Source organism: Nerophis lumbriciformis, linkage group LG20 (assembly GCF_033978685.3).
Source record: "Nerophis lumbriciformis linkage group LG20, RoL_Nlum_v2.1, whole genome shotgun sequence".
NCBI lineage: Eukaryota > Metazoa > Chordata > Actinopteri > Syngnathiformes > Syngnathidae > Nerophis > Nerophis lumbriciformis.
Window position 1 is genome coordinate 1,066,567 of NC_084567.2, and position 144,179 is coordinate 1,210,745.

The 144,179-nt window shown below is 40.6% G+C and overlaps 4 protein-coding genes and 1 long non-coding RNA gene across 13 annotated transcripts; 3 read left to right on the plus strand and 2 right to left on the minus strand.

Moving 5' to 3' along the window:
* Positions 1-30,117: 30,117 nt before the first annotated feature.
* On the minus strand, positions 30,118-39,486 carry ciz1b (cdkn1a interacting zinc finger protein 1b). 2 transcript variants are annotated; one of them, XM_061980027.2, is made up of 7 exons: positions 39,087-39,486; positions 38,901-38,965; positions 32,638-32,702; positions 31,094-31,222; positions 30,941-31,020; positions 30,795-30,873; positions 30,118-30,694 (listed from the first exon to the last, which is right to left on the minus strand). In XM_061980027.2, exons 1-7 carry the CDS (start codon positions 39,113-39,115, stop codon positions 30,383-30,385), a joined length of 759 nt encoding a protein of 252 aa, XP_061836011.2. In that variant the 5' UTR covers positions 39,116-39,486; the 3' UTR covers positions 30,118-30,382. The 2 variants fall into 2 exon arrangements, with proteins under 2 accessions (XP_061836011.2, XP_061836010.2); XM_061980026.2 differs by having other exon boundaries at positions 38,883-38,965.
* Positions 39,487-47,907: 8,421 nt separating this feature from the next.
* grin1b (glutamate receptor, ionotropic, N-methyl D-aspartate 1b) lies at positions 47,908-101,113 on the plus strand. Of its 2 annotated transcripts, XM_061979997.2 has the most exons (22): positions 47,908-48,078; positions 48,176-48,321; positions 48,380-48,636; positions 48,747-48,881; positions 48,937-49,113; positions 60,946-61,008; positions 61,481-61,578; positions 63,662-63,783; positions 74,013-74,187; positions 74,251-74,401; positions 78,700-78,786; positions 81,408-81,543; positions 82,130-82,257; positions 82,531-82,695; positions 82,815-82,933; positions 88,460-88,572; positions 88,645-88,793; positions 92,121-92,278; positions 92,351-92,512; positions 92,580-92,689; positions 99,448-99,593; positions 99,912-101,113. In XM_061979997.2, coding segments are annotated over exons 2-22 (2,718 nt in total). In that variant the 5' UTR covers positions 47,908-48,078; positions 48,176-48,320; the 3' UTR covers positions 99,978-101,113. The 2 variants fall into 2 exon arrangements, with proteins under 2 accessions (XP_061835981.2, XP_061835983.2); XM_061979999.2 differs by lacking the exon at positions 60,946-61,008 and having other exon boundaries at positions 47,913-48,078.
* Positions 65,107-69,122, plus strand: LOC140679609 (uncharacterized). The gene is made up of 3 exons (XR_012051012.1): positions 65,107-67,978; positions 68,158-68,276; positions 68,460-69,122. It is a non-coding gene; the product is annotated as an uncharacterized lncRNA (long non-coding RNA).
* A 3,922-nt stretch (positions 101,114-105,035) lies between the features above and the next one.
* On the plus strand, positions 105,036-134,010 carry ccdc180 (coiled-coil domain containing 180). Of its 7 annotated transcripts, XM_072915305.1 has the most exons (37): positions 105,041-105,327; positions 110,894-111,168; positions 111,229-111,311; positions 111,371-111,441; positions 111,509-111,618; positions 114,872-114,991; positions 115,060-115,170; positions 115,232-115,327; positions 115,398-115,561; positions 115,627-115,746; positions 115,799-115,878; positions 115,963-116,051; positions 116,110-116,229; positions 119,034-119,207; positions 119,269-119,384; positions 119,445-119,571; positions 119,636-119,702; positions 119,765-119,841; positions 119,895-120,082; positions 122,248-122,417; positions 122,539-122,719; positions 122,848-122,994; positions 124,666-124,810; positions 124,863-124,979; positions 125,041-125,118; positions 125,187-125,404; positions 125,504-125,553; positions 125,612-125,672; positions 129,337-129,402; positions 129,478-129,544; positions 129,610-129,745; positions 129,817-129,977; positions 130,046-130,171; positions 130,241-130,334; positions 130,395-130,449; positions 133,421-133,556; positions 133,637-134,010. In XM_072915305.1, exons 2-37 carry the CDS (start codon positions 111,112-111,114, stop codon positions 133,757-133,759), a joined length of 4,101 nt encoding a protein of 1,366 aa, XP_072771406.1. In that variant the 5' UTR covers positions 105,041-105,327; positions 110,894-111,111; the 3' UTR covers positions 133,760-134,010. The 7 variants fall into 7 exon arrangements, with proteins under 7 accessions (XP_072771402.1, XP_072771401.1, XP_072771400.1 ...); XM_072915304.1 differs by having other exon boundaries at positions 105,039-105,327; positions 111,509-111,630; positions 119,269-119,571; XM_072915300.1 differs by having other exon boundaries at positions 105,037-105,327; positions 110,894-111,001; positions 111,100-111,168; ... (1 more) ...; positions 115,398-115,878; positions 119,269-119,571.
* entr1 (endosome associated trafficking regulator 1) lies at positions 133,814-142,286 on the minus strand. The gene is made up of 9 exons (XM_061980025.2): positions 141,870-142,286; positions 141,655-141,800; positions 141,484-141,581; positions 134,727-134,811; positions 134,594-134,667; positions 134,423-134,534; positions 134,243-134,305; positions 134,007-134,146; positions 133,814-133,932 (listed from the first exon to the last, which is right to left on the minus strand). The coding sequence occupies exons 1-9, from the start codon at positions 141,913-141,915 to the stop codon at positions 133,842-133,844; spliced, it is 855 nt and encodes a 284-aa protein (XP_061836009.2). The 5' UTR covers positions 141,916-142,286; the 3' UTR covers positions 133,814-133,841.
* Between the last annotated feature and the right edge of the window lie 1,893 nt (positions 142,287-144,179).

Consider the following 144,179-nt stretch of genomic DNA (forward strand, 5'->3'; position numbering starts at 1 on the left):
ACACACACACACACACACACACACACACACCTTGTTTTTAACTATGTTGAACCTCACTTAGAACCATGTTGTGTCAGTGTGTGTGTGTGTGTGTGTGTGTGTGTGTGTGTGTGTGTGTGTGTGTGTGTGTGTGTTCTTGTATTTCTAGCCTTCTTGAAACATGAAGAAGGAAAAGTATTTTCCATATGAGGAGGTGTGACCAAGTGATGACATAAATCAATAACATTGCATCTAATAGAGAGCCACATACTAGAGTCCGTGAACATTGCTCCAAAGTCAGGATGATTGTTGATTTAATGTGCATACAAAAGTAAACATTGACAGGTTAAAGGCAGCAAGATATGATAAAAACAAGATGGCAGCTAGAGAAGGACTTCCCTATGTAAAAAATGTGAAGTGCTCCCCCTCTGGTCAACATATGAAATAACAAGTGTGTGTAAAAATGTGAAGTGCTCCCCCTCTGGTCAACATATGAAATAACAAGTGTGTGTAAACATTAGAAGTGGTCCCCCTCTGGTCAACATATGAAATAACAAGTGTGTGTAAAAATGTGAAGTGCTCCCCCTCTGGTCAACATATGAAATAACAAGTGTGTGTAAACATTAGAAGTGGTCCCCCTCTGGTCAACATATGAAATAACAAGTGTGTGTAAAAATGTGAAGTGCTCCCCCTCTGGTCAACATATGAAATAACAAGTGTGTGTAAACATTAGAAGTGGTCCCCCTCTGGTCAACATATGAAATAACAAGTGTGTGTAAAAATGTGAAGTGCTCCCCCTCTGGTCAACATATGAAATAACAAGTGTGTGTAAACATTAGAAGTGGTCCCCCTCTGGTCAACATATGAAATAACAAGTGTGTGTAAAAATTTGAAGTGCTCCCCCTCTGGTCAACATATGAAATAACAAGTGTGTGTAAACATTAGAAGTGGTCCCCCTCTGGTCAACATATGAAATAACAAGTGTGTGTAAAAATTTGAAGTGCTCCCCCTCTGGTCAACATATGAAATAACAAGTGTGTGTAAGAAATTGAAATGCACCCCCTTTCTTTGGCCAACATATTAAATAACAAGTGTGTGTAAAAATGTGAAGTGCTCCCCCTCTGGTCAACATATGAAATAACAAGTGTGTGTAAAAATGTGAAGTGCTCCCCCCTCTGGTCAACATATGAAATAACAAGTGTGTGTAAGAAATTGAAATGCACCCCCTTTCTTTGGCCAACATGCATAGTATATATATATATATATATATATATATATATATATATATATATATATATATATATATATATATATATATATATATATATATATATATATATAATTAATGTTGTAAATACACTTCTTTATATATCTAGAAAAGCTGGTCCTGTGTGTGTAAGAAATTGAAATGCACCCCCTTTCTTTGGCCAACATATGAAATAAAAAGTGTGTGTAAAAATGTGAAGTGCTCCCCCTCTGGCCAACATATGAAATAACAAGTGTGTGTAAAAATGTGAAGTGCTCCCCCTCTGGTCAACATATGAAATAACAAGTGTGTGTAAAAATGTGAAGTGCTCCCCCTCTGGTCAACATATGAAATAACAAGTGTGTGTAAAAATGTGAAGTGCTCCCCCTCTGGTCAACATATGAAATAACAAGTGTGTGTAAACATTAGAAGTGCTCCCCCACTGGTCAACATATGAAATAACAAGTGTGTGTAAACATTAGAAGTGCTCCCCCTCTGGCCAACATATGAAATAACAAGTGTGTGTAAAAATGTGAAGTGCTCCCCCTCTGGTCAACATATGAAATAACAAGTGTGTGTAAAAATGTGAAGTGCTCCCCCTCTGGTCAACATATGAAATAACAAGTGTGTGTAAACATTAGAAGTGGTCCCCCTCTGGTCAACATATGAAATAACAAGTGTGTGTAAAAATGTGAAGTGCTCCCCCTCTGGTCAACATATGAAATAACAAGTGTGTGTAAACATTAGAAGTGGTCCCCCTCTGGTCAATATATGAAATAACAAGTGTGTGTAAAAATGTGAAGTGCTCCCCCTCTGGTCAACATATGAAATAACAAGTGTGTGTAAACATTAGAAGTGGTCCCCCTCTGGTCAACATATGAAATAACAAGTGTGTGTAAAAATGTGAAGTGCTCCCCCTCTGGTCAACATATGAAATAACAAGTGTGTGTAAGAAATGTGAAGTGCTCCCCCTCTGGCCAACATATGAAATAATAAGTGTGTGTAAACATTAGAAGTGCTCCCCCCCTGGTCAACATATGAAATAACAAGTGTGTGTAAAACATGTGAAGTGCTCCCCCTCTGGTCAACATATGAAATAACAAGTGTGTGTAAACATTAGAAGTGCTCCCCCTCTGGTCAACATATGAAATAACAAGTGTGTGTAAGAAATTGAAATGCACCCCCTTTCTTTGGCCAACATATGAAATAACAAGTGTGTGTAAAAATGTGAATTGCACCCCCTCTGGCCAACATATGAAATAACAAGTGTGTGTTCAAATGTGAAGTGCTCCCCCTCTGGTCAACATATGAAATAACAAGTGTGTGTAAAAATGTGAAGTGCTCCCCCTCTGGTCAACATATGAAATAACAAGTGTGTGTAAAAATGTGAAGTGCTCCCCCTCTGGTCAACATATGAAATAACAAGTGTGTGTAGAAATTTGAAGTGCTCCCCCTCTGGTCAACATATGAAATAACAAGTGTGTGTAAAAATGTGAAGTGCTCCCCCTCTGGTCAACATATGAAATAACAAGTGTGTGTAAGAAATTGAAATGCACCCCCTTTCTTTGGCCAACATGCATAGTATATATATATATATATATATATATATATATATATATATATATATATATATATATATATATATATATATATATATATATATATATATATATATAATTAATGTTGTAAATACACTTCTTTATATATCTAGAAAAGCTGGTCCTGTGTGTGTAAGAAATTGAAATGCACCCCCTTTCTTTGGCCAACATATGAAATAAAAAGTGTGTGTAAAAATGTGAAGTGCTCCCCCTCTGGTCAACATATGAAATAACAAGTGTGTGTAAAAATGTGAAGTGCTCCCCCTCTGGTCAACATATGAAATAATAAGTGTGTGTAAACATTAGAAGTGCTCCCCCACTGGTCAACATATGAAATAACAAGTGTGTGTAAAAAATGTGAAGTGCTCCCCCTCTGGTCAACATATAACATAACAAGTGTGTGTAAGAAATTGAAATGCACCCCCTTTCTTTGGCCAACATGCATAGTATATATATATATATATATATTATTAATGTTGTAAATACACTTCTTTATATATCTAGAAAGGCTGGTCCTAAAGAGGTAGGCATTTATCTCAAGAAGGGAACAAATACACAAATCTGTGTGTGTGTGTGTGTGTGTGTGTGTGTGTGTGTGTGTGTGTGTGTGTGTGTGTGTGTGTGTGTGTGTGTGTAAGAAAGCAACTTAGCAAACTTTCTCTGTGTGTGTGTGTGACCCATCATCCTCCATTACTGCTCATTTGAGGTCAAAACGTAATGCCATCAATTCATACCTTTCTCTTCTTTGTGTGTGTGTGTGTGTGTGTGTGTGTGTGTGTGTGTGTGTGTGTGTGTGTGTGTGTGTGTGTGTGTGTGTGTGTGTGTTCTTGTATTTCTAGCCTTCTTGAGACATGAAGAAGGAAAAGTATCTTCCATATGAGGAGGTGTGAACAAGGTCAGCACACACACACACACACACACACACACACACACACACACACACACACACACACACACACACACACACACACACACACACACACACACACACCTATAGTGGTAGGCTAGCAGAGCAAATGTCCCTAACGCGGCCAACATGTAAAAAAAAACCCAGGTTTGAGTACCACAAGTCCCGCAGCCGGCCACGCGAGTCCTGGGGTGCCCAACATGTCCAAAACGCACCCAGCGACGTCACACTGTGAGTGGGGGAGAAAGACATTTTGGAAAAGTTTGCAAAAGTCCCCAAAATAAATCCTCTACAGTCATTTTGTAAACTGGTTTTACCTTTATTTTGCTCCCCATAACGTCAAACGTCCCCTCAAGTGACTTTGTAAACAGAAAGACGTCCCCAATAAGTACACATTGCCAGAACACACACACACACACACACACACACACACACACACACACACACACACACACACACACACACACACACAATAAAGGAGGCGACAAAGACACGGAATTGAATTCTATTCAAAGACAAGCGTGTGTGTGTGTGTGTGTGTGTGTGTGTGTGTGTGTGTGTGTGTGTGTGTGTGTGTGTGTGTGTGTGTGCTGACCTTGTGCTGAGATGAAAAGGTGCCTCCTGAATAGACATTCAGCGAGCACGTTGCTAATAGCATGTCATTGTGTATTTGACCTTTTCATCATCTCATGGACTTCAAATGCTTCACCTTTGACCTTTTAGCACTGTGACAACACACACACACACACACGCACACACACACACACATGCACACACACACACACAGTAACACAATGTAATACAATTCAACATAATTACACTGGCAGACACACAACAAAACAGCCAACATGTGTACATAACAACTTAGTAGTAGTCATAATTAATATACATTATGTTAAATATATATGAATAATACACATACTGTATGTATCTTATTAATTAATATACAGGATGTTAAATATATATTAATAATACACATACTGTATGCATTTTATTAATTAATATACAGGATGTTAAATATCTATTAATAATACACATACTGTATGTATTTTATTAATTAATATACAGGATGTTAAATATCTATTAATAATAAACATACTGTATGTATCTTATTAATTAATATACAGGATGTTAAATATATATTAATAATACACATACTGTATGTATCTTATTAATTAATATACAGGATGTTAAATATATATGAATAATACACATACTGTATGCATTTTATTAATTAATATACAGTATGTTAAATATCTATTAACAATAAACATACTGTTTGTATCTTATTAATTAATATACAGGATGTTAAATATATATTAATAATAAAAATACTGTATTAATTGTATTAATTAATATTCATGATGTTAAATATATATTAATAATAAACATACTGTTTGTATCTTATTAATTAATATACAGGATGTTAAATATATATTAATAATAAAAATACTGTATTAATTGTATTAATTAATATTCATGATGTTAAATATATATTAATAATAAACATACAGTATATATCTTATTAATTAATATACAGGATGTTAAATATATATGAATAATACACATACTGTATGCATTTTATTAATTAATATACAGGATGTTAAATATCTATTAACAATAAACATACTGTTTGTATCTTATTAATTAATATACAGGATGTTAAATATATATTAATAATAAAAATACTGTATTAATTGTATTAATTAATATTCATGATGTTAAATATATATTAATAATAAACATACTGTTTGTATCTTATTAATTAATATACAGGATGTTAAATATATATTAATAATAAAAATACTGTATTAATTGTATTAATTAATATTCATGATGTTAAATATATATTAATAATAAACATACAGTATATATCTTATTAATTAATATACAGGATGTTAAATATATATGAATAATACACATACTGTATGCATTTTATTAATTAATATACAGGATGTTAAATATCTATTAACAATAAACATACTGTTTGTATCTTATTAATTAATATACAGGATGTTAAATATATATTAATAATAAAAATACTGTATTAATTGTATTAATTAATATTCATGATGTTAAATATATATTAATAATAAACATGCCGTATATATCTTATTAATGAATATACAGGATGACACTATCTAATGAAATAAGTAATACAGTCATATAACAGAATGCTAATAGTTTCCATGCTGCTGTTGCCTTGAAAATGTTTTTTTATATGAAATACTGTCTGTTCTTTTCATTTTTTTTTTTTTTTGTTTGTTTGATATTCATTGTAAAGTTCAGCTGTTTTTCCACTGCAAGCATGAATTAATAAAATCATGTTAAATATATATTAATAATAAACATAACTGTATTAATGTTATTAATTAATATACAGGATATTAAATATCTATTAATGATGCACATACTGTATGTATCTTATTAATTAATATACGGGATGTTAAATATATATTAATAATAAACATACTTTATTAATTGTACTCATTAATATTCAGGATGTTAAATATATATTAAAAATAAACATACTGTATGTATCTTATTAATTAATATACAGGATGTTGAACATAAATATCCATGTTACTACACACAATGTATAATAATATACATGTTGATAAACATACTGTATGTCAAATATATATGATTTTATTAATAAACATACTATATGTCAAATATATATGATTTTATTAATAAACATACTATATGTCAAATATATATGATTTTATTGATAAACATACTGTATGTCAAATATACGGCATATATATGATCATGTAAATAAACATATTTTATTTTGAATAATAATATTCATGTTAAACATGTTAAATAAACATGATTGTATTATTCAACATCCAGTATAAAAAATATATATAATCATTTTAATAAACAATGTATATCAAATTTTAAATTCATGTTGATAAATATATATATATACATATATATATATATATATATATATATATATATATATATATATATATATATATATATATATATATATATATATATAATTTAATTATTAAATACATATATATGATCATGTTAGAAAACATACTGTATTTTAAATGTATGATAACTTTATTGAATAAAATTAATAAACATATGTTATGCTATTTGATGTTATTAATAAACATGCTGTATGTTAAATATATATCATCATGTTGATAAACATATTTTATGTTATATGATGTTATTAATAAACCTACTGTATATTAAATATATATCATCATGTTTGTTAACCTGCTGTATGTTAAATATAGATAATACTGTTATTGAAATAGTGTATGTTAAATATATTTTGTCATGTTAATAAACATATTTTGTTATATGATGTTATTAATAAACATACTGTATGTTAAATATATATCATCATGTTGATAAACATGTTTTATGTTATATGATGTTATTAATAAACATACTGTATGTTAAATATATATCATCATGTTAATAAAAACGTTTTATGTTATATGATGTTATTAATAAACATACTGTATGTTAAATATACATCATTGTGTTAATAAACATATTTTATGTTATATAATGTTATTAATAAACCTACTGTATGTTAAATATATATCATCATGTTTGTTAACCTGCTGTATGTTAAATATTGATAATGCTGTTATTGAAATATTGTATGTTAAATATATGTTGTCATGTTAATAAACATAATATATGTTTATATATATATTTATATAACATGTTAACAAACATACTGTAAGGTAAATATATATATAGTCACGCTATTAAACATATTGTTAGTTAAGTGTATATAAGCATGTTAATTAAATTACAGTGTTAGATATATATTATCATGTTAATAAACATATTGTATGTTAAATGTATATAAGCATGTATGTACTGTATATATGTATAATCATGATAATAAAAATACACTATGTTAAATATAGTAAAAGTGGTTACAGTAATACAATACAGTAAACATTGAAATGTGATTAATTATCGATTATCAACCAATTATCAACCTGTGAAAGTAAATGGAGTGTGTGTGTGTGTGTGTGTGTGTGTGAGTGTGTGTGTGTGTGTGTGTGTGTGTGTGTGTGTGTGTGTGTGTGTGTGTGTGTGTGTGTGTGTGTGTGTGTGTGTGTGTGTGTGTAACATGATGAGAGCAGCAGGTAGCAAGAAACCACCAGCAGCTGCTCTTCGTGTGTGTGTGTGTGTGTGTGGGAGTGTGTGTGTGTGTGTGTGTGTGTGTGTGTGTGTGTGTGTGTGTGTGTGTGTGTGTGTGTGTGTGTGTGTGTGTGTGTGTGTGTGTGTGTTGAGGGTCACACATTGAAAGTGTCCATCTGTTTGTAAGAAGTCTACATGTGTCCTTGTGTGCGCCACTAATGAGTGTGTATTGTGTTCTTTATGACCCAGTGTGTGTGTGTATTAATTATGGAGTAACATGTGTGTGTGTGTGTGTGTGTGTATGTTTGTTTGTGTGTGTGTGTGTGTGTGTGTGTGTGCGTGTGTGTGTGTGTGTGTGTGTGTGTGTGTGTGTGTGTGTGTGTGTGTGTGTGTGTGTGTATGCGTGTGCGTGTGTGTGTGTGTGTGTGTGTGTGTGTGTGTGTGTGTGTGTGTGTGTGTGTGTGTTTTTGTGTGTGTGTGTGTGTGTGTGTGTGTGTGTGTGTGTGTGTGTGTGTGTGTGTGTGTGTGTGTGTGTGAGTGTGTGTGTGTTAATGAAGTCAATTTGCTAACTGATTGAAAAGTGCTTCATGGCTAAAAAGGAAGACAAACATGCAAGAAGGTATAAAAATAGAATATGTTATTATTATTGATTATCTTATTGAATTATCACTTTATAATTACAGTCCTTCAATAAAATATATCATCGTCAATATATTTGTAAAGTCACATTAAAAACACACTTGATCTATATCTTTGTGTATTATTTATATAAACTTCATTTATTACATATCTTTATATGTATTATTTATATAAACTGTATTTATTACATACCTTTATATGATTTATTTATATAAACTTCATATATTGCATATATGTATTATTTATATAAACTTCATATATTGCATATCTTTATATGTATTATTTATATAAACTTCATTTATTAACATCGCTTTATTATATGTATTATTTACATAAACTAATTCATTACATATGTATTATTTATACCCACTTCATTTATTAAATATCTTCATAAATATTGTTTGTATAAACCTAATCTATTACATATCTTTATATGTACTCTTTCCATTACATCTCCATATATGTATTTTTGATATTGAAATAATACTTTACAAATGTGTCTATTATAATAGATAGATAGATATATTTTTATTTCAAATATGCAAACAGACATTATAACAAAATGAAAACAATGGAGAATAAAAAACGAAAACAAATAAGCATTGGACTTTCTTTTTCTTTTTCTTTTTTTTACATATTTGAAAAGGAGTGAGAAGAATTTTACACTTATTTAATCCTACCCCTTTTCTTTCAATCATAAATTACTCTGAGCTAGAACGACCTGTTCACTCAATGTACAAACTTAATGAACTTGTATATACATCAATGATATATATATACATACATATGCACACTACACACATACATAGCCACACCATTACCACCAGTGATGATGGAAATGGTATCATGCCACACCATTACCACTAGTGACAGGGCCGGCCCGTGGCATAGGCCGTATAGGCAAATGCTAAGGGCGCCGTCCATCAGGGGGCGCCACGCCAGTGCCACAAATGTTGGAGAAAAAAACGAAAAAGTTGGTACTATTATTTCTAAATACAAAAAATAATCCCACGTTAATTAAAATGCAAAGTAAAGCCTATATAATAGAAATATTATTTGTTACAATATTACACCCCCCCCCCCCCCCTCCCTTCCCGTATCATGACTCTTTTTGGACGTCACCACATCAAAAAATCAACACAAGATGTCAAAACGGCCAAAACTGTCAGGTGCCCAGTGAAGAAAAAAGAGAAAAGAAGAGGAGGAGAAACGAGAAAAAGACAGAGGTAGCAGGTAGGTAACGTTAGCCTACATGAAATTATTTGTCTGTTACAGAATGTGATAGTAACCTGGCTTTTTAGCATTAAGCTAATGTTACATGATTCGGCAATTGCTAATCAATAAATAGCTAGTTCTGTTTTAACGTCGGGTTAATATTGTGGAGGGGGCTAAATTGTTATGGAAAATAATAATGTAACGTTAGGTAATTACAGTACTCCCACCTTACATTCCTCAGGGACATTTGTATTAGATCTTTTAAGCAGGTGTTTTTTGTTTACATTGTTATTGCCTTCTGGTTAGCTAATGTTTGCCCTGCAGGTAATAGTCACTTTTCCACCCCTTTATATATTAGGTATAGTTGTAAGCCTGGTTGTTAAAGTGCACATCATTAATGTAAATTAAGCAATATGTATGTAAAAAATATTGTATTTCATATATTCATTTTTTATTTTTTGCATTCATTTATTTATTCATATTTTTTTTATCTTGTTAACTATTCTGATTGTTAATTTGCTTTCTTTAAGTAAAAAAAAGGTCAAAGACAAAGCTATTCGGTTTCTTGTGAGTATATACACTTCACTGCCGATGTGAGGGGGCGCCACCTAAAATCTTGCCTCGGGCGCCAGATTGACTGACTAGTGATGATGGAAATGGTATCATGCGTCAATGGGCAGCCCCACACTCTTCTGTAACACAAACAAGCCAATATCAAAGCCCTTCTTCATCTCTCTACCTGTGGAATAGCATGTACCTATACTTCTTTTTAAACTGCTTTATGTTTGGACATTGCTTTAACTCCACATTCAAACATTCCATACTTTCACTCCACAAATTGAAATACAAAAACTTCTAATGGTCGTTCTATAACTAAGCATTTTGAAATTTAAATTCCCCCTTCAATTATAACCCCCCCTCTCGTGAGCTGAACAATGTTTGAATGCTTCCCGGGAGTTTATTTATTTTGGCTTTATACATTATTTGTGCAGTTTGATACCAAATGATATCATTCAATGTGAATATTTGTGAGTGTAAGAATAGTGAGTGAGTATGGTAAGACTAATGAACAGTAAAGAATGGGGAGTGATTTGTGATCCAGAATCTGCTTTGCTTGATTTATTACTGAGATGCTTCTTGGCAGATTAGATTATACATGTTTTATATGCCATTTCCACTTCATTTCATCGTCAATTGGAACTCCAAGGAATTTTATTTCAAAAACCCTTTCAATATGCACCCTTGTTCCACGTGTCAGCATGAACTTAGTCTTAGTCAGCTTTAATGACAATTCATTGTAGTCAAACCAAGTTTTTAGTTGAATCATTTCTTCCATAATGACTTCCTGCAATTGATTGAAGTCATCCCCTGAATAAAAAGTATCAGTCCATCCATCCATCCATCGAGGTCTGGTCGCGGGGGCAGCAGCCTAAGCAGGGAAGCCCAGACTTCCCTCTCCCCAGCCACTTGGTCCAGCTCTTCCTGTGGGACCCCGAGGCGTTCCCAGGCCAGCCGGGAGACATAGTCTTCCCAACGTGTCCTGGGTCTTCCCCGTGGCCTCCTACCGGTCGGACGTGCCCTAAACACCTCCCTAGGGAGGCGTTCGGGTGGCATCCTGACCAGATGCCCGAACCACCTCATCTGGCTCCTCTCCATGTGGAGGAGCAGCGGCTTTACTTTGAGCTCCCCCCAGATGACAGAGCTTCTCACCCTATCTCTAAGGGAGAGACCCACCACCCGGCGGGGGAAACTCATTTGGGCCGCTTGTACCCGTGATCTTGTCCTTTCGGTCATAACCCAAAGCTCATGACCATAGGTGAGGATGGGAACGTAGATCGACCGGTAAATTGAGAGCTTTGCCTTCCGGCTCAGCTCCTTCTTCACCACAACGGATCGATACAGCGTCCGCATTACTGAAGACGCCGCACCGATCCGCCTGTCGATCTCACGATCCACTCTTCCCTCACTCGTGAACAAGACTCCGAGGTACTTGAACTCCTCCACTTGGGGCAGGGTCTCCTCCCCAACCCGGAGATGGCACTCCACCCTTTTCCGGGTGAGAACCATGGACTCGGACTTGGAGGTGCTGAGTCCCATCCCAGTCGCTTCACACTCTGCTGCGAACCGATCCAGTGAGAGCTGAAGATCCTGGCCAGATGAAGCCATCAGGACCACATCATCTGCAAATAGCAGAGACCTAATCCTGCAGCCACCAAACCAGATCCCCTCAACGCCTTGACTGCGCCTAGAAATTCTGTCCATAAAAGTTCAGAACAGAATGTGTGACAAAGGGCAGCCTTGGCGGAGTCCAACCCTCATTGGAAACGTGTCCGACTTACTGCCGGCAAGGCGGACCAAGCTCTGACACTGATCATACAGGGAGCGAACCGCCACAATCAGACAATCCTGAACAAAAAGTATCAGTGTCATCAGCAAATAAGACTAATTTCAATAATGTAAACACTTGACATATATCATTGATATACAGGATGAACAGTTTTGGCCCCAACACTGACCCCTGGGGGACACCACAAGCAATGTCCAAACACAATCCCCCAACTTCACAAACTGTTGTCCATCCATCCATCCATTTTCTACCGCTTATTCCCTTCAGGGTCGCAGGGGGTGCTGGAGCCTATCTCAGCTGCATTCGGGCAGAAGGCGGGGTACACCCTGGACAAGTCGCCATCTCATCACAGGGCCAACACAGATAGACAGACAACATTCACACACTAGGGACCATTTAGTGTTGCCAATCAACCTATCCCCAGGTGCATGTCTTTGGAGGTGGGAGGAAGCCGGAGTAGAACCCACGCAGTCACGGGGAGAACATGCAAACTCCACACAGAAAGATCCCGAGCCCGGAATTGAACTCAGGACTACTCAGGACCTTCGTATTGTGAGGCAGACAACCGTGCTGCCTCACAAACTGTTGTCTCTTATTTAAGTAACTTTTAAGCCAGTCTAGTACAACTCCCCTGATTCCATACTTTTCCATTTTATTGATGAACATATCATGGTTCATTGTGTCAAATGCTTTTTTTAGATCAATAAATATTCCATACGTTGCATATTGTTTCTTGTCTATGGCATTTGTGATTTCAACTATTGCCATTGATGTAGATCTGTTTGATCTAAACCCATATTGACATTTGATGCTTTTCTAGAAATGCATCTAACCTGTTATTGAATAGTTTTTCTAGTATTTTAGAGAATTGTGGAAGTAGATAGTTTGTGAAGTGGTGCTTGCTCCCAGTTTTAAACAGATTGAGCTATTTCCATTTCATTTGGAAATGCGCTGGTTTGAAATGACAAATTCCAGATGTATGTTCATGGGTTTGATATCCCTGTCATGACCTTTTTCACCAATGTCATTGCAGTCAGTGGACATTTTCTTCTTACATTTCTTTACAATATCCATCACTTCTTCTTCACCCACTGCAGTTAAAAACATAGAATTGGGATTTCTCTCCAACAATCCCTCCATATTTTTACCAGTTGTCCGTGGATCTGGGATTTTTCCTGCAAGTTGGGGTCCAATACATACAAAGAATTTCATTACTTCCACACCATTTTATTTGTCTCATATAAATATTTGTCTTGCAGCAGGGGGAAACATGTAAAAATGCTAATTATAGTGTTGTACATATTTTAAGCCAATGGCCTTGGCGTTGTTGCTGTGACTCTAGGATGCAGAGACAGATAGGCAATGTGCTAGTAAAAAAGCCATTTTATTAGGGGGAAAAAAGAAGGAAATGCAAGACAATCCATGAGTAGGACCGTGGGAGAGTCCACCCACATCCTTTTGCTAAAATCAAAGTTGAACAATTTATTCTACAAAACAAATATAAATAAATATTATGTATAATTAATAAATATCAATAATTGTAGTAAAGGTGCTGGAGAGAGAGAGAACTGAGCGAGCTTATGGTTCTCATTCTTTTGTCCACCTCGGTTGCCCACCTTAGAGAAGGAACCAAAACTGAAAGTTAACTTCTTCTTCACTTTCTCTCCAGGCTGGCACTTTGTGACAGCATGAAGGTTTCCCACGACGGGGAAAGTATTCCTCTCGCAACCCAAAATACTCATCACCAAAATAAGAGCGCTGGGTGGGAAATAGTGCAGAAAGTAAGGAAAGAATAAAGAAGAAAGTAAGGGAAGGATATAGAAGAAAGTAAGGGAAGGATAAAGAAGAAAGTAAGGGAAGAATCAAGAAGAAAGTGAGGGAAGGATAAAGAAGAAAGTGAGGGAAGGATAAAGAAGAAAGTAAGGGAAGGATCAAGAAAAAAGTAAGGGAAAAAGAAAGAAGAAAGTAAGGGAAGGATAAAGGAGAAAGTAAGGGAAGAATAAAGGAGAAAGTAAGGGAAGAATAAAGAAGAAAGTAAGGGAAGGATAAAGAAGAAAGTAAGGGAAGGATAAAGAAGAAAGTAAGGGAAGAATAAAGAAGAAAGTAAGGGAAGGATAAAGAAAAAAGTAAGGGAAGAATAAAGAAGAAAGTAAGGTAAGGATAAAGGAGAAAGTAAGGGAAGAATAAAGAAGAAAGTAAGGGAAGGATAAAGAAGAAAGTAAGGGAAGGATAAAGAAGAAAGTGAGGGAAGGATAAAGAAAAAAGTAAGGGAAGAATAAAGAAGAAAGTAAGGTAAGGATAAAGGAGAAAGTAAGGAAAGAATAAAGAAGAAAGTAAGGGAAGGATATAGAAGAAAGTAAGGGAAGGATAAAGAAGAAAGTAAGGGAAGAATCAAGAAGAAAGTGAGGGAAGGATAAAGAAGAAAGTGAGGGAAGGATAAAGAAGAAAGTAAGGGAAGGATAAAGAAAAAAGTAAGGGAAAAAGAAAGAAGAAAGTAAGGGAAGGATAAAGGAGAAAGTAAGGGAAGAATAAAGGAGAAAGTAAGGGAAGAATAAAGAAGAAAGTAAGGGAAGATAAAGAAGAAAGTAAGGGAAGGATAAAGAAGAAAGTAAGGGAAGAATAAAGAAGAAAGTAAGGGAAGGATAAAGAAAAAAGTAAGGGAAGAATAAAGAAGAAAGTAAGGTAAGGATAAAGGAGAAAGTAAGGGAAGAATAAAGAAGAAAGTAAGGGAAGGATAAAGAAGAAAGTAAGGGAAGGATAAAGAAGAAAGTGAGGGAAGGATAAAGAAGAAAGTGAGGGAAGGATAAAGAAGAAAGTGAGGGAAGGATAAAGAAGAAAGTAAGGGAAGGATAAAGAAAAAAGTAAGGGAAGAAGAAAGAAGAAAGTAAGGGAAGGATAAAGGAGAAAGTAAGGGAAGAATAAAGGAGAAAGTAAGGGAAGGATAAAGAAGAAAGTAAGGGAAGGATAAAGAAGAAAGTAAGGGAAGAATAAAGGAGAAAGTAAGGGAAGGATAAAGAAGAAAGTAAGGGAAGAATAAAGAAGAAAGTAAGGGAAGGATAAAGAAAAAAGTAAGGGAAGAATAAAGAAGAAAGTAAGGTAAGGATAAAGGAGAAAGTAAGGGAAGAATAAAGAAGAAAGTAAGGGAAGGATAAAGAAGAAAGTAAGGGAAGGATAAAGAAGAAAGTGAGGGAAGGATAAAGAAGAAAGTGAGGGAAGGATAAAGAAGAAAGTAAGGGAAGGATAAAGAAAAAAGTGAGGGAAGAATAAAGAAGAAAGTAAGGGAAGGATAAAGAAGAAAGTAAGGGAAGAATAAAGAAGAAAGTAAGGGAAGGATAAAGAAGAAAGTAAGGGAAGAATAAAGAAGAAAGTAAGGGAAAAAGAAAGAAGAAAGTAAGGGAAGGATAAAGAAGAAAGTAAGGGAAGAATAAAGAAGAAAGTAAGGGAAAAAGAAAGAAGAAAGTAAGGGAAGGATAAAGGAGAAAGTAAGGGAAGAATAAAGGAGAAAGTAAGGGAAGGATAAAGAAGAAAGTGAGGGAAGGATAAAGAAGAAAGTGAGGGAAGAATAAAGAAGAAAGTAAGGGAAGGATAAAGAAGAAAGTGAGGGAAGGATAAAGAAGAAAGTGAGGGAAGAATAAAGAAGAAAGTAAGGGAAGAATAAAGAAGAAAGTAAGGGAAGAATAAAGAAGAAAGTGAGGGAAGAATAAAGAAGAAAGTAAGGGAAGAATAAAGAAGAAAGTAAGGGAAGAATAAAGGAGAAAGTAAGGGAAGAATAAAGAAGAAAGTAAGGGAAGAATAAAGAAGAAAATAAGGTGAGATGAGATTAGTCATGAACGTAGAGAGAATGTGGATGTTTCCAGAAAGAAAGCTTGTCTCACTTAGCAACATGCTAACGGTGTGATTGACAGGCGGTGAGCAGTAATGGTTATCTCAGCGGGGGGCGGGGTCAGAAAATGACACGCTAATGAACTCGCTGCCTACCTTCACCATTAGCCCCCCCCCCCTCACTGACACACACACACACACACACACACCGGGGTCAATTAGCGACTGATCGCTTGTTTACAAGCTCGTTAGCTAATTGGACGCACGTGTCTCACGTGGCGAGCCGGACAGGCCGCTGTGTTGTCGACAAGTCGGCCCGCAGGAAGTGGCGAAAGCCAGACAGGAAGTGTCGCCGTCACTCACGGCTGTCGAGGCTAATTGTGGGTTCTCTGCGAGGGAGCGCTTGATTGTCCACGCGGGGCGTCCGGGAGGTGTGCACCTGTCAATCACACGCTAACCTGCGGCCCACCTCAACATTTTCCCAGCATGCCTGACAACACCCACCCTCCCCCGCACGCACACACACACACACACACACACACACACACACACACACACACACACACACACACACACACACACACGTGTTGACCTTCTGTCCAAAAAAAGAACATTTTAGTCAACTTTGAATGTGACAGCTGATCATGTGACCCATTAGCCAGCACGCGCACATGCACACACACACACACACACACACACACACGCACACACACACACACGCACACACACACACACACACACACACACACACACACACACACACACACACGCACACACACACACACACGCAGGTTTAATTGTGTGCAGCAGTGAAGCGACACAAGGACCACCATGCTGGCGTCCTTGGACATAATGGACTTAATTGACGCGCTTCACAAAGAACATTCAAATAAAGAGAATTAAAAGGTTCGTTAAAAGCTCGTTTTGAGGCAGCTGAGCTTTTCTTCCCCGCAACATCTCCACGCAAGTATCTTTCACTTAATAGAGGCAATTGCAAGCAATCGCAATCAAATGAAACCAATCAGCGTTCATGACAACTGCGACAGTCTGAAGCCATCTTACATGAAAACTTTTATTTTGAAAGGAAAGGTCGACCGCATTGATGATTTCATACGTCTGCCAGTTCTTCTGTGACTTGTGACCCTGTGTTTAGTGGGGCTCAATGTGTGTGTGTGTGTGTGTGTGTGTGTGTGTGTGTGTGTGTGTGTGTGTGTGTGTGTGTGTGTGTGTGTGTTGTTGCGCCATGCTCGGTCACGTTTGGACTTTTTGTACAACTTGTCCAAAAGTGTGCCTTCAAATTCGGAGGTCACACACAAAAAAAAAAGACATCTGGTTTTTGGACCAATCAATAAGTCATCATCCCGCACGTGTGTGTGTGTGTGTGTGTGTGTGTGTGTGTGTGTGTGTGTGTGTGTGTGTGTGTGTGTGTGTGTGTGTGTGTGTGTGTGTGTGTGTGTTTGAGGTAATGCCCTTGGCATGTGCACGTGTTCAAAGTCACACAAAACACACACGTGTGTGTGTGTGTGTGTGTGTGTGTGTGTGTGTGTGTGTGTGTGTGTGTGTGTGTGTGTGTGTGTGTGTGTGCACTGCAAAAAGTCAGTGTTCAAAAACAAGAAAAAAAAAAGTACAAAAATGAGGGGTATTTTATTTGAACTAAGCAAAATGATCTGCCAATAGAACAAGAAAATTTGTCTTGTCAAGACTTTCCAAAACAAGTCAAATTAACTAACCTCAATGAAGCCAAAAATAGCTTAAAAATAAGTATATTCTCACTAATAACAAGTGCACTTTTCTTGGTAGAAAAAAAAAAAAGAGACCTTTTTGCTCAATATGCTGAAAAATGTTCTTAAAGTAAATAAATGCTAGTGCCATTATCTTGACATAATGACATACTTGCCAACCATGAGACCTCCGATTTCGGGAGGTGGGGGGCGTGGTCGGGGGCGTGGTTGGGGGTGGGGCTAAGAGGGGAGGAGTATATTTACAGCTAGAATTCACCAAGTCAAGTATTTCTTATATATATATATATATAAGAAATACTTGACTTTCAGTGAATTCTAGCTATATATATATTTATTTTATTATATATATATATATATATATGGGTTAGGGTTGGTGTATGTGTGGGAAAAATCACAAGACTACTTCATCTCGAGAACGGCCTACGGATCACGATTGAAGCCAACAAGCAAACCGTCAACTTCCTCGACGTCACTTTCAACCTGAGAAATAACAGCTACCAACCATTCACGAAACCCAACACAACACTCCAATACGTGCACCATGACAGCAACCACCCACCCACCATCACGAAAAGAATACCTACCGGAATTAATAAAAGGCTATCGATGCTGTCATCTAGCAAAGCTGAATTTGACCAAGCAACCCCCCCCCGTACCAAAAAGCCCTTGATGAAAGCGGATACAATTTCACCCTCACCTATGAACCCACGCCAGGAAACCAACCGAAAAAGAACAGAAAACGAAACAACATCATCTGGTACAACCCCCCATACAGCAAAAACGTCTCAACTAACATTGGCCACAAATTCCTCAGTCTGATTGACAAACACTTCCCCAAAGGCAACACCCTAAGAAAAGTATTCAACAAGAACAACATTAAATTGAGCTACAGCTGCATGAACAATATACGACAAATTATCTCAAACCACAACAAAACAATTGCAAATGAGCCGTCGGCCCCCGGACAGAGCGACCCCAAAACCAACAAAGGCTGCAACTGCCGCAAGAAACCTGATTGCCCTCTCAACGGGGGGTGCTTACAAACATCAGTTGTTTACCAATCTAAGGTAACACGCAAGGACATTAACACATCCGACACATATGTAGGATTAACCGAGGGAGAGTTTAAAACCAGATGGAACAATCACAAGGCTTCTTTCAGGAACCAAAACCTACGGAATACCACAGAACTCAGCAAACACATTTGGGACCTCAAAGACAATAATGTTGAATATTCAATAACATGGCAAATTCTTGCATCCAGCACACCTTACAATAGTGGTAATAAAAGATGCAACCTATGCTTGAAAGAGAAACTGTTTATTATTTACCGTCCAGACCTGTCATCCCTCAACAAGCGCAGCGAAATTGTAACAACATGCCGCCATAGACGGAAACACCTCCTAGGTAACACATGAGCCAATCACCACGCCCCTAGGCCAGCCTGTACCCACCCACTCTGTGCCCTATATAAACCATAGTATGCGAATGCTCCCATTAAAACCTCCTGATGATTGAGGGTACCCCCCCTCATGAAACAGGCCTGTAGAGATGAAATAGTCTTGTGATTTTTTTCCCCACACATACATATATTGCGCTCTACTACGGTATCGAGCACTATTTTTTGGATAACCTTATTAAGACATATATATATATATATATATATATATATATATATATATATATATATATATATATATATATATATATATAAGAAATACTTGACTTTCAGTGAATTCTAGCTATATATATATATTTATTTTATTTTATGTATATATACATATATATATATATATATATATATATATATATATATATATATATATATATATATATATATATATATATAAAATAAATACTTGAATTTCAGTGTTCATTTATTTCCACATATACACACACAACACTCATCTACTCATTGTTGAGTTAAGGGTTGAATTGTCCATCCTTGTTCTAATCTCTGTCACTATTTTTCCAACCATGCTGAACACCCTTTCGCAGGCACCCAGAAAGGTTTCGAGTACCACCAAAAAAAACTGAATCTCTGAAGACAGTATAAAAATCTGTGTTAAAGGTGTACAAATACTGTTTGTATAATAAGCATGTTATTTTTTACAAATGGGGGTTAAGAGTTCAGTACTAAAAAAAAAAGAAAAGAATGTGGCTTAAGTACAGTTTTTTAATTGAGCTGCTGCATTTTTTGGTTGGGTTGTTTATTTATTTTGAGTAACTTCTATACATTTCTAAAAGGGGAGGAATGTAATAGAGTGATCTATGTTTGTCTGTTGCCATCTCCTGGTGAATGTTGGCTATAGCGTACTGGGGTCACTTTTTGGTTGGCCAACGATTACGCACCTGACGTCACTCAGGTCCGCATGGAGCTGGAGGGGGCGTGGCTTCCAGCTCCGCCTGAATTTCGGGAGATTTTCGGGAGAAAATTTGTCCCGGGAGGTTTTCGGGAGAGGCGCTGAATTTCGGGAGTCTCCCGGAAAATCCGTGAGGGTTGGCAAGTATGTCATAATGATATGCGCTCGCCATCAGGATTTTTCTTCTTCATGCTTGAAATAAGAAATGACTACTTTAAAAAAGTAGTTTTATACTTGTGAGTGTTGATGACAGCATCGCGTGGACATCGGGGGCGGTACCTCTGGATTGGCAGACCGGGGTGGTGGTTCCTCTCTTTAAGAAGGGGAACCGGAGGGTGTGTTCTAACTATCGTGGGATCACACTCCTCAGCCTTCCCGGTAAGGTCTATTCAGGTGTACTGGAGAGGAGGCTACGCCGGATAGTCCAACCTCGGATTCAGGAGGAACAGTGTGGTTTTCGTCCTGGTCGTGGAACTGTGGACCAGCTCTATACTCTGGGCAGGGTCCTTGAGGGTGCATGGGAGTTTGCCCAACCAGTCTACATGTGTTTTGTGGACTTGGAGAAGGCATTCGACCGTGTCCCTCGGGAAGTCCTGTGGGGAGTGCTCAGAGAGTATGGGGTATCGGACTGTCTGATTGTGGCAGTCCGCTCCCTGTATGATCAGTGCCAGAGCTTGGTCCGCATTGCCGGTAGTAAGTCGGACACGTTTCCAGTGAGGGTTGGACTCCGCCAAGGCTGCCCTTTGTCACCCATTCTGTTCATAACTTTTATGGACAGAATTTCTAGGTGCAGTCAAGGCGTTGAGGGGATCTGGTTTGGTGACTGCAGGATTAGGTCTCTGCTTTTTGCAGATGATGTGGTCCTGATGGCTTCATCTGGCCAGGATCTTCAGCTCTCACTGGATCGGTTTGCAGCTGAGTGTGAAGCGACTGGGATGAGAATCAGCACCTCCAAGTCCGAGTCCATGGTTCTCGCCCGGAAAAGGGTGGAGTGCCATCTCCGGGTTGGGGAGGAGATCTTGCCCCAAGTGGAGGAGTTCAAGTACCTCGGAGTCTTGTTCACGAGTGGGGGAAGAGTGGATCGTGAGATCGACAGGCAGATCGGTGCGGCGTCTTCAGTAATGCGGACGCTGTATCGATCCGTTGTGGTGAAGAAGGAGCTGAGCCGGAAGGCAAAGCTCTCAATTTACCGGTCGATCTACGTTCCCATCCTCACCTATGGTCATGAGCTTTGGGTTATGACCGAAAGGACAAGATCACGGGTACAAGCGGCTGAAATGAGTTTCCTCCGCCGGGTGGCGGGGCTCTCCCTTAGAGATAGGGTGAGAAGCTCTGCCATCCGGGAGGAGCTCAAAGTAAAGCCGCTGCTCCTCCACATGGAGAGGAGCCAGATGAGGTGGTTCGGGCATCTGGTCAGGATGCCACCCGAACGCCTCCCTAGGGAGGTGTTTAGGGCACGTCCCACTGGTAGGAGGCCGCGGGGAAGACCCAGGACACGTTGGGAAGACTATGTCTCCCGGCGGGCCTGGGAACGCCTCGGGGTCCCACAGGAAGAGCTGGACGAAGTGGCTGGGGAGAGGGAAGTCTGGGCTTCTGCTTAGGCTGCTGCCCCCGCGACCCGACCTCGGATAAGTGGAAGAAGATGGATGGATGGATGGATGGTGTTGATGACACAACACTTGATATTCTAGTTTCAAGCATGTTTTACTCAATATAGGTCATCACATCTCAGCAACAAGCTGTAATATCTTACTGAGATCATTTAGGACTTAAAACAAGTAAAACACTCTAACATGAAATCTGCTTAGTGAGAAGAATGATCTTATCAGACAGAAAATAAGCAAATATCAGCCTTATTTGACATATTTCATCTTACTTAGATGTCACTTTGTGCAGTGTGTGTGTCATGTTGTGGTGAAAAAGTCAAATGAAAGATCAAATGTTTCTAATCGGACGCACAAAGAGACTTTTCTGTATTTCTTTCTCAGTTTGGAGGTGTTGCGAAGAGGACTAGAGAGGAGTGAAGGAGAGACAGCGCCCCCCGCTGGACGCCAGCACAAACTACTAGAGAGGAGTGAAGGAGAGACAGCGCCCCCCGCTGGACGCCAGTACAAACTACTAGAGAGGAGTGAAGGAGAGACAGCGCCCCCCGCTGGACGCCAGCACAAACTACTAGAGAGGAGTGAAGGAGAGACAGCGCCCCCCGCTGGATGCCAGCACAAACTACTAGAGAGGAGTGAAGGAGAGACAGCGCCCCCCGCTGGATGCCAGCACAAACTACTAGAGAGGAGTGAAGGAGAGACAGCGCCCCCCGCTGGATGCCAGCACAAACTACTAGAGAGGAGTGAAGGAGAGACAGCGCCCCCCGCTGGATGCCAGCACAAACTACTAGAGAGGAGTGAAGGAGAGACAGCGCCCCCCGCTGGATGCCAGCACAAACTACTAGAGAGGAGTGAAGGAGAGACAGCGCCCCCCGCTGGATGCCAGCACAAACTACTAGAGAGGAGTGAAGGAGAGACAGCGCCCCCCGCTGGATGCCAGCACAAACTACTAGAGAGGAGTGAAGGAGAGACAGCGCCCCCCGCTGGATGCCAGCACAAACTACTAGAGAGGAGTGAAGGAGAGACAGCGCCCCCCGCTGGATGCCAGCACAAACTACTAGAGAGGAGTGAAGGAGAGACAGCGCCCCCCGCTGGATGCCAGCACAAACTACTAGAGAGGAGTGAAGGAGAGACAGCGCCCCCCGCTGGATGCCAGCACAAACTACTAGAGAGGAGTGAAGGAGAGACAGCGCCCCCCGCTGGATGCCAGCACAAACTACTAGAGAGGAGTGAAGGAGAGACAGCGCCCCCCGCTGGATGCCAGCACAAACTACTAGAGAGGAGTGAAGGAGAGACAGCGCCCCCCGCTGGATGCCAGCACAAACTACTAGAGAGGAGTGAAGGAGAGACAGCGCCCCCCGCTGGATGCCAGCACAAACTACTAGAGAGGAGTGAAGGAGAGACAGCGCCCCCCGCTGGATGCCAGCACAAACTACTAGAGAGGAGTGAAGGAGAGACAGCGCCCCCCGCTGGATGCCAGCACAAACTACTAGAGAGGAGTGAAGGAGAGACAGCGCCCTCCGCTGGTCGCCAGCACAAACTACTCCAAAAGACAAACAAAAAGGAGAAGTCAAGACGGAAGTCATCATGAAAGTGACGTCATTGTTCTTACTTTTTTTGGGACAAAATGAAAAAAAAAAAAGTGTAGTTTGTTCCAGCGTGTAAACATCATGTTGTTGTTGTTGAGGTACACATACTCAGTCATGTTTACAGTAGTGATACTTCACTATACTTTAACTTTAGTCATGTTTACAGTAGTGATACTTCACTATACTTTAACTTTAGTCATGTTTACAGTAGTCATACTTCACTATACTTTAACTTTAGTCATGTTTACAGTCGTCATACTTCACTATACTTTAACTTTAGTCATGTTTACAGTAGTGATACTTCACTACACTTTAACTTTAGTCATGTTTACAGTAGTCATATTCCCCTATACTTTAACTTTAGTCATGTTTACAGTCATCATACTTCACTATATTTTAACTTTAGTCATGTTTACAGTCGTGATACTTCACTATACTTTAACTTTAGTCATGTTTACAGTAGTCATACTTCACTATACTTTAACTTTAGTCATGTTTACAGTAGTCATACTTCACTATACTTTAACTTTAGTCATGTTTACAGTCATCATACTTCACTATACTTTAACTTTAGTCATGTTTATAGTAGTGATACTTCCCTATACAAAGGTTACTTCCACCCAAGGCCTGAAAATACACCAAGGCAAGAAAGGGTGCCTAAAGAAGGGTCAACAGGGACCTCGCATCGGCAGCTACTTTCTGAGAAGCAGGTCGAGTCAGTCGACTGAAGTTCAGCAGCAGGACAAAACCCACAGTCTGCAGGACATCAACACCCCTGTCCCTGAGGAGGAAGAACTAGGCACGGGAGAACAACCTGAACCCAACCCACTACGACCTGCAACGGAAAAGAAGATCCAGGGGCGAAGACCATTTGTCAAGTGGCCAAAATCCTGCGACAGGACATTGTGGAGGGAGGTCAACACTGATCTCTGCAACATCATAGAAGGGACCAGAGGCACCGCCATGAAGAAGTTGGAGAGAATGGGGGATCTAATCTATGCCTATGGAGTGGAACGGTTTGGAGTGGTCAAAGGAAAACGATCTGCTCCATCAATCCCCACTAAGTCCAGAAGACAGACAGAAATAGACCGCCTAGTCAAGGAGAGGAGACAGCTGAAGAAGCAATGGAGGAAGGCCACAGAGGAGGAGAAGGAGGGCATAAACCTGCTGCAGGAAGAGATCCAGAGTAGGCTTGCAACACTGAGGAGAGCGGAAAACCTTCTGAGGAAGCGCAAAAGGAAGGAGCAAACAAGAACACGCTTCTACAAAGACCCCTTCAAATTTGTGAAGAGTCTGTCCACAAAGGAGAAGTCTGGAAGTCTCTCAGTGTCAAAGGCCAACCTGGAAGAACATCTGCCAAAATCCAGCACAGACGACCGACACCATGAAGAGGTTACACTCCCACCTGACATGCCACCAGTCAATCCACCAGAGCACGATCTAGACATCAGCCTACCCAGATGGAGTGAAGTAGACAAAACCGTGCGTAGAGCAAGGGCCGCATCAGCTCCAGGTCCCAACGGAGTTCCATACAGGCTGTACAAAAACGCACCAGATGTCCTGCGCTTCCTCTGGAAGATGATGAGAGTCGTGTGGCAAAAGAAGGAGATACCAACTTCCTGGCGAAGAGCCGGTGGAATCCTTATCCCCAAGGAAAAGGACTCATCAGAAATCGGCCAATTCCGCCAGATCAGCCTTCTAAATGTCGAGGGAAAAATATTCTTCAGCGTGGTTGCTCATAGGCTGGCAGGATACCTGCAAAGAAACAACCTGACTGACACATCAATCCAGAAAGCAGGCATCTCAGGCTTCCCCGGTTGCATGGAACATGCTAGTGTCATCTGGCATCAGATCCAGGTCGCCAAGAAGGAGAGAACAGACCTTTATGTGGTTTTCCTGGATCTCGCCAATGCTTTTGGCTCAGTCCCTCACAACCTCCTGTGGACAGCCTTCGACTACTTCAGGGTCCCAGTAGCTCTCACAACCCTTGTCAAGGCCTACTTCCGGGACGTCCAGCTCTGCGTGACAACTGCCGAGTACACCACAGCATGGCAACACCTGGAGGTGGGAATCATGGCGGGCTGCACCATCTCCCCGCTGGCCTTCACCATGGCCATGGAGGTGTTCATCCGGGCATCGCGATGGATGGTTGGAGGACAGCTACCGTATTTTCCGCACCATAAGCCGCCCTGGGTTATAAGCCGCGCCTTCAATGAACGGCATATTTCAAAACTTTGTCCACCTATAAGCCGCCCCGTGTTATAAGCCGCATCTAACTGCGCTAAAGGAATGTCAAAAAAACAGTCAGATAGGTCAGTCAAACTTTAATAATATATTAAAAACCAGCGTGATGTGGGCGCGCATGGAGTCGTATATCAACATGGACGGAGCTGCGTGAAAAAAGCCACCCGGCCTCTTCGCGTAAACTTCCCTTAACCACTCGCTCATCTTTTCTTCATCCATCCATCCCTTCGAGTTAGCTTTTATGATGACGCCGGCTGGAAAGGTCTCTTTTGGCAAGGTCTTCCTTTTGAATATCACCATGGGTGGAAGTTTCTGGCCATTAGCATGGCAAGCTAGAACCACAGTGAAGGATGACTTCTCATTCCCTGTGGTGCGAATATTCACCGTACGTGCTCCCGTTGTATCCACAGTGCGGTTCACAGGAATATCAAAAGTCAGTGGAACCTCGTCCATGTTGATAATGTTCTCTGGCCGGATCTTTTTTTCAGCTATCTTGTTTTTACAATATGCACGGAAAGTAGCCAGCTTTTTTTGAAAGTCTTTAGGCAGTTGCTGTGAAATAGTAGTCCGTGTGCGGATGGAGAGATTGCGTCTTTTCATGAACCGGATCCCTGTCGCTTAGTAGGAGCCATTTTGTGGTCTTTACAGATGTAAACACACAAAGGAAATGAAACGTAATATCCGCGCGCTTCTTCTTCTTCTACGGGGGCGGGTGGTTGCTTACAGTAGAAGAAGAAGCGCTTCCTGTTCTATGGGGGCGGGTGCTTACCTTGGCGGTTGCTTGCCGTAGAAGAAGAAGCGCTTCCGTTTCTACGGGGAAAAAAGATGGCGGCTGTTTACCGTAGTTGCGAGACCGAAACTTTATGAAAATGAATCTTAATATTAATCCATATATAAAGCGCACCGGGTTATAAGCCGCACTGTCAGCTTTTGAGTAAATTTGTGGTTTTTAGGTGCGGCTAATAGTGCGGAAAATACGGTAATAAGACCTGGCCTGAGGCTGCCGCCTGTCAGAGCCTACATGGATGACCTCACAACACTCACCACAACCAAGGCTTGCACTGTACGGCTTCTAAGAAAGCTCCAAGAAAACATCGAGCTGGCTCGCATGAAGATCAAGCGACGACAGGTTGTAGAGGACGCTAATAAAGGCAGTGCCTTCACGACGCACCCTCAATACGACATCATATGTATTAGCTTTCATTGCTATGCTGATGACAGCCAACTCTACATGCCCCTAAAGCTGACCAACACGCCGGATTGTAGTCAGCTGGAGGCGTGTCTTAATGAAATTAAACAATGGATGTCCGCTAACTTCTTGCAACTCAACGCCAAGAAAACGGAAATGCTGATTATCGGTCCTGCTAAACACCGACATTTATTTAATAATACCACCTTAACATTTGACAACCAAACAATTACACAAGGCGACTCAGTAAAGAATCTGGGTATTATCTTCCACCCAACTCTCTCCTTTGAGTCACACATTAAGAGTGTTACTAAAACGGCCTTCTTTCATCTCCGTAATATCGCTAAAATTCGCTCTATTTTATCCACTAGCGACGCTGAGATCATTATTCATGCGTTCGTTACGTCTCGTCTCGACTACTGTAACATATTATTTTGGGGTCTCCCTATGTCTAGCATTAAAAGATTACAGTTGGTACAAAATGCGGCTGCTAGACTTTTGACAAGAACAAGAAAGTTTGATCATATTACGCCTATACTGTATATACCTTTATATACATATATACATATATATATACCTATACTGGCTCACCTGCACTGGCTTCCTGTGCACTTAAGATGTGACTTTAAGGTTTTACTACTTACGTATAAAATACTACACGGTCTAGCTCCGTCCTATCTTGTCGATTGCATTGTACCATATGTCCCGGCAAGAAATTTGCGTTCAAAGAACTCCGGCTTATTAGTGATTCCCAGAGCCCAAAAAAAGTCTGCGGGCAATAGAGCGTTTTCTATTGGGGCTCCAGTACTATGGAATGTTCTAGCAGTAACAATTAGAGATGCTACCTCAGTAGAAGCATTTAAGTCCCATCTTAAAACTCATTTGTATACACTAGCCTTTAAATAGACCCCCTTTTAGACCAGTTGATCTGCCGTTTATTTTCCTTTCTCCTCTGCTCCCCTTTTCCTTGTGGAGGGGGGGGGGGGGGGGGGGGGGCACAGGTCCGGTGGCCATGGATGAAGTGCTGGCTGTCCAGAGTCGGGACCCGGGGTGGACCACTTGCCTGTGCATCGGCTGGGAACATCTCTGCGCTGCTGACCCGTCTCCGCTCGGGATGGTGTCCTGCTGGCCCCACTATGGACTGGACTCTTACTATTATGTTAGATCCACTATGGACTGAACTCTTACTATTATGTTGGATCCACTATGGACTGGACTCTTACTATTATGTTGGATCCACTATGGACTGGACTCTTACTATTATGTTAGATCCACTATGGACTGGACTCTTACTATTATGTTGGATCCACTATGGACTGGACTCACACAATATTATGTTAGATCCACTATGGACTGGACTCTTACTATTATGTTGGATCCACTATGGACTGGACTCACACAATATTATGTTAGATCCACTATGGACTGGACTCTTACTATTATGTTGGATCCACTATGGACTGGACTCTCACAATATTATGTCAGATCCACTATGGACTGGACTCTTACTATTATGTTGGATCCACTATGGACTGGACTCTCACAATATTATGTCAGACCCACTATGGACTGGACTCTTACTATTATGTTGGATCCACTATGGACTGGACTCTCACAATATTATGTCAGATCCACTATGGACTGGACTCTTACTATTATGTTGGATCCACTATGGACTGGACTCTCACAATATTATGTCAGACCCACTATGGACTGGACTCTCACAATATTATGTCAGACCCACTATGGACTGGACTCTTACTATTATGTTGGATCCACTATGGACTGGACTCTTACTATTATGTTGGATCCACTATGGACTGGACTCTCACAATATTATGTCAGACCCACTATGGACTGGACTCTTACTATTATGTTGGATCCACTATGGACTGGACTCTCACAATATTATGTTAGATCCACTATGGACTGGACTCTTACTATTATGTTGGATCCACTATGGACTGGACTCTCACAATATTATGTCAGACCCACTATGGACTGGACTCTTACTATTATGTTGGATCCACTATGGACTGGACTCTTACTATTATGTTGGATCCACTATGGACTGGACTCTTACTATTATGTTGGATCCACTATGGACTGGACTCTTACTATTATGTTGGATCCACTATGGACTGGACTCTCACAATATTATGTCAGATCCACTATGGACTGGACTCTTACTATTATGTTGGATCCACTATGGACTGGACTCTCACAATATTATGTCAGACCCACTATGGACTGGACTCTCACAATATTATGTCAGACCCACTATGGACTGGACTCTTACTATTATGTTGGATCCACTATGGACTGGACTCTTACTATTATGTTGGATCCACTATGGACTGGACTCTCACAATATTATGTCAGACCCACTATGGACTGGACTCTTACTATTATGTTGGATCCACTATGGACTGGACTCTCACAATATTATGTTAGATCCACTATGGACTGGACTCTTACTATTATGTTGGATCCACTATGGACTGGACTCTCACAATATTATGTCAGACCCACTATGGACTGGACTCTTACTATTATGTTGGATCCACTATGGACTGGACTCTTACTATTATGTTGGATCCACTATGGACTGGACTCTTACTATTATGTTGGATCCACTATGGACTGGACTCTTACTATTATGTTGGATCCACTATGGACTGGACTCTCACAATATTATGTCAGACCCACTATGGACTGGACTCTTACTATTATGTTGGATCCACTATGGACTGGACTCTCACAATATTATGTCAGACCCACTATGGACTGGACTCTTACTATTATGTTGGATCCACTATGGACTGGACTCTCACAATATTATGTCAGACCCACTCGACATCCATTGCTTTCGGTCTCCCCTAGAGGGGGGGGGGGGGGTTACCCACATATGTGGTCCTCTCCAAGGTTTCTCATAGTCATTCACATCGACGTCCCACTGGGGTGAGTTTTTCCTTGCCCTTATGTGGGCTTTGTACCGAGGATGTCGTTGTGGCTTGTGCAGCCCTTTGAGACACTTGTGATTTAGGGCTATGTAAATAAACATTGATTGATTGATTGATTGATTGACAAGTTTGCAAATACTTGTTTTTGATTGACATCTAGAGGTGGCATTTTGATGCTACTGTGGTGTGATCTATTGTGCGGTAAGACAAGATCTTGGAGGCGATCTACATACCGTGGAGAATTGTTAGCTGTAAGATATCACCACATTTGAGTTTTCAGTGTCCTGTTAAACCTCTCAACAACACAAGCTTGATTCTCACTCTCTGCTGAAGAAGGTATAATAACCCCATGCTGTTTCATTCAGGCTTGGAATCGCTTGTTATAGAATTCCGTCAGAAAGGTCCTTGAGTTTGATTCCTGTGTGTGCTGAGCATGAATCCACACATGTGGTGTGTCAGTGAAACTCATGATTCTATTGGATGACGACTCCCTTCAGAGAGGATTCAAAGTCATCTTGCAATAATTCTTCACATCTGATGTTTGAGGTGGCCTCAAAGCTGTTTGAAAATACATTTCTTGACATTCTGAGTCAATTCAGCGTTAAAATGAATACAAAGTTTTTACCACTCGCCTGCAAGCCCCGCCCACAGACATGGCCCCGCGTCTGTGCCTACATGACTCCAGACCACGTAGCTGTAAACCCTGCTTTCGGTTCTCTGACTAGTCTCTAGTGCTCTAGTCCGGACGCCAGGTGGTACCTGGTAGGCCCTTGTCGGCAGACCTGGGACATGCGGAGGGACCAGGTCTCACAGCTGGACCGGGTCCGCCTCAGCCTCAGCAGGAAGTCTGGGCTTCTCCACCAAACCCGCGACCCGGATCAGCGGGAAAAAATGGGCGGATTGAAGTGACTTCCTGTCCGGGCGGGCTACTTCCTGCTTCACTTCCTCCTCGAAGCAGCCAATGGCGTCCACGGTGATAAGCTCCTCCTCCTCCTCCTCCTGGGTCTCCTGCACCTGTCGCTTGTGCTCCGCACATTTCATGTGCTCCACCAACTTCCTGGGAGACTTGAAGTGACGCCTGCACGCCGCACAGAAGGGCCGCGACTCCCGCTTACACACCTGCACGCGCACACACACACACACACACACACACACACACACACACACGCACACCGTTTTTCATCTGTCCCACACACCTGCAGGTGATGTCATCACTCACTTTGTGCTGCTTGGAGCGGCGGTGGAGGATGATGTCACCGCTGTAGTGCGTCTGACACGTGTCACACCAGCGACCCCTCCTGCATGGTGGCAGTGGGCGTGGCCTAAGAAATGACATCACCTTTGGGCATGTGTGTGCGTTCCTACCTGCTCATGAGCGTGATGGAGCGCGTGATCTCCTTCACTTTGGTCATGTGATCTGATCCGGCCATGTGCTCCTCAAACACCTTCAACACACACACACACACACACACGTTGGCTCGTGACGTCATGTTTTGGCGGCAGGAGGCGTGCCCTCACCTGCCAGGAGGGACAGGTGACGCCGCACACGTGACAGTGAAGTCTGTCGTCCGTCTCGCCCTTTTGTGGGAACTCGCGACTGTCGCTGCTCCGCTGGATGGTGACCTTGAGTGAGCCCGCACTGTGGAGCTAAACAAATAATCAACAATCAACATACTTGCCAACCTTGAGACCTCCGATATCGGGAGGTGGGGGGTGGGGGGCGGGGTCGGGGGTCGGGGTAGGGGGCGTGGTTAAGATATATATATATATATAAGAAATACTTGACTTTCAATGAATTCTAGCTATATATATATATATATATATATATATATATATATATGTATATATATATATAGCTAGAATTCATAAATGAACACTGAAATTCAAGTATTTATTTTTATTTATTATATATATATATATATATATATATATATATATATATATATATATATATATATATATATAAATAAATAAAAATAAATACTTGAATTTCAGTGTTCATTTATTTACACATATACACACACATAACACTCATCTACTCATTGTTGAGTTAAGGGTTGAATTGTCCATCCTTGTTCTATTCTCTGTCACTATTTCAGAACACACACATTATACAAATATACATTATAAAATCAATAAGAAAACGTTAGCTCTAATTTGGGAGTCTGAATTAGGATCAGAAGTTCCTATATAAACATTGCGCAATCACGTCGCCTTTTTGTATTGATTACTGCAGCTGTGCACCGGATTCATTCACAAATACAAACTACAACCCACAAACACTTTAGAGTTAGGCTCCACCATCAGAATGTGTACTTAAACTTATAAAGATCACATGGATATTATTCAGTGAGTTGATTCACCAAAACTAACCTGTTATGCAGGAGGAAAAAGCACACAGGACGTTTCAATTGTTCACAGACTGGTCGCGCTCATCAGAATGACAAGACACTTCCGGTCTGCAGGTGATAGCATTCAATTGGGAAGAAACGCCCTACTGCCCCCTACTGACCAATGTGAATACTGATAAATGTGTAATGACAGCTCCAAAAACGAATTCAAACCACAAAATAAACTAAATAAATCAACACAAAAATGTGACACATTATGGGTGGGTCACATATGCATGTACAGTAGATGGCAGTATTGTCCTGTTTAAAAGTGTCACAACATTGCTGTTTACGGCAGACCAACTGCTTTACGGTAGACGAATACTTGACTGCTGTTGTTGTGTGTTGTTACCGCGCTGGGAGGACGTTAATGAAACTGCCTAACAATAAACACACATAAGAAACCAAGAACTCGCTAGCTGTTTTATGTTGTGGGAAAGCGGACGTGTGAACAGGCTGTCAACACGTCACTCAGGTCCGCATGGAGCTGGAGGGGGCGTGGCCTCCAGCTCCGCCTGAATTTCGGGAGATTTTTGGGAGAAAATTTGTCCCGGGAGGTTTTCGGGAGAGGCGCTGAATTTCGGGAGTCTCCCGGAAAATCCGGGAGGGTTGGCAAGTATGACAATCAATCAACACAACATCAAATAAACACAACAAAATACTATACTTCACCTCAGCAGTCCTGTTGGCGTCACCGAGCTCTGCTGCCCTCTGCTGGTCAAAGGGAGGAACTCCATCTGACAAGGTGAATTGAAAACATGTAGAAAATAAAAACATACCTTTTTTTTTGTTTTTTTTTTGTTTTACAACATCGGAACAATTGAACACACAAGCAGTAAATATATCGGTCCGTGTACCTTCCGTTCCAATTCTGAAACGCAAATCAAAAAATACAATTAGGGCCGTTTTTCCATTTTTAATACATATGTCAGATTTTAAAACACACAAAAAAGGGGTTGATTTTCATTCAAATATTGTCATAAAATTGGATTTTCTGCTGTTTTCCTTTTATAGATTTTAATCTTCCAGATAAACACAAACATCGAATCCAAAATGCAAAAATGCGTGTTTATCTGTGTGATGAATGAATCAATTTAAGTGGACCTCGACTTAAAGAAGTGTAAAAACTTATTGGGGTGTTACCATTTAGTGGTCAATTGTAGGGAATATGTACTGTACTGTGCAATCTACTCATAAAAGTCTCAATCAATCAATCAAATGACAAATTGAACCGGAAGCAGTATTTTAGCTTTTCCTTCGCGTTTAGCATGTTTTTACCATTTGTCCTTTTAAAAATGTGTCGTTAAATAGTTGTTCAACTTTTGTTTCACAAATGAAAATAGAAAAAAAATGGCCCGAAATTTGTTTTTTGATTTGCATTTAAGAATTTGAAAAAAAATGAAGGGCACGGATGATTTTTATGAAAATATTGCCATAAAATTTGATTTTGTGCTGTTTTCCTTTTATGGAATTTTTTCCCCAGATAAACACAAAAATCCAATTCATGTTCATCCAAAATGCGTGTTTATCTGTGTGATGACTAATTGAACCGGAAGCAGTATTTGAGCTTTTCCTTAACGTTTAGCATGTTTTTACCATAACGCTAACATCTTTGTCCTTCTGAAAAAGTCTCATTATATAGTTGTTCAACTTTTGTTTCACAAATGAAAATAGAAAAAATGGCCCAAAATGTGTTTTTTGATTGGTATTTAAGAATTCAAAATAAAACGAACGGAACGGATGATTTTTATTAAAATATTGCCATAAAATTTGATTTTGTGCTGTTTTCCTTTTATGGAATTTTCCCCGCAGATAAACACAAAAATCCAATTCATGTTCATCCAAAATGCGTGTTTATCTGTGTGTTGACTAATTGAACCGGAAGCAGTATTTTAGCTTTTCCTTCACGTTTAGCATGTTTTTACCATAACAGTAACATTGTTGTCCTTTTAAAAAAGTCTCATTATATAGTTGTTCAACTTTTGTTTCACAAATGAAAATAGAAAAAATGGCCCAAAATGTGTTTTTTGATTGGCATTTAAGAATTCAAAATAAAACGAACGGCACGGTTGATTTTTATTAAAATATTGCCATAAAATTAGATTTTGTGCTGTTTTCCTTTTGTGGATTTTTCCCCCCAGATAAACACAAAAATCCAATTCATGTTCATCCAAAAATGTTAAAATGCGTGTTCATCTGTGTGATGACTAATTGAACCGGAAGCAGTGTTTTAGCTTTTCCTTCGCGTTTAGCATGTTTTTTTGACCATAACGCTAACATCTTTGTTCTTTGTTTATGTCCTTTTAAAAAAGTGTCATTAAATAGTTGTTCAACTTTTGTTTCACAAATGAAAATAGAAAAAAACGGCCCGAAATTTGTTTTTTGATTTGCATTTAAGAATTTGAAATAAAATGAACGGCACGGACGATTTTCATGAAAATATTGCCATAAAATTTGATTTTGTGCTGTTTTCCTTTTATGGAATTTTTTCCCCAGATAAACACAAAAATCCAATTCATGTTCATCCAAAATGCGTGTTTATCTGTGTGATGACAAATTGAACGGGAAGCAGTATTTTAGCTTTTCCTTCACGTTTAGCATGTTTTTACCATAACAGTAACATTGTTGTCCTTTTAAAAAAGTCTCATTATATAGTTGTTCAACTTTTGTTTCACAAATGAAAATAGAAAAAATGGCCCAAAATGTGTTTTTTGATTGGCATTTAAGAATTTGAAATAAAATGAACGGCACGGATGATTTTTATTAAAATATTGACATAAAATTAGATTTTGTGCTGTTTTCCTTTTGTGGATTTTTTCCCCCAGATAAACACAAAAATCCAATTCATGTTCATCCAAAAATGTTAAAATGCGTGTTTATCTGTGTGATGACAAATTGAACCAGAAGCAGTGTTTTAGCTTTTCCTTCGCGTTTAGCATGTTTTTTTTTTACCATTACGCTAACATCTTTGTTCTTTGTTTTTGTCCTTTTAAAAAAGTGTCATTAAATAGTTCTTCAACTTTTGTTTCACAAATGAAAATAGAAAAAAATGGCCCGAATTTTGTTTTTTGATTTGCATTTAAGAATTTGAAATAAAATGAACGGCACGGATGATTTTTATTAAAATATTGACATAAAATTAGATTTTGTGCTGTTTTCTTTTTGTGGATTTTTCCCCCCCAGATAAACATGTTCATCCAAAAATGTTAAAATGCGTGTTTATCTGTGTGATGACAAATTGAACCAGAAGCAGTGTTTTAGCTTTTCCTTCGCGTTTAGCATGTTTTTTTTTTTACCATTACGCTAACATCTTTGTTCTTTGTTTTTGTCCTTTTAAAAAAGTGTCATTAAATAGTTGTTCAACTTTTGTTTCACAAATGAAAATAGAAAAAAATGGCCCGAAATTTGTTTTTTGATTTGCATTTAAGAATTTGAAATAAAATGAACGGCACTGACGATTTTTATGAAAATATTGCCATAAAATTTGATTTTGTGCTGTTTTCCTTTTATGGAATTTTTTCCCCAGATAAACACAAAAATCCAATTCATGTTCATCCAAAATGCGTGTTCATCTGTGTGATGACTAATTGAACCGGAAGCAGTATTTTAGCTTTTCCTTCACGTTTAGCATGTTTTTACCATAACAGTAACATTGTTGTCCTTTTAAAAAAGTCTCATTATATAGTTGTTCAACTTTTGTTTCACAAATGAAAATAGAAAAAATGGCCCAAAATGAGTTTTTTGATTGGCATTTAAGAATTTGAAATAAAATGAACGGCACGGATGATTTTTATTAAAATATTGACATAAAATTAGATTTTGTGCTGTTTTCCTTTTGTGGATTTTCCCCCCCAGATAAACACAAAAATCCAATTCATGTTCATCCAAAAATGTTAAAATGCGTGTTTATCTGTGTGATGACAAATTGAACCAGAAGCAGTGTTTTAGCTTTTCCTTCGCGTTTAGCATGTTTTTTTTTACCATTACGCTAACATCTTTGTTCTTTTTTTTTGTCCTTTTAAAAAAGTGTCATTAAATAGTTCTTCAACTTTTGTTTCACAAATGAAAATAGAAAAAAATGGCCCGAATTTTGTTTTTTGATTTGCATTTAAGAATTTGAAATAAAATGAACGGCACGGGCGATTTTCATGAAAATATTGACATAAAATTTGATTTTGTGCTGTTTTCCTTTTATGGAGTTTTTCCCCCAGATAAACACAAAAATCCAATTCATGTTCATCCAAAATGCGTGTTTATCTGTGTGATGACTAATTGAACGGGAAGCAGTATTTGAGCTTTTCCTTCACGTTTAGCATGTTTTTACCATAACAGTAACATTGTTGTCCTTTTAAAAAAGTCTCATTATATAGTTGTTCAACTTTTGTTTCACAAATGAAAATAGAAAAAATGGCCCAAAATGAGTTTTTTGATTGGCATTTAAGAATTTGAAATAAAATGAACGGCACGGATGATTTTTATTAAAATATTGACATAAAATTAGATTTTGTGCTGTTTTCCTTTTGTGGATTTTCCCCCCCAGATAAACACAAAAATCCAATTCATGTTCATCCAAAAATGTTAAAATGCGTGTTTATCTGTGTGATGACAAATTGAACCAGAAGCAGTGTTTTAGCTTTTCCTTCGCGTTTAGCATGTTTTTTTTTACCATTACGCTAACATCTTTGTTCTTTTTTTTTGTCCTTTTAAAAAAGTGTCATTAAATAGTTCTTCAACTTTTGTTTCACAAATGAAAATAGAAAAAAATGGCCCGAATTTTGTTTTTTGATTTGCATTTAAGAATTTGAAATAAAATGAACGGCACGGACGATTTTCATGAAAATATTGCCATAAAATTTGATTTTGTGCTGTTTTCCTTTTATGGAATTTTTCCCCCAGATAAACACAAAAATCCAATTCATGTTCATCCAAAATGCGTGTTTATCTGTGTGATGACTAATTGAACCGGAAGCAGTATTTGAGCTTTTCCTTCACGTTTAGCATGTTTTTACCATAACAGTAACATTGTTGTCCTTTTAAAAAAGTCTCATTATATAGTTGTTCAACTTTTGTTTCACAAATGAAAATAGAAAAAATGGCCCAAAATGTGTTTTTTGATTGGCATTTAAGAATTCAAAATAAAACGAACGGCACGGTTGATTTTTATTAAAATATTGCCATAAAATTTGATTTTGTGCTGTTTTCCTTTTGTGGATTTCCCCCCCCAGAAAAACACAAAAATCCAATTCATGTTCATCCAAAAATGTTAAAATGCGTGTTTATCTGTGTGATGACAAATTGAACCGGAAGTAGTGTTTTAGCTTTTCCTTCGCGTTTAGCATGTTTTTTTTTACCATAACACTAACATCTTTGTTCTTTGTTTTTGTCCTTTTAAAAAAGTGTCATTAAATAGTTCTTCAACTTTTGTTTCACAAATGAAAATAGAAAAAAATGGCCCGAATTTTGTTTTTTGATTTGCATTTAAGAATTTGAAATAAAATGAACGGCACGGACGATTTTCATGAAAATATTGCCATAAAATTTGATTTTGTGCTGTTTTCCTTTTATGGAATTTTTTCCCCAGATAAACACAAAAATCCAATTCATGTTCATCCAAAATGCGTGTTTATCTGTGTGATGACTAATTGAACCGGAAGCAGTATTTGAGCTTTTCCTTCACGTTTAGCATGTTTTTACCATAACAGTAACATTGTTGTCCTTTTAAAAAAGTCTCATTATATAGTTGTTCAACTTTTGTTTCACAAATGAAAATAGAAAAAATGGCCCAAAATGTGTTTTTTGATTGGCATTTAAGAATTCAAAATAAAACGAACGGCACGGTTGATTTTTATTAAAATATTGCCATAAAATTTGATTTTGTGCTGTTTTCCTTTTGTGGATTTCCCCCCCCAGAAAAACACAAAAATCCAATTCATGTTCATCCAAAAATGTTAAAATGCGTGTTTATCTGTGTGATGACAAATTGAACCGGAAGTAGTGTTTTAGCTTTTCCTTCGCGTTTAGCATGTTTTTTTTTACCATAACACTAACATCTTTGTTCTTTGTTTTTGTCCTTTTAAAAAAGTGTCATTAAATAGTTCTTCAACTTTTGTTTCACAAATGAAAATAGAAAAAAATGGCCCGAATTTTGTTTTTTGATTTGCATTTAAGAATTTGAAATAAAATGAACGGCACGGACGATTTTCATGAAAATATTGCCATAAAATTTGATTTTGTGCTGTTTTCCTTTTATGGAATTTTTTCCCCAGATAAACACAAAAATCCAATTCATGTTCATCCAAAATGCGTGTTCATCTGTGTGATGACTAATTGAACCGGAAGCAGTATTTGAGCTTTTCCTTCACGTTTAGCATGTTTTTACCATAACAGTAACATTGTTGTCCTTTAAAAAAAGTCTCATTATATAGTTGTTCAACTTTTGTTTCACAAATGAAAATAGAAAAAATGGCCCAAAATGTGTTTTTTGATTGGCATTTAAGAATTTGAAATAAAATGAACGGCACGGATGATTTTTATTAAAATATTGACATAAAATTAGATTTTGTGCTGTTTTCCTTTTGTGGATTTTTCCCCCCAGATAAACACAAAAATCCAATTCATGTTCATCCAAAAATGTTAAAATGCGTGTTTATCTGTGTGATGACTAATTGAACCAGAAGCAGTGTTTTAGCTTTTCCTTCGCGTTTAGCATGTTTTTTTTTGACCATAACGCTAACATCTTTGTTCTTTGTTTTTGTCCTTTTAAAAAAGTGTCATTAAATAGTTGTTCAACTTTTGTTTCACAAATGAAAATAGAAAAAAATGGCCCGAAATTTGTTTTTTTGATTTGCATTTAAGAATTGGAAATAAAATGAACGGCACGGACGATTTTTATTTAAAAATTTAAATTTAAAAAACACCTGCGGCATTAATCTCACTTCCTGGTTGGTCATGTGACCCGGAGGGCTGGCTCCTATTGGCCGGACCTGCAACCCCCTCTGCTCTGTCGGACAAGAACAAAATAAACACTTTTTTTTATTTTTAACGCTCGATACGATCACGTCTTTCCTTCCTTGCTCTTAAGGACATATTACATTTATGAAAGAACCATTTCTATTTCTTACCTGTTAGTTTTCTTGTGTGATTTCCTCATAGTCTTTGACGTTTACAGCACATTAGTGCTGCTATCTTCTGTACCATCAAATGTACTCATTTTAGACGCCGACTTGTCACAAAACACATCTTTTGTTTTGTCATCGCAACCTTAATTCACTTACAACGTGTTCTGTCAGCTAAAACGTGCGTTTGACACAATAGTAGGCCAACAGCGAGGACTAACTTTGTTTAACCTCCCTTAATATTCAATAAGTGCCAATGAAGTCACAATAATTGTGCTTAAACATTAGCTAATAACAGGATGAATATAATAAATACGGTCACAATTATAGCGAAGTTAGCGCACCTTTTCGCCCGGCAGAAGCTAATGCTAACAAGGCTACATGTAAACAAACATACGCTCTTGGTCGCCCCCTGCTGGCCAAGATGTCAAGGCGCTTGCTTATTACGTCATCACCAAGCGCCAAGCTTTATTCAAAAGGAATACATCTGAACATAAAAATAAACACCAATAAAAACAAAAACAACTTTGCACTTAGTTTGTTATATATATATATATATATATATATATATATATATATATATATATATATATATATATATATATATATATATATATATATATATATATATATTATATATATATATATATATATATATATATATATATATATATATATATATATATATATATATATATATTTTTTATATATATATATATATATATATATATATATATATATATATATATATATATATATATATATATATATATAGTTAGTTTTGTTTCAATATCCTAATTACTTGTTTGAAAATTTTACAGAATTGTATTTTTTTTTTTTTTTTTTTACATATTTTGAAAACATTTCCAGAAGATGTGTTTATTTTTTTTAATTTTTAATTTTATTTTATAAACCTTTATTTATAAATTGCAACATTTACAAACAGTTGAGAAATAATAATCAAAATAAGTACAAAAACAGTAAAAACAGTACAAAAGAGCGCCAGGGGGTTGTAAACTCAAAGTAACTAAAATATAATGCAAAACATATACATATGTTTTGCATTATATATATATATATATATATATATATATATATATATATATATATATATATATATATATATATATATATATATGTTTTGCATTATATATATATATATATATATATATATATATATATATATATATATATATATATATATATATATATATATATGTTTTGCATTCTATTTTAGTTATTTTTAGTTTACAAACCCTGGCGCTGTTTTGTAATGTTTTTACTGTTTTTGTACTTATTTTGATTATTATTTCTCAACTGTTTGTAAATGTTGCAATTTATAAAAAAAAAAAGGTTTATAAAATAAAATTAAAAATTAAAAAAATAAACACGTCTTCTAGAAATGTTTTCAAAATATGTAAAAAAAAAAAAAAAAAAAAAAAATACAATTCTGTAAAATTTTCAAACAAGTAATTAGGATATTGAAACAAAACTTCCATGAATGAATAATTTTCTTTTTTAAAAAGACAATTGTAATGTTTTTACTGTTTTTGTACTTATTTTGATTATTATTTCTCAACTGTTTGTAAATGTTGCAATTTATAAATAAAGGTTTATAAAATAAAATAAAAAATTTAAAAAATAAACACGTCTTCTAGAAATGTTTTCAACATATGTAAAAAAAAAAAAAAAAAAAAAAAAAATACAATTCTGTAAAATTTTCAAACAAATAATTAGGATATTGAAACAAAACTTCCATGAATGAATAATTTAAAAAATAAAGAAACAATAAAAATAAAAATAAATTACCATCATGAAAGAAAAAAACAAAAGAAACAAAAATATGTGCACACTTACATTACTTTTTAAATTTGTAATTCATGATGATTTCAGTTAAGTCATTTAGAATAGAATAGAATAGAATATATCTTTACTGTCATTGTACATTGTACAACGAAATTGCAAGCAATCTAATTTAGTGCAAATTCATAATAACACATAACAACATGGTACTCAGATAAAAAGATAAAAATACATAAAAATAGCAAGCACACAGCGCACATGCACAGTCATTCTTTTTTATGCCTTAATTGTGTTCAGCGACACTATTGCTCTCGGGTAAAAAGTGTTCTTAAATCTGTTTGTTCGGCATTTTATTGTCCTGTATCTCCAGTTCAAAAAGTTGATGTCCGGGGTGAGATGTTATGTGCCTTATGATGTTTTGGGCTCAATTTGATCTAAAATAAAGGGACAAGCAGTTGAAAATGGATGAATGGAGGGACGGCACATATTAATACAACTATAAATAATATGTAAATATGTCAGGTTTTACTCATTTGTGCCCAGACAGGTTGGTGTATACATGCATTCAAATAACAATAACATTACCAACAAAACATAGAGACTCATTAACATTCAGATCATTAAACAAGGCTTCAAAAACCAGATAATTCAATTAAAAATAATATTGAAATGACATACAAATAAAAAAGGGGAATGCCCTGACTTTCAGGTGTTGATAAGCCCAACACAAATGCTAATGTTAGCATGCTAACAGTTAGAATGCGTCAGCAACCAAGTTATTTGATTCTGAGGCATACAGATAAAAAGAGTTAGCATATTAACAGTTAGCATGTGTCAAGTACCATGTTTGATTGATTGATTGAAACTTGTATTAGTAGATTGCACAGTACAGTGCATGTTCCGTTAAACCCAGATTCCCATCTAACAAAGGTCTAAACTCATTCTCCTTCTATTCCACATCAATGTGGAATGCACTCCCAGCAGGTGTAAAAGAAAGTGCATCTCTACCCTCCTTCAAAACCGTACTAAAAGAACACCTCCAGGCAACTACAACCCTATATTCAATTGAATAGACTGCAAAGACAAGATATTTCATGTTCACACTGACAAACTTTGGTATTTGTTTCAAATATTAGCTCATTTGGAATTTGATGCCTGCAACATGTTTCAAAAAGGCTGGCACAAGTGGCAAAAAAGAGTGAGAAAGTTGAGGAATGCTCATTAAAGACTTATTTGGAACATCCCACAGGTGAACAGGCTAATTGGGAACAGGTGGGTGCCATGATTGGGTATAAAAGCAGCTTCCATGAAATGCTCAGTCATTCACAAACAAGGACGGGGCGAGGGTCACCGCTTTGTCAACAAATGTCTCGGCAAATTGTTTAAGAACAACATTTCTCAACAAGGAATTTAGGGATTTCACCATTTACACTCCGTAATATCATCAAAAGGTTCAGAGAATGTGGAGAAATCACTGCAGGTAAGCCATGATATTACACACCTTGGATCCCTCAGGCGGTACTGCATCAAAAAGCCACATCAGTGTGTAAAGGATATCACCACATGGGCTCAGGAACACTTCAGAAACCCACTGTCAGTAACTACAGTTGGTCGCTCCATCTGTAAATGCAAGTTAAAACTCTACTAGGCAAAGTGAAGGCCATTTATCAACAACACCCAGAAACGCTTCGTTGGGCCCGTGCTCATCTAAAATGGACTGATGCAAAGTGGAAAAGTGTTCTGAGGTCTGATGAGTCCACATTTCAAATTGTTTTTGGAAACTGTGGACGTCGTGTCCTCCGGACCAAAGAGGAAAAGAACCATCCGGATTGTTCTAGGCGCAAAGTGTAAAAGGCAGCATGTGTGATGGTATGGGGGTGTATTAGTGGCCAAGACATGGGTAACTTACACATCTGTGAAGGCACCATTAATGCTGAAAGGTACATTGTTAGAATAATTGTTTGTAAGTTATCACAAAAGAAACGTTGTATTATGAATGCTGTCTTTCGAGGCCTAACAAGAGGAAGAAGGCTCGTGAAACGCCACTGTGATTTCAACACGGACAGATGGCAGGATCTGCTCAACTCCCAGAGGAACTCTCTTTGAAGTGTTAAATGAACTCTCTTTGAAGTATTTCACAAACTCTCTTCCAACTATTTGGTAACTGAAGTCAATGCTATTTACGACCCGCTGCCCTCTTGAAGTCCCTGTGGTCAGGAGACGGGAGGGGTTATCCATTGTCCTCCAACACCTGCCTCAGCTGGATCCAGGAAGAGCCCAAGCCCGAGAAATCCTCTTCTTGGACTTCAAAGCGACCGAAAACAATGACTCTTTTACACACTTACCATTCCTGCTGTGACATATGTTGGTGCGTGAACATGGAACATCTGAATTAAAAGAGGAGACGAAAACCTTCTTCGTCAGAGCGTGGTGCAGGACTGTACAGAGAGTGCAGTGGCCATGTCTCTCCTCAATATTGAGTCCAAATTGAATTCTGTCTCTGTTTGATTCCTTGCCTTTTGTCTTGTTTAATAGATGTCCTGTGTTTGAACGTGACATACATACAGATTTTGGAGCAACATATGTTGTTATCATGGACGCCCCTGCTTATTTCAGCAAGACAATGCAGCGTGGCTTCATAGTAAAAGAGTGCTGGTACTAGACTGGCCTGCCTGTCGTCCAGATATTAAAAATGTGTGAAGGCTAAAATATGAGAAGGGAGACTGTTGAACAACTTAAGCTGTACATCAAGCAAGAATGGGAAAGAATTCCACTTCAAAAATGTGTCTCCTCAGTTCCCAAACGTTTACTGAGTGTTGTTAAAAGGAAAGGCCATGTAACACACTGGTAAAAATGCCCCTCTGACTACTTTTTTGCAATGTGTTGCTGCCATTAAAGTCTAAGTTCAAGTTTGTCAGTGTGAACATGAAATATCTTGTCTTTGCAGTCTATTCAATTGAATATAAGTTGAAAAGGATTTGTTATATTCTCTTTTTATTGACCATTTACACAACTTCACTGCTTTTGGGGTTTGTACTTCCATTTGGAGCCTTCTGTTCTATCCTGAGGGACAGACAGCGAGAAACGTTTGCACAGTGCCTGTGATTTTAAAAGGTGTAAATCTTTATTGTTTTAAGTTCTCTTTTATGCATTTTTAAATGTATGTTTTAACATATTACTTCTCTGAAAGTGCTCTGTGACTTGTGCTGTTGACCTCTAGCCCAGGTCACCTTGTGAAAGAGATCTTCATCTCAATGGGGTTCTTATCTGGTTAAATAAAGGTTGTAAACATGAATTAAATAATATTAAAATAACTGAATTAAATGTCTAAGACAGAATTAGACGGTGACTATTAATTAAATAATATTAAAAATAACTTCAATAAATCTTTATTTAAGACTAAAAAGACCGTGAATAATAGTTAAATGATATTAAGACAACTTTATCTAAGACAAAATGAGACAGCGAATATCATTATAATTTTAAATTATATTAAAATTATAATTACAATTTAAATTATAATTTTAATAATTATAATTAAAATCATTTTGAATTACATTTCTATGACAGATGGAAAACATTTGAATATTATTCAAATATTATAAAAATTACTCTGGATTAAATCTCTATTTTAGGCAGACACGGTGAATAATAATAATTAAATAATATTAAAATAAATGTCTGAGACAGAAAGAAACAGTGAATATTGAATAAATTATATTAAAAATAGCTTGAATAAATGTGTGAATATTAGGTTTAAAAACTCTGAGTTAAATATTTATTCAAGACACAAAAAACTGTGAATATTAATTGAATAATAGCAAATTAAACATGAAAGAGACAGCAAATATCATGAAATAATATGTTGTTTATTTCATGCAGAGACACTGAATATTAATACTTAATAGTCAAATATATTTAATGTTTATTTCATGCAGACACTGAATATTAATACTTAATAGTCAAATATATTTGAATTATTGCTATTTAAGACATATATGTTGTGAACATGAATTAAATATACCTCTAATTGTCATCACGTGGACTTTGGGGCGTGTTTTCCCGAGATGCAATAAAAGTTGGAGCGGACATGGCGTGAAGGTAAGGACATATTTATTCTAACAAAGTACAAACAAAAGGGTACAAACAAAAGGCGCGCACAGGGCGGAGATAAAACTTGACTATGAAACAAAAACTAGCACTTGGGCAAAAACTATGGACATGAGAACGAAAACACTTACTGTGACAAGAATAAACCAAACTTACTTGGAACAAGCATGGAACAATGGCATGGACACGTGATCATTGGAATAACAAGGGTAGCATGAGTCTAGTAACAGAAGCAACAGAGGTAATGTCGCCAGGACGACCAACAGAAAGTGACAGGCTTAAATAGTAGTGATCATGATTAACACAGGTGTGTGAGTCCAAACGTGACACTAGTGGGTTGCTACGGTGACCAAACAAGAGAGCGTAAACAGGAACTAAAAAGAGTCCAAAAACCAAACAGAACAAAGCCAAACAAAAACATGAACAGACATGACACTAATGAGGATATGTGCTATATATAAATGGATGGATGGATGGATGATGGATGGATAATGGATGGATGATGGATGAATATATGGATGGAGGGATGATGGATGAATGGATAGATGATGGACGGATGGATGATGAATAGATGATGAATGGATGATGGATAAATATATGGATGGATGGATGGATGGATGGATGGATGGACGATGGATGGATGGATGATGGATGGATACATGGATGGATATATGGATGATGGATGGATATATGGATGATGGATGGATGGATGATGGATGGATATATGGATGGATGGATGGATGGATGGATGATGGATGGGTGATGGATGATGGATGATGGATGATGGATGATGGATGTATGGATATATGGATGATGGATGGATATATGGATGGATGATGGATGGATGTATGGATAAATGATAGATGGATGGATATATGGCTGGATGATGGATGGATATATGGATATATGGATGGATGGATGATGGATGGATGATGGCTGGATATATGGATGGATATATGATGGATAGATGATGAATGGATCGATGGATGATGGATAAATATATGGATGGATGGATGATGTATGGATGAATGGATGATGGATGCATGATGGATGGATGGGTGATGGATGGATATATGGATGATGGGTGGATGGATGATGGATGATGGATGTATGGATATATGGATGATGGATGGATATATGGCTGGATGATGGATGGATGTATGGATGTACGGATAAATGATGGATGGATGGATATATGGCTGGATGATGGATGGATGTATGGATGTACGGATAAATGATGGATGGATGGATATATGGCTGGATGATGGATGGATATATGGATATATGGATGGATGGATGATGGCTGGATATATGGATGGATATATGATGGATAGATGATGAATGGATTGATGGATGATGGATAAATATATGGATGGATGGATGATGTATGGATGGATGGATGATGGATGCATGATGGATGGATGGGTGATGGATGGATATATGGATGATGAGTGGATGGATGATGGATGATGGATGTATGGATATATGGGTGATGGATGGATATATGGCTGGATGATGGATGGATGTATGGATGTATGGATAAATGATGGATGGATGGATATATGGCTGGATGATGGATGGATATATGGATATATGGATGGATGGATGATGGATGGATGGATGATGGCTGGATATATGGATGGATATATGATGGATAGATGATGAATGGATCGATGGATGATGGATAAATATATGGATGGATGGATGATGGATGGATGGATGGATGGATGGATGATGGATGCATGATGGATGGATGGGTGATGGATGGATATATGGATGATGGGTGGATGGATGATGGATGATGGATGTATGGATATATGGGTGATGGATGGATATATGGCTGGATGATGGATGGATGTATGGATGTATGGATAAATGATAGATGGATGGATATATGGCTGGATGATGGATGGATATATGGATATATGGATGGATGGATGATGGATGGATGGATGATGGCTGGATATATGGATGGATATATGATGGATAGATGATGAATGGATTGATGGATGATGGATAAATATATGGATGGATGGATGATGTATGGATATATGGATGATGGATGGATGGATCGATGGATAAATGATGGATGGATGGATATATGGCTGGATGATGGATGGATATATGGATGATGGGTGGATGGATGATGGATGATGGAGGATGTATGATGGATGTATGGATATATGGATGATGGATGGATGGATGGATGGATAAATGATGGATGGATGGATATATGGCTGAATGCTGGACGGATGATGGATGGATGTATGATGGCTGGATGATGGATGGATGTATGATGGCTGGATGATGGATGGATGTATGATGGCTGGATGATGGATGGATGTATGATGGCTGGATGATGGATGGATGATGGATGGATGATAGCTGGATGATGTATGGATATATGGATGATAGCTGGATGATGGATGGATGATGGATGGATGATGGATGGATGATAGATGGGTGGATGGGTGGATGGATGATGGATGGACTGATCCATCACTTGTTAGTAGTGGTGGCCTGCCCCTCCCCCACCCGACACTCACGTGCACGGGTGGCCGACATTGAGGTCATGTGTCTGCTGGTGTGATGACGTCACACAGCAGGACACACCTATTGTCAGAAGTCATGTCAATCAGGTCACATGATCTTTGACTGACACGTACGAGCAATTACAGGCTATATGAGGCGACCATCACCATGGTAACAGAGCCAGGGTGTTTGTTTCCGCTTGTAAACACGGACGTGAACATGTCAACATTCGTGTCACGTGTCACGTCTCTACCGGACACAAACACACATTATTAGAAACAGCTGTTGAATGTGCGCGCGCGCGCGCCCGTGCCTAATGAAGTGGCCAGCGAGTGTGTGCGCATGTGCGTGACCGCGTGTGCGCGTCTTCGCTTCATTAACTCACAACAAGCAGAGCGGGATCGGCTCGTGCTCGCGGTCGCCGCGCCCGCGCGCCTCCTGTCCTCCGCCTCGGGAGCGCGCGTGAGTATCAAGGACAGGCGCGAGCTCGCCAGCATCATCAGGTCATTTGGCGCGGACGCGCACACGCAGACCGGAGGAGAGGTAAACAAAGGTGAGTGCGTGTGCGTGTGTGCGTGTGTGTGTGTGTGTGTGTGTGTGTGTGCGTGCGTGTCGGACGCGACTGACGTCCGTGTGGTTGTCGCGTGCAGCCAACAGCGCGGGAGTCAACAGGACGCGGACGCGCGGCAGGAAGAGAAAAAGAAGCTTCTCCAAGTGGATGACGACAGGGCGCCCATCTCAGCCTGTGACGTCACGCCCAACGACGACTCTTATTTTGGAAGCAGCGTCCGAAAGAGTAAGTCCCAGCTTTTATTGTTGCGTGAGCGATGACGTCACGTGGTGTCGCCCCCCAGTGGAGGTGCGCTGCACGCTGCTGCTGGCGGTGCTGCACTGCAGCTCGGTGGCGCTGTGTGGCTGCGAGCCGCGGCAGGTCAACGTGGGCGCCGTGCTGAGCCAGAAGCGCTACGAGCAGGTGTTCAAGGACGCCGTCAGCCACGCCAACGCCGTCTACGGCCGCGACAAGTTCAAGATGAACGCCATCTCCGTCACGCACAAGCCCAACGCCATCCAGATGGCGCTGTCTGTCTGCGAGGACCTCATCTACAACCAGGTGACCAAAAGGGGCCAACATGGCGCCCGTTAGATTAGCACGCCGTTAATCCGCCCGTGCGGGATTAAACCCGCGCGCGCGTCAACGATGGCGCTCTTCCCGTGCTGCAGGTGTACGCCATCTTGGTGAGCCACCCGCCGCAGTCCAACGACCACCTGACGCCCACGCCCGTCTCCTACACGGCGGGCTTCTACCGCATCCCCGTGGTGGGCCTGACCACGCGCATGTCCATCTACTCCGACAAGGTGAGTGTCGGCCATCTTGCGGCGGCGTGCTCACGTGACGCCTGCCGTCCCTCAGAGCATCCACCTGTCCTTCCTGCGCACCGTGCCGCCGTACTCGCACCAGGCCAACGTCTGGTTCGACCTGATGAGGGAGTTCCGCTGGAACCACATCATCCTCATCGTCAGCGACGACCACGAAGGACGCGCCGCGCAGAAGAAGCTGGAGACGCTGCTGGAGGAGAAGGAGAGCAAAGTGAGCGCGCACACACACACACACACGCACACACACACACACACGCACGCACACACACACACTTCTCTTTGTGAGGACGTCCATTCCAAGAGAGGAGACGAGTGCGTTGCCGTGGCGACAGTTGTCCTCACAAAGACAGTGGTCCAGTTCATCCTCATCATCCTCGTCTTCACCGCTTGGTCTTTTCTTTGTTTGTCAACATCATGTGACTCCGTCGCCATCGCCAACCACTTCCTGCTCCCCGCCAACAAAGACTTTCGCCGCGCTCCAGTCGGACGCTGTGGCGAGCAGGAACGTCCCTGCGGCGCTTTCGGCCTGTTGCGTCACACGCCAATTCTTATTCATCCCGATTCTAAATCGATTCATCATTTTCAAAAATCGATGAAAAAAATACAAATAATAATCTTTTATTTTATTTTATTTTTTTTATATTATCACTATTACTATAATTATCCATACTACTAATTAGAGGTGCACAAAAAAAAATATCACAATTCTTATTCATCCCGATTCTAAATTCGATTCATCATTTTCAAAAATCAATAAAAATAAATAAATCATAATTTTGTTATTTTTAACACAATTATCTACTACTATAACTATTCATACTACTAACTAGGGGTGCACAAAAAAATCGATTAATGTCCAAATCACAATTCTTATTTATCCTGATTCTAAATAAATTCATAATTTTTTTAAATCAATCAATAAATAAAAATCATAAATTTTTTTAAATTATTACTATTGTCACTATTACTGTAATTATGTATACTACTAGTTAGGGATGCACAAAAAAAATGTGATTAACAACCAAATCGCGATTCTTATTCATCTCGATTCTACATCTATTAATAATTTTCAAAAATCCATAAAAGAAAAAGCATAATAATCTTTTTTTTTTTTTTTTTTAATATTCATTTACAACTATTACCATTATTACTATAATTATTCATACTACTAATTAGGGGTGCACAAAAAAATCGATTAATGTCCGAATCACGATTCTTATTTATCCCAATTCTATATTCGATTAATCATTTTCTAAAATCGATTAAAAAAAAAAAAAAATCATATATTTAAAATTTAAGAATTTTTTTTAGCACAATTATCACTATTACTATGAATATTTATACTACTAGTTAGGGATACGCAAAAAACATAAATTAACGTCGGAATTCTTCTTCTTCGTGATTCTAAATCAATTCATCATTTTCAAAGATCTATTTAAAAAATATGATAATATTTTTATTTGTATTTATTTAAATGGTTCTACTACTGGTATCACTACTACTATAATTATTCATACTACTAATTAGGGGTGCACCAAAAAAAATTGATTAACGTCCGAATCACAATTCTTATTCATCCCAATTCTAAATCGATTCATCATTTTCAAAAATCGATGAAAAAATACAAATAATAATCTTTTATTTTATTTTATTTTTTTATATTATCACTATTACTATAATTATCCATACTACTAATTAGAGGTGCACAAAAAAATATCACAATTCTTATTCATCCCGATTCTAAATTCGATTCATCATTTTCAAAAATCAATTAAAAAAAAAAAAAATCATAATTTTGTTATTTTTAACACAATTATCACTACTACTATAATTATTCATACTACTAACTAGGGGTGCACAAAAAAATCGATTAATGTCCAAATCACAATTCTTATTTATCCTGATTCTAAATCAATTCATAATTTTTTTTAAATCAATCAATAAATAAAAATCATATATATTGTTTTAATTATTACTATTGTCACTATTACTGTAATTATTTATACTACTAGTTAGGGATGCACGGAATTTTTTTTTATTAACAACCAAATCGCGATTCTTATTCATCTCGATTCTAAATCTATTAATAATTTTCAAAAATCGATTAAAAAAAAAGAATAATAATCTTTTTTTAATTTTTTTTTAATATTCATTTACAACTGTTACCATTATTACTATAATTATTCATACTACTAATTAGGGGTGCACAAAAAAATCGATTAATGTCCGAATCACGATTCTTATTTATCCCAATTCTATATTCGATTAATCATTTTCTAAAATCGATTTAAAAAAAAAAAATCATATATTTAAAATTTAAGAAATTTTTTTAACACAATTATCACTATTACTATGAATATTTATACTACTAGTTAGGGATACGCAAAAAACATTAATTAACGTCGGAATTCTTCTTCTTCGTGATTCTAAATCAATTCATCATTTTCAAAGATCTATTTAAAAAATATGATAGTATTTTTAATTGTATTTAAATGGTTCTACTACTGTTATCACTACTACTATAATTATTCATACTACTAATTAGAGGTGCACAAAAAAAATATCACAATTCTTATTCATCCCGATTCTAAATTCAATTCATCATTTTCAAAAATCAATAAAAAAAAAAAAAATCATAATTTTGTTATTTTTAACACAATTATCACTACTACTATAATTATTCATACTACTAACTAGGGGTGCACAAAAAAATCGATTAATGTCCAAATCACAATTCTTATTTATCCTATTTTTAGAAATCAATCAATAAATAAAAATCATAATTTTTAAAAAATTATTACTATTGTCACTATTACTGTAATTATTTATACTACTAGTTAGGGATGCACGGAAAAAAATTTGATTAACAACCAAATCGCGGTTCTTCTTCATCTCGATTCTAAATCTATTAATAATTTTCAAAAATAGATTAAAAAAAAAGAATAATAATCTTTTTTTTATTTTATTTTTAATATTCATTTACAACTGTTACCATTATTACTATAATTATTCATACTACTAATTAGGGGTGCACAAAAAAATCGATTAATGTCCGAATCACGATTCTTATTTATCCCAATTCTATATTCGATTAATCATTTTCTAAAATCGATTTAAAAAAAAAAAATCATATATTTAAAATTTAAGAATTTTTTTTAACACAATTATCACTATTACTATGAATATTTATACTACTAGTTAGGGATACGCAAAAAACATCAATTAACGTCAGAATTCTTCTTCTTCATGATTCTAAATCAATTCATCATTTTCAAAGATCTATTTAAAAAATATGATAGTATTTTTAATTGTATTTAAATGGTTCTACTACTGTTATCACTACTACTATAATTATTCATACTACTAATTAGAGGTGCACAAAAAAAATATCACAATTCTTATTCATCCCGATTCTAAATTCGATTAATCATTTTCAAAAATCAATTAAAAAAAAAAAAATCATAATTTTGTTATTTTTAACACAATTATCACTACTACTATAATTATTCATACTACTAACTAGGGATGCACAAAAAATCGATTAATGTCCAAATCACAATTCTTATTCATCCTGATTCTAAATCAATTCATAATTTTTAAAAATCAATCAATAAATAAAAATCATAATTTTTTTTAAATTATTACTATTGTCACTATTACTGTAATTATTTATACTACTAGTTAGGGATGAACGGATTTTTTTTTAATTAACAACCAAATCGCGATTCTTATTCATCTCGATTCTAAATCTATTAATAATTTTCAAAAATCGATAAAAAAAAAGAAGAATAATAATCTTTTTTTTTTTTTTTTTATATTAATTTACAACTATTACCATTATTACTATAATACTACTAATTAGGGGTGCACAAAAAAATCGATTAATGTCCAAATCACGATTCTTATTTATCCCAATTCTATATTTGATTAATCATTTTCTAAAATCGATTAAAAAAAAAAAAATCATATATTTAAAATTTAAGAATTTTTTTTAACACAATTATCACTATTACTATGAATATTTATACTACTAGTTAGGGATACGCAAAAAACATCAATTAACGTCGGAATTCTTCTTCTTCGTGATTCTAAATCAATTCATCATTTTCAAAGATCTATTTAAAAAATATGATAGTATTTTTAATTGTATTTAAATGGTTCTACTACTGTTATCACTACTACTATAATTATTCATACTACTAATTAGAGGTGCACAAAAAAAATATCACAATTCTTATTCATCCCGATTCCAAATTCGATTAATCATTTTCAAAAATCAATTAAAAAAAAAAAAAATCATAATTTTGTTATTTTTAACACAATTATCACTACTACTATAATTAATCATACTACTAACTAGGAGTGCACAAAAAAATCGATTAATGTCCAAATCACAATTCCTATTTATCCTGATTCTAAATCAATTCATCATTTTTAAAAATCAATCAATAAATAAAAATCATAATTTTTTTTAAAATTATTACTATTGTCACTATTACTGTAATTATGTATACTACTAGTTAAGGATGCACGAACATTTTTTTATTAACAACCAAATTGCGATTCTTATTCATCTCGATTCTAAATCTATTAATAATTTTCAAAAATCGATTAAAAAAAAAAGAATAATAATCTTTTCTTTTTTTTTTTTAATATTCATTTACAACTATTACCATTATTACTATAATACTACTAATTAGGGGTGCACAAAAAAAATCGATTAATGTCCGAATCACGATTCTTATTCATCCCAATTCTATATTCGATTAATCATTTTCTAAAATTGATTAAAAAAAAAATCATATATTTAAAATTAAAAAAAAAAAATTAACACAATTATCACAATTACTATGAATATTTATACTACTAGTTAGGTATACACAAAAAAAATCAATTAACGTCGGAATTCTTCTTCTTCGTGATTCTAAATCAATTCATCATTTTCAAAGATCTATTTAAAAAATATGATAATATTTTTATTTTTATTTATTTAAATAGTTCTACTACTGTTATCACTACTACTATAATTATTCACACTACTAATTAGGGGTGCACCAAAAAAAATTGATTAACGTCCAAATCACAATTCTTATTCATCCCAATTCTGCATCTATTCATCATTTTAAAAAATCGATTTTTTTTTTTTAAATAAATCATTATTATTTTTTTATTTTTTTAACACAATTATCAATATTACTATAATTATTTATACTACTAGTTAGGGATGCGCAAAAAAAATCGATTAACATCCGAATTCTTATTCTTCGTGATTCTAAATCGATTCATCATTTTCAAAAATCTATTTAAAAAATATAATAATATTTTTTATTTTATTTTATTTCAATTGTTCTACTACTATTATCACTATTACTATAATTATTCATAGTACTAGTTAGGGATGTATAAAAAAATTGATGAATGTCCGGATTACGATTCTTATTTATTCCAATTCTAAATTCGATTCATAATTTTCAAAAGTCGATTAAAAAAAAAGAATAATAATGTTTTTTTTTAAATGTACAACTATTAGCACTATTAGTATAAGTGTTCCAACTACTAATTAGTAGTGCACAACATTTTTTATTAATGTCCGAATCACAATTCTTATTCATCCCGATTCTAAATCTATTAATCATTTTCAAAAATAAAAAAAAATTAAAATAATCTTTTTTTTTTTTCTTTTTTCTTTTTTAACACAATAATCACTATTACTATAAATATTTATACTACTAATTAAAGATGCGCGGAAAAAAAAATCGATTAACGTCCAAAACGCAATTATTATTCTTCGTGATTCTAAATCGAGTCATCATTTAAAATATCGATTTAAAAAAAGAATAATAATCTTTTATTTATTTATTTTATTCACAATTATTACTATAATTAATTCATGCTACTAATTAGGGGTGCACACAAAAAATCGATTAATGTCCGAATTACAATTCTTATTTATTCCGATTCTAAATTTGAGTCATAATTTTCAAAAATCGATTAAAAAAAATTATATATATTTTTTTTTTTTTTAAACTATTACCACTGTTACTAGAATTTTTCATACTACTAATTAGGGGTGCACAAAAAAATCGATTAATGTCCGAATCATGATTCTTATTCATCCCGATTCTAAGTCTATTCACAATTTTCAAAAATCTAAAAAAAAATAAAAAAATTATCATTTAAAAAAAATATTTTTTAACACAATTATCACTATTATTATAAATATTTATATTACTCGTTAGGGATGCGCAAAGATTTTTTATTAACATACAAATTCTTATTCTTCGTGATTCTAAATCGACTAATCATTTTCAAAAATCCATTTAAAAAATATAATACTTTTTTTTATTATTATTACTATTACTATCATTATTCATACTAGCAGTTAGTGATGCACAAAAAAATCGATCCGCGTCCAAATCTTGATTTTTATACATCAGGATTGTATTATGTATAATTATTTATAATTCATCATTTTAGACACATTATTTAAAAAAAAATCATCATCACAATTTATTAATTAATTCAAAACATTTTTTACTAATATTATCACTATTACTATGATTATTTATACTACTAGTTAGGGGTGCAGAAAAAAATCGATTCATGTCCGAATCGCAATTCTTACCGTAGTTTTCGGAGTATAAGTCGCACCGGCCGAAAATGCATAACAAAGAAGGAAAAAAAACATATATAAGTCGCACTGGAGTATAAGTCGCATTTTTTGGGGAAATGTATTTGATAAAAGCCAACACCAAGAATAGACATTTGAAAGGCAATTTAAAATTAAAGCTGCAAGCAGCATTGGTCGGGCCCGCGTATTTGGCAGGTGCTAGTCCTAAGTGTCCCAATACTTTTGTCTACGTTTAGTCTGAAGTGTCCCAAGACTTTTGTCTAGTGTACCTACCTTGTCTGCATTGTGTGGGCACGTTGGTGCTTCCTGCTTTTAAGCAGCCATCTTAAAAAAACAGCAGCGCAGCAGCATCAGCGCAGCGGTTCTTTGAAGGCTCATAAAATAAAAACCGGAGCAGTTAGAAAAAAAGCGCTTCTGTCGTTGTAATCACAAGGGCTCAATCTCTCTCCTGTGTTAGTTTGAAGCCGAAACGACAAACGCGCTCAGAGGAGATAGTTTTTGAAGGAAGGTGACCGGTTTTTACAAACAATTTGTTTTTAAGAGGGAATAGCAAACTTCCTGTTGATTTTTGCTGGGGGTTGTCAATCTATGAAATGTAGGTCTAAGTGAGACCTACATAGATTTTTTTGTTTCATGTCTCTCCGACTTTCCCAGTGGGAGTTACAGGCAGTTTTGTCATTTTTTGTCTTCCGAGGAGCAGTTTTTTCTGCGTTTTATAAAAAAATTGCGGTAGAGCACAATTTTTAGATTTGGGGTTAGGTTTTTTCATTAGATCACAGTTTTAGCCAGTCCTGATGTGTGTGTTCAGTTTGGTGAGTTTTGAAGCATGTTAAGGGGGTCAATTTAGAGCTCAAAGAGGCAAAAGTGACTGTTTTTAGTACTTTTTTGTCTTGAAGGGGGAATTGCCAACTTTCTGTTGATTTTAGCCCGAGGATGTAAAATTATGAGAACTAGGTCTAAGTCAGACCTACATAGAGGTTTTTGTTTTATGTCTCTCCGACCTTTCTAGTGGGAGTTACAGGCAGTCTAGTTTTTTTTTCTTCCTAGGGGGCGCTAGAGCGCAATTGTTTTGCGGTTTGGTTTTTTGATAAAAAGTTATGCCGTATATTACTGATGTGTGTGTAAAATTTGGTGAGTTTTGAAGTATGTTAAGGGGGTCAAATTACAGTGCAAAGTTGCGGGAGAATAATAATAATAAAACCTTACAAATTTATTAGGGCCCGCATGGCCCATTGCATAAGGACTCCCTTTGGGAGTCCTTATGCAATGGGCCATGCGGGCCCTAATAAATAAAGAATAGTGAACAACAGGCTGAATAAGTGTACGTTATATGAGGCATAAATAAGCAACTGGTATGTTAACGTAACATATTATGGTAAGAGTCATTCAAATAACTATAACATATAGAACATGCTATACAATCTCTCACCAGCAGATGACATGGCACCCCAAACCATCACCCAACCATGCAAATTTTGCATTTCCTTTGGAAATCGAGGTCCCAGAGTCTGGAGGAAGACAGGAGAGGCACAGGATCCACGTTGCCTGAAGTCTAGTGTAAAGTTTCCACCATCAGTGATGGTTTGGGGTGCCATGTCATCTGCTGGTGTCGGTCCACTCTGTTTCCTGAGATCCAGGGTCAACGCAGCCGTCTACCAGCAAGTTTTAGAGCACTTCATGCTTCCTGCTGCTGACCTGCTCTATGGAGATGGAGATTTCAAGTTCCAACAGGACTTGGCGCCTGCACACAGCGCAAAATCTACCCGTGCCTGGTTTACGGACCATGGTATTTCTGTTCTAAATTGGCCCGCCAACTCCCCTGACCTTAGCCCCATAGAAAATCTGTGAAAAGGAAGATGCAGAATGCCAGACCCAAAAACGCAGAAGAGTTGAAGGCCACTATCAGAGCAACCTGGGCTCTCATAACACCTGAGCAGTGCCAGAAACTCATCGACTCCATGCCACGCCGCATTAACGCAGTAATTGAGGCAAAAGGAGCTCCAACCAAGTATTGAGTATTGTACATGCTCATATTTTTCATTTTCATACTTTTCAGTTGGCCAACATTTCTAAAAATCCCTTTTTTGTATTAGCCTTAAGTAATATTCTAATTTTGTGACACACGGAATTTTGGATTTTCATTTGTTGCCACTTCAAATCATCAAAATTAAATGAAATAAACATTTGAATGCATCAGTCTGTGTGCAATGAATAAATATAATGTACAAGTTACACCTTTTGAATGCAATTACTGAAATAAATCAAGTTTTTCAAAATATTCTAATTTACTGGCTTTTACCTGTATAGTCAAAAAAATACGGTATTCATCCCATTTCTAAATGGAATGATAATATTCAAAAATCGATTAAAAAAAAAAAAAAAAAGTCCGAAAGAGGAAGAGATGATAGAGTATTATCTGCTCGCAGGCGCTACTTGGTGGTTGTTTGAGCACACTGCAGCTAGTCCTGGATAGTCCCGCTCCTTCATGCTTCAGTCACACGCAGGATTCTCACAGGAATGAGGGAAAATGACAACCTTACCTCCTCTATACTTATATGATGCTGCCATGCCAGCGGACAATGCAGTCAACATGCTAAGCGAGCTAACAAAAAGTTCAACAACTTCATGCTAAAGCGCTAACTGGTGGATCCGTGACGTTTGGCGTTGGAAAGCAAAGTAGTTTTGTCCGATTCAAAGCAAGAGCGAGTGTAAATTTGATGAGAGACAAAGGCGGACTAATGGGACACGCCGCTGCCGCACTAGCTTAGCGTCACAGTCACTTTGTAGGCCACCGCCTGGCGTACTTGTCGCTTGGCCATTATTTCTGGCCCGCTGCACCTTTTATCTTCGCTCACATTCATTCCCCGAGCTGTGCGCTAACTGCTAAGAGACGAAGGGTTCAGATTTAATGAGCTCAGCTTCTACTCACATTTCATGTATTTTATCGTGAAGGTGCTAGCAGCTTAAATCAACCTTTAGCTGTAAGCTAGGCAAGGCAAATGTCAGCGACAAGACAAGAAAACACACTTAGCTAGCTAACAGTCAAAATGCTATTTAGGGAACATTTGATCGCTCTCTTTGTTGTTCTTTCCTTTTAACTCCAACAAAAGCCTCTAAATATAACTCCTCCTGTTCTACTTTTAAATCCAGACTTGGCAGGAAAACAAAGACCTGCTGAGATAATAACAATAACAAAGTCATAAACACAAGCTTTGTTTAAAATACAAACTTCTTAGCTGTTTAGCATCTATGTGCTAATGACTAAATGCTAACCCTACAGCTATTTAACATCCTAAGTAACTAAATGCTATCTCTACAGCTGTTTAACATTACATGCTAATGTAGCTAAGTAACTGTAAGCACCCACATTTCAAATGTTAATGTGGCTAAAAGCTAACCTCACAGCTATTTAACATGTTAAGTAGCTAAATGCTAAGTCTATAGATGTTTAATATGACATGCTAATGACTAAACGCTAACACTACAGTTATTTAACATGCTAAGTAGCTAAATGCTAGTTCTACAGATGTTTAACATTACATGCTAACGTAGAAAACGCTAACTCTATAGCCGTTTAAACATTTATATACTGATGACTAAACGCTAACACTACAGTTATTTAGCATACTAAGTAGCTAAATGCTAATTCTACAGATGTTTAACATTACATGTTAATGTTCGAAAAACGCTAACTCTATAGCTGTTTAACATTTATATGCTGATGACTAAACGCTAACACTATAGTTATTTAACATTATGAGTAGCTAAATGCTAATTCTACAGATGTTTCACATTACATGCTAATGTGGAAAAATGCTAACTCTATAGCTGTTTAACATTTATATGCTGATGACTAAACGCTAACACTACAGTTATTTAACATGTTAAGTAGCTAAATGCTAATTCTACAGATGTTTAACATTACATGCTAACGTAGAAAAACGCTAACTCTATAGCCGTTTAAACATTTATATGCTGATGACTAAACGCTAACACTACAGTTATTTAACATGCTAAGTAGCTAAATGCTAGTTTTACAGATGTTTAACATTACATGCTAATGTGGAAAAACGCTAACTCTATAGCTGTTTAACATTTATATGCTGATGACTAAACGCTAACATTACAGTTATTTAACATGTTAAGTAGGTAAATGTTAATTGTACAGATGTTTAACATTACATGCTAATGTAGAAAAACGCTAACTCTATAGCCGTTTAACATTTATATGCTGATGACTAAACGCTAACATTACAGTTATTTAACATGCTAAGTAGCTAAATGTTAATTGTACAGATGTTTAACATTACATGCTAATGTAGAAAAATGCTAACTCTATAGCCGTTTAACATTTATATGCTGATGACTAAACGCTAACACTACAGTTATTTAACATGTTAAGTAGCTAAATGTTAATTCTACAGATGTTTAACATTACATGCTAATGTAGAAAAATGCTAACTCTATAGCCGTTTAACATTTATATGCTGATGACTAAACGCTAACACTACAGTTATTTAACATGTTAAGTAGCTAAATGCTAAGTCTACAGATGTTTAACATTACATGCTAATGTGGAAAAACGCTAACTCTATAGCTGTTTAACATTTATATGCTGATGACTAAACGCTAACACTACAGTTATTTAACATGCTACGTAGCTAAATGCTAATTCTACAGATGTTTAACATTACATGCTAATGTATAAAAATGCTAACTCTATAGTCGTTTAAACATTTATATGCTGATGACTAAACGCTAACACTACAGTTATTTAACATGCTAAGTAGCTAAATGCTAGTCCTACAGATGTTTAACATTACATGCTAATGTGGAAACACGCTAACTCTATAGCTGTTTAACATTTAGATGCTGATGACTAAACGCTAACACTACAGTTATTCAACATGTTAAGTAGCTAAATGCTAATTCTACAGATGTTTCACATTACATGCTAACGTGGAAAAACGCTAACTCTATAACTGTTTAACATTTATATGCTGATGACTAAACGCTAACACTACAGTTATTCAACATGTTAAGTAGCTAAATGCTAATTCTACAGATGTTTCACATTACATGCTAATGTGGAAAAACGCTAACTCTATAGCTGTTTAACATTTATATGCTGATGACTAAACGCTAACACTACAGTTATTTAACATGCTAAGTAGCTAAATGCTAATCCTACAGATGTTTAACATTACATGCTAACGTAGAAAAACGCTAACTCTATCGCCGTTTAACATTTATATGCTGATGACTAAACGCTAACTGAAGCGGCGCTTGAGAGGCTCACGCGGCAGAGCCAGTCGGGTGGGCGGAGCCAGGCTCAGTGCTGTGTTTGCAGGGTTGTTTGTTGTTCTCTGACTGTTGTGTCGTTCTGTCTCTGTGTCACATGACCATCATCAGACTAAAATCAGGAACTATGAAAACGTGGACCAACACAACTTTGACTTCAGGAGAACGCCAAAGGTATATCAAAAACGTTGCATGGCCGCGACCACGGTGCACGCCGCCCAACCGGGGAAGCCAGGCCCCGCCCACTCAGATCCAAGATGGTGGCCGCCATCTTCCTTTTCTTTTGTCATGACTCGTGGGAATGTTAGCAAAAGGACAGACCACACCCCCACGTGAGGGCTGCATGCGGGGGGGCCGGGTCGCCGGGTCTGATGGACGCCGCCCGCTAGGCGGGAGCCCCGCCCCCTACTCCTCTGCCCCACTTCCCGCCACTCTTGACTTTTCTTTGATTTGCGGTTGCATCAGCGCTCTCTCAACATGCACGTCCCTGATTGGTTGATTGGACTCTTGCATGTGCCACTTTTGTCCCGCCTCCCCCCACTCGGGCAAGAGGGAGCATGGTCGGGGGGGCGTGGTTGGCGGGAGGGGCGGGCGTACGCCAGCTAACGCGATGTGTCCTATGATGTGTGCTGTGTGGGACGTCCAGGCCGAGAAGGTCCTGCTCTTCAACCAGGACACCAACCTGACGGCTCTGCTGCTGGAGGCCAAGGACCTGGAGGCCCGGGTCATCATCCTCTCTGCCAGGTGGGCGCACATCACCTGGCCAGCCAGCGAGCTACAGTCCTGGTCAAAAGTCCACATACGCTTGTAAAGAACATCATGTCATGGCTGTCTTGACTTTACAATCATTTCTACAACTCTTATTTTTGGAGGTAACCAGAAGCTTCTGGCAAGCTTCTGCTTGACTTTTTGACCACAAAAAGGCTCTGGATGTTGTGGGGCTGCCTTGGTTGACAAGACTCTGCAACATCGCGTGGACATCGGGGGCGGTACCTCTGGATTGGCAGACCGGGGTGGTGGTTCCTCTCTTTAAGAAGGGGAACCGGAGGGTGTGTTCCAACTATCGTGGGATCACACTCCTCAGCCTTCCCGGTAAAGTCTATTCAGGTGTACTGGAGAGGAGGCTACGCCGGATAGTCGAACCTCGGATTCAGGAGGAACAGTGTGGTTTTCGTCCTGGTCGTGGAACTGTGGACCAGCTCTATACTCTCGGCAGGGTCCTTGAGGGTGCATGGGAGTTTGCCCAACCAGTCTACATGTGCTTTGTGGACTTGGAGAAGGCATTCGACCGTGTCCCTCGGGAAGTCCTGTGGGGAGTGCTCAGAGAGTATGGGCTAACGGACTGTCTTATTGTGGCTGTTCGCTCCCTGTATGATCAGTGTCAGAGCTTGGTCCGCATTGCCGGCAGTAAGTCGGACACGTTTCCAGTGAGGGTTGGACTCCGCCAAGGCTGCCCTTTGTCACCGATTCTGTTCATAACCTTTATGGACAGAATTTCTAGGCACAGTCAGGGCGTTGAGGGTATCTGGTTTGGTGGCTGCAGGATTAGGTCTCTGCTATTTGCAGATGATGTGGTCCTGATGGCTTCATCTGGCCAGGATCTTCAGCTCTCGCTGGATCGGTTCGCAGCCGAGTGTGAAGCGACTGGGATGAGAATCAGCACCTCCAAGTCCGAGTCCATGGTTCTCGCCCGGAAAAGGGTGGAGTGCCATCTCCGGGTTGGGGAGGAGATCTTGCCCCAAGTGGAGGAGTTCAAGTACCTCGGAGTCTTGTTCACGAGTGAGGGAAGAGTGGATCGTGAGATCGACAGGCGGATCGGTGCGGCGTCTTCAGTAATGCGGACGCTGTATCGATCCGTTGTGGTGAATAAGGAGCTGAGCCGGAAGGCAAAGCTCTCAATTTACCGGTCTATCTACATTCCCATCCTCACCTATGGTCATGAGCTTTGGGCTATGACCGATAAAACAAGATCGCGGGTACAAATGAGTTTCCTCCGCCGGGTGGTGGGTCTCTCCCTTAGAGATAGGGTGAGAAGCTCTGTCATCCGGGGGGAGCTCAAAGTAAAGCCGCTGCTCCTCCACATGGAGAGGAGCCAGATGAGGTGGTTCGGGCATCTGGTCAGGATGCCACCCGAACGCCTCCCTAGGGAGGTGTTTAGGGTACGTCCAACCGGTAGGAGGCCACGGGGAAGACCCAGGACACGTTGGGAAGACACCAGCAGATGACATGGCACCCCAAACCATCACCCAACCATGCAAATTTTGCATTTCCTTTGGAAATCGAGGTCCCAGAGTCTGGAGGAAGACAGGAGAGGCACAGGATCCACGTTGCCTGAAGTCTAGTGTAAAGTTTCCACCATCAGTGATGGTTTGGGGTGCCATGTCATCTGCTGGTGTCGGTCCACTCTGTTTCCTGAGATCCAGGGTCAACGCAGCCGTCTACCAGCAGGTTTTAGAGCACTTCAAGCTCTAAAATAAGTACCTGTATGTACTTATTTGAAGCTATTTTTGGGTTCATTGTCATTTGACTTGTTTTGGAAAGTCTTGACAAGCCAAATTTTCTTGTTCTATTGGCAGATAATTTTGCTTAGTTCAAATAAAATACCCCTCATTTTTGTATTTTTTTCCCTTGTTTTTGAACACTGACTTTTTGCAGACAGAAAATAAGCAAATATCAGCCTTATTTGAGGTATTTCATCTTACTTAGTTTTTGCAGTGAAAGTCCAGACCGCCATGACATGATGTCCTTTACAACTTTTGACCACGGCTGTAGGTAACCCTATTAGCTCGCTGGCGGCTAACGACGAGGTGTGTTTGTGTGCCGCCAGCGAGGACGAAGCGGCGGGCGTCTACAAGGCGGCCCGACATCTCAACATGACGGGCTCTGGGTACGTTTGGATCGTGGGCGAGAGAGAAATGACCGGAAAGGCTTTGAGTGAAGCTCCAGACGGTACGTCCGCCTCTTCCTTCTCTTCCTCCTCCTTCTTCTCTTCTGGCTGTCTGTCCTCCGCTCTGCTTCTGTCTGTCCACACCTCCACACCTCCACACCAGAGAGAAGATCATACTTATTAACTCCTCCTTCTCTTCAGGTCAAACCGCTCGCTTTCCAGCAATTAGCCAGTCCTTCATTTCGGTTTCAACCTCTTTTTAGCCAGCGCAGAGCTTTATTATTATTAGCATGTGGATGCTAACTGTATTTAGCTACTTTAGCAAGTTTAGCTACCTTAGCATGTGGATGCTAACAGTATTTAGCTACCTTAGCAAGTGAATGCTAACATTATTTAGCTACCTTAGCATGTGGATGCTAACGGTATTTAGCTACCTTAGCAAGTGAATGCTAACAGTATTTAGCTACCTTAGCAAGTGAATGCTAACAGTATTTAGCTACCTTAGCAAGTGAATGCTAACAGTTGTAAGTAGGGATGGCATTTAGCTACGTTAGCATGTAGATGCTAGCAGTTGTTTGCATATAGCTATACTAGCATGTGGAATGTGAATGCTAACAGTTGTAAGTACTTAGCTACGTTAGCATGTAATGTTAAACAGCCGTAGAATTAGCATTTAGCTACTTAACATGTTCAATAGCTATAGTGTTAGCGCTTAGTCATTAGCATGTAATGTTAAACATATGTAGAATTAGCATTTAGCTACTTAACATGTTCAATAGCTGTAGTGTTAGCGCTTAGTCATTAGCATACAGATGTTTAAACGGCAATAGAGTTAGTATTTTCCTACATTAGCATGTAATGTTAAACATATGTAGATTAGCATTTAGCTACTTAGCATGTTAAATAACTGTAGTGTTAGCGTGTAGTCATCAGCATATGAATGTTAAACGGCTATAGAGTTTGCGTTTTTCTACATTAGCATGTAACGTTAAACATATATAGATTAGCATTTAGCTACTTAGCATGTTAAATAACTGTAGTGTTAGCGTGTAGTCATCAGCATATGAATGTTAAACGGCTATAGAGTTTGCGTTTTTCTGCATTAGCATGTAATGTTAAACATATGTAGAATTAGCATTTAGCTACTAAGCATGTTAAATAACTGTAGTGTTAGCGCTTAGTCATTAGCATACAGATGTTTAAACGGCAATAGAGTTAGTATTTTCCTACATTAGCATATAATGTTAAACATTTGTAGAATTAGCATTTAGCTACGTAACATGTTAAATAGCTATAAGGTTAGCGTTTAGATACATTAGCATGTGGAATGTGGACGCGAACAGTTGTAACTGCTTAGCTACATTAGCATGTAATGTTAAACATATGTAGATTAGCATTTAGCTACTTAGCATGTTAAATAACTGTAGTGTTAGTGTGGTAGTCATCAGCATATGAATGTTAAATGGCTATAGAGTTTGCGTTTTTCTACATTAGCATGTAATGTTAAACATATGTAGAATTAGCATTTAGCTACTAAGCATGTTAAATAACTGTAGTGTTAGCTCTTAGTCATTAGCATACAGATGTTTAAACGGCAATAGAGTTAGTATTTTCCTACATTAGCATATAATGTTAAACATTTGTAGAATTAGCATTTAGCTACTTAACATGTTAAATAGCTGTAAGGTTAGCGTTTAGACACATTAGCATGTGGAATGTGGACGCGAACAGTTGTAACTACTTAGCTACATTAACATGTAATGTTAAACATATGTAGGTTAGCATTTAGCTACTTAGCATGTTAAATAACTGTAGTGTTAGCGTGTAGTCATCAGCATATGAATATTAAACGGCTATAGAGTTTGCGTTTTTCTACATTAGCATGTAACGTTAAACATATGTAGGATTAGCATTTAGCTACTAAGCATGTTAAATAACTGTAGTGTTAGCGCTTAGTCATTAGCATACAGATGTTTAAACGGCAATAGAGTTAGTATTTTCCTACATTAGCATATAATGTTAAACATTTGTCGAATTAGCATTTAGCTACTTGACATGTTAAATAGCTGTAAGGTTAGCGTTTAGACACATTAGCATGTGGAATGTGGACGCTAACAGTTGTAACTGCTTAGCTACATTAGCATGTAATGTTAAACATATGTAGATTATCATTTAGCTACTTAGCATGTTAAATAACTGTAGTGTTAGCGTTGTAGTCATCAGCATATAAATGTTAAACGGCTATAGAGTTTGCGTTTTTCTACATTAGCATGTAATGTTAATCATATGTAGAATTAGCATTTAGCTACTAAGCATGTTAAATAACTGTCGTGTTAGCGCTTAGTCATTAGCATGCAGATGTTTAAACGGCAATAGAGTTAGTATTTTCCTACATTAGCATATAATGTTAAAGATTTGTAGAATTAGCATTTAGCTACTTAACATGTTAAATAGCTGTAAGGTTAGCGTTTAGACACATTAGCATGTGGAATGTGGACGCTAACAGCTGTAACTACTTAGCTACATTAGGATGTAATGTTAAACAGCTGTAGAGATAGCATTTAGCTACTTAGCATGTTAAATAACTATAGTGCTAGCGCTTAGTCATTAGCATACAGATGTTAAATAGCGATAGAGTTAATATTTTCCTACATTAACATGTAATGTTAAACATATGTAGAATTAGCATTTAGCTACTTAGCATGTTAAATAACTGTAGGGTAAGCGCTTAGTCATTAGCATAGGGATGTTAAACGGCTATAGAGTTAGTATTTTTCTGCATTAGCATGTAACGTTAAACATCTGTAGATATAGCATTTAGCTATTAAACATGTTAAATAGCTGTAAGGTTAGCGTTTAGTCACATTAGCATGTGAAATGTGGACGCTAACAGTTGTAACTACTTAGCTACATTAGGATGTAATGTTGAACAGCTGTGGAATTAGCATTTAGCGACTAAACATGTTGAATAACTGTAGGGTTAGCGTTTAGTAATTAGCATACAGATGTTAAACAGCTACAGAGTTAGTATTTTCCTACATTAGCATGTAATGTTAAACATATGTAGAATTAGCATTTAGCTACTTAACATGTTAAATAGCTGTATGGTTAGCATTTAGTCATATTAGCATGTGGATGTTTAACAGTTGTAGGATTAGCATTTAGCTACCTTAACATGTAGATGCCAACAGTTATAGCTCGGCTAAGCATTTAGCTCGTCTAACGTGTGGTTAACCGTTACAAAATGGGTTTCCATTTAGCTCCTTTATCATGTGGAGTTTGGAGTACTTAACGACATCAGCATATAAATGTTAAACAGCTAGAGTTAGTGTTTTTCTACATTAACATGTAAAGGCAAACATCTGTAGAATCAGCATTTAGCTACATTAGCATATGGATGCTAACAGTTGTTAGTTGGGTTAGCACTTAGCTACGTAAGCATGAGGGTAGCATGTTAAACAGCTCTCGCGATAGCATTTAGCTAGATTAGCATATGGATGCTAACAATTTTAAGTAAGCTAGCATTCATCTACATTAGCATGTGGATGTTAAACAGCTTTAGGGTTAGCATTCAGCTACATTAGCCTGTGTAAGGTTAGCATTTAGCTAGATTAGCCTGTGGATGGCATGGCTGAGCTCCCTAAAGTGTTGGTGTGGTGTGCTAATGTTACATGTTGTGCATGAAAGTAGAACAACAAATGTTGCTAGTTGTGTAGCGGGTGGTTGCCGTCGGTTACGTGTGACATTGTGCGTCCAACAACATTGATGGAAACATGTCGGCTTTGATGCAGGAAGCTAATGGCGGTCAGCGCTAATTAGCTTCTTAGCGGCGTGTGGTTGAACGTTTAAACATGTCCGCCATGTTTAAAAGTTGTATTGTTGCTTGGGGTGTAACTATTCATTTTGACATCCATCCCTTGAGTTAGCATCCAGCAGGGAAGCTAATCTTGATTTATTGCATATCAGATTCCTATTGGGGTTTTTTCTCTTAAGGGATCAAATGAAAACAAATAAAGCAGAAGAAATATATTTAAGTTGATTCAAGTAAGCTAACAGTAGTTTTTTTAAGTAAGCTAACAGTAGTTTTTTCTCTCTTAAGGGATCAAATGCAAACAAATAAAGCAGTAGAAATATATTTAAGTTGATTTAAGTAAGCTAACAGTAGTTTTTTTTTTCTTAAGGGATCAAATGAAAACAAATAAAGCAGTAGAAATATATTTAAGTTGATTTAAGTAAGCTAACAGTAGTTTTTTTAAAGTAAGCTAATAGTAGTTTTTTAAGTAAGCTAACAGTAGTTTTTTAAGTAAGCTAACAGTATTTTTTTTTTCTCTTAAGGGATAAAATGAAAACAAATAAAGCAGTAGAAATATATTTAAGTTGATTTAAGTAAGCTAAGAGTAGTTTTTTTAAAGTAAGCTAATAGTAGTTTTTTTAAGTAAGCTAACAGTAGTTTTTTTAAGTAAGCTAACAGTAGTTTTTTTTCTCTTAAGGGATCAAATGAAAACAAATAAAGCAGTAGAACTATATTTAAGTTGATTTAAGTAAGCTAACAGTAGTTTTTTTTAAAGTAAGCTAACAGTAGTTTTTTTAAAGTAAGCTAACAGTAATTTTTTTTCTATTAAGGAATAAAATGAAAACAAATAAAGCAGTAGAAATATATTTAAGTTGATTTAAGTAAGCTAACAGTAGTTTTTTTAAAGTAAGCTAATAGTAGTTTTTTTAAGTAAGCTAACAGTAGTTTTTTTAAAGTAAGCTAACAGTAGTTTTTTTTCTCTTAAGGGATCAAATGAAAACAAATAAAGCAGTAGAAATATATTTAAGTTGATTTAAGTAAGCTAACAGTAGTTTTTTTAAAGTAAGCTAATAGTAGTTTTTTTAAGTAAGCTAACAGTAGTTTTTTTAAAGTAAGCTAACAGTAGTTTTTTTTCTCTTAAGGGATCAAATGAAAACAAATAAAGCAGTAGAAATATATTTAAGTTGATTTAAGTAAGCTAACAGTAGTTTTTTAAGTAAGCTAACAGTAGTTTTTTAAGTAAGCTAACAGTAGTTTTTTTAAAGTAAGCTAACAGTAGGTTTTTTTTCTATTAAGGAATAAAATGAAAACAAATAAAGCAGTAGAAATATATTTAAGTTGATTTAAGTAAGCTAACAGTAGTTTTTTTAAAGTAAGCTAACAGTAGTTTTTTTTTCTATTAAGGAATAAAATGAAAACAAATAAAGCAGTAGAAATATATTTAAGTTGATTTAAGTAAGCTAACAGCAGCATGCTAAAAAAGGACATTTATTTCAATGTTTGTGCCTAAATGCATTTGAAAAATTTTACTATACAGGGTGTCCCCAAAGTATGTTTAAAATTTTACATTTAATATACACTTATTGTTTTTATATTATCACATATTATATATATATATATATATATATATATATATATATATATATATATATATATATATATATATATATATATATATAATATTTATATATTATTTATATATATTTGAATTAAAAATGTTAATATATTTTTGCAAAATGTATGTGTTTTATACATCATGTGTACATTATATGTCCAGGGGTGTCCAAACTTTCCCCAGTAAGGGTCACGTACACAAAAACGAAAGCATCTGGACACTTAAAAATGCTAAAACGATGCTATGCTAACATGCTATGCTAACACAACCATGCTAACAACTCTGTGTTGTCGCTTTCAAAGCTAATTAGGGTCGAGCCGAGGGCCGTAAATGGCCCCCAGGCTTAACTTTGGACACCCGTGGTGTGTTATGAGAAATATTACGTTTATATTTTATATTTACATCCCGAATGATGAATGTTTGCACCCCTACTAGCTAGCGTGTGCCTTTCAATGTGCTAACATCTTTTGTTTGTTTCTTTAGCGTCTTTCCTCACGCCGCCCGTCTTGTCATGTTTGGCCGGCCAGGGGGGCAGGGGGGGTAATGTTGGGGGGGGCAGAGGGCGGGGGGCGGGGGGGGGGGTTGGCGGACAGCTAATGTCGCTACGCTAACGCGAGGTGGACTGACTGGTAAGACGCTTGATTATTTACATTCTGCTATTGGCTCGCCAGACCCCGCCCACTGCAGCTTGGGCGGAGTCAATCAGCTGATTAGCCAACAGTCAGAGGTCTTCACACACACACACACACACACACACACACACACACACACACACACACACACACACACACACACACACACACACAACACTCGGTCACCTACTCAGTGGTTAGAGTGTCTGCCCTGAGATGGGTAGGTTGTGAGTTCATACCAAAGACTATAAAAATGGGAGCCATTACCTCCCTGCTTGGCACTCAGCATCAAGGCTGGGAATTGGGGGTTAAATCATCAAAAATTATTCCCGGGCGCGGCCACCCCTGCTGCTCACTGCTCCCCTCACCTCCCAGGGGTTGATCAAGGGGATGGGTCAAATGCAGAGGACACATTTCACCACACCTAGTGTGTGTGTGTGACAGTCATTGCTACTTTAACTTTAACTTAACACACACACACACACAGACACACACACACACACACACACACACACACACACGAACATTCCAAACAAGCATCTGACTGCTGGCTGATCCCCGCGGACCCTCGCCGTGGTCCGTGGTCGCCCTCTCATTGACGTGGAGTCACGTGACGTCACGTGACTCCACGTCAGACGTCGCAGCCGTTTGCGTCTGCGGGAGGTTTCTGGCTTCCTGCCCTTTCACATTAAAAGCCTCCCCACCAGGCTGTGGGTCACATGTACACTTTTGTCACCAGACACACCAGGAACAATATCCATGCTAGCTCAGCAAATTCCTGCTAGCATTGGTAGCATTCTTCAGTCGCACACCAAACAACAACACATTTACACTGTTAGCAACTCAACATAGGGTTGTTTTTTTTATGGCCAATGCTAACACTGTTAGCAACTCAACATAGTTTTTTTTATGGCCAATGCTAACACTGTTAGCAACTCAACATAGGTTTTTTTTATGGCCAATGCTAACACTGTTAGCAACTCAACATAGGTTTTTTTTATGGCCAATGCTAACACTGTTAGCAACTCAACATAGGGTTTTTTTATGGCCAATGCTAACACTGTTAGCAACTCAACATAGGTTTTTTTTATGGCCAATGCTAACACTGTTAGCAACTCAACATAGAGTTTTTTTTATGGCCAATGCTAACACTGTTAGCAACTCAACATAGGTTTTTTTATGGCCAATGCTAACACTGTTAGCAACTCAACATTGTTTTTTTTTATGGCCAATGCTAACACTGTTAGCAACTCAACATAGGTTTTTTTTATGGCCAATGCTAACACTGTTAGCAACTCAGCATGTGTTTGCTGTAGCCAATGCTAACACTGTTAGCAACTCGCCAGGTGTTTTCTGTGAGGGATGCTAACAGTGTTGGCAACTCAGCAGAGGTTTTCCGTGGGGGATGCTAACACTGTTAGCAACTCGGCATGTGTTTGATGTGGCCAATGCTAACAATGTTAGCAACTCGGCAGGTGTTTCCTGTGAGGGATGCTAACAGTGTTAGCAACTCAGCATGTGTTTGCTGTGGCCAATGCTAACACTGTTAGCAACCCAGCAGGTGTTTTCTGTGGGTGATGCTAACAGTGTTGGCAACTCAGCAGATGTTTTCCATGGGGGATGCTAACACTGTTAGCAACTCAGCATGTGTTTGCTGTGGCCAATGCTAACACTGTTAGCAACTCAGCATGTGTTTGCTGTGGCCAATGCTAACACTGTCAGCAACTCAGCAGGTGTTTTCTGTGGGGGATGCTAGTACTGCTAGCAACTCAGCAGGTGTTTGCTGTAGCCAATGCTAACACTGTTAGCAACTCGCCAGGTGTTTTCTGTGAGGGATGCTAACAGTGTTGGCAACTCAGCAGAAGTTTTCCGTGGGGGATGCTAACACTGTTAGCAACTCGGCATGTGTTTGCTGTGGCCAATGCTAACAATGTTAGCAACTCGGCAGGTGTTTCCTGTGAGGGATGCTAACAGTGTTAGCAACCCAGCAGGTGTTTGCTGTGGCCAATACTAACACTGTTAGCAACTCAGCAGGTGTTTTCTGTGGGTGATGCTAACAGTGTTGGCAACTCAGCAGATGTTTTCCATGGGGGATGCTAACACTGTTAGCAACTCAGCATGTGTTTGCTGTGGCCAATGCTAACAATGTTAGCAACTCAACAGGTATTTTCTGTGGGTGATGCTAACAGTGTTGGCAACTCAGCAGGTGTTTTCCATGGGGGATGCTAACACTGTTAGCAACTCAGCATGTGTTTGCTGTGGCCAATGCTAACACTGTTAGCAACTCAGCAGGTGTTTTCTGTGGGTGATGCTAACAGTGTTGGCAACTCAGCAGATGTTTTCCATGGGGGATGCTAACACTGTTAGCAACTCAGCATGTGTTTGCTGTGGCCAATGCTAACACTGCTAGCAACTCAGCAGGTGTTTTCCATGGGGGATGCTAACACTGCTAGCAACTCAGCAGGTGTTTGCTGTGGCCAATGCTAACACTGTTAGCAACTCAGCAGGTGTTTGCTGTGGCCAATGCTAACACTGTTAGCAACTGAGCAGGTGTTTTCTGTGGGTGATGCTAACAGTGTTGGCAACTCAGCAGATGCTTTCCATGGGGGATGCTAACACTGTTAGCAACTCAGCATGTGTTTGCTGTGGCCAATGCTAACAATGTTAGCAACTCAACAGGTATTTTCTGTGGGTGATGCTAACAGTGTTGGCAACTCAGCAGGTGTTTTCCATGGGGGATGCTAACACTGTTAGCAACTCAGCATGTGTTTGCTGTGGCCAATGCTAACACTGTTAGCAACTCAGCAGGTGTTTTCTGTGGGTGATGCTAACAGTGTTGGCAACTCAGCAGATGTTTTCCATGGGGGATGCTAACACTGTTAGCAACCCAGCATGTGTTTGCTGTGGCCAATGCTAACACTGCTAGCAACTCAGCAGGTGTTTTCCATGGGGGATGCTAACACTGCTAGCAACTCAGCAGGTGTTTGCTGTGGCCAATGCTAACACTGTTAGCAACTCAGCAGGTGTTTGCTGTGGCCAATGCTAACACTGCTAGCAACTGAGCAGGTGTTTTCTGTGGGTGATGCTAACAGTGTTGGCAACTCAGCAGATGCTTTCCATGGGGGATGCTAACACTGTTAGCAACTCAGCATGTGTTTGCTGTGGCCAATGCTAACACTGTTAGCAACTCAGCATGTGTTTGCTGTGGCCAATGCTAACAATGTTAGCAACTCGGCAGGTGTTTCCTGTGAGGGATGCTAACAGTGTTAGCAATTCGCCATGTGTTTTCTGTGAGGGATGCAAACAGTGTTGGCAACTCAGCAGGTGTTTTCCATGGGGGATGCTAACACTGTTAGCAACTCAGCAGGTGTTTGCTGTGGCCAATGCTAACACTGTTAGCAACTCGGCAGGTGTTTCCTGTGAGGGATGCTAACACTGTTAGCAACTCAGCAGGTGTTTGCTGTGGCCAATGCTAACACTGTTAGCAACTCGGCAGGTATTTCCTGTGAGGGATGCTAACACTGTTAGCAACTCAGCAGGTGTTTCCTGTGAGGGATGCTAACACTGTTAGCAACTCAGCAGGTGTTTGCTGTGGCCAATGCTAACACTGTTAGCAACTCGGCAGGTATTTCCTGTGAGGGATGCTAACACTGTTAGCAACTCAGCAGGTGTTTCCTGTGAGGGATGCTAACAGTGTTGGCAACTCAGCAGGTGTTTGTGTAACCAATGCTAACACTGTTAGCAACTCAGCAGGTGTTTGCTGTGGCCAATGCTAACACTGTTAGCAACTCGGCAGGTGTTTCCTGTGAGGGATGTTAACAGTATTAGCAACTCGGCAGGTGTTTCCTGTGAGGGATGCTAACACTGTTAGCAACTCAGCAGGTGTTTCCTGTGAGGGATGCTAACAGTGTTAGCAACTCGGCAGGTGTTTCCTGTGAGGGATGCTAACAGTGTTAGCAACTCGGCAGGTGTTTCCTGTGAGGGATGCTAACAGTGTTAGCAACTCAGCAGGTGTTTCCTGTGAGGGATGCTAACAGTGTTAGCAACTCAGCAGGTGTTTCCTGTGAGGGATGCTAACAGCAGACGTAATGTTGGTGTGACAAAGTAGACCAAACGGCTGTGAACTCCCAGCATGCAGCAGTGTTAATGAAGGATGGTGTGTTTAATTAAGGATGGTGTGTTTAATTAAGGATGGCGAGGACGGGTGTGTAATATGTGTGTGTGTGTGTGTGCGTGCGCGGCTGCATGCAGGCCTGCTAGGTCTGCAGCTGATTAACGGTAAGAACGAGTCGGCCCACATCATGGACGCCGTGGCGGTGGTGGCACAGTCGCTACAGGAGCTCTTGGAGAAGGAGAACATCACGGAGCCACCACGGGGCTGCGTAGGAAACACCAACATCTGGAGGACGGGGCCCCTCTTCAAAAGGTACGCCGCCTTGGAAGTCACCTGACTTGGTCAACATGTTGCTGGCGTGTGATTGGCTGTCAGGGTGCTGATGGCGTCAAAGTATCCTGACGGCCTGACTGGACGAATCGAGTTTAACGACGATGGCGACCGTCGCTTCGCTACCTATAGCATCCTCAACTACCTGCAGAAACCTGGACGCCTCGTCCCTGTCGGAGTCTTCAACGGATCACAAGTAATCACACCTGCTAACCAACAATCACACCTGCTAACCAACAATCATACATGCTAACAATCGTACATGTTAGCTAACAATCATACCTGAAAACTGACACTCATTCCTGCTGGCAATCAACCATACATGCTAACAAACAATCGTACATGCTAACTAACAATCGTACATGCTAACTAACAATCATACCTGCTAACAATCATACCTGCTAACTAACAATCATACCTGAAAACTGACACTCATTCCTGCTGACAATCAACCATATATGCTAACTAACAATCGTACAAGCTAACTAACAATGGTACATGCTAACTAACAATCATACCTGCTAACAATCATACCTGCTAACTAACAATGATACCTGCTAACTAATAATCATACCTGCTAACAATCGTTCCTGCTAACTAACAATCATACTTGCTAACAATCGTTCCTGCTAACTAACAATCATACTTGCTAACAATCGTACCTGCTAACTAACAATCATACCTGCTAACAATCGTACCCGCTAACAATCGTACCTGCTAACTAACAATCATACCTGCTAACAATCGTACCTGCTAACTAACAATCATACCTGCTAACAATCGTTCCTGCTAACTAACAATCATACTTGCTAACAATCGTACCTGCTAACTAACAATTGTACATGCTAACTAACAATCGTACATGCTAACTAGCAATCGTACATGCTAACTAACAATCATACCTGCTAACAATCATACCTGCTAACAATCATACCTGCTAACTAACAATCATACCTGAAAACTGACACTCATTCCTGCTGATAATCAACCATATATGCTAACTAACAATCGTACATGCTAACTAACAATCATACCTGCTAACAATCATACCTGCTAACAATCATACCTGCTAACTAATAATCATACCTGTTAACAATCGTTCCTGCTAACTAACAATCATACCTGCTAACTAATAATCATACCTGCTAACAATCGTTCCTGCTAACTAACAATCATACTTGCTAACAATCATACCTGCTAACTAACAATCATACCTGCTAACAATCATACCTGCTAACAATCGTACCTGCTAACTAACAATCATACCTGCTAACAATCGTACCTGCTAACTAACAATCATACCTGCTAACAATCGTACCTGCTAACTAACAATCATACCTGCTAACAATCGTTCCTGCTAACTAACAATCATACTTGCTAATAATCGTACCTGCTAACTAACAATCATACCTGCTAACAATTGTACCTGCTAACTAACAATCATACTTGCTAACAATCGTACCTGCTAACTAACAATCATACCTGCTAACAATCGTACCTGCTAACTAACAATCATACCTGCTAACAATCGTTCCTGCTAACTAATAATCATACCTGCTAACAATCGTACCTGCTAACTAACAATCATACCTGCTAACAATCGTACATGCTAACTAACAATCATACCTGAAAACTGATACTCATTCCTGCTGACAATCAACCATATATGCTAACTAACAATCGTACATGCTAACTAACAATCGTACATGCTAACTAACAATCGTACATGCTAACTAACAATCATACCTGCTAACAATCATACCTGCTAACTAACAATCATACCTGCTAACAATCATACCTGCTAACTAACAATCATACTTGCTAACAATCATACCTGCTAACTAACAATCATACCTGCTAACAATCGTACCTGCTAACTAACAATCATACCTGCTAACAATCATACATTTTAGATTTAGATTTAGATTTATTGGTCCCCGTTGGGGAAATTCATTTTCACTGCCGTACATTTGAACAATAGACATCACACATCACGAAACAAAAATAAGAAAAAGACATCATACATGACCAACACACATTTACAGGCTTGTCAGACAGGTCGGCCGGGCCTGCTGTTAAGGGCGGCTATAGCTGCAGGGATCAGGCTTTTCCTGAGGCGGGCCCTCCGGAATTTGATGGTTCCGTACCTGCGCCCTGATGGCAGTGGGATGATGTATTGGTGTAGTGGGTGAGTGATATCCTGGACTATCGTGTTTGCCAGTCGAATGCTGGACCTGTGGTTTAAATCTGAAATGTTGGGATGATTTTAGCCGCTATGTTTGTAATGCGTGTGAGTTTGGTCCGGTTGGTTCCAGTAAGCATGGTGAAAAAACATGTGGAACAGTACAGAAGGATGCCTTGAACAATGCTTTGGTAAAGTAACAACGGGAGGTGAGGTGCAACGTATAGTCCTTTAAGTTTACGGATGGCTGACAGTCTTTGTTGACTTCTTTTTTGAATGTCCGTGGTGTGCTGATCAAAGGTGAGTTTATTGTCCAAGGTTACGCCCAGGTATTTAAAAGTCTCAACTGTTTGAACTGTTTGTGTGTTTATGATGATGGGGTGCTGAGGTGAGGGGGGGTTGAACCATATTTCTTCTGTGCATGACTCTGTGAAATGTTTGACTGTGTTATGATAGTCCAGGATGGATTGACTGTTGGAGAGGAGTGCATCATCTGAGTATTTTAAGTATGTTGTGGTGGGTGAGATGCTACGGCAGTCATTGGTGTAGAGTGTGTACAGGAAAGGGCTCAACACACATCCCTGTGGGACCCCGGTGTTGATGGTAAGCATCGGGGATGTGTTTGAGCCCACCCTTACTGCTTGCAGTCGGTCGGTGAGGACGTTGTGGGTGAGGTGGATCAGCTGAGGGGGGATGTTGAGCTGGTGTAGTTTCCGGATCAGTAGATGCTTCTGTAGGGAGTTGAAGGCTGAGCTGAAGTCCACAAAGAGGATCCTGGCAAAGTTGCCTGGGGAGTCCAGATGCTGGAGGAGGAGATGCAGCAGGCAGGCCACAGCATCCTCTGTGCCCCTCCTGGCCCTGTAGGCAAATTGGAGGGGGTCCAGGTGTGGGGTGACAACTGGAAGGATGATGTAGAGCAGCAGTTTCTCCAAGCACTTCATAATTATGGTTGAGTTCTGTGGGTCTGGATTTCTTCGGTACTGGGATGATGGTTGCAGTTTTCCACAGTGTAGGTATTGTTGCATTGACAGAAGAGTGAGTGTAGGATAGGGGAGAGCTCTATGGCACAGTCCCTGATCACCCTGGCTGGAATGCCATCGGGCCCCGGTGCCTTGCCTGGCTTGCAGCGGCTCAGCTGGCGCTGTACTTCCTCCTCTGTGAAGCGGGCCGGTTCCTCGGGGTCTGGTGGTGGGAGGGCTCTCAGCAGGTCCTGACACATTGGTGAGAAGTCCAAATGATCAAAACGTGTAAAAAAAATGTGTTGAGGTCTTTAGAGAGGGATTCTGGGTCACTGACAGTGCATGATGTTTTTGTTTGGCATCCTGTCAGGGTTTTCACCTTCTGAAAGGCCTGCTTGGTGTTCATGTTGCTGGATTCGGTTGCCAGTTTGTTTTTGTACTTCAGTTTTGCTTTAAATACTTCGTTTTTTAAATTCCTATTTTTTGCCTTGAGGCTGGCCCAGTCCTGTTGCTTGAAGGATTTATGTTTTTCCCTCAGGCTCTTTTTTAATTGTGGGGTAATCCATGGTTTGGAGTTGGGATAAATATTTATTGTTTTGGTTGGTATTGTGGAGCTGATGCAGAATTTGATGTAGTCTGTAATGACAGAGACCCTGTCATTACAGACTACCATCAAAAATGGTACATGCTGTTGCGTTTGGACCAGTTGTTCCTCCCAGGGAATTCAAGTCACAAGTCGCTCCCAAGCTCTTTACGACACTTAAAGCTGAGTTGAAAAATCACCAGAGACAGAATAGGTATTTTGTAATATATTTGCAAAGCTTTGCATATATACATTGACAGAGACAGCATAGAACATTCGGATCGCCCCGCTAAGATGTTCTCTCTCCCCGAAAACACCCTCTCCCCTCTTAAGTCCCTGGCAGTCCTGTGTCTCTAGCCAAAACAAATGTCCATTATCTCTCTCTAACATTCCTCATTCAAGGTTAAGCACACAGTTTTTGCAGACAACCAAAAGACCACATTTGGAAGAAAAACACGAGCTGTTTTGTAATATGATTATGAAATAAAAAGAACTAACACTTAAATTCGGATATATGTAAATATCTGCCTCCGACATACTTGAAAACTGACACTCATTCCTGCTGACAATCAACCATACATGCTAACTAACAATCCTACTTGCTAACTAACATGACACTTGCAAATGAAACATCACAAACACGACAACATGTACTAACTCTATTCATGATGTGTCATAAGCGCTGTATTAACTTTTGTTGGGTGTGTGTGTGTGTGTGTGTGTGTGTGTGTGTGTGTGTGTGTGTGTGTGTGTGTGTGTGTGTGTGTCAGGTGGTGATGAACCCCCAGAAGAAGATCATCTGGCCTGGTGGGGAGACAGAGAGGCCAGTAGGTTATCAGATGTCAACCAAGCTGAAGGTAGGCAACACAACTGTGACAATGCTATTGTGTCACAATGCTGGAACTGTACACGTGTGTGTACATGTGTGTACATGTGTGTACATGTGCGTGTGTGTTCTGGCAATGTAAATGGAGTGTGTGTGTGTGTGTGTGTGTGTTCTGGCAATGCTTACTTAATGGCATACTTGCCAACCCTCCCGGATTTTCCGGGAGACTCCCGAAATTCAGCGCCTCTCCCGAAAACCTCCCGGGACAAATTTTCTCCCGAAAATCTCCCGAAATTCAGGCGGACTCAGGTCCTCCACAATATAAAAAAGCGTACCTGCCCAATCACGTTATAACTATAGAATGATGGAGGGCGAGTTCTTGGTTTCTTATGTGTGTTTATTGTTAGGCAGTTTCATTAACGTCCTCCCAGCGCGGCAACAACACACAACAACAGCAGTCACGTTTTTGTATACCGTAAAGCAGTTCGTCTGCCGTAAACAGCAATGTTGTGACACTCTTAAACAGGACAATACTGCCATCTAGTGCATTTGATGAAAGCAAGCACTTTTGTGCGTGCCACACATCAATGCATCATCAGAGTTCAGCATGGTTAGAAAAATAGTGACAGAGAATAGAACAAGGATGGACAATTCAACCCTTAACTCAACAATGAGTAGATGAGTGTTATGTGTGTGTTAGAGATGCGCGGTTTGCGGGCACAACCGCGGAGTCCGCGGATTATCCGCGGATCGGGCGGATGAAATAAAAAAAAATTAGATTTTATCCGCGGGTCGGGTCGGGTCGGGTGGTTCAAATTAGTAAAAAAAATTAGATTTTAAATAGATTCAGGCGGGTGGCAGTTAAACCAATTGGTAAATATATATACATAGTTAAATGTTGTTACCCACATACGAAAAACCAGCAGGCACCTGCAGCATATGCCACAACAGAAGAAAAAAAAAAGAAAAAGAGATGGACACTTTTACGGAGCGGAGAAGGGACGCCTCGCCGGGGTCCGGAACCGAGGCCCCTTCCCCCGAGAGGGCCCCACCGGGAGCCGTAGCTGAGGCGATCCGCGAGAAGGGCCCGACGCACGTCCAGGGTCACCACCGCGCCCACCGCACCGACACCCCGCCTCGTCCGCCTTCGCCGCGGCCGGCGTCACGCGCAGCAGGTAAGCAGCTTACCTGCTCGTAACAGGGGTCACTCCGCGCGCTCCGCCCGCGCAGCTTACCTGCCCGCCACCCCTGTTGCCGGGGGCGCATAACAGGGGTCACTCCGCGCGCAGTGCGCTCACGAAAGGGGTGGGGCTCACCCTGGTTGATATAGACAGCAGCTAGGACGGTGGCCATGGAAGTTGGAACCCGCTAAGGAGTGTGTAACAACCCACCTGCCGAATCAACTAGCCCTGAAAATGGATGGCGCTGGAGCGTCGGGCCCATATACCCGGCCGTCGCCGGCAGCGAGACGCGCTTGGAGGTGCGCTCAGCGCGGCTCCCATATGATTGCGCACTGGTGTGCGTCTGGGTCGTGACAGCATGGCACGCAAATGTCTGTGCTGCATTGGATCAGTCTCCTTTCTTTAACAGGCAAAAGCTTTATAACCTCACTAATGCCTTGCATCGTCTATATTAGATATATATAACAACGGGCGGATGGCGGGCGGATGCGGTTCTGATCAAATGTTAGATCGGGTGGATTGCGGATGGTTGACGACTTTCTGATGCGGTTGCGGATGAAATAATTGCCTGTCCGCGCATCTCTAGTGTGTGTATATGTGTAAATAAATGAACACTGAAATTCAAGTATTTATTTTACATATATATATATATATATATATATATATATATATATATATATATATATATATATATAATAAAATATATATATAATAAAATAAATATATATATATACATATATATATATATATATATATATATATATATATATATATATATATATATATATATATATATATAGCTAGAATTCACTGAACGTCAAGTATTCTGTAAATATACTGCTCCCCTTTTAGCCACGCCCCCAACCACACCCCCGTCCCACCCCGACCACGCCCACCCCCACTCTCCTCCCCCCACCTCCCGAAATCGGAGGTCTCAAGGTTGGCAAGTATGCTTAATGGGGACATGGCTCTGTTTACACAGTCACCTTGAGGGGACCTCTGACAGTATGGGGACAAAAAAACAGGTCCCCTAAAGGGAAACCTTTTTAAATGATAGTCAGATTCATTCTGAAGATGCCCAAGTGATTTTTAAGCTTTGGCCCATAAAACATGTTTAAGTCATTTGAATTTTTTTTTTCTTTTAAATGGTCCTCAGTAGTCACGTACACAGTTGTGTGTGAGTGATGCAAAATGATTTAAATGTGGTCCCCAAGAACCATATGAAGTGTTTTTCCCCCTAATCCCCAGTAAGAATGATCAGCACATTACTTCATCAATCCAGAGATTTAAAGACGTGTATGAGCTAACTGGCCAGTGGACATTTTACACCTTTTTACCTTTACTTGCTCCCCATTCCACATGATAACCAGTGTGTGTGTGTGTGTGTGTGTGTGTGTACATGTGTGTGTGTGTGTGTGTGTGTGTGTGTGTGTGTGGGTGTGTGTACGTGTGTGTGTGTGTGTGTGTGTAGATTGTGACCATCCACCAGGAGCCCTTTGTGTACGTCAAACCAACAAAGAATGACGGCACATGCAAGGAGGAGTACTCGGTTAATGGCGTGCTCATCAAGAAGGTCATCTGTACCGGACCCAACGGGACTATCCCAGGTGAGACTGAGCGGCTCACCAGGTGTGACCTGCGTACACTGACGGAGGCAGATAATTAGATGTATCCATGTTTGTGTGTTACTTCTTTTAAACCATAGTCATAGTACAAAACAGCTAGTGTTCTTTTAATTGTCTGCAAGTACTATGTGCTAACCTTCACTTTAGGAATGTAAGGAGGACAGATACTCCGTTTCCTTATCTGTTCCTGTGTCCAGCTGAGGAGGACAATGGGCATGTGTTTGAGCTGGAAAGAGAGACAAGACAACGAGGGTGGGAGGGAGAGACACTTTATAGAAGAGAAGGCTTCCATATTTTAGATCAGACCATCTTAGCTGCGCGATTGAATGTTCTATGCTGGACTGGTCTCATTCTATTTCCAAGGCTTTGGAAATAAATGACAAAATGCCTATTCTGTCTCTGGTGGTTCTTCTACTCAGCTTTAAGTGTCATAAAAGAGCTTGGGAGTGGCCAGCAACTTGAATTCCCTGGGAGGAACAACTGGTCCAAACGCAACAACACTCATACCTGTGTGTGTGCATGTGTGTGTGTGTGTGTGTGTGTGTGTGTGTGTGTGTGTGTGTTGCAGGGCAGCCGATAGTTCCTCAGTGTTGCTATGGTTTCTGCATCGACCTTCTCATCAAGCTGGCCATGAACATGAACTTCACCTACGAGGTTCACCTGGTGGCTGACGGCAAATTTGGCACCCAAGAGCGAGTAAGTGGACTCCCAGCATGCACCTGAGCAAGGAAGACAGCTGATGGGCTGACGCTCGTGTTTGCGTGCGTCGCACCGGGATGTCATTCTCCTCCAGCTGGCCCGAATCATCCACCGCCCTTGTTGCCATGACGACCACCTCTGCATCCCATGCATCTCCTCCTCCATCTTGTCCTCCACACTGTGCGTCACATGACCCCTCCCCCTTCCCCCAGCCCGTTTAAAGGGTGTGAGAAGCCTCTTTTGACCCAGACTCCGCCCCCCCGCCCGCAGGTGAACAACAGTAACAAGAAGGAGTGGAACGGCATGATGGGGGAGCTGCTGGGGGGTCTGGCCGACATGATCGTGGCCCCCCTCACCATCAACAACGAGCGCGCTCAGTACATCGAGTTCTCCAAACCCTTCAAGTATCAGGGCCTCACCATCCTCGTTAAGAAGGTGAGCGCAGGTGCAGCCTGTCACCTGACTTGGCCACGTGTCATTAACGTTGTGTGTGTGCGTGTGTGTGTGTGTGTGTGTGTGTGTGTGTGTGTGTGTGTGTGTGTGTGTGCGTGCAGGAAATCCCCCGCAGCACTTTGGACTCGTTCATGCAGCCATTCCAGAGCACCTTGTGGCTCTTAGTCGGCCTGTCGGTCCACGTGGTGGCAGTGATGCTCTACCTATTAGACCGCTTCAGGTGAGCATGTCACCTGCTCGCTAACACCTGTCCTATAAGACACCAGTTCCCAAACATGTGTCCTATATGTCACCTGCTCTCTAACACCTGTCCTATATGTCACCTGCTTTCTAACACCTGTCCTATATGTCACTTGCTCTCTAACACCTGTCCTATATGTCACCTGCTCTCTAACACCTGTCCTATATGTATGTCACCTGTGCTCTAACATGTGTCCTATATGTCACCTGCTCTCTAACACCTGTCCTATACGTCACCTGCTCTCTAACACCTGTCCTATATGTCACCTGCTCTCCAACACCTGTCCTATATGTCACCTGCTATCTAACACCTGTCCTATATGTCACCTGCTATCTAACACCTGTCCTATATGTCACCTGCTCTCTAACAACTGTCCTATATGTCATCTGCTCTCTAACACCTGTCCTATATGTCATCTGCTCTCTAACACCTGTCCTATATGTCACCTGCTATCTAACACCTGTCCTATATGTCACCTGCTATCTAACACCTGTCCTATATGTCACCTGCTTTCTAACACCTGCTGTCCTATATGTCACCTGCTATCTAACACCTGTCCTATATGTCACCTGCTCTCTAACACCTGTCCTATATGTCACCTGCTATCTAACACCTGTCCTATATGTCACCTGCTCTCTAACACCTGCTGTCCTATATGTCACCTGCTATCTAACACCTGTCCTATATGTCACCTGCTATCTAACACCTGTCCTATATGTCACCTGCTCTCTAACACCTGTCCTATTTGTCACCTGCTTTCTAACACCTGTCCTATATGTCACCTGCTCTCTAACACCTGTCCTATATGTCACCTGCTCTCTAACACCTGTCCTATATGTCACCTGCTCTCTAACACCTGTCCTATATGTCACCTGCTTTCTAACACCTGTCCTATATGTCACCTGCTCTCTAACACCTGTCCTATATGTCACCTGCTATCTAACACCTGTCCTATACGTCACCTGCACTCTAACACCTGTCTTATATGTCACCTGCTCTCTAACACATGTCCTATATGTCACCTGCTCTCTAACACCTGTCCTACACGTCACCTGCTTTCTAACACCTGTCCTATATGTCACCTGCTTTCTAACACCTGTCCTATATGTCACCTGCTCTCTAATACCTGTCCTATATGTCACCTGCCCTCTAACACCTGTCCTATATGTCACCTGCTCTCTAACACCTGTCCTATACGTCACCTGCTCTCTAACACCTGTCCTATATGTCACCTGCTATCTAACACTTGTCCTATATGTCACCTGCTCTGCTCTCTAACACCTGTCCTATATGTCACCTGCTCTCTAACACCTGTCCTATTTGTCACCTGCTTTCTAACACTTGTCCTATATGTCACCTGCTCTCTAACACCTGTCCTATATGTCACCTGCTTTCTAACACCTGTCCTATATGTCACCTGCTCTCTAACACCTGCTGTCCTATATGTCACCTGCTCTCTAACACCTGTCCTATATGTCACCTGCTATCTAACACCTGTCCTATATGTCACCTGCTCTCTAACACCTGCTGTCCTATATGTCACCTGCTATCTAACACCTGTCCTATATGTCACCTGCTATCTAACACCTGTCCTATATGTCACCTGCTCTCTAACACCTGTCCTATTTGTCACCTGCTTTCTAACACCTGTCCTATATGTCACCTGCTCTCTAACACCTGTCCTATATGTCACCTGCTCTCTAACACCTGTCCTATATGTCACCTGCTCTCTAACACCTGTCCTATATGTCACCTGCTTTCTAACACCTGTCCTATATGTCACCTGCTCTCTAACACCTGTCCTATATGTCACCTGCTATCTAACACCTGTCCTATACGTCACCTGCACTCTAACACCTGTCTTATATGTCACCTGCTCTCTAACACATGTCCTATATGTCACCTGCTCTCTAACACCTGTCCTACACGTCACCTGCTTTCTAACACCTGTCCTATATGTCACCTGCTTTCTAACACCTGTCCTATATGTCACCTGCTCTCTAATACCTGTCCTATATGTCACCTGCCCTCTAACACCTGTCCTATATGTCACCTGCTCTCTAACACCTGTCCTATACGTCACCTGCTCTCTAACACCTGTCCTATATGTCACCTGCTATCTAACACTTGTCCTATATGTCACCTGCTCTGCTCTCTAACACCTGTCCTATATGTCACCTGCTCTCTAACACCTGTCCTATTTGTCACCTGCTTTCTAACACTTGTCCTATATGTCACCTGCTCTCTAACACCTGTCCTATATGTCACCTGCTTTCTAACACCTGTCCTATATGTCACCTGCTCTCTAACAACTGTCCTATATGTCATCTGCTCTCTAACACCTGTCCTATATGTCACCTGCTATCTAACACCTGTCCTATATGTCACCTGCTATCTAACACCTGTCCTATATGTCACCTGCTTTCTAACACCTGCTGTCCTATATGTCACCTGCTATCTAACACCTGCTGTCCTATATGTCACCTGCTATCTAACACCTGTCCTATATGTCACCTGCTCTCTAACACCTGTCCTATATGTCACCTGCTATCTAACACCTGCTGTCCTATATGTCACCTGCTATCTAACACCTGTCCTATATGTCACCTGCTTTCTAACACCTGCTGTCCTATATGTCACCTGCTATCTAACACCTGTCCTATATGTCACCTGCTCTCTAACACCTGCTGTCCTATATGTCACCTGCTATCTAACACCTGTCCTATATGTCACCTGCTCTCTAACACCTGTCCTATATGTCACCTGCTCTCTAACACCTGCTGTCCTATATGTCACCTGCTATCTAACACCTGTCCTATACGTCACCTGCTCTCTAACACCTGTCCTATATGTCACCTGCTCTCTAACACCTGTCCTATATGTCACCTGCTATCTAACACCTGTCCTATATGTCACCTGCTATCTAACACCTGTCCTATATGTCACCTGCTTTCTAACACCTGCTGTCCTATATGTCACCTGCTATCTAACACCTGTCCTATATGTCACCTGCTATCTAACACCTGTCCTATATGTCACCTGCTATCTAACACCTGTCCTATATGTCACCTGCTCTCTAACACCTGTCCTATATGTCACCTGCTATCTAACACCTGCTGTCCTATATGTCACCTGCTATCTAACACCTGTCCTATATGTCACCTGCTTTCTAACACCTGCTGTCCTATATGTCACCTGCTATCTAACACCTGTCCTATATGTCACCTGCTATCTAACACCTGTCCTATATGTCACCTGCTCTCTAACACCTGCTGTCCTATATGTCACCTGCTATCTAACACCTGTCCTATATGTCACCTGCTCTCTAACACCTGTCCTATATGTCACCTGCTATCTAACACCTGTCCTATATGTCACCTGCTCTCTAACACCTGTCCTATATGTCACCTGCTATCTAACACCTGTCCTATATGTCACCTGCTATCTAACACCTGTCCTATACGTCACCTGCTCTCTAACACCTGTCCTATATGTCACCTGCTATCTAACACCTGCTGTCCTATATGTCACCTGCTATCTAACACCTGTCTTATATGTCACCTGCTCTCTAACACCTGTCCTATATGTCACCTGCTCTCTAACACCTGTCCTATATGTCACCTGCTTTCTAACACCTGTCCTATAAGACACCTGCTATCTAACACCTGTCCTATAAGTCACCTGCTATCTAACACCTGTCCTATATGTCACCTGCTCTCTAACACCTGTCCTATATGTCACCTGCTATCTAACACCTGTCCTATATGTCACCTGCTATCTAACACCTGTCCTATATGTCACCTGCTCTCTAACACCTGTCCTATATGTCACCTGTCCTATACGTCACCTGCTATCTAACACCTGTCTTATATGTCACCTGCTCTCTAACACCTGTCCTATATGTCACCTGCTTTCTAACACCTGTCCTATATGTCACCTGCTCTCTAACACCTGTCCTATTTGTCACCTGCTTTCTAACACCTGTCCTAGAAGACACCTGCTATCTAACACCTGTCCTATATGTCACCTGCTATCTAACACCTGTCCTATAAGTCACCTGCTATCTAACACCTGTCCTATAAGACACCTGCTATCTAACACCTGTCCTATAAGTCACCTGCTTTCTAACACCTGTCCTATACGTCTCCTGCTCTATATGTCACCTGCTATCTAACACCTGTCCTATATGTCACCTGCTCTCTAACACCTGCCCTATATGTCACCTGCTATCTAACACCTGTCCTATAAGTCACCTGCTCTCTAACACCTGTCCTATATGTCACCTGCTCTCTAACACCTGTCCTATATGTCACCTGCTCGCTAACACCTGTCCTATATGTCACCTGCTATCTAACACCTGTCCTATATGTCACCTGCTCTCTAACACCTGTCCTATATGTCACCTGCTCTCTAACACCTGTCCTATGTCACCTGCTATCTAACACCTGTCCTATATGTCACCTGCTCGCTAACACCTGTCCTATATGTCACCTGCTATCTAACACCTGTCCTATATGTCACCTGCTATCTAACACCTGTCCTATATGTCACCTGCTCTGCTCTCTAACACCTGTCCTATATGTCACCTGCTATGTAACACCTGTCCTGTCCTATATGTCACCTGCTATCTAACACCTGTCCTATATGTCACCTGCTATCTAACACCTGTCCTATATGTCACCTGCTCTGCTCTCTAACACCTGTCCTATATGTCACCTGCTTTCTAACACCTGTCCTATATGTCACCTGCTTTCTAACACCTGTCCTATATGTCACCTGCTCTCTAACACCTGTCCTATATGTCACCTGCCCTCTAACACCTGTCCTATATGTCACCTGCTCTCTAACACCTGTCCTATGTCACCTGCTCTCTAACACCTGTCCTATATGTCACCTGCTTTCTAACACCTGTCCTATATGTCACCTGCTATCTAACACCTGTCCTATATGTCACCTGCTATCTGACACCTGTCCTATATGTCACCTGCTATCTAACACCTGTCCTATATGTCACCTGCTATCTAACACCTGTCCTATATGTCACCTGCTCTCTAACACCTGTCCTATATGTCACCGGCTTTCTCACACCTGTCCTATATGTCACCTGCTCTCTAACACCTGTCCTATATGTCACCTGCTTTCTAACACCTGTCCTATATGTCACCTGCTTTCTAACATCTGTCCTATATGTCACCTGCTTTCTAACATCTGTCCTGTATGTCACCTGCTCTCTAACACCTGTCCTATATGTCACCTGCTTTCTAACACCTGTCCTATATGTCACCTGCTTTCTAACATCTGTCCTATATGTCACCTGCTTTCTAACACCTGTCCTATATGTCACCTGCTTTCTAACATCTGTCCTATATGTCACCTGCTTTCTAACATCTGTCCTATATGTCACCTGCTTTCTAACATCTGTCCTGTATGTCACCTGCTCTCTAACACCTGTCCTATATGTCACCTGCTCTCTAACATGTGACATGTTCTAACATGCGTGTGCAGCCCATTTGGAAGGTTTAAAGTCAACAGTGAAGAGGAGGAAGAAGATGCCCTCACCCTGTCCTCTGCCATGTGGTTTTCGTGGGGAGTACTCCTCAACTCCGGTATAGGAGAAGGTGAGTGACATCACCTGTTGATGGAGGTGTGCTCGTGTCGGGACTAATGCCGCCTCGCCTCCGCCCCCGCAGGAGCCCCGCGGAGTTTTTCGGCGAGGATTCTGGGAATGGTGTGGGCAGGTTTCGCCATGATCATCGTGGCCTCGTACACCGCCAACCTGGCGGCCTTCCTAGTGCTGGACCGGCCTGAGGAGCGCATCACTGGCATCAACGACCCCAGGGTAAAGCCTCACGACGTCATAATGCCATCCTTCTCCCTCATCATAATGCCATCCCTCTCCCTCATCATAATGCCATCCCTTGCCGTCACCGTAACGTTGCATCATCTTCTGGTCGCCATGACGACAGCTGCGAAACCCATCGGACAAGTTCATCTACGCGACGGTGAAGCAGAGCTCGGTGGACATCTACTTCACCCTCATCATAATGCCATCCTTCACCCTCATCATAATGCCATCCTTTGCCGTCACCATAACGTTGCATCATCTTCTGGTCGCCATGACGACAGCTGCGTAACCCGTCGGACAAGTTCATCTACGCGACGGTCAAGCAGAGCTCGGTGGACATCTACTTCACCCTCATCATAATGCCATCCTTCACCCTCATCATAATGCCATCCCTTTGCCGTCACCGTAACGTTGCATCATCTTCTGGTCGCCATGACGACAGCTGCGTAACCCGTCGGACAAGTTCATCTACGCGACGGTGAAGCAGAGCTCGGTGGACATCTACTTCACCCTCATCATAATGCCATCCTTCACCCTCATCATAATGCCATCCCTTGCCGTCACCATAACGTTGCATCATCTTCTGGTCGCCATGACGACAGCTGCGTAACCCGTCGGACAAGTTCATCTACGCGACGGTGAAGCAGAGCTCGGTGGACATCTACTTCACCCTCATCATAATGCCATCCTTCACCCTCATCATAATGCCATCCTTTGCCGTCACCATAACGTTGCATCATCTTCTGGTCGCCATGACGACAGCTGCGTAACCCGTCGGACAAGTTCATCTACGCGACGGTGAAGCAGAGCTCGGTGGACATCTACTTCACCCTCATCATAATGCCATCCTTCACCCTCATCATAATGCCATCCTTTGCCGTCACCATAACGTTGCATCATCTTCTGGTCGCCATGACGACAGCTGCGTAACCCGTCGGACAAGTTCATCTACGCGACGGTCAAGCAGAGCTCGGTGGACATCTACTTCACCCTCATCATAATGCCATCCTTCACCCTCATCATAATGCCATCCTTTGCCGTCACCATAACGTTGCATCATCTTCTGGTCGCCATGACGACAGCTGCGTAACCCGTCGGACAAGTTCATCTACGCGACGGTCAAGCAGAGCTCGGTGGACATCTACTTCACCCTCATCATAATGCCATCCTTCACCCTCATCATAATGCCATCCTTTGCCGTCACCATAACGTTGCATCATCTTCTGGTCGCCATGACGACAGCTGCGTAACCCGTCGGACAAGTTCATCTACGCGACGGTCAAGCAGAGCTCGGTGGACATCTACTTCACCCTCATCATAATGCCATCCTTCACCCTCATCATAATGCCATCCTTTGCCGTCACCATAACGTTGCATCATCTTCTGGTCGCCATGACGACAGCTGCGTAACCCGTCGGACAAGTTCATCTACGCGACGGTCAAGCAGAGCTCGGTGGACATCTACTTCACCCTCATCATAATGCCATCCTTCACCCTCATCATAATGCCATCCTTTGCCGTCACCATAACGTTGCATCATCTTCTGGTCGCCATGACGACAGCTGCGTAACCCGTCGGACAAGTTCATCTACGCGACGGTCAAGCAGAGCTCGGTGGACATCTACTTCACCCTCATCATAATGCCATCCTTCACCCTCATCATAATGCCATCCTTTGCCGTCACCATAACGTTGCATCATCTTCTGGTCGCCATGACGACAGCTGCGTAACCCGTCGGACAAGTTCATCTACGTGACGGTCAAGCAGAGCTCGGTGGACATCTACTTCACCCTCATCATAATGCCATCCTTCACCCTCATCATAATGCCATCCCTTGCCGTCACCATAACGTTGCATCATCTTCTGGTCGCCACGACGACAGCTGCGTAACCCGTCGGACAAGTTCATCTACGCGATGGTCAAGCAGAGCTCGGTGGACATCTACTTCACCCTCATCATAATGCCATCCTTCACCCTCATCATAATGCCATCCTTCACCCTCATCATAACGTTGCATCATCTTCTGGTCGCCATGACGACAGCTGCGTAACCCGTCGGACAAGTTCATCCACGCGACGGTCAAGCAGAGCTCGGTGGACATCTACTTCACCCTCATCATAATGCCATCCTTCACCCTCATCATAATGCCATCCCTTGCCGTCACCGTAACGTTGCATCATCTTCTGGTCGCCATGACAACAGCTGCGTAACCCGTCGGACAAGTTCATCTACGCGACGGTCAAGCAGAGCTCGGTGGACATCTACTTCACCCTCATCATAATGCCATCCTTCACCCTCATCATAATGCCATCCTTTGCCGTCGCCATAACGTTGCATCATCTTCTGGTCGCCATGACGACAGCTGCGAAACCCGTCGGACAAGTTCATCTACGCGACGGTCAAGCAGAGCTCGGTGGACATCTACTTCACCCTCATCATAATGCCATCCTTCACCCTCATCATAATGCCATCCCTTGCCGTCACCATAACGTTGCATCATCTTCTGGTCGCCACGACGACAGCTGCGTAACCCGTCGGACAAGTTCATCTACGCGACGGTCAAGCAGAGCTCGGTGGACATCTACTTCACCCTCATCATAATGCCATCCTTCACCCTCATCATAATGCCATCCTTTGCCGTCGCCATAACGTTGCATCATCTTCTGGTCGCCATGACGACAGCTGCGAAACCCGTCGGACAAGTTCATCTACGCGACGGTCAAGCAGAGCTCGGTGGACATCTACTTCACCCTCATCATAATGCCATCCTTCACCCTCATCATAATGCCATCCCTTGCCGTCACCATAACGTTGCATCATCTTCTGGTCGCCACGACGACAGCTGCGTAGCCCGTCGGACAAGTTCATCTACGCGACGGTGAAGCAGAGCTCGGTGGACATCTACTTCACCCTCATCATAATGCCATCCTTCACCCTCATCATAATGCCATCATTTGTCGTCACATAACGTTGCATCATCTTCTGGTCGCCATGACGACAGCTGCGTAACCCGTCGGACAAGTTCATCTACGCGACGGTCAAGCAGAGCTCGGTGGACATCTACTTCACCCTCATCATAATGCCATCCTTCACCCTCATCATAATGCCATCCTTTGCCGTCGCCATAACGTTGCATCGTCTTCTGGTCGCCATGACGACAGCTGCGTAACCCGTCGGACAAGTTCATCTACGCGACGGTCAAGCAGAGCTCGGTGGACATCTACTTCACCCTCATCATAATGCCATCCTTCACCCTCATCATAATGCCATCCCTTGCCGTCACCATAACGTTGCATCATCTTCTGGTCGCCATGACGACAGCTGCGTAACCCGTCGGACAAGTTCATCTACGCGACGGTGAAGCAGAGCTCGGTGGACATCTACTTCCGGCGCCAGGTGGAGCTGAGCACCATGTATCGCCACATGGAGAAGCACAACTACGAGAGCGCCGCTGAGGCCATCCAGGCCGTGCGGGACAAGTGAGCGGCGTGGGTGGGCGGGGTCACGCCACGCCTGGCACCTTTTCTAACCTGGGCTCCGCCCCCTGGCAGCAAGCTGCACGCCTTCATCTGGGACAGCGCCGTGCTGGAGTTCGAGGCGTCCCAGAAGTGCGACCTGGTGACCACGGGAGAACTCTTCTTCCGCTCGGGCTTCGGGATCGGAATGAGGAAGGACAGTCCGTGGAAGCAGAACGTGTCCTTGGCTATTCTCAGGTGAGACATGACCACGCCCACCACCGTGACCACGCCCACGCCCACGCTCACCTGCGTCCGTCCACAGCTCTCACGAGAACGGCTTCATGGAGGACCTGGACAAGACGTGGGTTCGATACCAGGAGTGTGACTCCCGCAGTAACGCGCCCGCGACTCTCACCTTTGAGAATATGGCAGGTCAGAACATCACACTTCCTTCTTCTTCTTCTCCTTCTTCTCCTTCTTCTTCTTCTTCTTCTCCTTCTCCTTCTCCTCCTCCTTCTCCTTCTCCTTCTCCTTCTTCTTCTTCTTCTCCTTCTTCTTCTTTTTATTTTTCTTCTTCTCCTTCTCCTCCAACTCTTTCTCCTTCTTCTTCTTCTACTTCTTCTTCTACTTCTTCTTCTACTCCTTTTTCTCCTTCTTCTTCTTCTCCTTTAACTCTTTCTTCTTCTTCTTCTTCTCCAACTCTTTCTCGTTCTTCTTTTTCTTCTTCTCCTTCTCCTCCTTCTTCTTCTCCTCCAACTATTTCTCCTTCTTCTTCTTCTCCAACTCTTTTCTTCTTCTTTTTCTTCTTCTTCTCCTCATCATCCTCCTCCTCCTCCTCCTCCTCCTTCTCCTTCTTCTTCTTCTTCTTCTTCTTCTTCTTCTTCTTCTTCTTCTTCTTCATCTTCTCCTTCTCCTTCTCCTTTTTCTCCTTCATCTTCTTCTTCTCCTTCTTCTTCTCCTTATCTTCTTTCTTCTTCTTATCCTTCTTCTTCTTCTCCTTCTTCTTTTTCTTCTTCTTCTTTTTCTTCTTCTTCTCCTCCAACTCTTTCTCCTTCTTCTTATTTTTCTTATTTTCCTTTTTCTTCTTCTCCTTCTCCTCCAACTATTTATCCTTCTTCTTCTTCATCTCCTTCTTCTCCTTCTTCTTCTTTTTTTTCTTCTTCTCCTTTTTCTCTTTCTTCTTCTTCTCCTTTAACTCTTTCTTCTTCTTCTTCTTCTCCAACTCTTTCTTCTTCTTCTTCTTCTTCTTCTTCTTCTTCTTCTTCTTCTTCTTCTTCTTCTTCTTCTTCTCCAACTCTTTCTCGTTCTTCTTTTTCTTCTTCTCCTTCTCCTACTTCTTCTTCTCCTCCAACTTTTTCTACTTCTTCTTCTCCAACTCTTTTCTTCTTCTTTTTCTTCTTCTTCTTCTCCTCATCATCCTCCTCCTCCTCCTCCTTCTCCTTCTTCTTCTCCTCTATCTTCTTCTTCTCCTTCCTCTTCTTCTTCTCCTTCTTCTCCTTATCATCCTTCTTCTTCTCCTTCTTCTACTTCTTCTCTTTCTTCTTCTTCTTCTCCTTCTTCTTCCCTTTATCCTCCTTCTTCTTCCTATCCTTCTCCTCCAACTTTATCTCCTTCTTCTTCTTTTTCTTATTTTCCTTTTTCTTCTTCTCCTTCTCCTCCAACTATTTCTCCTTCTTCTTCTTCTTCTACTTCTTCTTCTCCTGTTTCTTTTTCTTCTCCTTTCTCTTCTTCTTCTTCTTCTCCTCCAACTCTTTCTCCTTCTTCTTTTTCTCCTTCTCCTCCAACTATTTCTCCTTCTTCTTCTTTTTCTTCTTCTCCAACTCTTTTCTTTTTCTTTTTCTTCTTCTTCTCCTTCTTCTCCAACTCTTTCTCCTTTTTCATCATCTTCTTCTCCTCCAACTCTTTAATAATAATAATAATAATACATTTTATTTAGTATCGCGCTTTTCAGTGTAGTCAAAGACGCTTTACAGGATAAAAATGTAAATATGAAAGAGTTGAAAGTAATAATATATAATACAGGAAATATAAAAGCAGAACATAGTAACACAGGACATAGAACACTAATCACAGGTTAAAAGCAGATCTGAAGAGGTGTGTTTTGAGAAGGCTTTTGAACAGGGGTCCCCAAACTACGGCCCGCGGGCCGGATCCGGCCCCCCAGCCTCCAAAATCCGGCCCACAGGAAGTCCCAAGTTAAAAATGTTTTTGTTTTTTTTCATCTTTCCTTTCTAATCCATTTTCTACCGCTTGTTACTCTTGGTGTCTCCTAGTCGCTCAGGCAAATCATATTGTCTAAAAATTAATTTTCCAATCGGTAACGTGACAATGTTAAATGTTGATGAACATCAATCTTAATTGATGTTAAATGACAAAATGGATTATAAAGACAATGTATATATGTACATATACATATACATATATATATATATATATATATATATATATATATATATATATATATATATATATATATATATATATATATATATATATATATACAGTCTGGCCCCCAGCCAAATTTTTTTAACCCAATGCGGCCCCCGAGTCAAAAAGTTTGACGACCCCTGCTTTTGAAAGTAGGAAGGTCTGCGCAGTTATGGATGGGTTTGGGAAGAGAGTTCCAGAGGGTGGGAGCAGCGATGGAGAAGGCTCTATCACCCCAGGTCCGGAGCTTGGTTCTGAGTGGTGGGGAGAGGAGGTTGGCATCAGAGGAGCGGAGGCTGCGTGAAGGGGTATGGTGGTGAAGCGGGTTGGTGAGGTAGCAGGGGGCCTGGTTGTGGAGGGCTTTGTGGGTGAGGAGGAGGATTTTAGAGTGGATCTGGTGAGGAACGGGGAGCCAGTGGAGTTTCTGGAGGACTGGGGTGATGTGCTCACAGGAGCGGGTGTGGGTGAGCAGGCGGGCGGCAGAGTTTTGAATGTATTGGAGTTTATTGAGAATTTTGCAAGATGAGTCGTAGAGGCCCGGCCACCAGGCGCTCGCCATCGTGCCCCACCTTCGGGCCTGGCTCCAGAGGGGGGCCCCGGTGACCCGCGTCCGGGCAAGGGAAATCTGGGTTCCTTGTTCGTTTTCTTCATAGAGGTCTTCGAGCTGCTCTTTGTCTGATCCCTCACCTAGGACCAGTTTGTCTTGGGAGACCCTACCAGGGGGCATAAATCCCCCGGACAACATAGCTCCTAGGATCATTGGGACACGCAAACTCCTCTACCACATTAAGGTGGCAGCTCAGAGAGGAGAGTGGAGGAGTTCAAGTACCTCGGAGTCTTGTTCACGAGTGAGGGAAGAGTGGATCGTGAGATCGACAGGCGGATCGGTGCGGCGTCTTCAGTAATGCGGACGCTGTATCGATCCGTTGTGGTGAAGAAGGAGCTGAGCCGGAAGGCAAAGCTCTCAATTTACCGGTCGATCTACGTTCCCATCCTCACCTATGGTCATGAGCTTTGGGTTATGACTGAAAGGACAAGATCGCGGGTACAAGCGGCCCAAATGAGTTTCCTCCGCCGGGTGGCGGGGCTCTCCCTTAGAGATAGGGTGAGAAGCTCTGTCATCCGGGAGGAGCTCAAAGTAAAGCCGCTGCTCCTCCACATGGAGAGGAGCCAGATGAGGTGGTTCAGGCATCTGGTCAGGATGCCACCCGAACGCCTCCCTAGGGAGGTGTTTAGGGCACGTCCGACCGGTAGGAGGCCGCGGGGAAGACCCAGGACACGTTGGGAAGACTATGTCTCCCAGCTGGCCTGGGAACGCCTCGGGGTCCCACAGGAAGAGCTGGACGAAGTGGCTGGGGAGAGGGAAGTCTGGGCTTCCCTGCTTAGGCTGCTGCCCCTGCGACCCGACCTCGGATAAGCGGAAGAAGATGGATGGATGGATGGATGGAGCCGTAGAGGATGCTGTTGCGGAGGGAGGGGATGAAGGTATGGATCAAGGTTTCAGCGGCAGAGAAGGAGAGGGATGGACGGAGACGGGCAATATTTTTGAGGTGGAAGAAAGCAGTTCTTGTGATGTGGTTGACATGGTGTTGAAAAGAGAGTTATTGTCCAGAATGACTCCGAGGTTGCGGATGTGAGTGGATGGGGACAGTGGAGTTGTCCACAGAGAGGTGGAAGTTGTGAGCAGTTTTGGTGAGGGATATGGGGCCGATAATGAGCATGTCGGATTTGTCACAGTTGAGTTTGAGGAAGTTGGAGTGCATCCATGATATGATTTCAGTGAGGCAGTCGGTCAGGGTGGAGAGAGTTATGGAGGAGATGGATTTTGTGGAGATGTATAGCTGGACGTCGTCAGCGTAGCAATGGAATTGGAGGTGATGGCGGCGGATGATGTTACCGAGGGGGAGCATGTACTGGATGAAGAGAAGTGGACCAAGCACCGAACCCTGGGGGGCACCTTGTGACAGAGGGGCAGTGAAGTTGTTGCTAGTGAGATATGACCTTAACCAGGAGAGGGCGGAGCAGGTAATGTTGAGGGATGATTCCAGGCGGGAGAGGAGGATGGTGTGGCTGATGGTGTCAAAGGCTGCTGTGAGGTCAAGGAGGAGGAGAATACTGAGGTGGCCGGAGTCTGAGGAGAGGAGGAGGTCATTGGTGACTTTGAGAAGGGCTGTTTCAGTGCTGTGACGGATTGAAATGGTTCCAACAGATCGTTGGAAGTGAGAGTTTTGAGTTGAGTGGCGACGGCACGTTCCAGTATTTTGGACAGGAAGGGAAGGTTGGGGATGGGCCGGAAGTTGCTCATGGTGTCAGGGTTGGGTCCAGGTTTTTTGAGGATGGGGGTGACAGCGGCCAGTTTCAGGGTGTCAGGGACTAAGCCAGAGCTGAAGGAGGAGTTGATGATGTTGATGATGAGTGGAGAAATGGGTGGGAGACAGTTTTTAACCAGAGTGGATGGGATGGGGTCCAGAGCACAGGTGGAGCTTTTCATACCCACCATGAGTTTGGATAGCTGTGTTGGGGAGACAGGAGAGAAGTGAGACCGGGGCAGAGTGGTGCGGGGGGCGGGGGGAGTGGCGCAGGTAGTCAGGTTGCTTTAAATGCTGTCTATTTTGTTTTAGAAGAATGACAGAAAGGCGTTGCATTTGGTGTGTTGAACGTGTTGGAGATGTTGTCTGTAGGTTTGAGGAGTTTATTTATTGTGGAGAAGAGAGCTTTGGGGTTGGAAGAGCCAGAGTGTATGAGGTCGGAGTAGTAGGTGGATCTAGCGGAGTTGGAAGAGCCAGTGTATGAGGTCGGAGTAGTAGGTGGATCTAGCGGAGTTGGAAGAGCCAGAGTGTATGAGGTCGGAGTAGTAGGTGGATCTAGCGGAGTTGGAAGAGCCAGTGTATGAGGTCGGAGTAGTAGGTGGATCTAGCGGAGTTGGAAGAGCCAGAGTGTATGAGGTCGGAGTAGTAGGTGGATCTAGCGGAGTTGGAAGAGCCAGTGTATGAGGTCGGAGTAGTAGGTGGATCTAGCGGAGTTGGAAGAGCCAGTGTATGAGGTCGGAGTAGTAGGTGGATCTAGCGGAGTTGGAAGAGCCAGAGTGTATGAGGTCGGAGTAGTAGGTGGATCTAGCGGAGTTGTGTATTGGTGGAGGTGATCAGTGATGGACAGTTCAAGCACTTTTCTTGTAGAGTCTTTCCAGTTGGCGTTTGCGGGATTTCATTCAATGGAGTTGGGGGTGTACCAGGGTACTGTGACCATTTTACTTTTGATGGGAGCTAACTGGTGAAGACAGGAGGAGAGTGTAGAAGTTCAGCAGGTCAGAGGGGTTGTCAGGTAGCGAGGGAGCGAACATGGTGGTGAGGGAGGCTGGGAAAGCAGAGGGGGAGATGGATTTGATATTAGGGAAGGATATTTTGGAATTTAATATTCCTCCTACTATTTCTTCTCCTTCTCCCTCTTCTTCTCCTTCTTCTTCTTCACCAACTATTTCCCTTTCTCCTTCTTCGTCTTCTTCTTCTTCACCAACTCTTTCTCCTTCTCCTTCTTCACCAACTCTTTCTCCTTCTCCTTCTTCTTCTTCTCCTTCTCCTTCTTCTTCTTCAACCAACTCTTTCTCCTTCTTCTTCTTCACCAACTCTTTCTCCTTCTCCTTCTTCTTCTTCTACTTCACCAACTCTTTCTCCTTCTCCTTCTTTACCAACTCTTTCTCCTTCTCCTTCTTCTTCTTCAACCAACTCTTTCTCCTTCTTCTTCTTTGCCAACTCTTTCTCCTTCTCCTTCGTCTTCTTCTTCTTCACCAACTGTTTCTCCTTCTCCTTCTTCTTCTTCAACCAACTCTTTATCCTTCTTCGCCAACTCTTTCTCCTTCTCCTTCTTCTTCTTCTACTTAACCAACTCTTTCTCCTTCTCCTTCTTCTTCTTTTTCTTCTTCTTCTTCACCAACTCTTTCTCCTTCTCCTTCTTCTTCTTCTTCTTCACCAACTCTTTCTCCTTCTTCTTCTTCACCAACTCTTTCTCCTTCTCCTTCTTCTTCTTCACCAACTCTTTCTCCTTCTCCTTCTTCTTCTTCACCAACTCTTTATCCTTCTCCTCCTTCTTCTTCTTCAACCAACTCTTTCTCCTTCTTCTCTCCAACTCTTTATTCTTCTTCTTCATCCTCTTCTTCTCCAACTCTTTGTCCTTCTTCTTATTCTTCTCCACCAACTCTTTCTCCTTCTCCTTCTTCTTCAACCAACTCTTCCTCCTTCTTCTCTCCCACTCTTTATTCTTCTTCTTCTTCATCGTCTTCTTCTTCTCCAACGTGTTGTCCTTCTTCTTCATCATCTTCTTCTTTTTCTTCTACTCTTTCATCTTCTTTTTCTTCTCCAACTTGTTCTCCTTCTTCTTTTCCTCCCAACTCTTTATCATTCTTCTTTTTCTTCTCCTTATTCTTTCTCACCAACTCTTTCTTCTTCTCTCATTCTCCATCTTATTCTTATTCTTCTCCCTCCTTTTCTTTTTCTCCCCTGCCTTCTTCTCCTCCTCTTTTTCTCCTTCTTCTTCTTTATATTTTCCAATTCTTTCTTTTTCTTCTTCTTTGTCACCAACTCGTTTTCCTTCTTCTTCTTCTTCTTCTTCTTCTTCTTCTTCTTCTCTATCTTTTTCTTCTCCTTCTTCTCCATCTCCTTAACCACATCTCCTTCATAATTGTATTACTTCTTTTTTCTTTCCCTTGTCCTTCTTCTTCTTTCTCCTCCCCTTCCTCACCTGGTGGCTGACGTGTGGCGCCCCCTCAGGTGTGTTCATGCTGGTGGCGGGGGGCATCGTGGCGGGCATCTTCCTCATCTTCATCGAGATCGCCTACAAGCGGCACAAGGACGCCCGCAGGAAGCAGATGCAGTTGGCCTTCGCTGCCGTCAACGTGTGGAGGAAGAACCTGCAGGTAGTCTCCTTGTGTCCGCCATCTTCACACCTCCTGTCACACACACACACACACACACACACACACACACACACACACACACACACACACACACACACACACACACACACACACACACACGCACGTGGGTGGTCTCTTGTCTCCCGTGTCCATCTTTGTCTGGTCCTCCCTCGTCGCTCATCCTTCCACGCTCTCAGCTGCGGCCGGCTCTTATTTTGGAAATCTGCTCGCGAGTAGATTGACAAGCAGGGCAGTGGGCGGGACTTCCTGTGTTTCGAAGAATCCCCGCTAACACGCGTGTGTTCTGTCTCTCCGTAGCCCTACCCCACCGACATCACCGGACAGATCAACCTGGCGGACCCCTCCGTCAGCACCGTGGTCTGAACGCCGCCGCCTCAGTCACACACGTGTGCTTTTATTTTGGTAGCTGTGCTTTCCGTCATTTATCGGGAGGGCGGGGCCTGTGGACCAGGAAGTAAACCGCATGTTGTCTATTTTTTTATCCAGTCACATCAGCAATAAAAAGTCCTCTCATATTTCTGGAAATGTGACCTCGCTTCCAGAAACTAGATCCAAGGTATAAACTTGCTGCTCCATAGGCTCCGCCCCCACCCCAGTCCCGTGGCATGATGGGACACCACCGATGATGTCACCAGATGTGTATGATGTCATGCTACCGACCGACGCAAAGCACTGTCCATGCTACGTTAGCTTAGCGCGTCAACTTTGTGGTGAAGATGTAGCATCAAAGGGGCTAGCAGCTAGTGTTAGCGCCTGCAGCTAGCTTGCTGCGCCATTACACTGACTTGGGACCAGCCGACGCTAATTTATGCTGAGTCCGCAAAGATCTAGTTTGTTTTTTTGTGCTAAGAGTCTCCGATTGCAACTGTGCTCCGACACGCCTCACGGAACCCCAGCGTGTCCACCCGTCCTCCTCTTCCTCAGCAGGCTTTTATTGTGAAAACCTTGCCTCAGACTTCATCTTTACATTTTTACCGGCCGGTCCGACCTTAGACCCGGTCCAACTTTGGACCTTGTCCGACTTGAGACAAGGACTGACTTTAGACCAGGACTAACTTTAGACCAGGACTAACTTTAGACCGGTAGCGCAGAAAGTGAGTCTGGACTGAAGAGTGGTTGCGTTTCGTTGAGGTTCTAAGTCAACTATTTGATGTTTTTTAAGGAAGTATTGCACTGTACAATATTGTCATCATTATTATTATTATATGTGTGTTTTGTACGCTAGGCTAATCCGCCTACATTACCCACAATGCACCTCTCACTGATCTTTGCTTGCTAGCACCACCTGTTTTATCTCCATGCTAATGTAGCAACGCCTCCCAAGCGGGGCGTTACCGATGATGTCAGCATTTCCTGATGCTGCTAATGCTAACGCGCTAATGCTAATGCCGCTTTTCCCGCTGTGACGGTACACCTGGCCAGCCAGGTTTCTACTTCCTGTTACGTGTTGTGATGGACTACCCTTCTTTTCCAAGTCATCAGTAAATTCAACAAACTGGTCTTGCTTTTTTTCTTTTTTTTTTAATAAACCTTTATTTATAAACTGCAACATTTACAAAGAATCGAGAAATAATAATAATCAAAATAACTTCTCTTGCTTGCCCTCGTTCCTCGCAAATGTCTGACGTCATCTATTCATTTAATGAATGTTTTTTATTTATCTATTTTAAAAACCTTTATTTATAAATTGCAACATTTACAAACAATTGAGAAATAATAATAATCAAAATAAGTATAAAAACAGTACATAACAGCGCCAGGGGGTTTTAAACTCAATAAAGTAACTAAAATAGAATGCAAAATATATATATATATATATATATATATATATATATATATATATATATATATATATATATATATATCATACTTGCCAACCTTGAGACCTCCGATTTCGGGAGGTGGGGAGGTGGGGAGTGGGGGCGTGGTCGGGGGGTGGGGTGGGGCGTGGTTAAGAGGGGAGGAGTATATTGACAGCTAGAATTCACCAAGTATTTCATACATATACATATATATATATATATATATATATATATATATATATATATATATATATATATATATATATATATATATATATATTTATATATATATATATTATCTAAACACAGATTTGTTTGCATATTTTCAGGATACATATATATATATATATGTGTATATATATATATATATATATAAATATATATATATATATATATATATATATATATATGTGTGTGTGTGTGTGTGTGTGTGTCCTGAAAATATGCAAACAAATCTGTGTTTAGATCATTGATACTTCAAACTTGCATAAATATAACATGAATATAACATAACTTGGCTTCTGAGAGCTTCAAATTGTAATGAATAAAAGGGTAAAGTTGTTGATAAACAAGCAATTATTTTAAAATTTAAATATGGTCATTTTAAATGAATTATTATGATAATTTAAAATTAATTATTTCAAATATGTTTATTTTAATGTACCGGTATAATTCTATGGCTGGATGTAATAAGGAGTCAGAAAAAATACAAATAAAAATACAACTAATTTTGATGTTTTTAGCAAAATATAGTAAAAATGTATTTCGTTTTTTTTTTTTTAATTAATAAAAATTTTTTTTTTTAGGTAAGATAAGCATAATAATACAATTTATCTCTAGTCTGGATGATTTATTTCTTGTCACCCTGTTGTCCTCCCGTAGTGAAAAAAGGCTGTCCTAACTCAGGTCCGCATGGAGCTGGAGGGGGCGTGGCCTCCAGCTCCGGCTGAAAATCGGGAGATTTTCGGGAGAATATTTGTCCCGGGAGGTTTTCGGTAGAGGCGTTGAATTTCGGGAGTCTCCCGGAAAATTTGGGAGGGTTGGCAAGTATGATTGATATATATATATATATATACCATATATTACCAAATAGTAGACCGGGCGTTTATTTCACAAAATCGATTTTGGAGACAGGCGTTTAAAAGAAACAGGCGGTTATTTGCACAAGGCTTTTATGTATTTTTGCACCAGCCTGCACCAGGCCATTATTTGGTTACTGTCCAGTATTTTTTTTTTTCGTACAAAAAACTTAAAATGTAAAAGTTATTGTAAATATACAAACAAAAAAACAAGAGATGAACATGAGGTAGACTATCAAAAGACAAGAGAACAACAAGGCCTCAACATGGCAGTAGTGCAATTGTCAAATAGAATACAAATACTAAAAATAAATAAACTTTTTAAATAAAGCAGCCTACCGGGAAAAAATAAAATGATGGTACCAAGTACTCAAGTATAAAACCCACCATCAAAACAGAACAATAATACTGTCACTTAAATAAAATAAAGGCTACAGTACTCCAAGTTTGAAATAAAGCAGCATACAGGAAAAATAAAATGATGGTACCAAGTACTCTATAAAACCAACAAAACAATAATACTGCAGCAAACGCAACCCCAGTAGCATTTTAATCTAAATTATGCAAATAACAGCCCATGGGCGGCTATTTGGACATAGGCGGTTATTAGGAGGGGCAGCACGGTGGCAGAGGGGTTAGTGCATCTGCCTCACAATACAAAGGTCTTGAGTAGTCTTGGGTTCAATCCCGGGCTCGGGATCTTTCTGTGTGGAGTTTGCATGTTCTCCCCGTGACTGCGTGGGTTCTACTCCGGCTTCCTCCCACCTCCAAAGACATGCACTTGGGGATAGGCCCCTCCCACCTCCAAAGACATGCACCTGGGGATAAGTTGATTGGCAACACTAAATTGGCCCTAGTGTGTGAATGTGAGTGTGAATGTTGTCTGTCTATCTGTGTTGGCCCTGCGATGAGGTGGCAACTTGTCCAGGGTGTACCCCGCCTTCCGCCCAATTGTAGCTGAGATAAGCTCCAGCGCCCCCCGCGACCCCAAAGGGAATAAGCGGTAGAAAATGGATGGATGGATGGATACATACATACATACATATATATATATATATATATATATATATATATATATATATATATATATATATATATATATATATATATATATCGTATATTACCAAATATATATATATATACATACATACATACATATATATATTTTTTCCCACACATACATATATATATATATATATATATATATGTATGTGTGGGGGAAAAAATCACAAGACTATTTCATCTCTACAGGCCTGTTTCATGAGGGGGGTTCCCTCAATCATCAGGAGATGAAAAAATAAAAATAAAAAAAAATCTCCTGATGATTGAGGGAACCCCCCTCATGAAACAGGCCTGTAGAGATGAAATAGTCTTGTGATTTTTTCCCCACACATACATATATATATATATATATATATATATATATATATATATATATATATATATATATATATATATATATATATATATATGTATATATATATATATATATATATATATATACATATATATATATATATATATATATATATATATATATATATATATATATATATATATATATATACAGTATATAAAACAAAGTGCAAAGCCATAGGCTCACACAAGTTCAATAAATAATTTAAATTTGGAACACAGCATCATCGTTTTCACAGCTCTTTTATTTTATTTTTTATTTATAAACCTTATATTATATTATATTTATAAACTGCAACATTTACAAGGAATTGAGAAATAATAACAATCAAAATAACTTCTCTTGCTTGCCCTCGTTCCTCGCAAATGTCTGACGTCATCTATTCATTTAATGAATTATTTTTTTTTCTTGTTTTTTTAATATTTTTTTTATAAACCTTTATTTATAAATTGCAACATTTACAAACAATTAAGGAAAAAAAAATCAAAATAAGTACAAAAACAGTATAAAACAGTGCCAGGGGGTTGTAAACTCAATAAAGTAACTAAAATACAATGCAATATATATATATATATATATATATATATATATATATATATATATATATATATATATATATATATATATATATATATATATATATATATATATATATATATATATATATATATATATGCAGGACAAATTTCACCACACCTAGTGTGTGTGTGACAATCATTGCTACTTTACCTTTTAACTTTAATATATATATATATATATATATATATATATATATATATATATATATATATATATACACACACTATAAAAATGGGAGCCATTACCTCCCTGCTTGGCACTCAGCATCAAGGGTTGTAATTGGGGGTTAAATCACCAAAAATGATTCCCGGGCGCGGCCACCGCTGCTGCCCACTGCTCCCCTCACCTCCCAGGGGGTGAACAAGGGGATGGGTCAAATGCAGAGGACAAATTTCACCACACCTAGTGTGTGTGTGACAATCATTGCTACTTTACCTTTTAACTTTAATATATATATATATATATATATATATATATATATATATATATATATATATATGCTCACACAAGTTCAGTAAATAATTGAAATTTGGAACACAGCATCATCGTTTTCACAGCTTTTTGCTTGTTAGAGGTAGAAAGTGTTTTAACGTAGTGTTCTAATTCTTTTTTAAAGGCACAAAAAACAGGTCGGTTATTGAGAAACGTACATTTATGAATATCATTTAATGAATCTTAATGTTGTCCTCCACAGATTTATTTCACGTGTAAGAAATCAGCAATACCGGAACCATTGTAAGGGGAACTTAAGGGCGGGGGACACAGGATGTGATGTCATGTGTTGGACACCCGGAAGTGGCAGAAGTAAGAGCGGGAATAAAAGGCAGAAAAAGACAGTAAGCTTTCTTGGTGTATAATTAAGCTTCGAGTGCATAACTAATAAGTGACAAGTTAGGCACACAACACTCGGCAGGACATAAAGTTTCTGACGCGTCTTTTGATCAGTCGTTCTGTTCCTGCGTGCCATAATAACAACATGACGCCGACCCAAAGTATAAAAAAATGACAGGGTTTATTTTCACTTTTCTTCCTGACAAACGATAGCAAGAATAGCAAAACAATAATACATACGACGTCACAGAGTGGCTAGGACGGCCTTATAGTCAAATTAGCCCAAAAAGTTGTTGCTGTCATAACAAAACATCGTCACATTTACGGCAGTTGCCTACAATTTACGACATTTAATTGCTTTTTACGACGCCCTGTCTAAACAGCGCCCAACTACTTTGATAGGAAATGAACGACAATATTTTAAACTATACACCAATAATATAGCAAAATAACAAATATACAGTCATTTCAGCTTTTACTGTATAATTACATTTACTTTAAACAAAGCATGATACGCACTAGTGATGGGTTGATGAGGCGTCATGAAGCGTTTCGACACATTGCAAAACTGTATTGATACTGTGTCGATACTGTGTCACTAAATACTGACATCTGCTGGACATTAAAAATCCCTACAGGCAACCTATGGACCGACTCAACTGACACTGATTTGATGCCCTAGTACAGGGGTCACCAACCTTTTTGAAACCAAAAACTACTTCTTGGGTACTGATTAATGCGAAGGGCTACCAGTTTGATACACACTTAAATAAATAAATATATTGTCATTTGTAAGTTACACGTAAGTGTGATTTAAACAAGAATAGCTAAATAAATACATTTATATAAATAAAAAAAATGGGTATTTCTGTCTGTCATTCCATCATACTTTTTTTTCTCCCTTTTACGGAAGGTTTTTTGCAGAGAATAAATGATGAAAAAAACACTTAATTGAACGGTTTAAAAGAGGAGAAAACAAGAAAAAATTTAAAATAAAATTTTGAAACATAGTTTATCTTCAATTTCGACTCTTTATAATTCAAATTTCAATCGACAAAAAGAAGAGAAAAACTAGTTAATTTGAATCTTTTTGAAAATATTAAAAAAATAATTTATGGAACATCATTAGTCATTTTTCCTGATTAAGATAAATTTTAGAATTTTGATGACATGTTTTAAATTGGTTAAAATCCAATCTGCACTTTGTTAGAATATTTAACAAATTGGACCAAGCTATATTTCTAACAAAGACAAATCAGCATTTCTTCTAGATTTTCCAGAACAAGAAATTCAAAATACTTTGAAATAAGATTTAAATTTGATTCTACAGATTTTCTAGATTTGCCAGAATAATTTTTTTGAATTTTAATCATAGTAAGTTTGAAGAAATATTTCACAAATATTCTTCGTCGAAAAAACAGAAGCTAAAATGTTTATTATTCTTTACAATAAAAAATAAATAAATTTACTTGAACATTGATTTAAATTGTCAGGAAAGAAGAGGAAGACATTTAAAAGGTAAAAAGGTATATTTGTTTAAAAATCCTAAAATCATTTTTAAGGTTGTATTTTTTTCTCTAAAATTGTATTTCTAAAGGTAATAAGAAGCAAAGTAAAAAATAAATGAATTTAATTAAACAAGTGAAGACCCATCCATCCATCCATTTTCTACCGCTTATTCCAAGTGAAGACCAAGTCTTCAAAATATTTTCTTGGATTTTCAAATTCTATTTGAGTTTTGTCTCTTTTAGAATTAAAAATGTGGAGCAAAGCGAGACCAGCTTGCTAGTAAATAAATACAATTTAAAAAATAGAGGCAGCTCACTGGTAAGTGCTGCTCTTTGAGCTACCTGGTGACCGCGTTGGTGACCCCTGCCCTAGTATATACAATAATATAAACCAAGTCATTGTATTTCATTTAGGATTATTTCATATCTTCATTTAAATAAAAATATATTTTTATCTTTTTTAGATACAGTCAATAAATAATGTGAACATGTATCATAACATGGAAATCTAAGAGAACGTGTTGTGGATGATTGTAGACTGGGAATTTTTTTAATTGTATTTTTTTACACATTTTTATAAAAAAAAAAAAAAAAAAAGGTTTTCCGACGTTTTAGACGATTTCTCTTCTTAGTTATTATTTCTCTGGCACAGAGGAGGCGTCAGTGCGACACAGTTGGCGTATCGGTCACGTGACCAAAACAGCTCATGATCGGTCACGTGACTTTCTAAAAGCGGTACGTGCACCGACACAGGGTTTTGCTCTATGAGCTCGACGCATGCGCCGATGCATCGGTGTTGCCGGTCCCATCACTAATACGCACACATAAAAAAATATGTGTAATTATGTCCGAAATGGCTCTAACAATCGGCGATGCTCAATAAGTCAACAATACACAAGGAAAATGTGCGCTAAATGTGTCAAACTATCTTCGTCCTCCTCAATACCGCCCCCTGGCGGAATGGAGTGTGAGAGTCATGCACTTCCTGTTCGCTTGCCCGATAAAGTTTCATTTGAACGGTCAACTTGCTTTGAGCAATACCACGGATCGCCAGCAGGCGGCAATGATAAAACGAAATTATGAAAACATGTTTAAGATATATAAACATGATAAAAACCTACAAACATGATGAAAATATTTTTACAATATATAAACATGATGAAACGAGGTGTATAATCGACATGAAAAACATTCAAATATAATAAAACGAAATTATGAAAATCTGTTTAAAATATATAAACATGATAAAAATAATTTACATGATATACACATGATTTGTTTTAAATATATAAGGGACAAGCGGTAGAAAATGGACGGATGGATATAAGCATGATGAAACATGCTTTAAGACTACCTGTAAATAAGAATGATGAAACAAAATGATGAAAAGGTTTACATGTAAACATGGTAAATAGTACATCATAAAACATGTAAACAAACATGATAAAACGAAACTATGAAAATACTTAAAACATGTACAAATGGTAATTACATGATAACATGTAAAGAAACATGATAAAACAAAATGATGAAAATATTTAAAACATGGTAAATACATGATAAGAACATGATGAAACAAAAATGATGAACATGTTTTAAACATGGTCAATACATGATAAAAACATGTAAACAAACATGATCAAACAAAATGATGGAAATGTTTAAATTTAAACATGGTAAATACATCATGAAACATGATAAAACGAAGTGATGAAAATGTTTAAAAGATATAAATTATATACAAATATGAAAACAAACATGGTAAAACAAAATGATGAACATATTTAAAACATGTAAACATGGTCAATACATGATAAAAATATGTAAACGAACATGATGAAACAAAAATGATGAACATGTTTAAAACATGTAAACATGGTCAATACATGATAAAAACATGTAAACGAACATGATAAAACAAAATGATGGAAATGTTTATATTTAAACATGGTAAATACATAATGAAACATGTAAACAAACATGATAAAACGAAGTGATAAAAATGTTTAAAAGTTATACATTATATAAAAATATGAAAACAAACATGGTAAAACAAAATGATGAACATATTTAAAACATGTAAACATGGTCAATACATGATAAAAACATGTAAACAAACATGATAAAACAAAATGATGGAAATGTTTATATTTAAACATGACAAATACATCATGAAACATGTAAACAAACATGATAAAACGAAGTGATAAAAATGTTTAAAAGATATACATTATATAAAAATATGAAAACAAACATGGTAAAACAAAATGATGAACATATTTAAAACATGTAAACATGGTCAATACATGATAAAAAAAATATGTAAACAAACATGATAAAACAAAATGATGGAAATGTTTAAATGTAAACATGGTCAATACATGATAAAAACATGTAAACGAACATGATGAAACAAAAATGATGAACATGTTTAAAACATGTAAACATGGTCAATACATGATAAAAACATGTAAACAAACATGATAAAACAAAATGATGGAAATGTTTAAATTTAAACATGGTAAATACATCATGAAACATGTAAACAAACATGATAAAACGAAGTGATGAAAATGTTTAAAAGATATACATTATATAAAAATATGAAAACAAACATGGTAAAACAAAATGATGAACATATTTAAAACATGTAAACATGGTCAATACATGATAAAAACATGTAAACAAACATGATAAAACAAAATGATGGAAATGTTTATATTTAAACATGGTAAATACATCATGAAACATGTAAACAAACATGATAAAACGAAGTGATGAAAATGTTTAAAAGATATAAATTATATAAAAAATATGAAAACAAACATGGTAAAACAAAATGATGAACATATTTAAACATGTAAACATGGTCAATACATGATAAAAATATGTAAACGAACATGATGAAACAACAATGATGAACATGTTTAAAACATGTAAACATGGTCAATACATGATAAAAACATGTAAACAAACATGATAAAACAAAATGATGGAAATGTTTAAATTTAAACATGGTAAATACATCATGAAACATGTAAACAAACATGATAAAACGAAGTGATGAAAATGTTTAAAAGATATACATTATATAAAAATATGAAAACAAACATGTAAAACAAAATGAACATATTTAAAACATGTAAACATGGTCAATACATGATAAAAACATGTAAACGAACATGATGAAACAAAAATGATGAACATGTTTAAAACATGTAAACATGGTCAATACATGATAAAAACATGTAAACAAACATGATAAAACAAAATGATGGAAATGTTTAAATTTAAACATGGTAAATACATCATGAAACATGATAAAACGAAGTGATGAAAATGTTTAAAAGATATACATTATATAAAAATATGAAAACAAACATGTAAAACAAAATGAACATATTTAAAACATGTAAACATGGTCAATACATGATAAAAACATGTAAACGAACATGATGAAACAAAAATGATGAACATGTTTAAAACATGTAAACATGGTCAATACATGATAAAAACATGTAAACAAACATGATAAAACAAAATGATGGAAATGTTTATATTTAAACATGGTAAATACATCACGAAACATGTAAACAAACATGATAAAACGAAGTGATGAAAATGTTTAAAAGATATAAATTATATAAAAAATATGAAAACAAACATGGTAAAACGAAATGATGAACATATTTAAAACATGTAAACATGGTCAATACATGATCAAAATATGTAAACGAACATGATGAAACAAAATTGATGAACATGTTTAAAACATGTAAACATGGTCAATACATGATAAAAACATGTAAACAAACATGATAAAACAAAATGATGGAAATGTTTAAATTTAAACATGGTAAATACATCATGAAACATGTAAACAAACATGATAAAACGAAGTGATGAAAATGTTTGAAAGATATAAATTACATAAAAATATGAAAACAAACATGGTAAAACAAAATGATGAACATATTTAAAACATGTAAACATGGTCAATACATGATAAAACATGTAAACAAACATGATAGTACAACATGTGATACAAACAGGTTATTTACAGCCTCATCCACAACAACCTCTTAGTGACGTCACACCTTAATGACGTCACACGTGCTGCGGTTGGCACGGACGCTCAGCTCGCACAGCCGGAGGACGACCGCGTGACAAGGTGAGTGAGCGCGCACGCGCGAAAGTGAAAGCGTCGAATGGGGCGGCTGTGCGTTGCCATGGAGACCAACAACACGCGCACACTTCTTCCGTGAGCAGGCCGGCGTCGGCATGGAGAGCCGAGTGGTTCCGAGCGGGAAAGTCTACCAGCAGCTCTTCGACGACCAGGTGACGTCATCACGCCGACGTCACGCGTCCCGGTGTCGCTGACGTTGTGTTTGCTCCAAGGTTCGACTGTCGAGGGGTCTGCTGGCGCGCAGACACTCCACGGCCACCATGTGCGTGTCCGCCATGAACACGCCCTGCAGCAGGTACACGCACACGCACACGCACACGCACGCACGCACGCTGAACTTCCGCTGTCGTCCAGCGAGTGGCAGCAGAGAGGCGAGGAGGGCGACCAAGACGTTGAGGACGTCATTAGACTTCCGGACACAGTCGGTGGGTGGTGCCTGACCGATGACGTCACCGCCGACTGTGGACCAATCGGCTGTGTTGTTTTGCGCAGGTGTCAGTCACGTGACATGTGACATCCTGCAGCGTGTGCACCAGCACAAGAGGATCAAACACCAGGAAGTTGTGCGCCACATGGACGCGCAGCTCGCGCAAGTGGCACAGGTGTGTTCACCGGTGCGCGCGCGTTTTACCTTCTATTTACCGTATTTCACTTTCAATTAACCTTGTTTTACATTCTATCGACTTTATTTACCTTCAATTTACCTTGTTTTACATTCTGTTTACTTTAATTTACCTTCAATTAACCTTGTTTTACATTCTATCGACTTTATTTACCTTCAATTTACCTTGTTTTACATTCTATCTACTTTATTTACCTTCAATTAACCTTGTTTTACATTCTATCTACTTTATTTACCTTTAATTTACATTGTTTTACATTCTATATACTTTAGTTAACCTTCAATTTTCCTCGTTTTACATTCTATCTACTTTATTTACCTTCAATTTACCTTGTTTTACATTCTATCTCCTTTATTTACCTTCAATTTACCTTGTTTTACATTCTATATATTTTAGTTTACCTTCAATTTACCTTGTTTTACATTCTATCTACTTTATTTACCTTCAATTAACCTTGTTTGACATTCTATCTACTTTAGTTTACCTTCAATTTACCTTGTTTTACATTCTATATACTTTATTTCACCTTCAATTTACCTTGTTTTACGCTTTTTTTAACCTTCTATTTACCTTACTTTACATTCAATTTACCTTCCATCTACGCTATTTTACTTTCAACATACTTTATGTCAATTTCAATTTACCTTCTCTTACTTTTGTTTGCCTTCCATTTACATGGTGTTACCTTTTTTTTCTGATATTACCTTCCTTTACCTTCTATTTACTTTGTCTTACCTTCTATTATCTTACTTTCAATTTACCTTATTTTACCTTCTGTTTACCTTACTTTCAATTTACCTTGTTTTACCTTTTTTAACTTTCTATTTACATTGTTTTGCCTTTTTTACCTTTATATATGGTATTTTACTTTCAATTTACCTTGACTTACCTTTTTTAACTTTCCATTTACCTTGTTTTGCCTTTTTTACCTTTATATATGGTATTTTACTTTCAATTTACCTTGACTTACCTTTTTTAACTTTCTATTTACCTTGTTTTGCCTTTTTTACCTTTATATATGGTATTTTACTTTCTATTTGCCTTATTTTATACCCTTTAACCTATATTTACCTTATTTTACTTCATTTTAACTTCTATCTACTTTATTTTACTTTTGACCTTTTATTTACCTTATTGTACTTTCAATTGACCTTGTTTTACCTTTTATTTACTCTATTTTACTTTCAATGTGCTCAATTTCACTTTGAATTTACCTTCCATTTAAAAAAATGTACCTTCTATTACTTTTTTACCTTCAATTTACCTTGTTTTACATTCTATCTACTTAATTTGACCTTCAATTTACCTTGTTTTACGCTTTTTTAACCTTCTATTTACCTTACTTTACATTCAATTTACCTTCCATCTACGCTATTTTATTTTCAACATACTCTATGTCAATTTCAATTTACCTTTGATTTACCTTCTCTTACTTTTGTTTGCCTTCCATTTACATGGTATTACCTTTTTTTTTTACCTGATATTACCTTCCTTTACCTTCTATTTGCTTTGTCTTACCTTCTATTATCTTACTTTGAATTTACCTTCTGTTTACCTTACTTTCAATTTACCTTGTTTTAGCTTTTTTAACTTTCTATTTACATTGTTTTGCCTTTTTTACCTTTATATATGGTATTGTACTTTCTATTTGCCTCGTTTTACCCTTTAACCTATATTTACCTTATTTTTACTTCATTTTAAATTCTATCTACTTTATTTTACTTTTGACCTTTTATTTACCTTATTGTACTTTCAAGTGACCTTGTTTTACCTTTTTTTACCTTTATATATGGTATTGTACTTTCTATTTGCCTTGTTTTACCCTTTAACCTATATTTACCTTATTTTTACTTAATTTTAAATTCTATCTACTTTATTTTACATTTGACCTTTTATTTATCTTATTGTACTTTCAATTGACATTGTTTTACCTTTTATTTACTCTATTTTACTTTCAATGTTCACTTTGAATTTACCTTCCATTTAAATTTTTTTACCTTCTATTACTTTTTTACCTTCAATTTACCTTGTTTTACATTCTATCTACTTTATTTGACCTTCAATCTACCTTGTTTTACGCTTTTTTAACCTTCTATTTACCTTACTTTACATTCAATTTTCCTTCCATCTACGCTATTTTTACTTTCACATTACTCTATGTCAATTTCAATTTACCTTCGATTTACCTTGTCTTACTTTTGTTTGCCTTCCATTTACATGGTGTTACCTTTTTTTTTTTTACCTGATATTACCTTCCTTTACCTTCTATTTACTTTGTCTTACCTTCTATTATCTTACTTTCAATTTACCTTATTTTACCTTTTGTTTACCTTACTTTCAATTGACCTTGTTTTACCCTTTTTAACTTTCTATTTACCTTGTTTTGCCTTTTTTTACCTTTATATATGGTATTGTACTTTCTATTTGCCTTGTTTTACCCTTTAACCTATATTTACCTTATTTTTTACTTCATTTTAAATTCTATCTACTTTATTTTACTTTTGACCTTTTATTTACCTTATTGTACTTTCAATTTACCTTGTTTTACCTTTTATTTACTCTATTTTACTTTCAACGTACTCAATTTCACTTTGAATTTACCTTCCATTTAAAAAAATGTACCTTCTATTACTTTTTTACCTTCAATTTACCTTGTTTTACATTCTATCTACTTTATTTCACCTTCAATCTACCTTGTTTTACGCTTTTAACCTTCTATTTACCTTACTTTACATTCAATTTTCCTTCCATCTACGCTATTTTTACTTTCACATTACTCTATGTCAATTTCAATTTACCTTCGATTTACCTTCTCTTACTTTTGTTTGCCTTCCATTTACATTGTGTTACCTTTTGTTTTTTTTACCCCATAATACCTTCCTTTACCTTCTATTTGCTTTGTCTTAAACTTTAACTATTTATTTTACTTTTAATTTACCTTGTTTTAACTTTCTATTTACCTTGTTTTGCCTCTTTATATATGGTATTTTACTTTCTATTTGCCTTGTTTTACCCTTTACCCTATATTTACCTTTACCTTCTGTCTACTTTATTTGACTTTTTACCTTTTATTTACCTTATTGTCCTTTCAATTTACCTTGTTTTACCTTTGATTTATTCTATTGTACTTTCAATTTACTCAATTTCACCTTCAATTTACCTTCCATTTACATTATTGTTACCTTCTATTACTTTTTTGCCTTCCATTGACCTTGTTTTCCATGTCCCGCAGGCGTGTGAGATCCAGGTGAGGACGCACAGCGCGCAGCTGTTGTCTGCGCTGCGGCGCATCAACGAGCGCGTGGACGCACTGCAGCACAACATGCGAGGCGCGGAGCAGCACGACATGCAGGTACGTGCGGCGAGCACACCTGTGCGTGCGTGACGTGAAGGTGTGTGTGTGTGTGTGTGCGTGCGCAGGAAGTGGTGTGCATGTGGAGCGAGCTGGAGGAGCAGCTGAAGAAGAAGAAGAAGATGGTGGCGGACTTCCAGCTCCAAGTCGGCGAGTGCGAGAGGCAGCGAGTCAGCAAGGTGACGTCGTTGTGTGGCTCGGTTGCCACGGCGACCGCGCTGACAATGTGTGTGCGTGTAGATAAGACCTGTGCTCAGGAAGTACGGCCACCTGCTGGAGAAGATCAACTTCCTGCCGTGTGCCGACATGCACCGACAGATCCACAGCGAGGCCACGGTAACGCGCCTCACCTCACCTTTTGACCTTTGACTTTTGACCCCACCCCTCCCACATGCGTGCGCGCCAGATGCTCAACCAGACCCTGCTGGCCAACCGGCGTAGTGCGGCACGCCTCCTGCTGCTCCTGCAGGAGGCCAACCTCCAGCAGGAGGCGCGGCTCCATCTGCAGTGGGAGGAGTCTCTGGGCCGCTGGAGGTGGAGCCGAGCCGACCAGGTGGTGCAGGAGTTCAGGTGGGTGGAGAGGGGGCGAGCGAGTGAGAGCCGGGGCCGAGCGTGCGGCGTGTGGCGTGTTGCAGGTCGGTGCTGGCGAGCGTGGACGTGTGGCAGCTGCTGGCGGACCAGCCCACCTTCCAGGAAGTGGCGCACAGCCTGCGGCGTCTGGCGCAACAACGCTGTGACATCATCGCCGGCATCAGGTGAGACACCTGTCGCCGCGTGTCACGTGACCTCATCACCCGTCTGTTGCAGCGCCTTGGTCCCGCCCCTGCTGTCGGAGGCCCACGTGTCGGACTGGTTCGGCCGGCTGACAGCTGTCAATCAGCACATCGGTAAGTCGATGACTGAGCACGCCGCTCGCCGCCTCTCATTGTATGACTGAGCACACCGCTCGCCGCTCGCCGTCTCTTCCTCAGACAGCCGCCACTCGGACTTCCTGCATCAGCTGCGCTGCTGCTACGAGCTGGTTTGGCGGGAGCGCCTGGCTCAGGTGCAGCGACACCAGGTAACCACCACATTGGGCATCTTCCCCGTCGCCACGGTAACGCCCGTCCCACCCGCAGGAGGCGCTCTCCTCTCTGGACCTGTCGGCGGTGGAAGTGGCGGACATCGTCAAGTCTCAGCTCCTCACTCTGATTGGTCAATACCAGCGGCAGGATGAAGGACAGCTGGCGACCATCGACGTCAGTCCTCACCTATTTACCTTTTATATTGACCATCGACGTCAGTCCTCACCCATTTACCTTTTATATTGACCATCAACGTCAGTCCTCACCTATTTACCTTTTATATTGACCATCGACGTCAGTCCTCACCTATTTACCTTTTATATTGACCATCAACGTCAGTCCTCACCTATTTACCTTTTATATTGACCATCGACGTCAGTCCTCACCTATTTACCTTTTATATTGACCATCGACGTCAGTCCTCACCTATTTACTTTTTATATTGACCATCGACGTCAGTCCTCACCTATTTACCTTTTATATTGACCATCGACGTCAGTCCTCACCTATTTACCTTTTATATTGACCATCGACGTCAGTCCTCACCTATTTACTTTTTATATTGACCATCGACGTCAGTCCTCACCTATTTACCTTTATATTGACCATCGACGTAAGTCCTCACCTAATTACTTTCTATTTACCTTTATATTGACCATCTTTGTCAGTCCTCACCTACTTACCTTCTATTTACCTTTATATTGACCATCGACGTAAGTCCTCACCTAATTACCTTCAATTTACCTTTATATTGACCATCTTTGTCAGTCCTCACCTAATTACTTTCTATTTACCTTTATATTGACCATCGACGTCAGTCCTCACCTATTTACCTTCTATTTACCTTTATATTGACCATCGACAAAAGTCCTCACCTAATTACTTTCTATTTACCTTTATATTGACCATCTTTGTCAGTCCTCACCTATTTACCTTTATATTGACCATCGACGTCAGTCCTCAGCTATTTACCTTCTATTTACCTTTATATTGACCATCGACGTAAGTCCTCACCTAATTACTTTCTATTTACCTTTATATTGACCATCTTTGTCAGTCCTCACCTATTTACCTTCTATTTACCTTTATATTGACCATCGACGTCAGTCCTCACCTATTTACCTTCTATTTACCTTTATATTGACCATCGACGTCAGTCCTCACCTATTTACCTTTTGTATTGACCATCGACGTCAGTCCTCACCTATTTACCTTCTATTTACCTTTATATTGACCATCGACGTCAGTCCTCACCTATTTACCTTCTATTTACCTTTATATTGACCATCGACGTAAGTCCTCACCTAATTACTTTCTATTTACCTTTGTATTGACCATCTTTGTCAGTCCTCACCTATTTACCTTTATATTGACCATCGACGTAAGTCCTCACCTAATTACCTTCTATTTACCTTTATATTGACCATCAACGTTAGTCCTCACCTATTTGCCTTCTATTTACCTTTATATTGACCATCAACGTCAGTCCTCACCTATTTACCTTTATATTGACCATCAACGTTAGTACTCACCTATTTGCCTTCTATTTACCTTTATATTGACCATCAACGTCAGTCCTCACCTATTTACCTTTATATTGACCATCTTTGTCAGTCCTCACCTATTTACCTTATATTTACCTTTATATTAACCATCAACATTAGTCCTCACCTATTTACCTTCTATTTACCTTTATATTGACCATCGACGTAAGTCCTCACCTAATTACCTTTTATATTTACCTTTTTATTGACTATCTTTGTCAGTCCTCACCTATTTACCTTCTATTTACCTTTATATTGACCATCAACGTTAGTCCTCACCTATATGCCTTCTATTTACTTTTATATTGACCATCAACGTCAGTCCTCACCTATTTACCTTTATATTGACCATCGACGTCAGTCCTCAGCTATTTACCTTTATATTGACCATCGACGTAAGTCCTCACCTATTTGCCTTCTATTTACCTTTATATTGACCATCAATGTCAGTCCTCACCTATTTACCTTCTATTTACCTTTATATTGACCATCAACGTTAGTCCTCACCTATTTGCCTTCTATTTACCTTTATATTGACCATCAACGTCAGTCCTCACCTATTTACCTTTATATTGACCATCGACGTAAGTCCTCACCTAATTACCTTCTATTTACCTTTATATTGACCATCAACGTTAGTCCTCACCTATTTACCTTCAATTTACCTTTATATTGACCATCAACGTTAGTCCTCACCTATTTGCCTTCTATTTACCTTTATATTGACCATCAACGTCAGTCCTCACCTATTTACCTTTATATTGACCATCGACGTAAGTCCTCACCTAATTACCTTCTATTTACCTTTATATTGACCATCTTTGTCAGTCCTCACCTATTTACCTTCTATTTACCTTTATATTGACCATCAACGTCAGTCCTCACCTATTTACCTTTATATTGACCATCAACGTTAGTCCTCACCTATTTGCCTTCTATTTACCTTTATATTGACCATCAACGTTAGTCCTCACCTATTTACCTTCTATTTACCTTTATATTGACCATCAACGTTAGTCCTCACCTATTTGCCTTCTATTTACCTTTATATTGACCATCAACGTTAGTCCTCACCTATTTGCCTTCTATTTACCTTTATATTGACCATCAACGTCAGTCCTCACCTATTTACCTTCTATTTACCTTTATATTGACCATCAACGTTAGTCCTCACCTATTTGCCTTCTATTTACCTTTATATTGACCATCAACGTTAGTCCTCACCTATTTGCCTTCTATTTACCTTTATATTGACCATCAACGTTAGTCCTCACCTATTTGCCTTCTATTTACCTTTATATTGTCCATCGCCGTCAGTCCTCACCTAATCACTTTCTATTTACCTTTATATTGACCTTAGCTTCTTTGATATAGTGTTACCTTCTATTGACCGTCAGTCCTCCCACCTGGTGACCACACCCACCGTGTGTGCAGACGTGCTCAGACGGGTTGTGGGCGGCGTCCGCCAGGCTCAGCAGGCGTGTCTTCGTGGTGATGCGCGCCTTGGCCTCGCTGTGGGAGGAGCACAGCGCCAAGCTGCTGCGCCAGGAGGAGGACATCCAGCGGCAGCTGGACGAGCTGAGGCTGGCGCAGGAGAAACACGTGCAGGTGAGTGCGATGGCGGCAGGCAGGTGGGCGGGGTCAGTGAGCGTCCTCCATGACGCCGCAGAGAAAGAAAGTCTACCTGGACGAGATGCTGGCCGGACTTCGCCAGGAGAGCAGCGAGCCGGCCCTGAGGAAGTATCTGGAGCAGACCGTGCACTACCTGAGCAACCTGAAGGAAAGGTGTGCTCGACGCTCTTATTGTGAAGGTGTGGGCTTCTCACTTCCTGTGTGCTTCAACAGCTGCGGCGAGTGCGTCTCCGATCAGCGCCGCGTGTTGGACCGCCTCCCGCACATCTATGTGGCCGAGCTGGACGTCTACAGCGGACACCTGAGCGACTTCTTCCGCCTCAGCCACGCCTTCACCGCGGTAACCACGGCGACCGCACACACCTGACATGCCTCTTCCTGCACGTTCCTTTCTCGCCCTCCAGACCGCCGAGGATGTCCGGAAACTCCCGGCAGTCGACGACAACGACGACGTCGCCAGCGCCGCAGAAGGTCCGTGTCACGCTCGCCTGCGCCAAATCTCACGGTCTGACATTCCTTGTGTGTGTTTGGAGGCGGGACAACAGCGGCGAGTCCAATCAGCAGTCAGAGTGCCGACGAGCCTGAGCCGTCCTCTGATTGGCTGACGGAGGTGAGCTCACCTGCCATTATTGATGGATGATTATTGATCCGGGTGTGCTGCAGGCCCAGACGTCCCTGCTGGATCTGTACGACCTCAGCAGCAAGGTGGCGTTCACGTCGTCAAGGGGCGTGTCCTACTCGGGCCCCTGCTTCCGCTGCCCCGCCAGCGACCTGCCCGGCAACATGAGCAAGCAGCAGGAAGCGCACCAGAGCCTGTTTCCTGTGGAGCTGCTCACGCACACGCTCAGCAGGTGAGCATCCAGCGTGGCCCATGGCGGACTGACACCCATGGCGCACTGACACCCATGGCGCACTGACGCCCATGGTGCACTGACGCCCATGGCAGATCGACGCCCATGGCAGATCGACGCCCATGGCGGACTGACGCCCATGGCAGATCAACGCCCATGGCAGATCGACGCCCATGGCGCACTGACGCCCATGGCATACTGACGCCCATGGCGGATCGACGCCCATGGCGGACTGACGCCCATGATGCACTGTACGCCCATGGCGCACTGTACGCCCATGGCGCACTGACGCCCATGGTGGATCGACGCCCATGGCGGATCGACGCCCATGGCGGATTGATGCCCATGGCGGATCGACGCCCATGGCTCACTGACGCCCATGGCGGATCGACGCCCATGGCGCACTGTACGCCCATGGCACACTGACGCCCATGGTGCACTGTACGCCCATGGCACACTGACGCCCATGGTGCACTGTACGCCCATGGCGGATCGACGCCCATGGCGGACTGACGCCCATGGCGGATCGACGCCCATGGTGCACTGACGCCCATGGCGGATCGATGCCCATGGCGGATCGACGCCCATGGCGGATCGACGCCCATGGCTCACTGACGCCCATGGCGGATCGACGCCCATGGCGCACTGTACGCCCATGGCACACTGATGCCCATGGTGCACTGTACGCCCATGGCGCACTGTACGCCCATGGCGCACTGACGCCCATGGTGGATCGACGCCCATGGCGGATCGACGCCCATGGCGGATCGACGCCCATGGTGCACTGACGCCCATGGCGGATCGACGCCCATGGCGCACTGTACGCCCATGGCACACTGACGCCCATGGTGCACTGTACGCCCATGGCGGATCGACGCCCATGGCGCACTGTACGCCCATGGCACACTGACGCCCATGGTGCACTGACGCCCATGGTGCACTGTACGCCCATGGCGGATCGACACCCATGGCGCACTGTACGCCCATGGCGCACTGACGCCCATGGTGCACTGTACGCCCATGGCGCACTGACGCCCATGGTGGATCGACGCCCATGGCGGATCGACGCCCATGGTGCACTGACGCCCATGGCGGATCGATGCCCATGGCGGATCGACGCCCATGGCTCACTGACGCCCATGGCGGATGGAAGCCCATGGCGGACTGACGCCCATGGCGGATCGATGCCCATGGTGCACTGACGCCCATGGCGGTTCGACGCCCATGGCGCACTGTACGCCCATGGCGCACTGACGCCCATGGTGGATCGACGCCCATGGCGGATCGACGCCCATGGTGCACTGATGCCCATGGCGGATCGACGCCCATGGCGCACTGTACGCCCATGGCACACTGACGCCCATGGTGCACTGTACGCCCATGGCGGATCGACACCCATGGCGCACTGTACGCCCATGGCGCACTGACGCCCATGGTGGATCGACGCCCATGGTGCACTGACGCCCATGGCGGATCGATGCCCATGGCGGATCGACGCCCATGGCTCACTGACGCCCATGGCGGATGGAAGCCCATGGCGGACTGACGCCCATGGCGGATCGATGCCCATGGTGCACTGACGCCCATGGCGGTTCGACGCCCATGGCGCACTGACGCCCATGGTGGATCGACGCCCATGGCGGATCGACGCCCATGGTGCACTGACGCCCATGGCGGATCGACGCCCATGGCGCACTGTACGCCCATGGCTCACTGACGCCCATGGCGGATGGAAGCCCATGGCGGACTGACGCCCATGGCGGATCGATGCCCATGGTGCACTGACGCCCATGGCGGTTCGACCCCCATGGCGCACTGTACGCCCATGGCGCACTGATGCCCATGGTGGATCGACGCCCATGGCGGATCGACGCCCATGGTGCACTGACGCCCATGGCGGATCGACGCCCATGGCGCACTGTACGCCCATGGCGCACTGACGCCCATGGTGGATCGACGCCCATGGTGCACTGACGCCCATGGCGGATCGATGCCCATGGCGGATCGACGCCCATGGCTCACTGACGCCCATGGCAGATGGAAGCCCATGGCTCACTGACGCCCATGGCGGATCGATGCCCATGGTGCACTGACGCCCATGGCGGTTCGACGCCCATGGCGCCCTAAAGCCCATGGCGTGCTTCTCAACCTGTGTGCACGTGCAGGGCGCGCACGTCCTTCCTGGAGCACCTGGAGCAGCGCTACCATGAGGTCCTGACCAGCGTGGTCACCACGGTGACGGAGAGGAAGGAGGCGGTGTGGGCGTACCACGAGCTCCAGATGCAGCAGTTGGCGCCACAACACGTCAAGAAGTGCATCTACCTGCCACGCCTGGGTAACACGCACACACCTGCACGTGCACGCTCACGCCTCATGCTGTGTGTGTGTGTGTGTGTGTGTGTGTGTGTGTGTGTGTGTGTGTGTGTGTGTGTGTGTGTGTGTTGGCGTGCACGCAGCCGAGCTGCGGCAGCACAAGCAGCGTGTGGACGCTCACTGCCAGGAAGTGTCCGACGTGCTGGCTTCCTGTATGGCGGCGCTACATCAGCTGCAGACCTCCGTCAACGCCAAGAACCACAAGCTCATCGCCACGCTGTCCAAGATGGACGACAGCGTCCGCAAGACGGACGGCAGCAGACGGTAAACACACCACTAAAGTCATCTGAACGGGACTTTATATCCTGCGTGTGTGTGTGTGTGTGTGTGTGTGTGTGTGTGTGTGTGTGTGTGTGTGTGTGTGTGTGTGTGTGTGTGTGTGTGTGTGTCAGGCTGGAGACGCTTAGCTCCACCCTGCAGAACTGTCTGGATGAATACATCAAAGACACCCAGCTCTCCAACACCGCCTTCAGACAAATGCTTCATCTCAAAATGGATGAACTCCGACGCAAGACGGCTCACCTCCTCCACTCCTTCAGGTAATAACCATGTCATCGTATTCATTTACCTTATTTGACTGCCAATTCACATTCTACTTACCTTCTTATACCTTCTTTGTTTACCTTCTATTGACCTGATTTGACTTCCTATTTACCTTATTTTACTGTCAATTTTCCTCCGATTCACTTTCTATTTACCTTATTTTTGTCATGACTTGGTCCTGGGGTTTAGTTTATCTAGAAGGCAACGTAAAGTTGGCTCGGGCGAGACGGGAATGAGAGTACATGATTTATTTAAACACTATAACTACAAAAAAAAAGGAAGCAAACAAAAGGCGCGCACAAGGGCGGAAGTACAAAACTTGACTATAAACACAAAACTTGCACAAAGGCAGAAACTATGAACAATTAAAAAAAACTTTCAAACTATGGCATGAATAAAGAAAACTTACTTGGACGAGAAAACGGCATGAAAAAAGAGCAGCAAGGGTCATAAGGGTGTGTGGAGAGTGTGCAGAAGCATAAATGCGGGATGTCGCCAGAACGACAAACTGAAAACAATGAACTTAAATACTATAGACATGATTAGTGAAAGCAGGTGCGTGACTCAAAACGTGAAACAGGTGCGTGACGTGACAGGTGAAAAATAATGGTTGCTATGGTGACAAAACAAAACAAAGGTGCACAAAAAGTCCAAAAACAAAACCGAACATGACTAAAACAAAACATGATCACACAGACATGACAATTTTGCTGTCAAGTTACCTTTGATTTACCTTGTTCTACCTTCTGTTTACCTTATTTTACTTTCTTTTTGCCTTTTTTACCTTTATTACTTCCTATTTACCATATTTAATTTTCACTTGTTTTACCTTCTATTTACTATATTTTACTTTCAATTTACCTTTTTACCTTCTATTGCCTTGTTTTACCTTCCATTTACCCTATTTCTACTTTCTATGTCCTTGTGTTACCTTCCATTATACCTTTATAGTACCTTTCATTTATCTTGTTTTACCTTCTATTTACCTTTCTTTTAGCTTCTTTTACATTGTAATACCTTATATTTACCTTTTTTAATCTTCTATTACCTTCAATTTACCTTGCTTACCTTGTTTTTAGCTTCTTTTACATTGTAATACCTTATATTTACCTTTTTTAAATCTTCTATTACCTTGTATTTACCTTGCTTACCTTGTTTTTAGCTTATTTTACATTGTACTACCTTCAATTTACCTTGTTTACCTTCCGGTTCCCTTATGTTACCTTTTTTTATCCTTCTCTTTATTTTTTTATGTACCTCTTTTTTACTTTTCTATTTACCTTGTTTTGACTTTGATAACATATTTTCCCTTCTAATTTTTTGTACTTTTTATGTACCTTTTTTTTACTTTTCTATTTACCTTATATTTATTACCTTCCACATACCTTGTTTTTCCTTCATTTTTACCTTCTATTCATCTTTTCAACATATATACATTTGTTTTAGCTCATTTTACATTCTGTGGATGTACTTTGACCTTGTTTCCGTTCTATTACCTTCGATTTACCTTTTTTACACTGTATTTACCTTCTATGACCTTAATTTCCTTTTTTTTTACCCTTTATTTACTTTGTTTCCCCCTTTTTAACTTCTTTGACCTCCTATTTTCTGTTGTTCCCCTTCTTTGACCTTCTTTGACCTTGTGCTGACCTTGCCGTGTTGGTCAGGTTGTTCAGCGAAGGCGGTGACTTCACTCGTACCGAGGTGAAAATCTTCCAGCGCCATCTGAAAGAAGAAAGCAAACGCATCAGCGTGGCGGAGGAGAGCGTCTACGCCGATCTTCACAACCTGGAGTCCAAGAGTCTGCAGCAGGTGTGACCTTTGACCCCCGCACTGTTAGCGTGCTAACAGACGTGTGGTCCAGGTGAAAGCGGTGTCGGGGCGTTTCGAGGAGAAGCTGTCCATGCTGCAGGCCGAGGTGAAGTTCATGGAGAAGATCCAGAGGATTCTCAGCAGCACCCAGGTGGAGGCCAAAGCCGAGGTACGACCTTTGCACCTCACCTGACCTCCTTGGCCCCGCCCTGAGTCATGTGACCTTGCAGACGGCCAGCAGCAACCAGCAGGAGGCCACCATCAGCGCGCTCATGGAAGATATGAGGAAGACTCTGGATAAAGAGAAGGTGCAGCTGCTCGCCATCATCATCATCATCATCATCATCATCACACCTGTGTGTGTGTGTGCGTGCAGGTGTGTGTGGATGAGGTGTGTGTGTGGCTGTCATCCCTCAGCGTGGCCCTCAAGAGGCGGAGTCATTACTTGGACGAGGAGAACGCACCCGCGCCCGCCGCCGCCAAATCCAGGAAGCAGGTGTGTTCGGCTCCGCCTCCCGCTCTGCTGCAGCCCTGCAGGTCGGGGGGCAACATCCTGGAAGACCCCATAGTGGGCGTGGTCAAGTCTCTGAACAGGTGTGTACGTCAAACAGCCCACGCCAGCTGTGGCGCTCTGACGTTAATCCCCCCCCCACCCCCACCCCCCCACCCCCCCCACCCATCTGTGTCCGTCAGGTTCTCTGGGGGTCCCGACCCCACCACCGCCGGCCCCGCCCCCCTCACAGGTGAGTCCACCACCCTGAACGCAGAAGGTCAAAGGTGAATGTGACGGCGTGTGTGCAGGTCGAAGCTCCACCCATCGCCAGCTGTCATCGCGACGTAGTGAGTCTGCTGCTGTGACCAGGTGCACGCACACACACACACACACACACACACACACACACACACACACACACACACACACACACACACAAATGAATCATAACACGTTAACAACATAAAAAATAATATAGTTAAATTTTAAAAAATTGCAGCACAAACGATTGGAACAAGTTTGGGGAGACTTTGAGAAGGTGGGAGGGGCCAACTTCACACACACACACACACACACACACAGAATGACCTTGTGGGGATTGATACACACTGCAGTACCTACGTTTGACCACTTGTCATACACTCGTCACTAGAGATGCGCGGATAGGCAATTATTTCATCCGCAACCGCATCAGAAAGTCGTCAACCATCCGCCATCCACCCGATGTAACGTTTGATCAGAACTGCACCCGCCCGCCATCCGCCCGCACCCGCCCGTTGTTATATATCTAATATAGACGATGCAAGGCATTAGTGAGGCATACCTGCCAACTACTCTGGTTTTCCCGTAATTAGTACGGTTTTCATCAACCTATTCCGGGTTACGGTTGCAGTGATAAAAAATACGGTTTTTCATTAATTAAAAAAAAAAAAAGGGTGAAAACTACGCGAATTGCACCTTGTGCAGACAAGATTTTTCGATCGGACACGGAGGAATTAGCGATGTAAAAGACCACGTTGGGACAAAAAAACACAAGTCTAATGCCGTTGCTAGCGATACAAGTGGAAAACTTTCAACGTTTTTCGTCGCCCAAACAGATTCTTTGGATGTGATAAATGCCGAAGTTTTATTTACGGAGGCAATAATTGAGCATGGATTTCCAATCGCACTGGCTGATCACATGGGACAGTTAAATGTTTGTAATGCAACCTTTAAAAATCATTACGCGGTGATCGCGGTCCCAAAAATAAACTTTTCTTGCATGATAATGTCCAGAAAAATTTGCTTTATATTACCATAGAGTCCTTTTAACGAATGAGTTTGATGGTTTATCACAAACCTTAAATGAAAGAAGTCCTTTGTTCTCCTGCACCATGCATATGCGCTTTGGCCTTGCTTCCTGTTTGGTGCGCAATCCTGTCGGCTGTATTTCACAGCACGACATACTGTTAAAAGTGTTTATACTATTTATGCTTTCAAGTCCAAGTTGAAGAAATCTTGTTAAATGTTGACAGCATAACTACCAAAATACAGAAGTATGTCCTTAATATTTTTGCAGTGCTATTTCTGTTGAAAAGTTCAAATGATGACATTAGAGATGTGATGTGCCACTTTTCAAGTGTCTGATGGCTTCAATTCATTTTCATTAATTTTTCATATTTTGAATTCTTTTGAAAGGCTTACAAAAAAACTACATTTGAATTGTAATTCCATGCTATTGACAGGACTATTAATTTTAATGAAGTTAGCTTACCATGTTTACAGTATGATAATTGTGATAGAAATGTGAATTTTAGGCACAGAATATTTTTTACAATTGAACAAGGCAGTAGATTATACAAGCTTGGACAGAAAGTTAATAATGACACCAATTTTGTTTTTAATGGAATTGTTTAGTACTGTTTTACCATTTGTTTACTGTAAAAAGTGTTTATACTTTCAATGAACAAATTGAAGTCTTGTGAAAGGTTGACAGGATAACTGGCATTAACTGTCAAAATAATTTCAAACTATTGAAGTTAGCTTACAGAATAAACATGCCAATCAACCCATATGATTTTTGCTGTAATATTTTTGTTTTGAAAAGTCACTGTGACTGATAGAAAAGTGATGGTTTTAGCAACATTTTAACCTGTCTGAATGCTAATAATCATTTTGCGTCGGGGGGCGAAGCCCTGAACCCCCCACCAGGACTTTGTCCTGGACCTACCGGGGCCTGCGGCCCTTGGACCCTGGCTACTAGGTTTTTCTGATTTCAAAAGTTGGCAGGTATGGTGAGGTTATAAAGCTTTTGCCTGTTAAAGAAAGGAGACTGATCCAATGCAGCACAGACATTCGCGTGCCACGCTGTCACGACCCAGACGCACACCAGTGCGCAATCATATGGGAGCCGCGCTGAGCGCACCTCCAAGCGCGTCTCGCTGCCGGCGACGGCCGGGTATATGGGCCCGACGCTCCAGCGCCATCCATTTTCAGGGCTAGTTGATTCGGCAGGTGGGTTGTTACACACTCCTTAGCGGGTTCCGACTTCCATGGCCACCGTCCTAGCTGCTGTCTATATCAACCAGGGTGAGCCCCACCCCTTTCGTGAGCGCACTGCGCGCGGAGTGACCCCTGTTACGCGCCCCCGGCAACAGGGGTGGCGGGCAGGTAAGCTGCGCGGGCGGAGCGCGCGGAGTGACCCCTGTTACGAGCCCCCGGCCACGGGGGTGGCGGGCAGGTAAGCTGGGGTGGCGAAGACGGACGAGGCGGGGTGTCGGTGCGGTGGGCGCGGTAGTGACTCTGGACGTGCGTCGGGCCCTTCTCACGGATCGCCTCGGCTACGGCTACCGGTGGGGCCCTCTCGGGGGAAGGGGCCTCGGTCCAGGACCCCGGCGAGGCGTCCCTTCTCCGCTCCGTAATAGTGTCCATCTCTTTTTCTTTTTTTTCTTCTGTTGTGGCATATGCTGCAGGTGCCTGCTCGTTTTTCGTATGTGGGTAACAACATTTAACTATGTATATATATTTACCAATTGGTTTAACTGCCACCCGCCTGAATCTATTTAAAATCAAATTGTTTTTTATTTCAACCACCCGACCCGACCCGCCGATAAAATCTAATTTTTTTAAATTTCATCCGCCCGATCCGCGGATAATCCGCGGACTCCGCGGTTGTGCCCGCAAACCGCGCATCTCTAATATATATATATATATATATATATATATATAAATAAAAGAAATTCTTGAATTTTAGTGTTCATTTATTTACACATATACACACACATAACACTCATCTACTCATTGTTGAGTTAAGGGTTGAATTGTCCATCCTTGTTCTATTCTCTGTCACTATTTTTCTCACCATGCTGAACACCCTTTCGCAGGTACTCAGAAAGGTTTCGAGTACCACCAAAAAAACTGAATCTCTGAAGACAGTATAAAAATCTGTGTTAAAGGTGTACAAATACTGTTTGTATAATTAGCATGTTATTTTTTTACAAATGAGGGTTAAGAGTTCAGTACTAAAAAAGAATGTGGCTTAAGTACAGTTTTTTAATTGAGCTGCTGCATTTTTTGGTTGGGTTGTTTATTTATTTTGAGTAACTTCTATACATTTCTAAAAGGGGAATAATGTAATAGAGTGATCTATGTTTGTCTGTTGCCATCTCCTGGTGAATGTTGGCTATAGCGTACTGGGGTTACTTTTTGGTTGGCCAACGATTTACGTGGGGTTGCGCAACCTGACGTCACTCAGGTCCGCATGGAGCTGGAGGGGGCGTGGCTTCCAGCTCCGCCTGAATTTCGGGAGATTATTCGGGAGAAAATTTGTCCCGGGAGGTTTTCGGGAGAGGCGCTGAATTTCGGGAGTCTCCCGGAAAATCCGGGAGGGTTGGCAAGTATGCTATAGGCGGACATTTTCTATTGATTCCAATGTATTGGATCCACTTTGGACCCCGTGGATTAAACTGGACCCGTCAGGTTTTTGGTCCCATGGCGATAGATATACAAACACACACGGGTGCTGACAAAGTGTGTGTGTGTTTGTATCATGCAGGTCCTTCAGAACTGACAGAAGGTTCCAGATCTTTGGGTCTAAATCTGAATCAGACCAGAATCCAGAGTGAGTCCACACTGAACCTGGATCAGACTGGATCGGACTTCATCCTGACATGTGTGTGTGTGTGTGTGTGTGTAGCTGCTACATCTCCATCGTGAACGGCGTGCTGAGGAGGACTCACCACAGCCTCCTGCTGGTCGCCAAGGTAACAACATCCGCTCAGGTGTAGCTGACTGCTGGTTGCCACGGTGACGTCGTCTCGCCAACCAGGACTTCTACCAGAGCCAGCGCTGCGGCGGCTTCTACCTTCTCCCCGGCGGCCTGGACCAGTGGGTGGACAGCATCCAGCAAAGGCTGCTGGGATATCACGAGCACGCTAGGACGCTTCTGAGCGCCAGCAAGGAAGGTGCGACCACTTCCTGTCACATGTGACCACGCCCTCGTCACTGTGTGTGTGTGTGTGTGTGTGTGTGTTAGCGCTGGAGCAGCAACAGTGTGTGTTGGCCGACATCATGCGCTCGCTTCCTGACAAGCTGATCCGTAACCACGAGCAACAGATGGAGGCGGGGCTCAGAGAGGAGGCGGGCCTCGTGAGACGGAAGTTCGACAGGATGATCGCGGCCAGCGAACAGGAGCAGGTACGGCTCGCCGCCGTCGACCCGCGACGTGGTCGCCACGGCAACTGAGGTGTGGTCTTGTGCGTCAGGAGGCCAACGTGGCGCGGCTGCGGGTCTCGCTCTCCGACCACCAGATGAACCAGCTGCGCCGCGGCGAGGAGGACAGGCAGCGGCGTCTCCACGAAACCGTCCTGCGCTCGCACCAGCAACTGCAGGTACTGGTCCCGGAATGCCTGCGTTACCATGGCGATGGCTGACCTCCACGTGTGTGTGTGTGTGTGCAGGAGTGTGTGAGACGCAAGGGGGAGGAGTTTGTGACATCACTGGCGTCCCTGGCAGAGAACCTCCTCCGTCACATGGACCAGCTGCCTCTTGCAGGTGCGTGTCACATGATCACTTGTTGTTGCCATGGTGACAGTGTCACTCCACATCACCTAGAAGTCACCTCTGAGGACAGGCCTGTAACCATGGAGACGGGACAGCAACCCTTCAGGTAACGTCTGCCCTTTGACTTTCTCCCACAGTGGGGGGGGGCGTGAGAAGCAATAGTGTAATAGTCACGCACACACACATACCCCCGTTCATTGCAGTGCTTCATGAATAGTAGGTCGTGACCCCTGGGGGGCGTGAGAGGCAATGGTGTATTAGCATATTTAGTGTTAGAAAAGAGAAAGAAAAAATTCCATCCCCTAGAAAAATTGTAACTGTTAGCAAGGTTCAAACAGCCCGTTTAATGCAGTGCTTCATAAATAGTAGGGTGGGCCCCCCAGGGGAGGGGCACCATGAGGTGTCTGCGAAAAGGGGGCGTGAGAAGCAATAGTGTAATAGTGAATATCTTCACACATACACATTCACCCCAAGGGGAGGCGTGAAAAAAATGATATCCCCCCCGTTTATTGCAGTGCTTCATAAATAGCAGGGTGGGCCCCCCAGGGGAGGGGCACCATGAGGTGTCTGCGAAAAGGGGGCGTGAGAAGCAATAGTGTAATAGTGAATATCTTCACACATACACATTCACCCCAAGGGGAGGCGTGAAAAAAATGATTCCCCCCCCCCCCCCCCGTTTATTGCAGTGCTTCATAAATAATAGGGCGTGGGTCTTGGGGGGGGCGTGAGAGGCAATAGTGTATTAGCATCTTTAGTGTTAGTAAATACCTATTTTGACGCATACAAATAAAAAAATTAGGTAGGGGGTGGGCGTGAAAAAAGTATTTTTTCTGTGAGCAAGGTGCAAACAGCCCGTTTAATGCAGTGCTTCATAATAGTAGGGTGGGCCCCCCAGGGTCGGGGCACCATGAGGTGTCTGCGAAAAGGGGGCGTGAGAAGCAATAGTGTAATAGTGAATATCTTCACGCATACACATTCACCCCAAGGGGAGGTGTGAAAAAAATGATGCCCCCCTGTTTATTGCAGTGCTTCATAAATAGTAGGGTGGGCCCCCCAGGGGAGGGGCACCATGAGGTGTCTGCGAAAAGGGGGCGTGAGAAGCAATAGTGTAATAGTGAATATCTTCACACATACACATTCACCCCAAGGGGAGGCGTGAAAAAAATGATATCCCCCCCGTTTATTGCAGTGCTTCATAAATAGCAGGGTGGGCCCCCCAGGGGAGGGGCACCATGAGGTGTCTGCGAAAAGGGGGCGTGAGAAGCAATAGTGTAATAGTGAATATCTTCACACATACACATTCACCCCAAGGGGAGGCGTGAAAAAAATGATTCCCCCCCCCCCCCCCCCCCCCCGTTTATTGCAGTGCTTCATAAATAATAGGGCGTGGGCCTTGGGGGGGCGTGAGAGGCAATAGTGTATTAGCATCTTTAGTGTTAGTAAATACCTATTTTGACGCATACAAATAAAAAAATTAGGTAGGGGGTGGGCGTGAAAAAAGTATTTTTTCTGTGAGCAAGGTGCAAACAGCCCGTTTAATGCAGTGCTTCATAATAGTAGGGTGGGCCCCCCAGGGGCGGGGCACCATGAGGTGTCTGCGAAAAGGGGGCGTGAGAAGCAATAGTGTAATAGTGAATATCTTCACGCATACACATTCACCCCAAGGGGAGGCGTGAAAAAAAATGACCCCCCCCCCCGTTTATTGCAGTGCTTCATGAATAATAGGGCGTGGGCCTTGGGGGGGGGCGTGAGAGGCAATAGTGTATTAGCATCTTTAGTGTTAGTAAATACCTATTTTGACGCATACAAATACAAAAATTAGGTAGGCGGGGTGTGAATTAGGTAGGGGGTGGGCGTGAAAAAAGTATTTTTTCTGTGAGCAAGGTGCAAACATCCCGTTAAATGCAGCGCTTCATAAATAGCAGGGTGGGTCCTCCTAGGGAGGGGCGCCATGAGGTGTCAGGGAAAAGGGGGGCGTGAGAGGCAATGGCTTACTTGCGTCTTTAATGTTAGTAAACAACTATCTTGACACATACAGATAACAAATTACATTAACTTGGGGGGGGGGGGGGGGCAGGGGATGAAAAAAATGATGTCCTTTAGGGGGGCGTGAGAAAATTCCATCCCCTCGAAAAATTGTAACTGTTAGCAAGGTTCAAACAGCCCGTTTAATGCAGTGCTTCATAAATAGCAGGGAGGGGCACCATGAGGTGTCTGCGAAAAGGGGGTGTGAGAAGCAATAGTGTAATAGCAAATATCTTCACGCATACACATTCACTCCAAGGGGGGGGGCGTGAAAAAAATTATGTACCCCCCGTTTACTGCAGTGCTTCATGAATAATAGGGCGTGGGCCTTGGGGGGGGGCGTGAGAGGCAATAGTGTATTAGCATCTTTAGTGTTAGAAAAGAGAAAGAAAAAATTCCATCCCCTAGAAAAATTGTAACTGTTAGCAAGGTGCAAACAGACCGTTTAATGCAGTGCTTCATAATAGTAGGGTGGGCCCCCCAGGGGAGGGGCACCATGAGGTGTCTGCGAAAAGGGGGCGTGAGAAGCAATAGTGTAATAGTGAATATCTTCACGCATACACATTCACCCCAAGGGGAGGCGTGAAAAAAATGATCCCCCCCCCCCCCCCGCACCCCCCCCCCCCGTTTATTGCAGTGCTTCATGAATAATAGGGCGTGGGCCTTGGGGGGGGCGTGAGAGGCAATAGTGTATTAGCATCTTTAGTGTTAGTAAATACCTATTTCGACGCATACAAAAACAAAAATTGTAATAGTGAATATCTTCACGCATACACATTCACCCCAAGGGGAGGCGTGAAAAAAATTATTATTTTAGTGTTAGTAAAGTACTATCTTGACACATACAGATGAAAATTAACTTTAACTTGAGGGGGGGTGGGAAAAAATGTTTTTGGGGTGTGAAATAAAGATAGTTTTGGGGGGGGGGTCGGGGGGGGGGGGGGACCACTGCCTTAACCTGACTGTTAATTGTCACACACACACATAGGTGTGACGTTGCACAAGATACGCTGTTTTCACTGTGTGTGTGTGTGTGTGTGTGTGAGACACAGGAAGTGGTCAGGTATCGCTCACCTGTCAGCTGACCCGTCTCCCTGCGTTCCCACGGCAACAACAGCACCCGTCACCACCAGCAGGTGCACTTTTGGTCACATGGCCGTCATAGAAGGCCGAGACGCTGCTGTCCAGGTACACACACACACACACACACACACGTGCAATATACATGACTGTGTGTGTGTGTGTGTGTGTGTGTGTGTGTGTGTCAGCGCTTTGAGCAGGCGTCCATGTTGGAGGTGACACAATCGGAGGCGGTGACGCGAAGGCGACTTAACGAGCTGGAGAGCTGGAAGACGCACTGGAGGCGGCAGACACGCCCCCCCGCCCCGTGATTGGCGGAGCACTCTGTGATGTCATGAGCTGTCAATCAAGAGGACACCCAGCCAATGAGACGAAAAGGGATTTATTGCGGCCTCACGACTCCGACGTCACGTCCGACACTTTATCCATGGAGCGCAGCAGCTGAGAGACCAGGCGCAGAGACTCCGCCCCCTCCAGCAGCTGACTGGATGAACACGCCCACCTGGTCATGTGACACGCTTTTTCCCCCCTCCCACGGACGTGCAAATAAATACTGACCAGACGGAGGAGTGGGCGTGGCTTGCTGTCTTGTCCAGGTAGTCGGACGCGACTTGAGCGTTGCGCTTCATCGCCATGACGACGTCGGACTCGGCTGACTTGAGGCCGTCGTTTTCCGAGCGCAGACGTTCCACCTGGGCCTGACACACACACACACACACTTATTGATCTGAGGAGTGTGTGTGTGTGTGTGTGTGTGTGTGTGTGTGTGTGTGTGTGTGTGTGTGAGCACTGACCTGCAGCAGCTCTAGCTCCGCCCTTATCGTGGCCACGCTGCCCTCGGCTCTCAGCGCTCGTTTCTGGCAAAACAAGGCAAAGGTTATTCCACTCACGTCCACTAGAGGCCGCCGTGTTGCCATGCCAACAAGTGGCGCGATACCGCCCTCATCAGTACCACACTTGAGGAACTGACGCACCGTCATCAAGTCCAGGTTCTGCTCCACGGACTGGACCATGGTCTCCATGTCTCGGGCTTCCTGCTGCTCCCGACGGCGCCGCCGCCGTAGCTCCTCCTCCAGCGCCTCCGCCCTGCACAAAGCATGCTGGGTAACGCCACCGGGCCGTGGCGCGATTGGCCTGCCGCCTACCTCTGCTGCTGTGCCCGCGACGCCCTCTGGAGGTCCGCCGTGGTCCTCCTCAGCAGGCGGTTCTCCTGCTGCAGCTGCGCAGGGGGGGTCAGGTTTAGGGGGCGGAGCTACAGTGGAGGGGTGGGGGGGTTACCTGTCGAATGCGCCCCCTGCTGGAAGTGTTTGGTTGTAGGATGGACATTTCGTCATCACCCTCATAGTGGGCGCCACCTTCACACCTGGAGAAGAAGCCAATCAGAGGCAAAACCACACAGGTGGTCTAGGGCCACGTGATCAGAGTATGGCCGACCCGGTTTCAGAGTTGCTCCTAAACATGGCGCCCTGTAGTCCCATGAAGGGCTTCGGATGATATCGTTCTGCATAAATTGATATCATCCCTGAATTGTATCGGCAACATCAAATTGGGATCCGAATCGAATCACTAAAACGGATCGCCACACCCCTAGTGTACAAAGTAGACATTACAATTTAAACAGCTACTTTCATTTTGCAGTGCATGTACACAAGTGTGTATATGTTAGGTTTAGAGCGGGCCCTTCAGGAGTCTAATAATTAAAACAATTAGGAAATTCCTGCGGAGATTTTGATGGGCCTGCTATCTGTGCCCTAACCCTAACCCTAACCCTAACCCTGGCCTGGGGTCCATCGAAGCTTCTTAGGTGGTGCCAAGTATTCCATTCCATGATTTTTAGGTTTAAAAATACAGAATAGCTAAAAAGCTAGCATAAAACCTCCGCATGCTAAGATTAGCATGCTAATATAAGAGACACTAGCATACTTCTAAGACTCCGCCAAGTATCAAAATCTATGATTTTTTAGGTCTAAACATACACAATTAGCCAATTATTTAGCATTAAACATTAGCATGCTAATATAAGTGACGTTAACATACTTTCAAGATGGTGCCAAGCATCCAAATCCGCTAATCGTTAGCATACTTCCACGATAGTGCCAAGTATTAAAATGCACTATTTGTAGGTGTAAACATACAAAATTAGCTAAAAGGCTAGCATAAAGTGTTAGTGTGCTAATCGTTAGCATACTTCCACGATGGTGCCAAGTACTTAAATGCACTATTTGTAGGTGTAAACAAACAAAATTAGCAAAAAAAGCTACCATAAAAAGTTAGCATGCTAATATAAATGACATTAGCAAACTTCCACGATAGTGCCAAGTATTAAAATGCACTATTTTTTAGATGTAAACAAACAAAATTAGCTAAACGGCTAGCATAAAAAGTTAGCATGCTAATATAAATGACGTTAGCATACTTCCACGATAGTGCCAAGTATTAAAATGCACTATTTTTTAGATGTAAACAAACAAAATTAGCTAAACGGCTAGCATAAAACCTCCGCATGCTAAGATTAGCATGCTAATATAAGAGACACTAGCATACTTCTAAGACTCCGCCAAGTATCAAAATCTATGATTTTTTAGGTCTAAACATACACAATTAGCCAATTATTTAGCATTAAACATTAGCATGCTAATATAAGTGCCGTTAACATACTTTCAAGATGGTGCCAAGCATCCAAATCCGTGATTTTTAGGTTTAAAAATACAGAATAGCTAAAAAACTAGCATAAAACCTCCGCATGCTAAGATTAGCATACTTCTAAGACGCCGCCAAGTATCAAAATCTATGATTTTTTTTAGGTCTAAACATACACAATTAGCCAAATATCTAGCATTAAACATTAGCATGCTAATATAAGTGCCGTTAACATACTTTCAAGATGGTGCCAAGCATCCAAATCCGTGATTTTTAGGTTTAAAAATACAGAATAGCTAAAAAGCTAGCATAAAACCTCCGCATGCTAAGATTAGCATGCTAATATAAGAGACGTTAGCATACGTCTAAGACGCCGCCAAGTATCAAAATCTATGATTTTTTAGGTCTAAACATACACAATTAGCCAAATATCTAGCATTAAACATTAGCATGCTAAAATAAGTGACGTTAACATACTTTCAAGATGGTGCCAAGCATCCAAATCCGTGATTTTTAGGTTTAAAAATACAGAATAGCTAAAAAGCTAGCATAAATCCTCCGCATTAGCCGTTAGCATACTTCTAAGACGCCGCCACGTATCAAAATCTATGATTTTTTAGGTCTAAACATACACAATTAGCCAATTATCTAGCATTAAACATTAGCATGCTAATATAAGTGACGTTAACAGACTTTCAAGATGGTGCCAAGCATCCAAATCCGTGATTTTTAGGTTTAAAAATACAGAATAGCTAAAAAGCTAGCATAAAACCTCTGCATGCTAAGATTAGCATGCTAATATAAGAGACGTTAGCATACTTCTAAGACGCCGCCAAGTATCAAAATCTATGATTTTTTAGGTCTAAACATACACAATTAGCCAATTATCTAGCATTAAACATTAGCATGCTAATATAAGTGACGTTAACATACTTTCAAGATGGTGCCAAGCATCCAAATCCGTGATTTTTAGGTTTAAAAATACAGAATAGCTAAAAAGCTAGCATAAAACCTCCGCATGCTAAGATTAGCATGCTAATATAAGAGACGTTAGCATACGTCTAAGACGCCGCCAAGTATCAAAATCTATGATTTTTTAGGTCTAAACATACACAATTAGCCAAATATCTAGCATTAAACATTAGCATGCTAAAATAAGTGACGTTAACATACTTTCAAGATGGTGCCAAGCATCCAAATCCGTGATTTTTAGGTTTAAAAATACAGAATAGCTAAAAAGCTAGCATAAATCCTCCGCATTAGCCGTTAGCATACTTCTAAGACGCCGCCAAGTATCAAAATCTATGATTTTTTAGGTCTAAACATACACAATTAGCCAATTATCTAGCATTAAACATTAGCATGCTAATATAAGTGACGTTAACATACTTTCAAGATGGTGCCAAGCATCCAAATCCGTGATTTTTAGGTTTAAAAATACAGAATAGCTAAAAAGCTAGCATAAAACCTCCGCATTAGCCGTTAGCATACTTCTAAGACGCCGCCAAGTATCAAAATCTATGATTTTTTAGGTCCAAACATACACAATTAGCCAAATATCTAGCATTAAACATTAGCATGCTAATATAAGTGACGTTAACATACTTTCAAGATGGTGCCAAGCATCCAAATCCGTGATTTTTAGGTTTAAAAATACAGAATAGCTAAAAAGCTAGCATAAAACCTCCGCATGCTAAGATTAGCATGCTAATATAAGAGACGTTAGCATACGTCTAAGACGCCGCCAAGTATCAAAATCTATGATTTTTTAGGTCTAAACATACACAATTAGCCAAATATCTAGCATTAAACATTAGCATGCTAAAATAAGTGACGTTAACATACTTTCAAGATGGTGCCAAGCATCCAAATCCGTGATTTTTAGGTTTAAAAATACAGAATAGCTAAAAAGCTAGCATAAATCCTCCGCATTAGCCGTTAGCATACTTCTAAGACGCCGCCAAGTATCAAAATCTATGATTTTTTAGGTCTAAACATACACAATTAGCCAATTATCTAGCATTAAACATTAGCATGCTAATATAAGTGACGTTAACATACTTTCAAGATGGTGCCAAGCATCCAAATCCGTGATTTTTAGGTTTAAAAATACAGAATAGCTAAAAAGCTAGCATAAAACCTCCGCATTAGCCGTTAGCATACTTCTAAGACGCCGCCAAGTATCAAAATCTATGATTTTTTAGGTCCAAACATACACAATTAGCCAAATATCTAGCATTAAACATTAGCATGCTAATATAAGTGACGTTAACATACTTTCAAGATGGTGCCAAGCATCCAAATCCGTGATTTTTAGGTTTAAAAATACAGAATAGCTAAAAAGCTAGCATAAAACCTCCGCATGCTAAGATTAGCATGCTAATATAAGAGACGTTAGCATACGTCTAAGACGCCGCCAAGTATCAAAATCTATGATTTTTTAGGTCTAAACATACACAATTAGCCAATTATCTAGCATTAAACATTAGCATGCTAATATAAGTGACGTTAACATACTTTCAAGATGGTGCCAAGCATCCAAATCCGTGATTTTTAGGTTTAAAAATACAGAATAGCTAAAAAGCTAGCATAAAACCTCCGCATGCTAAGATTAGCATGCTAATATAAGAGACGTTAGCATACTTCTAAGACGCCGCCAAGTATCAAAATCTATGATTTTTTTTAGGTCTAAACATACACAATTAGCCAAATATCTAGCATTAAACATTAGCATGCTAAAATAAGTGACGTTAACATACTTTCAAGATGGTGCCAAGCATCCAAATCCGTGATTTTTAGGTTTAAAAATACAGAATAGCTAAAAAGCTAGCATAAAACCTCCGCATTAGCCGTTAGCATACTTCTAAGATGCCGCCAAGTATCAAAATCTATGATTTTTTTAGGTCTAAACATACACAATTAGCCAAATATCTAGCATTAAACATTAGCATGCTAATATAAGTGACGTTAACATACTTTCAAGATGGTGCCAAGCATCCAAATCCGTGATTTTTAGGTTTAAAAATACAGAATAGCTAAAAAGCTAGCATAAAACCTCCGCATTAGCCGTTAGCATACTTCTAAGACGCCGCCAAGTATCAAAATCTATGATTTTTTAGGTCTAAACATACACAGCCAATTATCTAGCATTAAACATTAGCATGCTAATATAAGTGACGTTAACATACTTTCAAGATGGTGCCAAGCATCCAAATCCGTGATTTTTAGGTTTAAAAATACAGAATAGCTAAAAAGCTAGCATAAAACCTCCGCATGCTAAGATTAGCATGCTAATATAAGAGACGTTAGCATACTTCTAAGACGCCGCCAAGTATCAAAATCTATGATTTTTTAGGTCTAAACATACACAATTAGCCAAATATCTAGCATTAAACATTAGCATGCTAATATAAGTGACGTTAACAGACTTTCAAGATGGTGCCAAGCATCCAAATCCGTGATTTTTAGGTTTAAAAATACAAATATAGCTAAAAAAGTGTGCTAACGTTAGCATGACGACGTAGGACATGTTAGCGTACTTTTAAAATAGTGCCAAATATCAAAATGCATCATTTTTAAGTTTAAAAATACAAAATTTTGCAAAATAGCTAGCATTAAAAGCTTGCATGCTAACGTTAACAGGATGACATAGGACAAGTTAGCGTACTAAGATAGTGCCAAAAATAAAATGCACCATTTAGGTGTAAACATACAAAATTATCTGAAAGACTAGCATAAAACGTTAGCATGCTAATATAAGTGACGTTAGCATACTTCCATGATGGTGCCTAGTATTAAAAAGCACTATTTGTAGGTGAAAACATACAAAAGTATCTGAAAGACTAGCATAGAACGTTAGCATGCTAATCGTTAGCATACTTCCACGATAGTGCCAAGTATTAAAAAGCACTATTTGTAGGTGAAAACATACAAAATTATCTGAAAGACTAGCAAAGAACGTTAGCATGCTAAGTATTAAAATGCCCTATTTGTAGGTGTAAACATACAAAATTAGCAAAAAAGGCTACCATAAAAAGTTAGCATGCTAATATAAATGACGTTAGCAAACTTCCACGATAGTGCCAAGTATTAAAATGCACTATTTTTTTAGATGTAAACAAACAAAATTAGCTAAACGGCTAGCATAAAAAGTTAGCATGCTAATATAAATGACGTTAGCATACTTCCACGATAGTGCCAAGTATTAAAATGCACTATTTGTTGGTGAAAACATACAAAATTATCTGAAAGACTAGCATAAAACGTTAGCATGCTAATATAAGTGACGTTAGCATACTTCCATGATGGTGCCTAGTATTAAAAAGCACTATTTGTAGGTGAAAACATACAAAAGTATCTGAAAGACTAGCATAGAACGTTAGCATGCTAATCGTTAGCATACTTCCACGATAGTGCCAAGTATTAAAAAGCACTATTTGTAGGTGAAAACATACAAAATTATCTGAAAGACTAGCAAAGAACGTTAGCATGCTAAGTATTAAAATGCCCTATTTGTAGGTGTAAACATACAAAATTAGCAAAAAAGGCTACCATAAAAAGTTAGCATGCTAATATAAATGACGTTAGCAAACTTCCACGATAGTGCCAAGTATTAAAATGCACTATTTTTTTTGATGTAAACAAACAAAATTAGCTAAACGGCTAGCATAAAAAGTTAGCATGCTAATATAAATGACGTTAGCATACTTCCATGATAGTGCCACGTATTAAAATGCACTATTTTTTACATGTAAACAAACAAAATTAGCTAAATGGCTAGCATAAAAAGTTAGCATGCTAATATAAATGACGTTAGCATATTTCCACGATAATGCCAAGTATTAAAATGCACTATTTTTTAGATGTAAACATACAAAATTAGCAAAAAAGGCTACCATAAAAAGTTAGCATGCTAATATAAATGACGTTAGCATACTTCCACGATAGTGCCACGTATTAAAATGCACTATTTTTTTTGATGTAAACAAACAAAATTAGCTAAACGGCTAGCATAAAAAGTTAGCATGCTAATATAAATGACGTTAGCATACTTCCATGATAGTGCCACGTATTAAAATGCACTATTTTTTACATGTAAACAAACAAAATTAGCTAAATGGCTAGCATAAAAAGTTAGCATGCTAATATAAATGACGTTAGCATATTTCCACGATAATGCCAAGTATTAAAATGCACTATTTTTTAGATGTAAACATACAAAATTAGCAAAAAAGGCTACCATAAAAAGTTAGCATGCTAATATAAATGACGTTAGCATACTTCCACGATAGTGCCACGTATTAAAATGCACTATTTTTTACATGTAAACAAACAAAATTAGCAAAAAAAGTTAGCATAAAACGTTAGCGTGTGTTACTTAGTGATCAGAACTCACCTGCTTGCCCGCTCGTCATGCTCCTCCTCGTCCTCACCGCAGTGGGAGGAGCTACTGACGTCAGACTGAAAGCTCCGCCCACTCTCTTCTATTTCCACCTGATTGGACAGAGAGGACAGGCTTGCTACTTGAACGACGTAATCATGTCGCGACGTGAACGAATCTTCTCACCTCCCACGCAGACTGGTCCTCGTCGAGCTCCTGGTCTCGGTTTAGGACAAGGTCCTGGTCCTGGTCCTGGTCCAGGTCCAAGTCCAGGTTGTGGTCTTTAGAGCGAAGGAACTCTTTAAAGGAAAAAGGGTTCATCTCCTCTTCATCTGCAGACCCATAATAACTTAGTCAAACAATGAAAGTGAAACACGTAAAAATATGACAAGAAAAAAAACCTTCGGCGATGATTAAAGTTTTCCCACGGCTCCCGTGTTTGGACATGGTGACGTCATTGACGAGCGCTCCAGCGGAAGTGAAAAAGGGGTCAGCCACGTCACGTGACCAAGCTTCTATCGCCTCATTGGTTCCGCCCGGACCAGGCAGGAAAGAGGAAAACAAGACTCCTCACTTCCGGTAATCTTCGCGCTCAAACTACTCGCGTGGACGTCGGCTGGCCGTGGTTCAGTTCGTCGGTGCCGCGCACAGACCCGGAAGGGACGCCGCTCCGGTCCAACGAACGGTAAAAACTTTGATTTTGTCTTCGTTCGGCACGGACTTTTTCGCCGCTTAATTGACCTGCTCGGCTCCCTGTCACCGGATGTCTTAGCAACGGACTTCAGGCGGCCGCTTGCTTGTGGTGGGCGGAGTCAGCGCCGCGTTACAACTGGTCCCAGATCAGATTCTCTTAACCCTAAATTCCTCATTCAGAACTCCGTTTGAAAAGAGTGTGATTTAAGCAGAGGTGGGACCAAGTCATTGTTTTGCAAGTCACAAGCAGAGGTGGGTAGAGTAGCCAGAAATTGTACTCAAGTAAGAGTACTGTTACTTTAGAGATTTATTACTCAAGTAAAAGTAAGGAGTAGTCACCCAAATATTTACTTGAGTAAAAGTAAAAAGTATGTTGTGAAAAAACTACTCAAGTACTGAGTAACTGATGAGTAACATACACACTCGTATCATACATATATATATATATATATATATGTGTGTATATATATATATATATATATATATATATGTATATATATATATATATATATATATATACATACATACATACATATACATTGATATATACAGTATATAATTTATAAGTATTTATTTTGCTGTTTTTGTTTACATGTTAAAGATGTTTTAATGAATATACATGCATGTTTAACATATAGATTCCTTTCTTTAATGAAGACTAGAATATAAGTTGGTGTATTACCTGATTCTGATGACTTGCATTGATTGTAATCAGACAGTCGTGATGATAAAGTCCACGTTTTCAAATGGAGGAGAAGAAAAGTTCCTCCTTTCTGTCTAATACCACATGAAAGTGGTGGGTTTTTGGCATCCTATTTGTCCAGCTTCCATATTCGTTTTTATACACTTTACAAGAAATATATTGGCGGCAAACTCCGTAGCTTGCTAGCTTGTTTACGCTGGCTTTCGGAGACTCTTATTTTGAAAGCGCAGGCGCGATGGCGCGGCACTTTTATTGTGAAGACAGGAACGTCCTCATGTGCGGTCAGTATTGAGGCTTTTGACGGTACGGTTGAAATAAAACAAGTATCTTTTTTCCTTCACACTTTTGATTGATTGATTGGAACTTTTATTAGTAGATTGCACAGTACAGTACATATTCCGTACAATTGACCACTAAATGGTAAAACCCCAATAAGTTTTTCAACTTGTTTAAGTCAGGTCATGTGACCGCCTGGCTCTGTTTGATTGGTCCAACGTCACCAGTGACTGCATCTGATTGGTGGAACGAAGTGAAACGTCACCAGTAAGGCAGGCACTTTGAAGGTCTGTCTGACAAACCAAAACAAACAAAGCGTGCATTAACAGATCGATACAAATTAGTAGCGAGTAGCGAGCTGAATGTAGATAAAAGTAGCGGAGTAAAAGTAGCATTCCTTCTCTATAAATATACTTAAGTAAAAGTATGTTGCATTAAAACTACTCTTAGAAGTACAATTTATCCCAAAAGTTACTCAAGTAGATGTAACGGAGTAAATGTAGCGCGTTACTACCCACCTCTGGTCACAAGTAAGTCTCAAGTCTTTGCACTCAAGTCCGAGTCAAGTCCCGAGTCAAGACAGGCAAGCCCCGAGTCAAGTCCAAAGTCAACACTGGAAAGTCTCAAGTCAAGTCCTAAGTCCTGCACAGGCCCGGCCCTAACCAATCTGGCGCCCTAGGCAAGATTTTAGGTGGCGCCCCCCCCACATCGGCAGTGAAGTGTATATACTCACAAGAACCCGAATAGCTTTGTCTTTGACCTTTTTTTTTTACTTACAACTATACCTAATATATAAAGGGGTGGAAAAGTGACTATTACCTGCAGGGCAAACATTAGCTAACCTGAAGGCAATAACAATGTAAACAAAAAACACCTGCTTAAAAGATCTAATACAAACATTTATATGCACGTACAACACTTAGAACTTTTAGCATATCAGTATGTGGAATTAAATTATGGAATGGATTAAGTAAAAAAGTTAAAAATTGTACTGATATGATCCAGTTTAAGAGGTTGTTCAAAATAATAGTGCTTACAG

Coding starts and splice junctions, on each gene's coding strand:
- ccdc180 (XM_072915299.1), top strand. CDS start 111,112: ATGGAGAGCCGAGTGGTTCCGAGCGGGAAAGTCTACCAGCAGCTCTTC. Junction 116,052..116,109: donor CTCAGGTGCAGCGACACCAG/GTAACCACCACA, acceptor TCCCACCCGCAG/GAGGCGCTCTCCTCTCTGGA. Junction 124,980..125,040: donor AGGTGGAGGCCAAAGCCGAG/GTACGACCTTTG, acceptor GTGACCTTGCAG/ACGGCCAGCAGCAACCAGCA.
- entr1 (XM_061980025.2), bottom strand. CDS start 141,915: ATGTCCAAACACGGGAGCCGTGGGAAAACTTTAATCATCGCCGAAG. Junction 141,582..141,654: donor AGGACCAGTCTGCGTGGGAG/GTGAGAAGATTC, acceptor CTGTCCAATCAG/GTGGAAATAGAAGAGAGTGG. Junction 134,812..141,483: donor CATGACGAGCGGGCAAGCAG/GTGAGTTCTGAT, acceptor CTTCTTCTCCAG/GTGTGAAGGTGGCGCCCACT.
- ciz1b (XM_061980026.2), bottom strand. CDS start 39,115: ATGAGGAAATCACACAAGAAAACTAACAG. Junction 38,966..39,086: donor TCACACAAGAAAACTAACAG/GTAAGAAATAGA, acceptor CTTGTCCGACAG/AGCAGAGGGGGTTGCAGGTC. Junction 31,223..32,637: donor ACGCCAACAGGACTGCTGAG/GTGAAGTATAGT, acceptor TTATTTGTTTAG/CTCCACAGTGCGGGCTCACT.
- grin1b (XM_061979997.2), top strand. Junction 82,258..82,530: donor AATTTGGCACCCAAGAGCGA/GTAAGTGGACTC, acceptor CCCCGCCCGCAG/GTGAACAACAGTAACAAGAA. Junction 82,696..82,814: donor TCACCATCCTCGTTAAGAAG/GTGAGCGCAGGT, acceptor GTGTGCGTGCAG/GAAATCCCCCGCAGCACTTT.